The sequence below is a fragment of the Schistocerca cancellata genome, chromosome 2 (genome assembly GCF_023864275.1).
Source record: "Schistocerca cancellata isolate TAMUIC-IGC-003103 chromosome 2, iqSchCanc2.1, whole genome shotgun sequence".
NCBI classification, from domain to species: Eukaryota; Metazoa; Arthropoda; class Insecta; order Orthoptera; family Acrididae; genus Schistocerca; species Schistocerca cancellata.
The window spans coordinates 1075400039-1075514357 of NC_064627.1; the positions used below are offsets into that span (position 1 = coordinate 1075400039).

The following is a 114319-nucleotide window of genomic DNA, read 5'->3' on the forward strand; positions in this document are numbered from 1 at the left end:
TCCACCTAAGACCATAACATGCTGAGAAAATTTATGTGAAATGTATTCCAAATTTTCTCTCAGTTGTTCTGCCACTAATGCTGCTGAGTCGGGGGGTCGGTAAAAGGAGCCAATTATTAACCTAGCTCGGTTGTTGAGTGTAACCTCCACCCATAATAATTCACAGGAACTATCCACTTCTACTTCACTACAGGATAAACTACTACTAACAGCGACGAACACTCCACCACCGGTTGCATGCAATCTATCCTTTCTAAACACCGTCTGTGCCTTTGTAAAAATTTCGGCAGAATTTATCTCTGGCTTCAGCCAGCTTTCTGTACCTATAACGATTTCAGCTTCGGTGCTTTCTATCAGCGCTTGAAGTTCCGGTACTTTACCAACGCAGCTTCGACAGTTTACAATTACAATACCGATTGCTGCTTGGTCCCCGCATGTCCTGACTTTGCCCCGCACCCGTTGAGGCTGTTGCCCTTTCTGCACTTGCCCGAGGCCATCTAACCTAAAAAACCGCCCAGCCCACGCCACACAACCCCTGCTACCCGTGTAGCCGCTTGTTGCGTGTAGTGGACTCCTGACCTATCCAGCGGAACCCGAAACCCCACCACCCTATGGCGCAAGTCGAGGAATCTGCAGCCCACATTGTCGCAGAACCGTCTCAGCCTCTGATTCAGACCCTCCACTCGGCTCTGTACCAAAGGTCCGCAGTCAGTCCTGTCGACGATGCTGCAGATGGTGAGCTCTGCTTTCATCCCGCTAGCGAGACTGGCAGTCTTCACCAAATCAGATAGCCGCCGGAAGCCAGAGAGGATTTCCTCCGATCCATAGCGACACACATCATTGGTGCCGACATGAGTGACCACCTGCAGATGGGTGCACCCTGTACCCTTCATGGCATCCGGAAGGACCCTTTCCACATCTGGAATGACTCCCCCCGGTATGCACACGGAGTGCACTTTGGTTTTCTTCCCCTCCCTTGCTGCCATATCCCTAAGGGGCCCCATTATGCGCCTCACGTTGGAGCTCCCAACTACCAGTAAGCCCACCCTCTGCGACTGCCCGGATCTTGCAGACTGAGGGGCAACCTCTGGAACAGGACAAGCAGCCATGTCAGGCTGAAGATCAGTATCAGCCTGAGACAGAGCCTGAAACCGGTTCGTCAGACAAACTGGAGAGGCCTTCCGTTCAGCCCTCCGGAATGTCTTTCGCCCCCTGCCACACCTTGAGACGACCTCCCACTCTACCACAGGTGAGGGATCAGCCTCAATGCGGGCAGTATCCCGGGCAACCACAGTCGTAGTCCGATCGGGGGATGCGTGGGACGAGCTGGCCGTCCCCGACAAACCCCCATCCGGATCCCCACAGTGATGCCCATTGGCAACAGCCTCAAGCTGTGTGACCGAAGCCAACACTGCCTGAAGCTGGGAGCGAAGGGATGCCAACTCAGCCTGCATCCGAACACAGCAGTTGCAGTCCCTATCCATGCTAAAAACTTGTGCAAAGAACGTCTGAACTAATCTACAGAGAGCTCAAACAAAACGACAAAATTGAAGCGGTTATTAAAATACAAGATTGCCTAGTAAATGCAGTAATGCTGCCACTTGTGCACTGCTGACGCACTGCTCGGCGGCGGAAGGAGACTACGCGATTTAACACTATTCGAGTACTAAAACGTGATGCTACAACTCTCAAATACTATAATACGCCCGAAATTTATGTGGTAGAGCTAGGAGTATACGACTTGCTGCTGCAGCTGCTTATCCAACGGCGGCAGGGAGCACACTGACTGACCAACCGACACTGGCCGTTCAAAACGAAAACAGATGACAGACGACTACGCGAATTTACACTATTCAGGTACTAAAACGCGATGCTACAACTCTCAGATACTATAATACGCCCGAAATTTATGAATTAAACAATGCAAGTACCAAAAACACGCAAAGAAATTAAGAATTAAACTATGTAACAAATGAGAGCTAGGAGTATACGACTTGCTGCTGCAGCTGCTTATCCAACGGCGACCTGGGGCCCAAAGACCATAGTTCTCATGGTCGCCATTTAGCACCAGATCTGTGGCCTGGAAGGTGCCAGGAAGGGGATTCCTGGGAGGGGCGCCCTTGACCAGCAGACGCCAAAGAAGTGAGACCCTTCTCTGGCTGGGGAGGGGGAGTGGGTCCCAGAAGGGAGGGTGTGGGAACCCCAGGGGAGTGGGAGAGGAGAGGGTTTCGGGACTGGGGTAAGGAATGGGAAGGAAGGGGGTGAAGATATAACTAAAGCATAGCTAGATGTCATTGACTCAGGCTGAAGACTTGCATTCTTCTTACAAGGATCAAGGGACTTGTACTCCTGTATCTTGTTTTCCTTCTTATAAGCCGGACAATCCAGTGAAAGTGGAGAATGATTGCCATGACAATTAACACACACAGGAGGGGGAACTCAGGAACTCCCCTCATGGAGTGGACGTCCACAGTCACCACAGAAAGGGGTCTGCAAACAGTGGGAAGATGGGTCCAAAACACAAGCACTTAAAACATCTCATAGGTAGTGGGATGTATGGCTTCATGTCACATCGATAAACAATAATCTTGACCTTCTAAGGGAGGCCAGGATAAAGGCACCAGTACCAATGCAATTGTCCTTCGGGCCCTTCTGAACATGCCAAACAAAGTGAACACCCTGCCATCCTAGATTGTCCCTAAGTTCCTCATCAGTTTGAAGGATGAGGTCCCTGTGAAAAATTACAATCTGAACCATATTCAAAGACTAGTGGGGGGGTAATGGACATAAGAATTGTGCCAAGATGGTCACAGGCATGAAGGGGCGCAGACTGGGCAGCTGAAGCAGTTTTGATCAACAACGAACCCGACCGCATCTTGCTCAGAGAGTCCACTTCGTCAAACTTATCTTCAATGTGTTCCACAAAAAATAAAAGTTTGGTATTGGTGAAAGTATCCCATCAGTCCTGGTGCAAACCAGATAGCAAGGGAAAGGTTTAACCCCTAGCCGACAAGCCTGACCCTCCTCCCAGGGGGTAGCCATGGAAGGGAAGGCTGAACTGGCAGAAGAAGCAGCACTAAAAGAATCATTAACTTTCGAAGAGACAGCCATAGAAGAACGGCCAGAGTTCTGGGCCCATATGCGTTTCATTTGCATAGCATCCGCCCCTCTCCCCATGGGCACCAACCAGCCACAGTAAGGATCGTCTGGGATGGCGCCCATTGCCGGGAGTTCCAATGCTCCAAGATGACAAGCAACCATTCCTAGGCTTACATGAAGTGGTCACAGCTCAGCTATCAGAATTGTGATCCCTTTGTTTTCAGGGGAATCAACCAAAAGGGTACATAGCTACCCCACCACACAGGCTGGCTACCGTGCTGGCTATGTACCCTAGCATCAGACAACTCCATGAAGGAAAAGAGGTAGGGAACTAGGAGGCACACGCTGGAGACACTAGGTAAGGTGCTTTTCCCCAAATGGATCACACTACGGAATATAAATTTGGTAATGGAGGTCAAACCCCAGATGGCGACCAGAGAATGCCAAAAGGATGAGGTAATTACTCAACAAAACCAAATCACAAATCCAACATATCCAGGAGGATAGTGCAACCAACATAAACAAGGACACCAAGAGAGGGAGAGGAGAGAGCGGAGGGGAAGGAGCAAGGACAGGAAAGGAGGGGGAGGGAAAGGAAATGCAGCCCGGGACAGAAGGAAGGCTGCAATAGCTCGGGGCCCTGTGCTCGCCACACATGTACTCATGAAAGGACCATGAGGCCCCTGGGGGGCGTGGGGGGAGCCAGCAGGCCACATGACCCCAGGACCCAACCCAACCTCTGACACAACATACGTTCCAGCAGCTTACAAAGAAGGTTGGTGAGGCTGATGGGCTGATAGCTATTCACATCAAGTGGGGTTTACAAGGTTTGAGCACTGGAATGATGGTGCTCTCCTGCCATTGCGATGGAAAGACGCCAACGTACCTGATCCGGTTGACAATGATGGGGAGATGTTGCTTGTAGTCAGATGTTGTTGTTGTTGTGGTCTTCAGTCCTGAGACTGGTTTGATGCAGCTCTCCATGCTACTCTATCCTGTGCAAGCTTCTTCATCTCCCAGTACCTACTGCAACCTACATCTTTCTGAATCTGCTTAGTGTATTCATCTCTTGGTCTCCCCCTACGATTTTTACCCTCCACGCTGCCCTCCAATACTAAATTGGTGATCCCTTGATGCCTCAGAACATGTCCTACCAACCGATCCCTTCTTCTGGTCAAGTTGTGCCACGAACTTCTCTTCTCCCCAATCCTATTCAATACTTCCTCATTAGTTATGTGATCTACCCATCTAATCTTCAGCATTCTTCTGTAGCACCACATTTCGAAAGCTTCTATTCTCTTCTTGTCCAAACTATTTACCGTCCACGTTTCACTTCCGTACATGGCTACACTCCATACAAATACTTTCAGAAATGACTTCCTGACACTTAAATCTATACTCGATGTTAACAAATTTCTCTTCTTCAGAAACGCTTTCCTTGCCATTGCCAGTCTACATTTTATATCCTCTCTACATCGACCATCATCAGTTATTTTGCTCCCCAAATAGCAAAACTCCTTTACTACTTTAAGTATCTCATTTCCTAATCTAATTCCCTCAGCATCACCCGACTTAATTCGACTACATTCCATTATCCTCGTTTTGCTTTTGTTGATGTTTATCTTATATCCTCCCTTCAAGACACTATCCATTCCGTTCAATTGCTCTTCCATGTAGTCAGATGAGAGATGTTTAATCATCTGACTGTGGATCCGATCTAGTCCAGGAGCTGTGTCAGGGCAATGTGCAAGGGCACTGAAGAGCTCCCATTCAGTAAATGGGGCGTTGTAGGATTCATTGTGGCGTGTAATAAACGAGAGGAATTTCCCTTCCAGCCACCGTTTGAGAGTGCGAAAGGCTGGGGGGTAGTTCTCCGATGCAGGGGCTCGAGCATAGTGCTCAGCAAAGTGCTCGGCAATCGCGTTTGCGTCGGAAGATAACGCCATTTATGTTACCGGCAATACCCGTTGGGGTCTGGTACCCGAAAAGACGTTTGATCTTTGCCCAGACTTGGGAAGGTGACGTATGGCACCAAATGATCGAGACATATCTCTCTCAACACTCCTGCTTCCATCATGTGATAAGTTGGCGAACGCGAGCACGGAGGCGTTAAAAGGCTGTGAGGTGCTCCAGGGAACGGTGCCGCTTATGCTGCTGTAGAGCTCGCCGACGCTCCTTAATTGCTTCAGAGACTTCCGGCGACCACCAATGGACTGTCTTTCGCCGGGGCTCCCTAAAGAACGAGGGATTGCGATTTCTGCCACGAAACGATTGTTGTAGTCACCTGCTCGACCATCACATCGATGTTAGCGTGCGGGGGAGATTCAGCAGTGACAGCAGAGGTGAAACTTTCCTAGTCCACCTTGTTTAATGCCCATCTGGGCAGGCATCTGTGGCCTTGATGCCGGGTAGTGACAGGAAGATGGTGAAGTGGTCACTACCATACAGGTCGTCATGTGCTCTCCAGTGGATAGATGGGAGAAAATCAATTGTCGAATAACTACCTCAAGCCACATTGAAATGTGTGGCGACCCCAGTATTTAAGAGGCAGAGGTCGAACTGAGACAGTAAAGTTTCGACATCTCTGCCTCTGCCAGTAAGCACGGTGCCACTGCACAAGGGGGTTATGGGCGTTAAAATCTCCCAAAAGTAGGAAAGGTTTAGGAAGCTGATCAATCAGTGCAGTGAATACATTCAGGGATACTAGACCATCTGGAGGAAGATATACATTGCAGAGAGTTATTTCCTGTGTCGTTCTTATTCTGACAGCCACAGCTTGATAAGGGGTTTGAAGGGGCACAGGTTCACTACAGACTGAGTTTAGGGCATAAACATAAACTCCAGCTGACACTCGACTACAGTCGCTACGGTTCTTGTAGTATCCCTTGTAGCTGTGGAGGACATGGATCTGCATCGCTGGGAACCAGGTTTCCTGGAGGGCAATGCAGAAAGCAAGTGTAATGCTTAACAGTTGCCATAGCTCAGCCAGGCAGTGGAAAAAACCGCCGCAATTCCACTGGAGGATAACGTCATCGTGAGACTGGGAAGGCATGGAATATTCCATGAGGCAGTTTACGCCTCAGGGTCACCTGCTGCCACCAACTTTTTGCCTGAGTAGTCTATATCTATTGCTTCTGAGGGTCTGGGGAGATCTAGGTCCTCAGCGGACGCCAGAATCTCCACCTTATCCTCAGACACAGAGCTTGTAGGTAGGGGTGTTGTGGGTGCCACTGCCATACCCTTGGTCTCGGGGATCTCCTTTTTGGATTTCTCTCGCTGTTCCTTGGGTTTTCCTGGCTGGGAGGACTTCACTGATTCAGTCTCTGGGACTGAGGATGAGCGTGAAGCCCTGCGACCAGCTGCTTTTGGGCTCTTCAGCCACTGGTGGCTGTCATCTTTCCCACTAGAAGAAACCTGGCAAGGGAGTCTACATCTACATTTATACTCCGCAAGCCACCCAACGGTGTGTGGCGGAGGGCTCTTTAAGTGGCACTGTCATTACCTCCCTTTCCTGTTCCAGTCGCGTATGGTTCGCGGGAAGAACGACTGCCGGAAAGCGTCTGTGCGCGCTCGAATTACTCTAATTTTACATTCGTGATCTCCTCGGGAGGTATAAGTAGGGGGAAGCAATATATTCGATACCTCATCCGAAAACGCACCCTACCGAAACCTGGACAGCAAGCTACGCCGCGATGCAGAGCGCCTCTCTTGCAGAGTCTGCCGCTTGTGTTTGCTAAACATTTCCGTAACATTATCACACTTACCAAATAACCCTGTGACGAAACGCGCCGCTCTTCTTTGGATCCTCTTCTATGTCCTCTGTCAACCCGACCTGGTATGGATCCCACACTGATGAGCAATACTCAAGTATAGGTCGAACGAGCGTTTTGTAAGCCACCTCCTTTGTTGATGGACTACATTTTCTAAGGACTCTCCCAATGAATCTTAACCTGGCACCCACCTTACCAACAATTAATTTTATATGATCATTCCACTTCAAATCGTTCCGTACTCATACTCCTAGATATTTTAAAGAAGTAACTGCTACCAGTGTTTGTTCCGCTATCATATAATCATACAATGATGGATCCTTCTTTCTATGTATTCGCAATACATTACATTTGTCTATGTTAAGGGTCAGTTGCCACTCCCTGCATCAAGTTCCTATCCGCTGCAGATCTTCCTGCATTTCGCTGCAATTTTCTAATGCTGCAACTTCTCTGTATACTACAGCATGATCGCTGTTTCCGGAATCCATGTTGATTCCTACAGAGTAGATTCTGGGTTTCCAGAAATGACATGATATGCGAGCAAAAAACATGTTCTAAAATTCTACAACAGATCGATGTCAGAGATATAGGCCTATAGTTTTTCGCATCTGCTCGACGACCCTTCTTGAAAACTGGGACTACCTGTGCTCTTTTCCAACTACTTGGAACCTTCCGTTCCTCTAGAGACTTGCGGTACACGGCTGTTAGAAGGAGGGCAAGTTCTTTCGCGTACTCTGTGTAGAATCGAATTGGTTTCCCGTCAGGTCCAGTGGACTTTCCTATGTTGAGTGATTTCAGTTGCTTTTCTATTCCTTGGACACTTATTTCAATGTCAGCCATTTTTTCGTTCGTGCGAGGATTTAGAGAAGGAACTGCAGTGCGGTCTTCCTCTGTGAAACAGCTTTGGAATAAGGTGTTTAGTATTTCAGCTTTACGCGTGTCATCCTCTGTTTCAATGCCATTATCATCCCAAAGTGTCTGGATATGCTGTTTCGATCCATTTACTGGTTTAACCTAAGACCAAAACTTCCTAGGATTTTCTGTCAAGTCGGTGCAGAGAATTTTACTTTCGAATTTACTGAACGCTTCACGCATAGCCCTCCTTACGCTAACTTTGACATCGTTTAGCTTCTGTTCGTCTGAGAGGTTTTGGCTGTGTTTAAATTTGCAGTGAAGCTCTCTTTGCTTTCGCAGTAGTTTCCTAACATTGTTGTTGAACCAAGGTGGGTTTTTCCCGTCCCTCACAGTTTTACTCGGCACGTACCTGTCTAAAACGCATTTTACGATTGCCTTGAACTTTTTCCACAAACACTCAACATTGTCAGTGTCTGAACAGAAATTTTCATTTTGATCTGTTAGGCAGTCTGAAATCTGCCTCCTATTACTCTTGCTAAACAGATAAACCTTCCTCCCTTTTTTTATATTCCTGTTTACTTCCATATTCAGGGATGCTGCAACGGCCTTATGATCACTGACTCCCTGTTCTGCGCTTACAGAGTTGAAAAGTTTGGGTCTGTTTGTTATCAGTAGGTCCAAGATGTTATCTCCACGAGTCGGTTCTCTATTTAATTGCTCGAGGTAATTTTCAGATAGTGCACTCAATATAATGTCATTCGATGCTCTGTCCCTACCACCTGTCCTAAACATCTGAGTGTCCCAGTCTATATCTGGTAAATCGAAATCTCCACCTAAGACTAACATGCTGAGGAAATTTATATGAAATGTATTCCAGATTTTCTCTCAGTTGTTCTGCCACTAATGCTGCTGAGTCGGGAGGTCGGTAAAAGGAGTCAATTATTAACCTAGCAGGATTGTTGAGTATAACCTCTACCCATAATAATTCACAGGCACTATCCACTTCTATTTTACTACATCCCAGCGAGAGTTGTACGCTTCTACAGCTTAGAAGTGGGGACAGACGTCCCTGATGGTTGGGGGTGTTCTCCTGAAGTAGGTGGTGCAGGACCAACGGGGAGAGAAGTAGCCCCCCACCATCAAGGGAGCAGGTGTAGTCTTCTGGCTCTAAGAGGTGACCGGGGGTGGCAGAGCTGATGGGGCTAGAGCTGTTGCAGCAGCGGCATAAGACGATGTCATGCATACAGGATGTAGGCATTCAAATTTCCTCTTAGCTTCAGTGTAGGTGAGTCGGTCCAGGGTCTTGTTCTCCATGATTTTACTTTCTTTCTGGAGAATCCTGCAATCTGGTGAGAAAAGCGAATGCTGCTCTCCATAGTTGACACAGATGGGAGGCGGGGTACGTGGAGTATTGTGATGTGATGGGCGTCCACAATCCCGACATGTAATGCTGGAAGTACAACAGGAATACATATGACCGAACTTCCAACATTTAAAGCACTGGATAGGGGGAGGGATATAGGGTTTTACATCACAGCAGTAGACCATCACCTTCACCTTCTTGGGTAATGTATGACCCTCGAAGCTCAAGATGAAGGCTCCAGTGGCAGCCTGATTATCCCTCGGACCCCAGTGGATACGCTGAACGAAATGTACAACTCGTCGTTCTAAATTGGCTCGCAGCTCACCAATTGACTGCAAAAGAAGGTCCCTGTGAAATATGATACCCTGGACCATATTTAAGCTCTTATGGGGCGTGATGGTTACAGAAACGTCCCCCAGCTTGTCACAAGCGAGTAACGCCCGCGACTGGGCAGAGGATGCTGTTTTGATGAAGCATGACACAGATCTCATTTTGGACAAGCCCTTCACCTCCCCAAATTTGTCCTCTAAATTCTTGACAAATAACTGAGGCTTCATTGTCACGAAAGATTTCCCATCAGCTCTTTAACATACAGGGTACCAGTGCGAATAAGAGCCACTGCCATCCTTAGCCTGACGTTCCTCCCATGGTGTGGCCAGGGAAGGGAACGACTTGGGGTCATACTTCTGTGCACTGAATTGAGCCCGTGAACGCTTAGAAACTGCTGGGGTTTGAGCACCAGCAAGAGATGATGTGCTATGCTTCATCGCTTGTCATCTACCCTGATGCCACCCACTCTTACCAGGGGCCCTCCCCACGGGCGCCGCCCAGCCGCAGCAAAGGCCACAAAGGCCACGTGGCAGGATGTCCATTGCCGGGATTCCTGGTGCCTCAGGGTGATGGCCATCTACTCCTTGGCATACGTGGGTAGTTAACGGCGCAGACATCAGCAGAGTGATCTCTGTGTGGTCAGGGGGCTACAACCAACAGGGCACATGTCAACCCCACCACAATGGACTGGCTACTGTGCTGGATATAAAAAAAGGTTCAAATGTGTGTGAAATCTTATGGGACTTAACTTTTAAGGTCATCTGTCCCTAAGCTTACACACTACTTAACCTAAATTATCCTAAGGACAAACACACACACCCATGCACGAGGGAGGACTCGAACCTCCGCCGGGACCAGCCGCACAGTCCAGGACTGCAGCGCCTGAGACCGCTCGGCTAATCCCGCACTGCTGGATATCAGGTGCAACCAAGCAAAAAAGTCCATTATCATCAGCAGCATAGAAAACGATACTGCACAGATAATGGAAAAATAAGCACCCAGGAGGGTGACCTCACCCAACAGTTGGAGAATGAGCGGAAGTGCAGATCCACTTCGACGAAGGATGCCTTCCCCAGTTGGCTCGTTCTTTGGGAAAATTTTGAAAAATCGAGGTCAAACCCTGCAGGGGACCATCACAAAGGCCGAAACGTCTGAGACTTCTTTTAGTCGCCTCTTACGACAGGCAGGAATACCTCGGGCCTATTCTAACCTCCGGACCCACAGGTGGAGAACATAGTGACAAACATGTTCAGTCAAAAAATGAGGGGCCCGAGATTGTGCCTTGTGCCAGTTCCTGCCGTACGTCAGCAACAAACAAATAAAAGACACTTATTAAAAAAAAAAAACATCGTGACCACCCTCAAAACACATACCACGTCCCGCCACTGGTAAGCACCCACAGAAATTTTGGGAAGTCGGCGCCCACATCTACATCTACATCCATACTCTGCAAACCGCCGCGAAGTGCGTGGTAGTGGGTATGTCCCACTGTGCTAGCTTTTAGTGTTTCTTCCTGGTCCATTCACGTATAGAGTGCGGAAAGGAAGATTGTGTGAATGCCTCTGTGCATGCAATAGTTATTCTAATCTTATCCTCACGATCCCCATGTGACCGAAACACCACTATTTCTCAACACCACTGACACTAATACCTGTTTCATTCATCTTTTCAGTGGTACGAGGGTTAAATTGGGGTCTTTCTTCTGGGTTTTCCTTTGTAAAGGAACGTTTCAAAATGGAGTTATGCATTTCTACTTTTGTTTTGCTTTCCTCAGTTTCAGCTCCTATCTCATTGACTAGGGACTGGAAATTGGAAATTTGTGGTAAGTTCCTATGCGACGAAACTCTTGAGGTCATCGGTCCCTAAGGGGAACCATCATTCGCCGTGCGTTTGAACTGCCGACGATTAATAGACCACTAACCTTTTGCGTTTGCCTCCTCAACACCAGACAAAACAGGCTTCCCCAAAACAGGTGAAGCGAGGCAACTGGCTCAGTTTCAGGGAAAGACAGCACCTCAAACTTGTTGGTGAAGTGCATGAGTAATGGCAGATACTGTACCTTCTGCGGAGGAGACAGGATCCACTGGAAGGGCTAGTACTTGCGGTACCTCTGGTACAGTTATCACAAGTACGCGACTCTCTGAGCTCTTCCAACACGTTTCGCCGCAGCTGTCAATAGCACGACAGCAGTCAGGGCGATTTCCAGCTGCTTATGTACGTCAACGAACTCATTCCCTGTTTGGGAACAGCATTCAAAGTTGGCCTGCATTTTGGCTGGTGAAGTGTAGTACAGGACAGGACAGAGAAAAATAATTTTAAAGTAAGCCCGCTGATTATCTTTTAATCCGTTAAGCTAAAAGTTGCTGATTCCCTATTTGAACTGAAGCAAATACACAAAACGCGATTTCTATTAAGGCAACAGAAAAACCTTCGGTAAAAATTACTGGTTTCCTAAATCGTTTTTGGGTTAATTATAGTTATTAACAAACTCGAAAACAGGGTCAGTTTACGAAAAATGTAGATAGTATATAGGGTTACTCCTCTTTAAGGGAAAACTAGATTTAACACAATATGTTAGATTATGTGTTATAGTAACGAAACCATGAACGCCGACTTACTACAAATTACTGAGAGTATGCAAAGGACAATGGTAGTTTCCCAAAATTCTCAAAAAAGGACGTTTGTTTGCGTTGATATACAATGAAATTCAGGGTTGATGTATTCTTTGGCAGGAACTGTAAACCACAAACATTGATTTGCTATGAAGGAGGTTACATATCCAAGACACCGGTACCCATGAAAGGTCTCTGTTGGATTCCTTTCATGTTTAATTTCTTAAATCTATTGTCATTTACGGCATAAATTCCTCTTCTAAATTTACTGTGGCGTTTCTGACTATCTGGGAGGAGACTGAGTAGTGGAACGTGTTACTTTTACACATAAACAAGAACGATCTATCACACTACTACACTTTAAAACACAGTTTATATGTAATTCATGTCACACAGTCTCATACGGAACCTACATCCGCTTTCTTTTATATACTGTATATGATAAGATACTGTCATCCCCCTTCCCTTCTGTGTGAGAGGATGAATGAGCAAATGTATTTCCAGTTGCATGCTTGAGGGTAGCAGACAAGCCTGTCTGCTAGAGAACAGTAGGACCAACATCGGAACAGGTAGCTATGCTTTCTAAAAGCAGAGAGGTTTCTATGCTTAGTATAATCCCGTCCGTCCCTTGTCATGTTGGTATAGGAAGCTGCCCCTCTGGTCACTTCCGTTTGTATTTGGGAAGCACGCTCGGTAGGAGCGCAGGTCAGTCGGTCCGGGGCGAGCGTCTGAAGTGTAAGATCTCCGGCTAAGCGCGTGTCTGCTAAGTCCGCAGGACAATGGATTTCTTAAGTTCAGCCTAACTGAAAATTTAATCACCTTTATTTCAGGTTTAGCTCTAAAATATCCAATGTTATCTTAAATTGCAGCGCAGTGTAATTCTCGTGTGAAGTTCAGATTATTTTCCGGTAGTTGCTTTGTCACTACTTTGTGAGTAAAGTGGAACCACGTGTTGATCAGTAACTCTAACTAAGGTCAATCTTAAATGCGAATGCTTGTGTGATTATAACGTCTCGTCTTGACATTATTTTTCAATATAGCAACTTTTCTTTATGTTCAACCCACGTGGGGTGTACTTTGCGAGACCAGTACTACGTGCTTGTATAACTGTTTGACCCGTCAGGTTAACAGTAAGAAGTTAGTAACCAGTTCGAGGTTTTTCTTTTGTAAATTGCTTTTCGATCTAATTTATTTTAATTATCAAAATTATTGTGGAGTTACACTCTTTGTGTAAACCAAGTTGACCACGTGAAGCATGTGGTGTAATCATCAAAGTAGCCCTCAGCTATTATTTTCGCGAAGATTTCATAAAGAGTTAATATGAATTTAGTATATCAGTGTGTGGTAATTACATGACGGACAGGATTGTGCTACGAACGTAATTTCTTTGGGTGAAAACTGAATCATGATGGTAGTGGTTAACTTTCTCTTGCATACGTTTCAACGTTCTTTGTGTGTTGTTTTATGAATGCAGTGTTGTATGCAGTCTCCCAATCTTGGCTCCATAATTGATGAGTTCTGTAAGATTGCAATCTCACATTTTCACAATCCTAAATAAGGCACCAGTTTAGTTAGGAATCAATTTTAATATGCTGAAATTTCAATGATCAATCTTAAAATAAATTTCCAAATATAAACTGATTTATTTCTTTTTATTTAAATTCTCTCTTATATATATATAAATCACCGTTTGTCATATGACTATTAAAAGATTATAATTAATGTTCGTCTGGTTGGGAATTTGGTAAGCTAGACAGGATACCTGGTGAAACAGTTGCTTAGTAATGCAAGATTAACTTCCCCAGACAGTTCACAGCTTTTAACCCGCTTTTATTGTCTATCAGTACCGCTTTCATCATAGCAAATTAAAGTAACAAACTTACACCCATAAATTTTGTGAGCGTCCGAAAATTCTCAAAAATAACCTATTTCTCGCGTAATTATATAAAGAAATCAGAGAACGATTGTCTTTAACGACAAAAGCCATACTGCTCTCCAAAATTTTAAAAGAGCACAGGTGTAGTGCTTAACAGTTGCCATAGCTCAGCCAGGTGGTGGAAAAAACCGCCGCAATTCCGCAAGCCTACAATTGACGGTAACAGCAAGACTTTATTGCAACCCTCCCAAATTTACGAATTTTCACAATTTATCACAATACATACAGGTACTTATACAATCAATGATACATTACACAGATGTGACGCGAACAGTAAAATATGCTAACTAGAACTTCAAACATAAATACACTTGGTCTTGCACAAAGGAAGATTGCGAAATCGGCTTGTATGTAAAACTAAATGGGCCCATTGCACGTATTTTTCACTGTCTGTGCACGCATCTTCACTGGCGTGCCGAAGACAAACACAGCAACGTGAGTTTATCTCCATCAAAGTAGCTAAAATGTGCATCAACAGCAACAAAGCACGTCTTCTGCTTGTTGCAGCTAACAATGGAATACATGTTTATGAATTATATGGCATCCGTCCAGCCTCGAAGGATGACGGTGGAGCATAGTTGGTTCAGACTCTGCAACATCTGCTGTGGCTAAGTCCCACTCTTAGAGTGGTAGTCTCTGCTGCAGTTTGGGCACTTCAAATGTGAAGGCCTTCAGGTCGCTCTCTCCATCCGTCGTACACCCTTCCAAGCTGTATTTTCCCACTGACTTGGACTGACCAAGGCCACTTTATGAATAGGCATTTACTTAATAGTGAACTTTGTGTCCGGATCAAAATGGCGTGGGAATGGAAGCACTCATATGACTATAAAAAGTGATCCTCAAGATCCATTCAATGCGTTATACCATATCTGTAAGAATTATTCATATTCTGAAACTTAATTAAAGAAATTCGAAGAAAATTAACGAACGATGAGAAATATTTGTCACGAAAAAAATACTTCCGACAAACGACAATGTATGTTTAAAAAGCAAATGTTTAAGTCGTCAAACAAAAAATTAACGCCTTCCGATGGTGTTGTGTCTGCATTTACCGAAAGAGAGTTACCGGTGAGAGGTGCAAACCAGCGGGAAGAGAAAGACAGAGCTACTATGAATTTAAATAAAAAAGTAATTGTTCATTGATTTGAACACTAACTTGGCGCCCGCTGCTTCGTTCGCGCAAACTGCATGTTCTGCCATCTGTAGGGATTTTTTTTTTTGTTTTTCTTTAATCGAATTTTTATGTTGTTCACAAATTTCAACTCCTCCTAAAGTATTCATGGTAACTGAAGACATGGAAGCATGGTCCGAACGCACTTCTGAGCAAAAAGCAAATCAAGTTTTTAGTTACTCATGCTTTTCCGTTCTTGCGGTGATATTTCCACAGAAACTTTCATTCCCTAACACATATTTCTTTGTATCTAACCGAGAAGTGAAATACCAATTTTCATAGCTTCAGATTTAAAACTTTTTTAATATAACGAAATGTTTTCTTAAAAGTTTTCATCACATATTTCAGCCCTTACGGGTTGAATTTCCAATAACAGTGAAATCCATATTCTGTTATTTCTAACCGAGAAGTCAAATACCAGTTTTCATAGACGTACCATTAAAATGCTTCAGTAGTTCTTCAATAATGATTTATTTTCAAAATAACTTTCACCCGCTATTTTACTTCCTTAGTGGTTGAGTATCCAAAAATACTGAAACAAGTATTTCTTTATTTTTGACTTGGAAACCAAATACCAATTTTCGTAAGTTTCAGAACTGCCTTAATAGCGACATATTTTTCAAAAAACTTTCATTCCCTATTTCACTCCGTTTGGGTGGAATATCGGAAAATCCCTTCTTAAACGAGACCTACAGTATAATATCAACACCCTCTGCAAATTTCAAGTTCCTTTTCTTAGTGGTTTGGGCAGGGCGATGGTGGATCAGCGAGTGAGTCAGTCAATCGGGATATTGCGTTTTCTGTATAGAGCTAAATTTTTCGATGTAGAACTACTTATTAACTTTTTAAAACCAACGATAAATCCATTTTGAATGCCAGAAGTACGAAAAAATCGTATTTAAATAACTAAACATGTAATTTTTGAAAATATTCATTATTTGGAAATAGACTTTTCATTCATATCTCCTTGAAATAAGACACCTTACTCGTCTCTAAAAAGTTGGCAACTCTAGTCAGGGTTCACGTATAACGAAGAAGGCTGGAAAAGTACAAGTGAAATCATTCAAACCCGGAGACTGGGTGAAAACATCCATATTCGTAACGTAACCGCCACACACTTGTGTCAGTCGTTTGCCTCACATTAAGTGAAACCACTCAAACCTGGAGACTGAATGAAAAACGTGGTCACAGAGACATGAAAAACGTGGTCACAGAGACAAGCGGCATTTGTTTGTTTCATTCGACTGAAAAAAAAAAAGACAGAACGAAAAAAAATCGACTGGCCAATCGGTTGCTAAAACTAGTTGGTTCTCCCATCACTAGTACGAGAAGTACCCTCCGCCACACACCGTCAGATGGCATGCGTATATCTATGCAGATGTAGATCATTGTATTAGACGATCGAAGAAGAGTTGATGCTGAAACGGCATATAAAGTTTTGTTTGCCACAAGTCATAAATGAATTCAGGCAAAACAACCGTAAACTTACTATTATTCATCCTGAGAATGCCAACTGTCACACAGAAAGTCAAACGGTTCATTATTTGACAAACATGGAATTATCTTTCCATTTCCCCTATTCACTTCATGCGTCACATAATGACTTCCTGTGGTCCCTTAAAAAAAGTAAAGCTTTCAATAACTCGAAGGTTGGTTTAAACATCAGAGTGCTTTATGAGGCATGAGTTGTGTTGCTTTCCACCGACCGTTGAACTGACTTACAGTTTAACGCTGACTCCGAAGCACGATGTAATTCGGCAGTTTTCACAATCACAAACATTGCCAGAGGTGAAAGAAGTGAAAGTGACACATGAAACCCGCGAGACAGCATGGGGATCGAAACCGACACAGTTAGCTCTGAGGCTTGGCACTTTACAGCTGAGACACATTCCCCTTATTTCAAGAAAAATTAATTAAAAAAAGTGTGGGCAGCGCTTTCCATCATCTCGAGAGGCTGTTGCATGCTTTAAAAACCGAGTTATTGGAGGCACCAATATCAGGTAATGTTTCTAGAATTTTTTCAAACGCCTGCAGAAAAGTGTACAGATTTTAAAGGTGAATATTTTGAGAAATAATAAAACGATTTTTATAATAAAATGTTTTTCTTTCACTGTTTTTACAAAAACTTCAAAGGTGGCCCAGATTTAAAAAAAGAAAAAGCTTGCAACGTGACGTCTTCATTGGACCACTCGCTTCATTTGAATACCCTCGCATATGGGAGCATCCACCGACGAAGTCACTGATGATCTATAAAATGTGGCAGTTTCAGGAAGAATCAACATAAATCAAGGGCTTTACTTTTAGGCGCAGGTAAAGATAAAAGCTGTAGGTACTCCTGGAAGCAAACTAACTCTACAAACGCTTCAACAGCAGACATTACGCCCTCATCCTACCATATACCAAACCAGCCTTCAACGAAGCAGAAGTTACATCGTGTGATTCAAATACAACAATCATTCCTTCCTTTCAACTGCACGAAATGGAGGTCACCACTAACTGCGCAAGTGATAACTTTCCTTTTGCGGATGCGTCACATGTTTGCGTACAGGGAATAGAAAGTCTCATCAGTTTTTCGTTTCGCTCCCTACTTCGATAGCAATTCTGATGGACTTCCTAACGAGAAACGATATTCCATGGCTCACGCTCGTTCTCTATCGGAAACCTTAACTATGTGACAGACTCATCTGAGGTGCAGTCCGAGGTCTAGGTTAGGTTATTAATAATAATGCTGTCGTATGGCTCAACAGCCTGGTGCAAGTCTTTCAACTGGACGCCGCTTCGGCGACGCGTGCGTAGGTTGAAATGGGAAACTTTGGTTGTGAGTTGGCGAAGTCAACGGGTGTGAATGCGAAATAAAGATTGTAGTAACGGACTGATCAGTAAAATAGCCCATTGTCTACGTTCGCGCCATATTTAAGGCACTTGTTAGCGAATTTGGGAAAGAGCTAATACATAACAGCCATGACACCGAGTATTTTAGTGTGTTACATAGGGTGATTCCATTCTAATGTTACAAACTTTCAGGGATGATGGAGAAGCGAAAATGTATCAATTTGAAGTAAGGGACCCTGGTCCGAAAACCACCGACTCGAAAGTTATAAGCGAACATTGTTCTGGTACCTCTGACGGTGGAATACATGTACCGGTACCGTTGTTGCTAAGATTGCATGGTAGGCAACTTTTGGAGGTGGTAGTATGGACCAAAAGAAGAGAAAAATTCTAGTAAACATTGGCTCTAAAATGCGTGCCTTAAGAGCTGTGAGCATTTATTCATGTTCGATACTGTGTAGCAAATCTCTTCTACTGCAAGCTCTTTGGTTTCTACATCTTTGCAGGAGATAGTATGGACGAAATAAATTAAAAAAAAGGTGCATTAGATGTGGGTTCTAAAATGCATACCTTAAGAGCAATGGGCATTTGTTCAGTAGAAAAGCTGTGTTTCGCAGTAGCGAAAATGAAAATGTGCTTCTAGCCCTTAGGGCATGCATTTTAGAGCTCATATATACTACACTTTTTTTTTCTTTTTTTGGTCCATACTACCTTCTCCAAAAGTTGCCTGCCCCACAGTAGTAGCAACAACAGTACCGGTACGTGTATTCCACTGTCAGAGGTATCAGAACGACTTTCGCTTGTAAATTTCGACTCTGTCGTTACCCATTCAGGATCCCTTACCTCAAACTGATACATTTACCCTTCTCTGTCATCCCTGAAAGTTTGTAACATCATCGCTGAATCCTCCTATGTAAAACTCCAACTATGGAAACCTGCCACTCTTGTAATGATATTCTATGCTGTTGCAACAACACCAAACACTTTTATATTATTCTACTGAAACTATACCTGCGATTATGGCCACATTATCGGAGGAGTTTCGTTTACGCAGTCCACAAGGGCTGTCAACATATGACAGGTGTACCTCTGCCGGTGTTTTCCTTGCGTTGGCTGCTTCGGCGCAGCGTGAAGGCAGTGGAGGTGTGTCAGGCAGTGGAGCTAATCAGGGAAGCGCATCTGCTCAGACAACAGAAGAAGAGTCTGCCAGTGTTTTCCGATTGGCCGCCCTCCTATGTTGACACACAGTATGTACGGTGCGTTACGTTAAGCGCACTCTACAGCTGACAACAGCATAGTATCGCAGCCCTGTCGACGGATTCACTCGACGGCTAGTGATCCGGCAGTGTCTGTCAGCTCCCACTATGTCCCACCCGACCGACGCTGCCGCCCCTGAGTTCGACTTTTTGAGCTGCTTGCCGCTGGACATCGCCATTAACATCCTGAGGTCAGTACTCACTCGAACGTTAATCTGTTAATTATCGAAATTAACTTTTCGAGTAAGGGATTAACTTTCAATTTTAAAACGTCAACGGACTCTTAAACTTCCGCTAACCTCGAGTCCGTTAGCCGTTAATTAGATACCTACTATTTATGACAAAAATGCCTCGCCGCTTGCGAAAAGCGCGTTCTGTCCATGTAGGTGCATGGCTACGCCGAGATGCACGCGATTGACGTAAACAATCGAGTGGGAGCGGAAATAGCTACATGTTGACTGTTTATTGTTGTTTACCGAGTCCGCGTGAAGTACTACTCTTCTTTTAGTGGCTCGACTGTGGAAAGTAAATCATGAAATTTGACTGTAGCTCCACAACTGATGAAAATCTGTTCCCGCATTTAAATGATTACTTAAATTTCGTATGCAGATCAGGAGAACAAATACTTTTACATTGTAAAATATGCTTGCATAGAAGTTCAAGTGCGGTTCACACTTCGAGCCTAACTGTATGAAAACGACACATAAAGAGAGCGTATGAATCGCGGTATGTATAGTTTGAAGAAACAGTGAAGGTAAGGTCCGGTCGAGGAATCCCAAAAAGTAAAATCAATCTTGGGCATTCAGGTATCGACAACGTAGCCAGTAGCAGTAAAGCGGTTAAAAGAAAAACGGAAGCATTGGAGAGTCCAGTGGTATTGCAGCATTGGGAGCGGTTTCTCTAGCTAGTGTGGCCCAACGCATGGTAATCTTTGTTGCAAACATGGCTGCTTTACGTGTCGTCGAATTGAAGTAGTCTCAGAAGCTGGTAGAAACTTTAAGCTCCAGCAAATGTTCAATTTAGAGAAGAGCATTGCGCAGACGCCTCGTTGACGGGCGTATTCGATTAAAGGAATATCTTACAAAGGGAAATTCGCACCGAGAATCAGACGCTACCGTATTCTCCTGTATTTTAATCCTCCCGTGATTTAACGTTCATTACTGAATAACTGCATTGTTTATTTCAACTAGTTCTTAAACACGTTTTAGAGTACCCAATTTAGTATCATAGTTTAAATTGCAATCTCTGCTCTCTGTCCAGCCATGGCTGGTGAATAACACACAACTAGTAAGTTACATTAATTATGAAATTAACGGATTAAATGATAAAACTGTTAAAGTATCTTCGATGCCCTACCTAAACTCCCCGTAACAAAACAATTTTATTCAAGCAACGGAAATGCATTTGATTCATTCGCTCATTTCACTACATCCATAAGGTAAAGTTTGCTGTTGATACTTAACGATTAACTTTAACTTCCGATAAATATCCTGTAAAGTAACGCTTTAAAGTTTAACGAAGTTAACTATTTTGGCAATTGTTTAACGATTAATGAAGTGATCTTCCTGATTAACGTCTCCCAGGAAACCATACTCACTCTAACAAGTAGGGCTGTTGATTTTATAAGGCTAGTGCATTAATCCATTGTTTTTGGAGCCACACATAAAAACGCCTTGAAATACTGTTGTCTAGTAGGACCCACGGAGGCTATTGGAAGGGAAAACCGTCGATAATCAGAAATGAATAGCAAAGAAATCCTTACTTCAGAATGGATTGGCGAAGATGTTCCACCACAGGTGCACCCGAATACGCTCGTATGACAAACAGCTGGAGGCGTCATAGTGACGATTTTTTTCGCGCTGGCTCCGTTCTGTGTATCAAATGGGTTTATTGAAGTTAACGATACGGATCTATGGAGTAGTGCGAGCCATTCGTGTATTCTTTAGTGTTTCTTGCAACGTAGCTGGCATGTTTGTGTGTTTTAGTATCGTTAGTTTAACAATGTTTAATTAGTGAGAGAGGTAGCTTAGTCTTGTAAACAGTAATTACTTGGGTCCAGTGGAGATGGCGAGTGTATTGAAGACTGTGGGATGATAATCTGCTCTGCGCTTTTTTAATGGCTTGAAAAAGGTGTTTAGCTTTATAGTTACTTTGTTTTATTCGTCGCTTTAAGGATTTCATAAATTCAATTTATTTAGTGAAATTTTTAAGAGTCATAAAGTTTCTCGTCTGTCTGGGAGTTTTTCATGTTCCATGGATTATTTGCACGATATATAGTAATGTCTTGTAACAAGTCATTCTACATTCATGTCATAAAGTAATTCGTAAATATGGCTACATGCTGAACACTTACAAGTTTATTTTTAAAATATACAGATGTGACTGATTTCTACCAACCACTTTTTACACTTTACAATAATAAATTCTTCTACAGAGTAGATGTCAACTTTTTCAGTTTGTTTTCAAATATTACTTTGAAGTATGTGAACCATTTTATATCACTGGGTAAGTTATCAAAAATTTTAGTTGCAGCATTGTGCAATGCCTTTTTGTGCTAAAGACAACATTAACGTTCAGTAATGAATATCATTTCTCCCGGGGGGATTCGTTGTAGGTTCATTTTAGAAGAGCCACGGGGATTGTCAGTTAACTTCGGTGGTAGACTCAAGAGGTGTTGTGCATTACAGTGTGGTTTACCATTAAAATTCTGTGAGCTTACGTTCTTAGAAGAGACAACTAAAATGCCACTGTCGCCTACGCATATCTCGGGAAAAGACCGTGAAGACAAAATAGTTATAGGCACTGAAAGCTGCCAGAGATAAGCTCAGCGGAAATTTTTGCGAAGAACCTTACGGTGTTCCGAAAGGATAGACTAAACACGGTTGGCAGTGGCGTGTTTGTTGCTGTTAGAAGTAGTTTTACCGAGCTAGGTGCCGCAGTGGTTAGCACACTGGACACTCATGCGGGACTGGGTGTTTGTGTTGTCCTCATCATTTCATCATCATCCAGGAAAGTGGCGAAATTGGACTGAGCAAAGATTGGATAATTGTACGGGCGCTGATAACCACGCAGTTGAGCGCCCCACAAACCAATCATCATCATCATCATCACTCATGCGGGAGGACGACGGTTCAAACCAGCGTCCGGCCATCCTGATTAACGTTTTCCGTAATTTCCCCAATTTCCCTAAATCGCTTCAGGCAATGCCGGGATGGTTCCTTTGAAAGGGCACGGCCGACTTCCTTTCCCATTCTTTCCTAATCCGATGAGACCGATGACCTGGCGGTTTGGCCCACTCCCCCAAATCAACCAACCAAGTAGTTTCTCTTGTCGCGAAATTGAAGTAGATGGTTCCTGTGAGTTAGTATGAGCAGGGGTCATTGTTGGCAACCGGAATAAAATAATAATTGGAGCCTTTTACCGACCTCCCAATTCAGATGATACAATTGGTGAAAGGTTTAAAAAAAACTTCAGTTTGATTTCAAACACGCACCCTACTCATACAATTATAGCTGGTGGCGACTTTAATTTGTCCTTGATATGTTGGCGAAAATACATGTTTAATTCCGTAGTTACACATAAATCATCCAGAACTGTGCTAAACGCTTTCTCCGAAAATCATTTCTAGCAGTTCATTAGCCCACATGAATAGTAAACGGTTGTGAAAAAACACTTGACCTCTTAGCAACAAATAATCGTGAGTTAATAACGAGCATCAACACGTATACAGGGATTAGTCACCAAAGGCTGTCGTTGGGAGATTGAATACTGAATCCTCCAAAAATAAACGAAAATATATCTATTCAAACAGCAGATAAAAATTCACTTGACGCCTTCCTGAGAGACAACCTCCACTCCTTCCAAATTAACAATATAAGTGTAGATCAGATGCCGCTTGAATTCAAAGAAATAGTGTCGGCAGCAGTTAAGAGATTTATACTAAATAAACGACGGAGCTGGTCCTCGGTGCATAAAACGGGTCAGAACACTGTTGCAGAAACAACGAAACAAACATGCCAAATGTAAACAGACGTAAAATCCTCAAGATGAGCTATCTTTTACAGAAGCTCGAAATTAAGCTTGGACTTGAATGCGAGATGCTTATAATAGTTTCCACAACGAAACTGTCTCGAAACCTGGCAGATAATACAGATTGATTCTGGTCGTATGTGATGATGCTAACGGCAAGACACAATCAATGCCTTCTCTGCGCGATAGCAATGGTGGTACTACACAGGGTGGTTCATTGATAGTGACTGGGTCAAATGTCTCACGAAATAAACATCAAACGAAAAAACTACAAAGAAAACTTGTCTAGCTTGAAGGGGGAAACCAGATGGCGCTATGGTTGGCCCGCTAGATGGCGCTGCCATAGGTCAAACGGATATCAACTGCGTTTTTTTAAAATAGGAACTCCATTTTATTACATATTCGTGTAGTACGTAAAGAAATATGAATGCTTTAGTTGGACCACTTTTTTCGCTTTGTGATAGACGGCACTGTAATAGTCACAAACGTAGTACGTGGTATCACGTAACATTCCGCCAGTGCGGACGGTATTTGCTTCGTGATACATTACCCGTGTTAAAATGGACCGTTTACCAATTGCGGAAAAGGTCGATATCGTGTTGATATATGGCTATTGTGATCAAAATACCCAACGGACGTGTGCTGTGTATGCTGCTAGGTATCCTGGACGAGGACATCAAAGTGTCCGGACCGTTCGCCGGATAGTTATTTAAGGAAACAGGAAGTGTTCACCCACATGTGAAACGTCAACCACGACCTGCAACAAATGATGCCCAAGCAGGTGTTTTAGCTGCTGTCGCGGCTGATCCGCACATCAGTAGCAGACAAATTGCGCGAGAATCGGGAATCTCAAAAACGTCGGTGTTGAGAATGCTACATCAACATAGATTGCACCAGGAATTGCATGGCGACGACTTTGAACGTCATGTACAGGTCTGCCACTGGGCACAAGAGAAATTACGGGACGATGACAGATTTTTTGCACGCATTCTATTTAGCGACGAAGCGTCATTCACCAACAGCGGTAACGTAAACCGGCATAATATGCACTATTGGGCAACGGAAAATCCACGATGGCTGCGACAAGTGGAACATCAGCGACCTTGGCGGGTTAATGTATGGTGCGGCATTATGGGAGGAAGGATAATTGGCCCCCATTTTATCGATGGCAATGTAAGTGGTGCAATGTATGCTGATTTCCTACGTAATGTTCTACCGATGTTACAACAAGATGTTTCACTGCATGACAGAATGGCGATGTACTTCCAACATAATGATTGTCTGGCACATAGATCGCGTGCGGTTGAAGCGGTATTGAATAGCATATTTCATGACAGGTGGATTGGTCGTCGAAGCACCTTACCATTGTCCGCATGTTCACCGGATCTGACGTCCTCGGATTTCTTTCTGTGGGGAAAGTTGAAGGATATTTGCTATCGTGATCCACCGACAACGCCTGACAACATGCGTCAGCGCATTGTCAATGCATGTGCGAACATTACGGAAAGCGAACTACTCGCTGTTGAAAGGAATGTCGCTACACGTATTGCCAAATGCATTGAGGTTGACGGTCATCATTTTGAGCATTTATTGCATTAATGTGGTGTTTACAGGTAATCACGCTGTAACAGCATGCGTTCTCAGAAACGGTAAGTTCACAGAGGTACATGTATCACAATGGAACAACCGAAATAAAATGTTCAAACTTACCTACGTTCTGCATTTTAATTTAAAAAACTTACCTGTTACCATCTGTTCATCTAAAATTGTGAGCTATGTGTTTGTGACTATTGCAGCGCCATCTATCACAAAGCGAAAAAAGTGGTCCAACTAAAACATTCATATTTCTTTACGTACTACACGAATATGTAATAAAAAATGGGTGTTCCTATTTAAAAAAACGCAGTTGATATCCGTTTGACCTATGGCAGCGCCATCTAGCGGGCCAACCATAGCGCCATCTGGTTTCCCCCTTCAAGCTAGACAAGTTTCGTTCTATGTAGGTTTTTCGTTTGACGCTTATTTCGTGAGATATTTGGCCCGGTCACGATCAGTGGACCATCCTGTAGAAGGCAGTGCTGCCAGAACAAGAGTTGCTTAACACAGCCTTCCGAAACGCCTTCAAAAAGACGAAGTAAATATTCCAGAATTCACATCAAGAACAGCTGCCAACATGGATAACGTAAGTAGTAGATATCCTGGGAGTAGTGAAGCAACTTAAATCACTTCATAAAAGCAAGTTTTCTGGTGCAGACTGCATATCAATTAGGTACCTTTCAGAGTATGCTGATGCAATAGCTTCATACTCCATATGTAACCGTCCGCTCGACGAAAGATCCGTACTCAGACTGGAAAGTTGCACAGCTCACACCAATGTTCAAGAAAGGTAGTAGGAGTAATCGACTAAATTACAGGCCCATATCATATTGTATTCGAACATAATGAATTACCTCGAAGAAAACGGTCTATTGACACAGTCAACACGGATTTAAAACACATCGTTCTTATGAAACAGAGCTAGCTCTTTACTTCCATGAAGTGTTGACTGCTGTTGACAAGGGATCTCAAATTGATTCCGTATTTCTTTATTTCCGGAAGGCCTTTGGCACTGTACCAGACATGCGGCTTGTAGTGAAATTACGTGCTTATGGAACATCGTCTCAGTTATGGGGTGGATTCATAATTTTCTGTCAGAGGTCACAGTTCGTAGTAATTGACGGAAAGTCATCGAGTAAAACAGATTGATTTCTGGCATTCCTCATGGTAGTGTTTAGGCCCTTTGCTGTTCCTTAACTATATAAACGATTTGGGAGACAATCTGAACAGCCATTTTAGGTTGTTTCCAGATGATGCTGTCATTTGACTAGTAAAGCCATCAGAAGATCAAAACAAATTGCAAAACGATTAAGAAAAGATATCTGAATGGTGCGAAAATCGGCAGTTGACCCTAAATAACGAAAAGTGAGGTCATCCACATGAGTGCTAAAAGGAATCTGTTAAACTTCGCTTACATGATAAATCAGTAAAATGTTAAGGCCATACATTCAACTAAATACCTAGGAATTACAATTACTTAAAACTTAAATTGGAAGGATCACATAGAAACTGTTGGGAGAAAGGCTAACCAGACGGCGTTTTATTGGCAGGACACCTAGAAAATGTAACAGATCTACTAAGGAGACTGCATAAAGTATGCTTGTCCGCCCTCTTTTAGAATATGCTGTACAATGTGGGATACTTACCAGATGAGTGACAGAGTATATCGAAAAAGTTCAAAGAATGGCAGCACGTTTTGTATTACTGCGAAATAGGGGAGAGTCACATTGAAATAATACAGGATTTGGGTTGGAAATCATTAAAACAAAGGCGGTTTTCGTTGCGGAGAAATCTTCTCACGAAATTTCAGTCACCAACTTTATCTTCCGAATGCGAAAATACTTTGTTGCCGGCGACCTACATAGGGAGAAACGACCACCACGAAAGAACAAGGGAAATCAGAGCTTGTAGAGAAAGATATAGGTGTTCGTTCTTTCCGCGCGCTAGACGAGATTGGAATAATAGAGAATTGTGAAGGTGGTTCGATGAACCCTCTGCCAGGCACTTAAATGTGATTTGCTGAGTATCCATGTAGATGCAGATGAAAATGAGATTCAGACTCTTACGGAGGCTTACCAGCAATCTTTCTTCGTGCGAACTGTTTGCGACTGAAACAGGAGGAGGGAAGTGACAGTGGTACACAAACTACCCTCCGCCACACACCGTAAGGTGGCAGTGGACTACAGATGTACAGAGAATCTGTAGCATAGCCTGATGTGTAGCTTAGGTGGGGAGGCGTCTTTATGACTTTGTCCTCTGATCATTCAACAACAGTACAGGAACCGTCATACGTTGCAGATATAAATTATACATATACAGGATGATTCACGAAGGTATGCAAATATTTTATGTTATTCTACAAGCAAAACTAAAGAAAAAAGTTCGTATAAACATAGCTCCGCAAATGTTTAATTACGGAGTTACGGCTAACATGATTTTGCTTGAAGTTGATTAACTTCGCTAATATGAATCCATCTCAAAACTGTACGAAGTTAAATTAAAGCGAGATTTCCATTTGTTATTGATCTGGTGAATCTAATGAAACATGTTCCAAACGTGTATCTTCAGTAGTTTCCACAACATCCAGAGAAGCTAAGGTAGAATGTATAGACGTTTTTCATTGTTGGCAACCGTTAGAGGTTCCGAATGCACGAACTGTTAGTGGAATATTTCGAATGTCACGGGAGACAGGTTCTCTACTTAGCATTCATAATCAGGACGAACGCTCGATACGTCAGGACGATGATGATATTATGGATGCTGTTCAACGTAGCCCGGGTACCAGTACACGACGTATCTCTCAACGATTAGGCATTTCACAATAAGAGGTATGGCGTACACTGAAGTACAATAATCTCTGTCCTTACCACAATCAAAAAGTGCATCATTTACATTCGGGAGATCCTGCCCTTCGCTTAGAGTTGCGCAACTGGTTCAAATACTAATCGGCAGTTACGCCAATACATTTTATGTACCCATAGGCACAGTTTACTCGAGAGGTATAAACAGTTTATGTAACGAGCACGCATGGTCTGAAGCAAACTCACATGCAACAGCGCAACGCAATTTCCAGTAGCACAAATATGTGGTGTGGTATAATCAACACGTTATTGGACCATTCATTTTCCCAGGACGTATAACTAGCGAGACATACTTAAAGTTCCTTCAGGAAGAAATGCCCCACTTGCTCGAAGATGTTCCACTTGCTACGCGATTGATAATGTACTTTCAGTAAGACGGCGCCACGGCTATTACTAAAATTTAAAATGAAAATGTTCCCCAGAAATGGGTTTGTCGTGGTGCTACACATATGTGGCCAAACCAGATCGACCGATTTAACACCAATGGGTTTTTGTCTCTGGGGATAGATGAAAGACAGTTTATGTGGACAAACTTGCTCGCGTTATAAATGCAACCGACGAAATTACGAAGAAACCTGTGAAAGTGAAACGAGCGAGGAAATCTGTGCATACACTTGCAGCTAAATGCACTGACCTCGGTGGAGACATTTTTGAAAATGTATTGTGAATGTATTGTCAAATTGTATGTACACTGTAAAACTTCAATACTGAGCTTCGTTTTTGTTCGGTTTAACATGAATTCGTGCGCTATGGTATTAATAAAAGCAGTTTAAGTAATTACAATCATTTTTCCAAAATTAAATTCTCGAAAACTTCTGTTGAAAACTTAGTGCTATTGTCTGGAATTTTAAAAACAAATTGGGCCATTTAAAAATTTTACGAAATTACTTCTTTGCTTGATATGAAACTTTCTGGCAGATTAAAACTATGTACCTGACAGACTCGAGCTCGGGACCTTTGCCTTTCGCGGGCAAGTGCTCTACCAACTGAGCACCCAAGCACGACTCACGACCCGTCCCCACAACTTCAATTCTGCCAGTATCTCGTCTCCTACCGTACTTCACAGCTCTTCTGTGAACCTAGAACAACTAGCACTGCTGGAAGAAAGGTAATTGCGGAGATACAGCTTAGCCACAGCCTAGGGGACGTTTCCAGAATCCTATTTTCACTCGCCAGCGGAGTATGCGCTTGCCCGCGAAAGGCTAAGGTCCCGAGTTCGAGTCTTGGTCCGGCACACACTTTTAATCTGCCAGGAAGTTTCATATCAGCGCACACTACGCTGCAGAGTGAAAAACTCATTCTACCTCGTTTCTCTGGATGTTCTGGAAGACTACTGCAGATACACGTCAGGGACATGTTTTGTTAGATTCACCAGATCAATAACAATAAAATAAATGAAAATCGTGCTTCATGTTAGTGAAGTTGCTAAATATGACTAATTTTTATTACCCGTGACTATGTAACTAAACATTTGGGAACCTATGTTTATATGAACTTTTTTCTGTAGTTTAACTTCTAGAATAACATAAAAAAAATTTGCATGTCTTCATAATCGCCCTGTATAACACATGTAAGAGCTTGGAGAGAATTGGGCAGCAGTGGTTCAGAAAAGCCGGTCATGGCCTTTTTAATGGAACTATCCCTGCATTTACCTTAGTAGCTTAATGGAACCATAAGAAACGTGAGTCTGGATAACTAAATGGGGATTCGAACCCGAATGGAAGTCCATTGTCCGAACACTGGCTTAGCCACTTCACTCAGTCTATTTCGAAAGAAAACTGTCAATGAAACTTACATCTGGAGCCTACAATTAGCTTGTGGCAAGCATGAGTATAAACATTATCTCTAGAACATGAAACTTAGTTATGTTACATTTCTGAAAGTCCCCCTTGGGGACTCAGCATTCCTTTGCTGAGTACAGGTTTGGCGACCCCAGGGTCCCTGAGCTGGAAATTCGCAAGTGCCACCAGTCCTCTGTCACTGTAAAATCTGGTCATACTTCAGCGACCACTGTGCAGCGCAGCAGTGGATGTTGTGTGCTTTGGAGAACGGGGGTCTTGTCTTCACCACCTGGACCGTGAGGAATGTACACACCTCTATAAAAAAAAACCTCACCCTCAAGGTGTGCCATGTGCTGATGAAGTGAATCCCTCCCAGTTGCATAAGGATTGCTCAGGCATGCAGGGCTCTGCCTGGGTCAACTGTTGTTTCTCTAGTGTCTAGTGGATCCCTATGGAACGGTCTCATCAAACTACTACTCCTGATGGGATGGGTGTACCGTCAGGCAGTACCTACAACCTCTCCTCAGAGAGCTCCGTTGGTCATTCCTCCTGAAAAGAAGTCTCACAATCATAGTAACAGGGTATTAGTGTGGCATAACACTATCATTGTAATGAAGTGAATAGAGGGAACCTTCGAGAAGATACCCCCTTTCTATATTCCCAAGGCGTTGAGAGGTATTGCTGGGTCTTTGAAAAGTGTCAAACGACTTCGTAATGGAACACGTTTAGTTGAAATTGCTAATTACAACCAAACAAGGCCTTAGGTGACTACACAGTCGAGGCTGATTTACATAACACCCTTAACTTTACTAAGGGCATCGTTGCCTGCTCCTATATAATGGAGGTGGACCCTGCAGAGTTACGTGAAGAATGGAAAAATATGGGCGTAACGGAAGTGCAGAATATGAGGAGAATCAAAGGCAAACTGGAAAAATCGCCAACATTTATTCTAACGTTTGGTACTCCAGAATTACCTGAACATATCCCTGCAGGCTATGTCCGTTTTAATGTTCACCCATTTGTTCCTAACCCAGTGTGAAGCTACTAATGTCAAAGATTTGACCATACCACTATGGGATGTAATGGGAACACTACGTGTGGCATTTGTGGAGGCTCAGCTCGAGAGTCAGGCAATTGTTGTACACTTCCTCTGAAATGTGTAAACTGCTCTGGAATCACCCATTGTGGAGTAGAAAGTGTAGGGTTTACAATAAGAAAAGGAAAATTCAGGAATTGGAAGTAGACGCATACCCTATGGTGAAGTAGAAAAAAATTTCAAAGCTATGCAGCCGCCAGTTTTTGCTACTTATTTTGCATCAGCCCTTCAGATAACAATCTCTGTGACACATCCACACACTCAGACCACAGATTAAAGTATGAGCACGTGCATTTATCAATGTGCCTGTGGCGGAAACGCTCCACTTGCAACTGATGTCGTTCGGAAGCCGTTAACAATATGATTACCACCTAAACCACATATCACTACCTAAAATAAGAAGCAAACTACGCCATCCCCGCAACTCGGGCAACCACCTCCTCCTGTCAGTAAAGAAAAAGGTCCTTAAGAAGTTCAAAGTCCAAGAAAGCGGTAGTTAAACCTTCTGATCGGCGAGCTCTCTCTCTTTCTGATGTGGACTATGCTCATCAGGATGTGGACTTCCAATCGGAAGAACTGGAGAGCAAGGAACCTACTAATGTTCACCATGACCTCCACAGTAAATCACCACCTCTGAGGGAGAAAGGAAAGAACAACCATCGCTAATCAAAGGCTTCCACAGGGACTTCTGTGTTGCAGTGGAATTTGAATGGATATCGCTCACATTTGGAAGAATTGCAGTTACTGATCCAGGAGAAAACTTTTTGCATCAACTTACAAGAAACGCATCTTAGTCACTAACACACCTGCATTACGGCGCTACCACACATATAAAGAGGATAATACTACTGGAGACAGGGCTAAAGGTGGAGCTCTATTTTCCTTGATGACATATGCCACTCCTCTCCTGTTCCTCTTCCACTACCATGCAAGCAACATCTGTGAAAGTTCTCACACCTTTAAAATCAGTGTTCTTTGTATCGGTCCCGTAATGGTGCTTTGAATGCAGACGCACTAGCAGAACTCTTCTGTGCACACCCACACCCATTACTCCTTGTGCGGGACTTCAATGCCCACAATGTGCTGTGGGGCTCGGATACCACTTGTTCCTGAGGTCGGATGATCGAGCGACTCGTCCATTCTGAGAATATCTGCTTTCTGAACGCGGGTCAGATGACTCACTTTTCCACAGCTACAAGGTCTTTTTCAGCCATTGACCTTTGTTTTCGTTCCTCAGCTACTGCAGATTCAGTTCAGTGGGAAGTGGCTCCAGATTTACATTCTAGTGCCCAATTCCCAGTGTGCATCTGTCTGCTGACTAGGACGGTGGCCAACAGGAGACGATGCAGGTGGATGATACAAAGGACAAATTGGTTACAGTACAGTCGACAGGCTATTTTTGAACAAAAGTGTTGAGCACAGGAGACGGTAGTCCATATCACTTGTAAGATCCAAAGGGCTGCCACACTGTCCATCTCCAGGTCTAGTGACCACTTCAGACGGTAGCCTGTACCTTGGTGGAATGACGACTGTCGATTGGCAATCAGGGTCAGATGAACAGCTCTGCAGAATTTAAGATACTGTCCAGCTACAGACAATCTTCATGCTTTCAGGGACTTCCTTGGGGAATTCAAGACTTCAATTAATCGGTCCACTTCCACTGTGTAATTCTGGGAATCAATAAGATGGATTTAAGGCAAGGGTAGTACACGGCCCCTTACGGCCTTGTCAAATAATGGGGTCTTGGTGGACACACCAGAAGACATGGCTCATCACGTTTTAGCTGAACACTTCTTTATTTTTACGTCATCCAGACAAGCTCCTGCTGTTCAGGTATTCTGTAGGACTGCAGAGATGGGGCTCAGATTCTTCTCGCATAATGAGGAAGTCTACAACCTTCCATTCTCCATGTGGGAAGTGGAATCAGCTTTGTCTGCAGCCAGACACACCGCTCCAGGACTTTATGTGGTCCATAATGCCATGCTTCATCTGTGCCCTGAATCAAAAGACAGTTCATCTCGTGTTTCAGTCGGAAATGGTTTGATGGACAGTACCCAACGACTTGGAAGGAGGCAATATTAATTCCATTCTGGAAACCAGGCAAGGAATGTAGAGCCCCTAACAGTTATGAGTGTCGCCCTTAGCAGTTGTATGTGTAAGATTCTTGGACGCATGATCAACCATCGCCTCGTCAGGCTGCTCTAGTCCGGAGTCGCTCCCAGTGCAGTTTGTGGCGCTGCTGTTCCACCCTTGACAACTTAATTCTACTGGAGACGGAGATACAAGAGTCCTCCTTACGCCAAAACCATTTGGTTTGTGTTTCTTGACCTCAACAAAGCATATAACAGTACTTGGAGGTACAACGTCCTTCGCCACTTCTGATGCAATCCTTTCTCGAGGACTGGCGTTTTCGTTATAGCATTGGTCATGCGAAGTCCGACTGCTACATTCAGGAAAATGGGGTGCCTGGGGCAGTGCCCTCAGTGTCACATTGTTTGCCATCGCTATCAATGGCATTTCTTCCGCAGTCAGCTCTGTCAAATGCTTTTTGTTTGTGGGTGACTTCGCAATCTTCTACGAGGCAGCTAAGACGACGACGAGGCAGCTACAGCTGATCATTAAGAGGCTGGAAACTTGGACCTGGACAACTGGTTTTAGGTGCTCACCAGAAAAGACCCTCCCCTGGGGGCTCGCCACTCTTTGGTGGGTTTGTGCTTGGCTACCACAGGGGCCCATCCTTTGCAGCATTTTTTCCCTTCCATGCTGTATGTCTCTCCTCTTGCTATTCTTTTTCCCTGCCCTTGAGAAACATGTCTGGGGTAATGTTCTGCATTCTGTCACTGACCTGCGAACAGTCTCAACTTTTTGGCTCCCATTTCCTTTGTTTCCTTTCTCATCTCGTTCCTATGTTTCGGCGTTTGCTGATCCTCTTTTTTTCCTCCTTCCTCCCTGTGCACTGGTGAAGGCCGGCCCATGCATCTGACACGTAAAAAGTGATTGGGTAACGCGTAATTCCCAGCCCTGGGACGACAGGTAGGGTTAGCGGATACCCCCTGATACTGGCCAGGCCCAGGGAGACGTGATTACCTGTGCTGAAACCTTCCCAAACTGCCAATTGGTCCTAGTCCCTCTGTCAGGTGTTCGGGAGGTGGACCTGAAGTGTGAACAATCACCTACGGTGGGTGCACCCCCTTGTCAACAGGGCCCCCAGTTGGGAGGAGCGCGCCATCGGAGATGCTGGCAATTGTGAGTCGCTCATCCTCTCCATCGACATCGACGAAAGGTAAACGTAATGAGGCTACTGATCCAAAGACCCTTCCTGCTGCACTGCAGTTCCTTGTGGTATCATGTACTGAAGATGGTCAGTCCTTTGCCACGGTCAATCCGTTTATTATTCAGAAAGGTGTTGATGCTATTACTGGCCCTGTGAAATCCTTCTCTCTTTAACAGAATGACACTTTGCTTTTGGAGACGGCTTCTGATTCTCAAGCACAACTACTACTTGCTGCCTAGCTTCTCAATGGCTACTCTGTTCGTGTCGAGGCACATAAAACTTTGAATTCTTTCTGTGGTGTAATTTACACCAGGCTGCTCGACGGTCTAACGGAGCCAAAATCCAGTCTTACCTTTCTAGGCGCTACAGTCTGGAACCGCGCGACCGCTATGGTCGCAGGTTCGAATCCTGTCTCGGGCATGGATGTGTGTGATGTCCTTAAGTTAGTTAGGTTTAAGTAGTTCTAAGTTCTAGGGGACTGATGACCTCAGATGTTAAGTCCCATAGTGCTCAGAGCCATTTGAACTTACCTTTCTGATCAGGGTGCCATTGCCGTCCATAGTGTAATGAAAAAGGTAGATTCCTCCTTGGTGCCCCCCCTCCCCCTGCACTCTTTTCCTCACCTCTGATAGGGTGGTGCTGCCATCCAAGACTAAAGCAGGCTATGAAATAATTACAGTCCAGCTGTTTTGGGTTTATTGTTTGACTCGAAGTTAAATTTGTTCGTAGATCTTTAAGGTGTGGGAGCCAAATTAACTTCGAGTCAAACAATAAACCCAAAACGTGCACAGTGTCTTGAAAACGTCAAATATTGTCCCCCATTCAAAGCACTGCTTGGTTAAAACTCCGACGAGCACGGTTAAAATTGACACTTAGTCTTTTCTGGTTGTTTGTTTTAGAGCACAAGAAACAACGGTGGTCATATGCACCCAAATCAAAACTATAGAACACAGACGAGGGAAACGACTAGATGTCAGCCCCAATGGACAGAATAGGAGATAGCTGAAAAAACACGTGGAAAAAGGGATAAGAAAACACCATCCAAAAATGGAGGCCCAAAACTAAAAATTAAATGGCCTTCGCCAAATTGCTGTGGCGGATAAAAAGTAAAACGCGGTCAGCAGCCCCCCCTTGTCATTCGCTAAAACAGATGATGAATCATATGGCAAACCCAATCTGGAACGTAAATTGGTAAAAAGAAGGGCATTCCAACAGGAAGTGGCGGACAGTTAAAATTTGGGCGCAAAGCGTACAAAGTGGTGGGGCAGCGCCACTGAGCAAAATGATGGTGACTAAAAAGGCAGTGCCCAATACGCAGCCGAGTTAAAATAATCTCCTCCTGGCGGGAGGGCCGTCCAAGGCTTCGGGAGAAGCTTAATAATCCGAAGCTTATTCCCGTGAATGAGGACCATTGGCGATGCCATAGGGACACCACCTCCTGACAGATTGCAATGTAGAGATCATCAGAGGGAATATAGGCACTTGCGGGCTGAGGTACAAGGACTGCAGCCTTGGCAGCAGCGTCAGCAGCCTCGTTTCCTGGCAGACCGACATGACCAGAGACCCACAGAAACATCACACTGGCCCCACAGAGTGAGCAAGTGACAGTTTTCCTGGACCACTGCACTAAGGGATGAGCAGTGTACAGAGCTGAGTCTGAGCAGAGAACACAGTTGGGAAGGATGTGTCACTGGATGTACTCTGTGGTCTCATACAAGGTGCAAAGCTCGGCTGTAAATACTGACCAGTGTGCTAGAAGCCAATATCATAAGATACGGTTACCAATGACGAAGGCACACCCAACCCCACAGTCAGTCAGAGCCATCAGTGTATACAGAGGTACCATCGCTAAGTTCAATGTGACTGAAGGTGATAGAGCAAAGTTGGAGTAGTGGCCTTGGGAAGCGAATGAAGGCCAAGGTTAACATGGTTCGCTTCACGAAACCAAGGTAGTGAAGGGTTCAACACCCACTGGAAAAGTTGCAGGTAGCGTGAAGTTAAGCCTCTGTAGCAAGTGGTGAAAGCAGACTCCGGGAGGTAACAGAAGAGGGACAAGCTCCATACTGACGATCTAAGGAATCATCGAAGAAGGAGGCATAGGAGGGGTGGCCACACATGGCAGACCAACGGCATACATACCTGCTGAGGAGAAAGTCAGTGGGAGGACAGTGACAGTTCAGCAGCTTCAGCATACAGACTCTCAACCAAGCTAGTGTGAAAGGCGTCTGTGGCCAAATTGACGCCATGATGGATAGTGTTGAGACAGCGTAAGAGAGATGGTCATCCAGATGCATAAACTAAGTACCCATAGTCGAGTTTCGAACAGACAAGGGACCGGTACAAACGAAGGAGGGTGGTTCGATTGGCACCCCAAGAAGTACCATTTAGGACACGGACATTGAGGGACTGTGTGCAGTGGGCTGACAGGTAAGAGATTTGGGCTGAGTTTCAAATCGAGCATGATCCCCAGGAATTTCGTAGTGTCAACGAACAGAAGGGCAACAGGCCCAAGATGTAGAGATGGTGGAAGAAACCATTTGCGCCATCAGAAATTCATACAGACGGTTTTGTCAGTGGAAAAGCGAAAGCCATTGGCGATGCTCCAGCAGTGAAGACGATCAAGACATCACTGAAGACGCCGCTCAGAGAGAGAGAGAGAGAGAGAGAGAGAGAGAGAGAGAGAGAGAGAGAGAGAGAGAGAGAGAGAGAGAGAGAGAGAGAGAGGTCCATGGAGAACTGAAACATATGGCAAAAACATCGATAAAAAGGGATCCAGAGACGTCTGGCGGGAGACATGCCATAATAGGGCTAATGGCGATAGCAAAGAGGATGACGCTCAGGACAGAACCCTGAGGCACACCATTTTCCTCAATGAAGGTGGCTGACAAGGCAGAACCCTCACGCACATTGAAAACTCAGTCTTGTAAAAATGCCTGAAGAAAAAAGGGCAGGCGCACACGGTAGCCCCATGTGTAAAGAGTGCGGAGGATACCAGTTGTCCAGCAGATGTTTTAGGTCTTTCCCAAATAGAAAAACACAGCCACAGTCTGGGATTTCCGCAGAAATCCATTCATTACATGGGTGGACAAAATAACAAGATGGTCCACTGCAGAACACCGCACTCTAAATCCACACTGTGCATTTGTGAGGAAATGGCGAGCTCAAGCCACCACACCAGCCAGGCACGAATCAATTTCCATCACCATGTAAGAGAGATGGGGCGGTAGCTAGAAGGAAGGCTGTTGTTCATACTGGGCGTAAGTATCTGTATGATGGTGGCTTCACACCAGTGTCCAGGGAATGTGCCCTTAGCCCAGATGTGGTTGTACATGTTAAGCAGAAAGTATTTGCCTACAAGAGAGAGGCGCTGCAACATCTGAATGTGGATAGCGTCTGGCTGTGGGGCGGAGGACCAGCATGAACTGAGAGCACGATCTAGTTCCCTCAAAGTGAAGGCAGCATTGTAGCACTCAAGATTCTGTGAAGAGAATGGTATCGCCTGAGCCTCCTCCACTCGTTTCCAATGGATGAAGGCAGGCTGATAATAAGAAGAGCTCGAAACCTCTGCTAAATGGCAGCCCAAGGTGTTGGAGATAGCAGCAGCACCCACAACATCGGCACCTACTGTCAGACCAAACTTTGTTGGTCTCCGCATGTCTCTTATTTGGGGGCCCATTGTACACGTTCCCTTAATGTGCTCAGTGTTCTTAGTGGTTCATCTTGGGGAGCGGATCGCACTGTCCTGCTTCGCTTATATCAGTCCATAGTCCGATCAAAGCTGGATTATGGGAGCCTCGTCTACTCGTCTACTCGTCTGCTCGGCCATCCCTCTTACGCCGTCTCAACTCCATCCATCCGCGGGGGTTACGTCTTGCGACCAGAGCATTCTATACTAGTCCCATCGAGAGTCTTTATGCTGAAGCTGCCGACTTACCATTGACCTATTGGCGCGACATACTGCTTTGTCGGTATGCCTGCCGGCTGTTGTCAATGCCCGACCACCCCTCTTATCAGTCCCTCTTCGACGATTGTCTCGACTGTCAGTATGGGTTGTATATGTCTGCCCTGCTGCCCCCTGAAGTCCGCTTTCGTCACCTGCTTCGACAATTGGATTTTGCCCTCCCTACCACCTTCAGAGAGGGTGAGGGCCCAACACCATCTTGGCTCCAGGCTCCGGTTCACATTCATCTTGACCTCAGCTCGCTCCTGAAGGAGGGTACTCCAGATGCAGTGTATTGCTCACGGTTTGTCGAACTTCGTGCGCGACTCGCCAGTAACACCTTTCTTTACACTGATGGCTCCAAAATTGACGGTGTCGGCTGTGCCTTTGTCGTCGGGGATGTCACCTTTAAATACCGGCTCCTCGACCAGTGTTCCAGCTTTACGGCCGAGCTTTTTGCTCTCTATCAGCCGTTCAGTATGTCCGCCGCCACCGCCATTCTCCGTATTCACTCAGTGCTCTTCAGAGCCTTGGAGCTCCATATCCGGTCCATCGCAACGGATCCAGCAATCCCTCCATTCATTTGCTGATGATGGTTCTCCTGTTAGCTTTATGTGGGTTCCAGGCCATGTAGGAGTGCCTGGGAATGAGGCTGCTGATGCTGCGGCCAATGCTGCAATCCTCCTGCCTCAGCCAGCCTCCCTTTGCGTCCCATCGTCCGATATTAGTGGGGTTGTTTGTAAGAGATTTGTGGGATTATGGTGGGATACTTGGTCGTCACTTCAAGAAAAAATCTCCGGGCCATAAAACCATTCCCAACCTCCTCCCAACCTCCTCCCGACCCTCTCGGCGAGAGGTCATTTTGGCCAGGTTGCGGATTGGGCATTGCCGATTTAGCCACCGCTACCTGCTATCCGGTGACCCCGCCCCGCAGTGCCCTTGTGGTCATGCATTGACAGTGCGCCATGTTTTATTGTCGTGTCCCCATTTTAATCAATCTCGTATTGTCCTGTCTCTGCCATCTACCTTACAGGAAATTTTAGCTGATGACGCTCGAGTAGCTGCACGTGTTCTTCGTCTTGTTACTTTGACGGACTTGTCCAAAGACATCTCTTTTAATTATTTTATCTGCGTCTTTGTAAGAACTTTTCTGTGTTCCCCCCCCCCCCCCCTTTCCGCTACGGTCCTAGTAGCACAGAAGTCTTTCACGTCAACGTCCACCAACTACTCACACACACTTGAGCAGCTCTGCAAGAAGAATGGGCGTTATTGCATCAACATGAGACTTGACATCATTCACAACATGTCCTGTCCTTTTCAGGCCTGTATTGGCGCCACAGGTGGTCACACCCCACGCTGAGCACAATAACCAGTTGTCAGAATGTGTGTGTAAATCAGTTAAGTTGGACAAAAACGAACAACATTTTTGTCTACCTATATGCACCTTGCAGTGATTACGTTCTGCATTCTTTACATTGTTTCTACTGTACTATCACCTGTTTATACTGTCTTGTGGAAAAATAAACGCAACCTTGCAAAATTTCGCTTTCTTGCTTTAATTTCGGACACCAGTGCACATGCACTCATGAAATTTGTGATTAATAACCCATTTCAATCGGAAAATAATTGAAGGGCATAGCTGCAACACTAGAAGAACGGGTAATCTTCGCTATTATGTGTTAAATCTGACTTCGTCACAGAAATGGATGAATTATGCTGCCACAATTATCTTTGGTCATTTGTCAAATAGCATTAAGTCTTACAGGTAGTCGATCAACATTTAAAAGCACATTAAAGGAATATCTGAATGACAACTCCTATTCAACAGCTGAAGTGTTAGATATGAAGTGGTAACTGAAAAAAGGTGGTGTAATGAAAACTTATATTAAGCTGACACGTTCCACATCATCATGAAATGTCGTATTCATGACGTATGGAACAAGTATTAACGTAATGTAATGGGAGGAGTCGACGTGAAAATTCAGTCATAATAAGTGTAATTCTGCTTGCATTTGTACCTATAGCAAATGAAGCTGGAACTCCGAAATCAATGCTTGTTTCATCGCTTGTACTGTATAAAGTTCGTTACATTTTCACCTTTCAGCGAGCGTGCACAGCATTTGCAGTGTTCACGTTTGCAAAAATCTTACATATTCTTCGTTAGTCCAGTGAGCAATGAAGCAAGGCTTTCTATCATATCTTGTGCATGGCAAAGAAACAGAACTGCGTAGAGATAAACGTCCATGCAGAATAGAATTCTTGTTTCATTAGATTGTCAGTAAATTAGTCTCACTGCAGTTTACATACCTTCTGACTTTGAAACCTTACACACGTCATTCAGTGTGTGGCCAACAACAGCAATCTACAGGGTAAAAAAAGATATAATTTTGTAAACATGTTTTTGCATTGTGCAGAACTATAAATGTGATTAAGGAGACTGGTTTCATGCAGCTCTCCATGCTACCCTGTCCTGTGCAAGCTTCATCTCCCAGTAGTTAATGCAACCCACATCCTTCTGAATCTGCTTAGTGTATTCATCTCTTGGTCTCCCTCTACGATTTTTACCCTCCACGCTGCCCTCCAATGCTAAATTTGTGATCCTTTGATGCCTCAGAACATGTCCTACTAACCGGTCCATTCTTTTTGTCAAGTTGTGTCACATACTATTCTTCTCCCCAATTCTGTTCAATACTTCATAGTTGTGTGATCTACCCATCTAATCTTCAGCATTCTTCTGCAGCACCACATTTCGAAAGCTTCTATTCTCTTCTTGTCCAAACTATTTATCGTCCATGTTTCATTTCAAAACAAGGCTACACTCCATACAAATACTTTCAGAAGCGACTTCCTGACACTTAAATCTATACTTGATGTTAACAAATTTCTCTTCCTCAGAAACGCTTTCCTTGCCATTGCCAGTCTACATGTTATATCCTCTCTACTTCGACCATCAGTTATTTTGCTCCCCAAATAGCAAAACTCCTTTATTACTTCAAGTGTCTCATTTCCTAATCTAATGCCCTCATCATCACCTGACTTAGTTCAACCACATTCCATTATCCTCGTTTTGCTTTTGTTGATGTTCATCTTATATCCTCCCTTCAAGACACCATCCATTCCGTTCAACTGCTCTTCCAAGTCCTTTGCTGTCTCTGACAGAATTACAATGTCATCGGCGAACCTCAAAGTTTTTATTTCTTCTCCATGGATTTTAATACCTACTCCGAATTTTTCTTGTTTCCTTCACTGCTTGATCAATATACAGATTGAATAACATCGGGGAGAGGCTACAACCCTGTCTCACTCCCTTCCCAACCACTGCTTCCCTTTCATGCCCCTCGACTCTCATAACTGCCATCTGGTTTCTGTACATATTGTAAATAGCCTTTCGCTCCCTGTATTTTACCCCTACCACCTTTAGAATTTGAAAGAGAGCATTCCAGTCAACATTGTCAAAAGCTTTCTCTAAGTCTACAAATGCTAGAAACGTAGGTTTGCCTTTCCTTAATCTTTCTTCTAAGATAAGTCGTAAGGTCAGTATTGCCTCACGTGTTCCAATATTTCTACGGAATCCAGACTGATCTTCCCCGAGGTCGGCTTCTACCAGTTTTCCATTCGTATGTAAAGAATTCGCGTTAGTATTTTGCAGCTGTGACTTATTAAACTGATAGTCCGGTAATTTTCACATCTGTCAACACCTGCTTTCTTTGGGATTGGAATTATTATATTCTTCTTGAAGTCTGAGGGTATTTCGCCTGTCTCGTACATCTTGCTCACCAGATGGTAGATTTGTCATGACTGGCTCTCCCAAGGCCGTCAGTAGTTCTAATGGAATGTTGTCTACTCCCAGGGCCTTGTTTCGACTCAGGTCTATCATTGCTCTGTCAAACTCTTCACGCAGTATCGTATCTCCCATTTCATCTTCATCTACATCCTCTTCCATTTCTATAATATTGTCCTCAAATACATCGCCCTTGTTTAGACCCTCTATATACTCCTTCCACCTTCCTGCTTTCCCTTCTTTGCTTAGAATTGGGTTTCAAACTGAGCTCTTGATATTCATACAAGTGGTTCTCTTTTCTCGAAAGGTCTCTTCAATTTTCCTGTAGGCGGTATCTATCTTACCCCTAGTGAGATAAGCCTCTACATCCTTAAATTTGTCCTCTAGCCATCCCTGCTTAGCAATTTTGCACTTCCCGGCGATCTCCTTTTTTAGATGTTTGTATTCCTTTTTGCCTGCTTCATTTACGGCATATTTATAATTTCTCCTTTCATCAGTTAAATTCAATATTTCTTCTGTTACCAAGGATTTCTAATAGGCCTCATCTTTTTACCTTCTTGATCCTCTGCTGCCTTCACTATTTCATCCCTCAGAGCTACCCATTCCTCTTCTACTGTATTTCCCCCATTCTTGTCAATTGTTGCCTTATGCTCTCCCTGAAACTCTGTACAGCCTCTGGTTTAGTCAGTTTATCCAGGTCCCATCTCCTTGAATTCCCACTTTTTTGCAGTTTCTTCAGTTTTAATCTACAGTTCGTAGCCAATAGATTGTGGTCAGAGTCCACATCTGCCCCTGAAAATGTTTTACAATTTAAATTCTGGTTCCTAAATCCGTCTTACCATTATGTAATCTACCTGGTACCTTCTAGTATCTCCAGGATTCTTTCATGTATACAAACTTCTTTTATGATTCTTGAACCAAGTGTTAGCTATGATGAAGTTATGCTCTGTGCAAAATTCTACCAGACGGCTTCCTCTTTCATTTCTCTCCCCCAATCCATATTCACCCACTATGTTTCCTTCTCTCCCTTTTCCTACTCTCGAATTCGTCACCCATGACTATTAAATTTTCGTCTCTTCATTACTTGAATAATTTCTTTTATCTCATCATACATTTCATCAATTTCTTCATCTGCAGAGCTAGTTGGCATATAAACTTGTACTACTGTAGTAAGTGTGGGCTTCGTGTGTATCTTGGCCACAATAATGCGTTCACTATGCTGTTTGTAGTAGCTTACCCGCAATCCTATTTTTTATTCATTATAAACCTACTCCTGCATTACCCCTATTTGATTTTGTTTATAACCCTGTATTCACCTGACCAAAAGTCTTGTTCCTCCTGCCACCCAACGTCACTAATTCCCACTATGTCTAACTTCAACCTATCCATTTCCCTTTTTAAATTTTCTAATCTACCTGCCTGGTTATGGGATCTGACGTTCCACGCTCCGATCTGTAGAATGCAAATTTTCTTTTTCCTGATAACGACGTCGTCTTGAGTAGTCCCCGCCCGGAGATCCGAATTGGGGACTAGTTTACCTCCGGAATATTTTACCCAAGAGGGCGCCATCATATATCCATACAGTAAAGCTGCATGCCCTCGGGAAAAATTACGGCCATAGTTTCCCCTTGCTTTCAGCCGTTCGCAGTACCAGCACAGCATGGCCGTTTTGGTTAATGTTGCAAGGCCAGGTCAGTCAACGCTTAGACCCCGTAAAATGGATACTTTGTTGTAACACATACACTATGTGATCAAAAGCATCCGTACACCCCAGAACATGTTTTTCATATTAAGTGCATTGTGCTGCCGTCTACTGCTAGGTACTCCATATCAGCTACCTTCGTAGTCATTAGACATCGTGCGAGAGCAGAATGGGGGCGCTCCGTGGAGCTCATGGATTTCGAACGTGGTCAGGTGATTGGGTGTCACTTGTCATACGTCTGTACGCGAGATTTCCACAATAGTAAATATCCCTAGGTCTACTGTTTCCGATGTGACAGTGAAATGGAAACGTGGAGGGACACGTGCAGCACAAAAGCGTACAGGCTGACCTCGTCTGTTGAGTGACACAGACCGCCGACAGTTGAAGAGTGTCGTAATATGTAATAGGGAGAGATCTATCCAGACCATCACACAGGAATTCCAAACTGCATCAGAATCCACTGCAAGTACCAAGACAGTTAAGTGGGAGGTGAGAAAACTTGGATTTCATGGTCGAGTGGCTGCTCATAAGCCACACATCACGCTGGTAAAGGCCAAACGACGCCTCGCTTGGTGTAAGGACCGTAAACATTGGACGATTGAACAGCGGAAAAACGTTCTGTGGAGTGACGGTAAATGTGGCGACCCAATGGCAGGGTGTGGGTATGGCGAATGCCTGGTGAACGCCATCTGCCAGTTTGTAGCGCCAACAGTAAAATTCGGAGGAGGTGGTGTTATTGTCTGGTCGTGCTTTTCGTGGAGGGGGCTTGCACCCCTTGTTTTGCGTGGCACTATCACAGCACAGGTCTGCATTGATGTTTTAAGCACCTCCTTGCTTCCACTGTTGAAGAGCAATTCGGGGATGGCGACTGCGTCTTTCAACACGATCGAGTACCTGTTCATAATGGTTACAGGACAATAACATCCCTGTAATAGACTGGCCTACACAGTCGTGAACTCAATCCTATGGAACACCTTTGCGATTTTTTGGAACGTCGACTTCATTCCAGGCCTCACAGACTCACATCGATACATCTCCTCAGTGCAGCCATTCCCCAAGAAACCTTCCAGCACCAGATTGAACGTATGCCTGAGAGGGTGGAAGCCGTCATCAAGGCTAAGGGTGGGCCAACACGATACTGAATTCCAGCATTATCGATGGAGGGCGCCACGAACCTTTAAGTCATTTTCAGCATGGTGTCCGGATATTTCTGATTACATAGTGTATGTAAGTAACTTTTTATAGTAATAATAGCCTAATCTGTGTAACATACTGGCCCGCTCTTCTAAGAGTAACGTATCTGCTTCTTTTCGCGGAATATTTCTCACTAGTAACGCTCAGTTCTTCGGGAATAACCAAATATAAAAAAGAAAATTTTGCTTGAACTATTCCACTTAAGAATGAAGTGCGATACTTTTAAACTTAAGATTACGATTGGATCGATTAGTACACCTGCAAACGACGCAAAACGGCATTTTTGATTAAACAGCTACGTCTCCACACAATCAGAGCCCCAGAGGATCGATAGATATCCTCAACGGTCGAAACTGGGCACAGGCACATTTAATGAAATCACGGGGAAGTATTATCGCGGTGAAACATGGAGGTGTAAAAGCGATGAACCTAATGTTTCGGGCTAATTAAGAAGACGGACACAGGCTTAAAGTTTGTGACACAATAACACTTCTTTTTTCGCCTCCATGGCTCTATTTGTTTCTGATGGTTGCTGCCCATAAAGGGTTTTAATATCAAAGTTTTACATTGACCCAAACTCTATAGTGTTGTATCTAGTGTGCCGATTATTAAAATAATAATAATATAATAATAATAATAATAATAATAATAATAATAATAATAATAATAATGCGGATGTACGAGAGTAGCAAATACAGAATACCCCAGAAGACATGACAATGTAGCAAAAGTAATACATCAACAACTTGCCATAAAACATAAACTAATAAAACAACACGTTCCCACATACAAGTACACACCACAAAATGTACTGGAGAATGATGAATACAAATTATACTGGAACAGAACGATTATAACAGATAAAACACCACACATAACAAACCTGACATCATACTCACCAATAAAAAGAAGAAATTAACACAACTAATTGAAATATCCATACCCAGCACAACAAATATACAGAAGAAAACAGGAGAAAAAATTGAAAAACACATCCAACTGGCTGAGGAAGTCAAGGACATGTGGCATCAGGATAAAGTCGACATTATACCAATTATACTATCAACTACAGGAGTCATACCTCACAATATCCACCAGTACATCAATGCAATACAGCTACATCCAAACATATATATATAACTACAAAAATCTGTAATTATTGATACATGTTCAATGACCCGAAAGTTCCTAAATGCAATATAACATATACCGTACAGTTAAAAGGAAGTCACGCTTGATCAAGGTCCGCGTCACTGTCCATTTTTGACCAGACATAACGTCTGAGAATAGAAAGAAAATAATAATAATAATAATAATAATAATAATAATAATGCCATTCTGTTCCGCTCCTTGTAGTCAGTCGTGCAGTTGGCACCCTATTTACGAGAAACCACTGAGAGCTATGGTGGGACAAAGCCTCTCTGTCGTTTCTAGATCCCCAGTTTCATACATACATACATACATACATACATACATGGGTTTAACTGACCTTTTTCTGTAGAACTCTTGGCGAGCTATTCAGAACTGTGATCGTAATTTTTTGCAAAATGGCAAATAATTTTTTAAAGGATAAACATTTCTGTGAGTACTATTTTCTTCACATAATTTTGCAGAATTGTTTAAATTTTGTACAGACAATTCTAGAACTACAGGATATCAATCACGAACTCTGGAAAAGGTACATTTCTCGAACAGAGTGCCAACTTCACCAGATATTGGTTTGCGTTTGTTTCTATTTGCTCCATTGCAAACCAGGTTTAAGAGTAGCTGTAGTGTGTGGGAGTAGTGGTAGTGGAGTACATGTGATGAGACTGATGTGTAGTGATGTTGGCAGCATGCTGGATGCACAGAGCCTCCTGATGGCGAGCCGCGTCAACAGAGCCTGGTTGAGTCTGAGCCGCGAGGCACTGCTGCAGGCGCATGACTACAGAGATACCTGGTGGCTGGACGCCCCCAACTGGAAGCACCTCTCCCAGCTGTCGGCGATCCTCGCTGGTAAAGTATCGCAGTCACACCCATATAGTAGAAATAACTCTGGAGTGAGCATTCAGATACACAGAAGAGATCCCATACTTTCTTCCAAGAAAATGGGGTGCCCAGGGCTCTGTGCTAAGTGTTGCACTGTTTGCCATTGCTATAAATCCAATTATGGATTCTGCTTTCCGATGTCTTGGGATCCCTCTTTGTCAACGATTTTGCGATCTACTGCAGCTCTCAACAGACCAGCTTTCTTCAACGAAGTCTTCAAGGACGACTCGATCGCCTCCACTCATGGAGCATCGAAACCGGCTTCTGCTTTTCTCCTAGTGAGACCATCTGTGTAAATTTTTGGCCTCATATGGAGTTCTAACCTCCCTGGCTACGTTTGTTCCCTGCTGGCCTTCTGTTCACGGACGTCCCCAAATTCTTGGGACTTACATTTGGCAGAAAACTGTTCTGGTCTTCCACATTTCTTTCGGCTCACTGTCTGTGATCCCTCAACGCCCTCCATGTTCTGAGTGGTACCTCCTGGGGAGCGGACAGAGTGGTCCTCCTCCGCCAATATCGCGCGTTAGTGTGCTCGAAATTGGACCATAGAAGCATAGTTTAATCCTCTGCACGGCCGTCTATTCTTCAGGGTCTAGATTCTGTCCACCACCGTGGATTGCATTTAGCGTCTAGAGCTTTTTACATTAGCCCCGTGGAGAGCCTTTAGACTGATAATGCTGAACCTCTGCTGTCCAATCAGCTCGCTTTCCTTTAGAGTCATTTACGCTAGTCATGTCTTCCATGCCTGCTCGTCCGACCTATGCCCTTTTTTTTTTCGACTCCTACTTGGATTTAGGGTATGAAGGTGGTCTTTCCTCTCTCTTACCTCTGGGAGTCCACTTCTGTCAAATGCTACTCACTTTCCTTCCAATTTCCTAAAACTTTCTTGACAAATTGGGGTATGACACCACCTTGGCTTCGCCCCTGGACCTACCTTCTGTGACCTTTGTCAGCTTCCCAAAGATAGTACCCCCCCCCCCCCATAGTTTATGAACGGGCATATGGGGGCCATATGGGGAGGGACGCCATATGTGGCACATGAGTGCCCTTAGATTCGATCTTTTGAATCTCTTGTAATGGCTTTGCATCTCCATCTGTGATTCAACTATTTGGGCGAGGACACTTCCTGGGGTATTCCACCTTCTTCTGTTGTCTCCTGTCCTCTTTCGTCCCATGACAATATTTGATTTCTCTGCACCCAGTGTCCAGCACTGTAGCGAGTCTGTTGTGGTGGGGCCATCATGTACCCATTTGGTTGGAGCCCTCTGACAACATTACCATCGCCATCACAAGTACCACTCATACCACACTCTGTGTCATGAAGAGTAGGCTCTCTGGGCCTCCAGAATACATCTGCTCCCTTGGTGGTAGGGGAAAATCTCCTTCTGTTGTTCTCAAAGTACCTACTTTGGGAGCAAAGGTCCCCCAAATGCAGGGGATATCAGCCACCTCCCCCATGCTGGAGAAGCAACAGCCTCCTCTGGTTTCTGTCATGTGGAAGGGGTCCCTTGGGTACTTCTTTCCCAAGGTCTCCACTAATGCCACAGCAGACTCTCAGAAGTGGCTAAAGAAGCCAAAAGCTGCTGGACAAAGAGCTTCAAGGTCTTCCTTCATGCCTAAACAGCCCCTAAACAGAAGTGAGAGGGCAAGCAAACAAAGAAGTCATCTAAGAAAAAGGACCCTTCGGTGGCCCCAACGCCACTACTTCCTACAATTCTGCACCTGCAGATGAGGTGGAGATCTCAGTGTCCCCTTAGGACCTGGGTGTCACTGATGCCTCATCCACAATAGGAATGAATACAAATAATTGGTGGCAGCAGGTGACCCTGAGGCGTAACCTGCATCCTTGATTGCTTCATGCCTTCCCAGACTCATGACAACGTCATCCTCCAGTGGAATTGCGGCGGTTTTTTCCACCACTTGGGTGAGTTATGGCAAAAGTTAAGCTTTCACCTGCTTTCTGCATTGCCCTCCAGCAAACCTGGTTCCTGGTAATGTGGACCCCCCTGCCCTCCACGGCACTATAGTGACTATTATAGTGTTTCTGGTGGAGTTAGCGTTTGTGTCCTAAACGCAGTTTGTAGTAAACCTGTGCCTGTTCAAATACCTATTGAAGCTGTGGCTGTCAGGATAAGGACGACACACGAAATAACTGTTTGCAATGTATGTCTTTCTCCAGATGGTGCAGTACTCATTAACCTATTGGCTGCACTGATTGATCAACATGCAAAACCTTTCCTACTTATGGGAGACTTTAACGTGTATAACCCCTTGTGTGGTGGTGCCATGCTTACTGGCTGAGGTAGGAAGGCGAAAATGTGCTGTCACAACTCGACCTCTGCCATTTAAGTGTGGCTCATGACACTTATCGGCCATTGATTTATCCCTCCACAGCCCAGTACTTCTCAGATCTCTCCACCGAGAGCCCACGATGACTTGTGTGATAGTGACTACTTTCCCATCTTCCTGTCACTTCCCCAGCGCCATTTCCCTGGACGTCTACCAAGGTGGGCTTCAAACAAGGGAGACTGGGAAGCTTCCACCTACGCTGTCACCGTTGAAACTCCCCCACATGGTACCATCGATGCAGTAGTTGAGGGGGTCACTAGAACGATACTTTCTGTGGCGGGAAGCACGATCCCTTGTTCTTTAGGGTGCCCCTGGCGAAAGTTGGTGCCTAGGTGGTCGTCGGAAATCGCCGAGGCCATTAGAGCGTCGGCGAGCCCTACAGCGAATTAAGTGGCACCCTTTCCTAGAGCGTCTCATAAATTTTAAATGGCTGCTTGCCCGCATTTGCCAGCTTATAAACAGACGGAAAAGAGAATGTTGGGACAGGTATGTCTCGATCATAGTGACATACGTCACCTTCCAAAGTCTGGGCAGCATCAGACATGTTTGTGCGTACCAGACCCAGACAGGTGTCACTGAAATTAACATCAATGGCTTGTTATCTGCCGACACAAAAGTATTTGCTGAGCAAATTACCCCCTACCGGCACTTTGCCCCCCTACCGGCGCTTTGCCCCCCTACCGGCACTTTGCCCCCCTACCGGCACTTTGCCCCCCTACCGGCGCTTTGCCCCCCTACCGGCGCTTTGCCCCCCTACCGGCGCTTTGCCCCCCTACCGGCGCTTTGCCCCCCTACCGGCGCTTTGCCCCCCTACCGGCGCTTTGCCCCCCTACCGGCGCTTTGCCCCCCTACCGGCGCTTTGCCCCCCTACCGGCGCTTTGCCCCCCTACCGGCGCTTTGCCCCCCTACCGGCGCTTTGCCCCCCTACCGGCGCTTTGCCCCCCTACCGGCGCTTTGCCCCCCTACCGGCGCTTTGCCCCCCTACCGGCGCTTTGCCCCCCTACCGGCGCTTTGCCCCCCTACCGGCGCTTTGCCCCCCTACCGGCGCTTTGCCCCCCTACCGGCGCTTTGCCCCCCTACCGGCGCTTTGCCCCCCTACCGGCGCTTTGCCCCCCTACCGGCGCTTTGCCCCCCTACCGGCGCTTTGCCCCCCTACCGGCGCTTTGCCCCCCTACCGGCGCTTTGCCCCCCTACCGGCGCTTTGCCCCCCTACCGGCGCTTTGCCCCCCTACCGGCGCTTTGCCCCCCTACCGGCGCTTTGCCCCCCTACCGGCGCTTTGCCCCCCTACCGGCGCTTTGCCCCCCTACCGGCGCTTTGCCCCCCTACCGGCGCTTTGCCCCCCTACCGGCGCTTTGCCCCCCTACCGGCGCTTTGCCCCCCTACCGGCGCTTTGCCCCCCTACCGGCGCTTTGCCCCCCTACCGGCGCTTTGCCCCCCTACCGGCGCTTTGCCCCCCTACCGGCGCTTTGCCCCCCTACCGGCGCTTTGCCCCCCTACCGGCGCTTTGCCCCCCTACCGGCGCTTTGCCCCCCTACCGGCGCTTTGCCCCCCTACCGGCGCTTTGCCCCCCTACCGGCGCTTTGCCCCCCTACCGGCGCTTTGCCCCCCTACCGGCGCTTTGCCCCCCTACCGGCGCTTTGCCCCCCTACCGGCGCTTTGCCCCCCTACCGGCGCTTTGCCCCCCTACCGGCGCTTTGCCCCCCCCCCACCGGCACTTTGACGGAATGGCATAATCTCGGTACACAGAGCAAACTGTGTGCCATTAAGGAGACTACGAAAGTGTGGAAGAGCTCCATGTGGGCCTTTTGTAGGGACTCTGGTTCTCTGTCGCATCAGTGGGGCTCACATATGATTGTCGTTCACGTCTTACTGCACTGCTCACTTTTACCCGCTCTGCGGCGGACTTTCAAACTCCCCGGCACCCTACCTTCGGTGCCTCAACATCAGATTTAGTTTTACGTTTTATTTGTTAGGGGTTTTTTTATTGTACGATTTAAGGGTGGGCATTTAGCCTTCGCTCAGAGGGGTGGACATTTTAATGTTGCAGAGTGGCTAGATCATGATCTATTATTATCGTGATCAGCCAGCTCAGACCATCTGCTCTATAGTTTTAATGCCTTCTTCTACTTTCTCTTGTGGTGTATGTTTTCCCTTTTTTGTTCATTCCATTCGTTTTCTTTTTAGGTGTGGTTCCCCATTCCTTTTCCCCCTTTTACTTTCTCAAACGAAGCCTTACTTGCATCAGGAAAGAGGGATTGATGACCATGTAGTTTGGTACCTTTATACCCCAAACAAACCAACCAACCAACCAACCCACTGCTCTGTCATGGACGGTGCTTTTACTTCAGTGCCCCTATTTTAATCCACTACGCGCCCGTTTACAACTGTCGTCTGGTATGTCATCTCTTTTAGCAGATGACGCGCACTCAGCTGATCGCGTCCTTAAGTGTTAGTGAGATATCATTTGAAGCTCTTTTGGGGGGAAAACAACCTCCTTCCGTAGCACTTTTCTAAGATTTCCTTCTGTTTTTAGTTTCCCTCCTCCTTGAGTTTAGCTCCCATTGCTGCTATTTAAATTCCTACTTTTACCCTTCACTAAGCCACAGAATGGGCGCTAATGACCACATCTGTTTTGCGCCTCAAAACCAAATAAAAAAAACGACCATAACTGCTCGTACTATCTTTCCTACTACCTCATGTTGCATGAGAAAGCTTCGTTTGACGCTGGCCTTGCAAATTGTACACGGTTGGCGGAGCTATGACATTTTCTCCTTGCCACAGAGTGGTCAAAACAGTACCTGTTGCATTAACTCAGCTCATCCTGTTTCTGAACAGGACGCAGAAGGTCTTAGAAATAGCATTCAGTTCCAACTTAAACTGGTACGGTCACATGGACAAACAGGGAGGACAGGGCAGAGACTGAGGAACAGTTAAGAGATGCAGATAGCTGTCTAAAACCACACTCGAGCTTTTCCGTATGACGTCCTTAGCAGACAGGTTCGAAAAAGGTGATTCATGTCGAGGTCTGAGAGTGCTACGTATATGATGCACCACTGTCTGTAATCATTAGACATCTCCATACGATCCAACGCAAGTATGTGTTTAAATGGAGAGACTTGATTCCTAATTGCAGACAGCATTTCTAGCAGAAAGCATAACACTATGGTCTGAAGAGGCAGTGTGTTGGTCATAGGATTTTGTACACTACTTACTACCCCAATCTAGCGTTGCATTTCTAAGTGGTTCTCACATAATACACCCTCTACTGTATGTGATCATTCTCAGTCAACCGTCATCCTCGTCTATAAGCCTGTGGCTCTATCACAGAAACTCTGTTACACTGTCTGCATGGTATTGACATAGAATGCGTTACAAACAGCGTTTGTGAGCTAGAAAATAACTAGTTGCAGTAAGGAGGAGTTGCATATATTGGCTTAATATCACGCTCCTTAGCCGAATCATTCCAAATTCGGTGATACGGATATTTTTATTAAGAGCTCACACCGGCAATGACGCGCACCAGCACTTTCGGTCTGTTAAAACACACCGCGCAATCCCAGACTACGTGTATTCAGTGTCGCGGTATTTCTGTGTAAGGCCACTTTATTCGGAAATAATACCACATCTAGATTTATAAAGCATGTATAGTTTCTAACATGGATATCAGCTTCGACTCTTCTGTATGCCCATAGAACCAACACCGCTCTTATGTTGGGTGACAGTAACAGTCGTTCTGATGTTTTTAATATGCGGTGCTTATGCGAAATGTATGTTGCCAGTGGCCGGCTTCAAATGACGGTTCTCAGTAGTGTTTCTCGAAAAGAATTTCTTCGTTCCAGGGATTCCCATTTCAGCAACCTGGTGAGTACTCAGACCGCCAGGGAAAAAAAAAAAAAGAAACCGTGCTACGCAGAGTGACACTCTTGATCAGTTTAATTAGCTTGTCAATTTCATAGCAATGATGTACCACCTGGCGGATGCATGCCATGGCTAGGGTACCACGGGTATCATCAGGGAGTGGGAGTGGTAATCAGGTGTTTCTTCGTTGTGGCAAGATCTTTCAACGAAATTTCTGTCTTCCCCCTAGACAGGGAGAGACGACCATCGTAATAAAATCAGATGTAGTACCGGATTTATAAAGTGATAAGTAGTATAAACCTGATATTTACGTCTTTTTTATGCTGTTGCCTTAAGAGACATCGTATGTGGGCGATGCATATAGTTACTCTGAGTTCGAAAGTGAGGCGGCATCTTGTGACAGAGGTAGATCCTAGCACGCTCCGTAATGAGCCAAAAATGAGTTTAATATTCTAGTCTACATCTACATTTATACTCCGCAAGCCACCCAACGGTGTGTGGCGAAGGGCACTTTACGTGCCACTGTCATTACCTCCCTTTCCTGTTCCAGTCGCATATGGTTCGCGGGAAGAATGATTGTCTGAAAGCCTCCGTGCGCGGTCGAATCTCTCTAATTTCACATTCGTGATCACCTCGGGAGGTATAAGTAGGTGGAAGCAATATATTCGATACCCCATCCAGAAACGCACACTCTCGAAACCTGGCCAGCAAGCTACACCGCGACGCAGAGCTCTTCTTGCAGAGTCTGCCACTTGAGTTTGCTAAACATCTCCGTAACGCTATCACGCTTACCAAATAACCCTGTGACGAAACGCGCCGCTCTTCTTTGGATCTCCTTTGTCAACCCGACCTTGTACGGATCCCACACTGTGGAGCAATACTCAAGTATAGGTCGAACGAGCATTTTGTAAGCCACCTCCTTTGTTGATGGACTATATTTTCTAAGGACTCTCCCAATGAATCTCAACCTGGCACCCGCCTTACCAACAATTAATTTTATGTGATCATTCCACTTCAAATCGTTCCGTACGCATACTCCCAGATATTTTACAGAAGTAACTGCTGCCAGTGTTTGTTCCGCTATCGTATAATCATAAAATAAAGGATCCTTCTTTCTATGTATTCGCAATACATTACGTTTGTCTATGATATGGGTCAGTTGCCATTCCCTGCACCAAGTGCCTGTCCGCTTCAGATCTTCCTGAATTTCGCTGCAATTTTCTAATGCTGCAACTTCTCTGTATACTACAGCATCATCCTTGAAAAGCCGCATGGAACTTCCGACACTATCTACTAGGTCCTTTATATATATTGTGAAAAGCAATGGTCCCATAACACTCCCCTGTGGCACGACAGACATTACTTTGTCTGTAGACGTCTCTCCATTGAGAACAAAGTGATGTGTTCTGTTTGCTAAAAACTCTTCAATCCAGCCACACAGCTGGTCTGATATTCCGAAGGCTCTTACTTTATCAGGCGACAGTGCGGAACTGTGTCGAAAGCCTTCTGGAAGTCAAGGAAAATGGCATCTACCTGGGAGCCTGTATCTAATATTTTCTGGGTCTCATGAACAAATAAAGCGAGTTGGGTCTCACACGATCGCTGTTTACGGAATCCATGTTGATTCCCACAGAGTAGCGTCTGTTTCCAGAAATGACATGATACGCGAGCAAAAAACATGTTCTAACATTCTAAAACAGATCTATGTCAGAGATATAGGCCTATAGTTTTGCGCATCTGCTCGACGACCCTTCTTGAAAACTGGAACTACCTGTGCTCTTTACCTGTGAAACATGACGTAACAGATATTAAGCTGATGAAGATAGAATTTTTTACCTGATGAGAGAATACTTACAGGAAATATAGCCTATGACATACGGTTAGAAGATTTTCACAAGTAACGATACTTAAGCGATGTCAAAACGTGTGTATATCTTTTCTCTCTCCAAAAATAACCCGTTTAAAAGGGAGAAATATACATTTCACATGAGGTTAGAGGTGTATGGTCAAGAACATCGGTTTCTCGGATTGGGTAAAGTGGATTTTAAAATTGGGTGGTTTATTTCTGGGAGGAATTGGTTAGAACTACTGTATACATCCAAGCCACAGCTGTTTCACAGTGCACTGTGGCCGGTGGCATGAGTGGTCACGAGGCTTTGGCGTCGGAAGCCTGGGATAAGTTCAGCCTGTGACAAGCTGTTAGGTACAGAGAATGCACCGACCTGTCTGATGCTGGCCATGGCAGTAGGGGCTGGCGAAGTGATCAGTCTGTTGGGTGAGTGGCGACAGAAGACGACGTGCATGTTGCGTGAGAAGGCTCCATATTACAGGTGTCTGCAGTGGACGATTATTCCTACTCCCCATGTAAATTGATCAGTTGACTGCTTGGTGACAGCCTCTGACGTCTGAACGTTCTATGCGGTGGGCGTGTGGATATCAGAGGATGAGCATGCAGCTGCTAGCATGGCTGGTGCAGGTGTGGGTTTCTCCCAGCTGCTGCGGGTGGGGCTACACTGCAGTCGGCAGATTGTGCGTTCCTCAGAATCAAGTCTCTGTGTGACCAGTAGGATTTTTTTCACCAGATCTGTTTAGTGGAAATGCTGGGGTGGAGGAGGGTGTTAGTATTCTCAAACATCAGTGCATACAAGACCTCAGATATATTTAGCACTACGACTGGGAGCACTATAACAAATCTGACAATCGCCACTGCCATGAGCGGCACTCTTCAAAAACGTGCTCTCAACTGGGCTCTAGTAGCCCATGCCTTGTGTCAAATTCCAGCAACGCTGCCTCTAACCATCGAGATAACTGTCCTAGATTAGATGATCATCCGCAGAGAAATAGATATAATGATCATTATCAGCCTAGTTGTCGATCTCACAATAGTAACAAAAATCGGGATCACTACCAATTAAACGACTGGAATCGGAGCATAACAATAGAGGGGACCAGAAAACTAAATACGCTCAAATTTAGCCTTCTCAGCCCAGAAGAGAAAGATAGGGGCATGACTGACGCAATAGTAAATTTGTTATGACAAGGTTCAAATGTGGAATGCCTTATGCATTGAAGAAAATTGTGCAAAGAACTCTGCACCTGAAGTACAATCTACAGTACATGCAATGGTTAGCAAATATTCTGTAGTTCCAATCCTGGACACAGGCATTAAAGTTGTCAGCTGGCTTCTTTCATAAAATTTGACAATACAAAAAAAAAAACTACCAGTGAATAGATGCTGGATCTTGGGCGCAGATAGTGCAGATCCAAACCAGTGAAGGGCACGTCCTGTTACAAATTAAAATATAGGAAATGAAATTAGAGCATCCGTTCGTGATAGTAGTCGGTTTAATGACCAGTTGTTTGGTAGGAATGGATTTTTGAAGCCAGAGGTGTGCTGGAATCGACCTTCGTGCTGGCCACCTACATTTGACAGTACATCGTGATGACATTAAGAATTTGATTGTCATGTGGACCGTGGATGCTTTTGCCAAACAGTATAATTGTAATACATCGGCAAACTCACTAATAATAAACCACATTTGTACTGGAACCACTTGATTTGTGCCAAGCCATTGTACAGAAAGCTAATGAATCTGATTATCGCAGTGACATTCAGAGTAGACAGTTCACTGGTGTTTTGCAAGAATTTGAAGTAATATTTGTAGAAGGACCAGGAGGCATTCATCGGTATGAATGTAAACTGGATGTCCATCCTCAGAAAACATACGGTCATGCTTCCTACAGCAGCCCCCTGGCCAAGTGGTCAGCTATTACTACGGAGATCAGGAAAATACTATCTTGGGAAATTTTGGAACCCTCTAGTCTGTTGTTAATAGTTTCTAAATCTGACTGAGGTGTCATACGTATTCTAGAAGCCAGAGCAATAAACAAAATTCTTGTTTCTATATGGACCTGGTCGGAAAACATAAAAGAAAAATGAGTTTCTGTGGTGTGAAATTCTTAACTGGCACTGACCTACATTGATGCTGGCAGATTTCCTTGGAAAAGAAGTCATGCAAGTACACTTTTACATTTGCCAGTCACAGTTGCCAACTTCGTTTAAATGTTTACTGGTGGGTTTTACAGCCACTTTGGACACTGTTTTTGGTTGCTTGATCAAATCAGTTTTCATAGAAGATTGCTTATTGCAACCTCTGTTGGGTGAGAATACCTTGAATTATTGCATAAGGTTCTACTACGATTCAAGGACTCAGGCTACCTTCAGAAGTCACAGCATCAACTCTCTGGGTCGTATTTCACCAGGGGATGCACAACACGACCAAAGTAAACTGTGCTGTTAAGAACTTTCCTGTTTTCAAGACTCACAGTTATTTCTCAGCCTCATATCCTTTCACCAGTGGTTCCCCCTGCGGGTCTGGGGATTAGAATAAGCCCGAGGTATTCCTGCCTGTCGTAAGAGGCGACTAAAAGGAGTCCATCCCCCTCATGGGGGTAGTTAGTGCCTGCGTCCGGAGATGGACGGTTCCATGACCTATAATTGTGGTCTTTTTGGTTTTTCACTTCTCGTTTCTTCCTTCCTTTTGTTGGTTCCTTTCTTTGTTCTTCTCCACCTCACTGTCTTCCTTACTCTTTTCCTTGACTTCTTCTCATTGCCTCCGTCTCATTGCCTCCGTCTCATTGCCTCCGTCTCATTGCCTCCGTCTCATTGCCTCCGTCTCATTGCCTCCGTCTCATTGCCTCCGTCTCATTGCCTCCGTCTCATTGCCTCCGTCTCATTGCCTCCGTCTCATTGCCTCCGTCTCATTGCCTCCGTCTCATTGCCTCCGTCTCATTGCCTCCGTCTCATTGCCTCCGTCTCATTGCCTCCGTCTCATTGCCTCCGTCTCATTGCCTCCGTCTCATTGCCTCCGTCTCATTGCCTCCGTCTCATTGCCTCCGTCTCATTGCCTCCGTCTCATTGCCTCCGTCTCATTGCCTCCGTCTCATTGCCTCCGTCTCATTGCCTCCGTCTCATTGCCTCCGTCTCATTGCCTCCGTCTCATTGCCTCCGTCTCATTGCCTCCGTCTCATTGCCTCCGTCTCATTGCCTCCGTCTCATTGCCTCCGTCTCATTGCCTCCGTCTCATTGCCTCCGTCTCATTGCCTCCGTCTCATTGCCTCCGTCTCATTGCCTCCGTCTCATTGCCTCCGTCTCATTGCCTCCGTCTCATTGCCTCCGTCTCATTGCCTCCGTCTCATTGCCTCCGTCTCATTGCCTCCGTCTCATTGCCTCCGTCTCATTGCCTCCGTCTCATTGCCTCCGTCTCATTGCCTCCGTCTCATTGCCTCCGTCTCATTGCCTCCGTCTCATTGCCTCCGTCTCATTGCCTCCGTCTCATTGCCTCCGTCTCATTGCCTCCGTCTCATTGCCTCCGTCTCATTGCCTCCGTCTCATTGCCTCCGTCTCATTGCCTCCGTCTCATTGCCTCCGTCTCATTGCCTCCGTCTCATTGCCTCCGTCTCATTGCCTCCGTCTCATTGCCTCCGTCTCATTGCCTCCGTCTCATTGCCTCCGTCTCATTGCCTCCGTCTCATTGCCTCCGTCTCATTGCCTCCGTCTCATTGCCTCCGTCTCATTGCCTCCGTCTCATTGCCTCCGTCTCATTGCCTCCGTCTCATTGCCTCCGTCTCATTGCCTCCGTCTCATTGCCTCCGTCTCATTGCCTCCGTCTCATTGCCTCCGTCTCATTGCCTCCGTCTCATTGCCTCCGTCTCATTGCCTCCGTCTCATTGCCTCCGTCTCATTGCCTCCGTCTCATTGCCTCCGTCTCATTGCCTCCGTCTCATTGCCTCCGTCTCATTGCCTCCGTCTCATTGCCTCCGTCTCATTGCCTCCGTCTCATTGCCTCCGTCTCATTGCCTCCGTCTCATTGCCTCCGTCTCATTGCCTCCGTCTCATTGCCTCCGTCTCATTGCCTCCGTCTCATTGCCTCCGTCTCATTGCCTCCGTCTCATTGCCTCCGTCTCATTGCCTCCGTCTCATTGCCTCCGTCTCATTGCCTCCGTCTCATTGCCTCCGTCTCATTGCCTCCGTCTCATTGCCTCCGTCTCATTGCCTCCGTCTCATTGCCTCCGTCTCATTGCCTCCGTCTCATTGCCTCCGTCTCATTGCCTCCGTCTCATTGCCTCCGTCTCATTGCCTCCGTCTCATTGCCTCCGTCTCATTGCCTCCGTCTCATTGCCTCCGTCTCATTGCCTCCGTCTCATTGCCTCCGTCTCATTGCCTCCGTCTCATTGCCTCCGTCTCATTGCCTCCGTCTCATTGCCTCCGTCTCATTGCCTCCGTCTCATTGCCTCCGTCTCATTGCCTCCGTCTCATTGCCTCCGTCTCATTGCCTCCGTCTCATTGCCTCCGTCTCATTGCCTCCGTCTCATTGCCTCCGTCTCATTGCCTCCGTCTCATTGCCTCCGTCTCATTGCCTCCGTCTCATTGCCTCCGTCTCATTGCCTCCGTCTCATTGCCTCCGTCTCATTGCCTCCGTCTCATTGCCTCCGTCTCATTGCCTCCGTCTCATTGCCTCCGTCTCATTGCCTCCGTCTCATTGCCTCCGTCTCATTGCCTCCGTCTCATTGCCTCCGTCTCATTGCCTCCGTCTCATTGCCTCCGTCTCATTGCCTCCGTCTCATTGCCTCCGTCTCATTGCCTCCGTCTCATTGCCTCCGTCTCATTGCCTCCGTCTCATTGCCTCCGTCTCATTGCCTCCGTCTCATTGCCTCCGTCTCATTGCCTCCGTCTCATTGCCTCCGTCTCATTGCCTCCGTCTCATTGCCTCCGTCTCATTGCCTCCGTCTCATTGCCTCCGTCTCATTGCCTCCGTCTCATTGCCTCCGTCTCATTGCCTCCGTCTCATTGCCTCCGTCTCATTGCCTCCGTCTCATTGCCTCCGTCTCATTGCCTCCGTCTCATTGCCTCCGTCTCATTGCCTCCGTCTCATTGCCTCCGTCTCATTGCCTCCGTCTGTCTCTTCTTCCTTCCTCCCTGTGCGTGCCTGAAGGCCGACCCACGCGTTCGCACGCGTAGCCGGTGACGGGGTAACGCGTAATTCCCCGCCCTGGTAGACATGTAGGGCATGCGCGTACCCCCTGCTAAAGGCCAGGCCCGGGGAGGGGTGATTGCCTGAGCTGATACCTTCTGACCATGCCGATTGGTCCCTCCGTCTGTTTCTCGGGAGGTGTGACCTGAGGTGTAAACATTCACCTAAGGCGGGAGTGCCCTCTGAGAGGGTCCCCACAAGGAAGGAGCGCGCCATCGGAGACGCTGGCAATCAAGGGCGATTCCTCCGCAATGGATTCCACTCCATCTCTCTAGACTTCTGCCCAAAAACGGTAACGTGACCAGCCACCAGTGACAAAAGTACTACTGCCTGCCCCACAGTTCCTCGTCGTTTCTCGATCTGAGGACGGAAAGGATTTTTCCTCTGTCAACCCTTTCGTTATCCAGAAGGGCATAGATGCCATAGCCGGATCTGTCAAATCTTGTACCAGGTTGCGTAACGGTACCTTATTACTAGAAACTGAGAGTGCCTTTCAGGCACAAAAACTGCTTCGGGCCACACTCCTGTACACGTTCCCTGTCCAGGTGGAGGCCCACCGAACTTTGAATTCGTCTCGTGGTGTAGTCTATACTAGCTCCCTCGACGGATTGACTGACGAGGAGATTCAATCTTTCCTCGCTGAGCAGGGCGTGACGGCTGTCCATAGGGTCATGAAAAGGGTCAACAATGACCTTGTACCGACCCGGACACTTTTCTTGACCTTCGATAGTGTTAAGCTGCCATCGCGCATGAAGGCAGGCTACGAGGTTATTTCTGTTCGCCCCTATGTCCCGACACCTACGCGCTGCTACCAGTGTCAGCGTTTCAATCACACTCGACAGTCTTGTTCCAATGCGGCTGGATGTGTCACTTGTGGCAGGGATGCCCATGAGGGTGACTGTCCACCTCCGTCTCCTCGTTGTGTGAACTGTCAGGGTGACCATGCCGCATCTTCCCGCGACTGTCCTGTCTATAAGGAAGAACGCTGTATCCAAGAAATTCGGGTCAAAGAGAAAGTGTCCACCTCGGCTGCTCGCAAGCTATTGGCTAGTAGGAAGCCCGCGCTGCTCCCAGCGGGGAAATACAGTACTGTCCTCGCCTCTACCAGGGAGGTAGCAACCCAGACATGCGATCTGACCTTCAGCACCACGGTCGTCCGTTCGGCCAGTGCTAAGATCGCGCGGTCGACGTCTCCTCTTCCTCCCATCACCCCACAGACACCAGCCCCTTCATCAGCTTCTGCTAAGACGAAGACCCCGAAGTCAGATGCACGGGCCTTCAAGAAGGAACCATCCCGTGCAGACTTCCTCCGTACCTCGACCTCCCAGCCTTCGACCGGTACTTCCACCAAACGTCCTTCCAAAAAGGCGCATAGGAAGCACAGTTCTCCTTCTCCGCCACGGCGCCTTTCTTCTCCTGCGCCACCCAGCGGTTGCCGCCCCAGGCCGTCATCCGTTTCGCCTGGCCGCACCGCTGGTAGCCGAACATCTGGCCGTTCACCGGCGGAGGAAGCTCCCCCTCCCGGCCATACGCCCGAGATGGCCGATGACCCTATAGACCCCATGGACGATGACTGTCCGCCTACTGATAGCGGCGGCAGTGCTCGCTCGAAGCCAGGCCCTAAGCGGCCTTCGAGGTGACCCCTTCTTTCATCTTCCTTTTCTTACAATGGCACTTATTAACTGGAATATTCGCAGCATTCGCTCCAACCGAGAGGACTTGAAGTTGCTGCTCCGCTTGCATCGTCCGCTCGTCGTAGCCCTCCAGGAAACTAAGCTACGCCCATGCGATCAAATTGCCTTGGCACACTAAACCTCTGTGCGTTTTGACCTACCCCCTGTGGTAGGTATCCCAGCTCATGGAGGGGTTATGTTGCTGGTCCGGGATGATATTTACTACGATCCCATCACGTTGCACACCGGCCTGCAGGCAGTTGCCATCCGCATTACTCTCCCCGCTTTTACGTTTTCCTTTTGTACCGTTTACACTCCATCGTCATCGGCCGTTACCAGGGCAGACATGATGCAACTTATTGCTCAGCTACCTGCACCATTTTTGTTAACTGGAGACTTCAATGCCCACCATACCCTTTGGGGCTCTCCAGCATCCTGCCCGAGGGGCTCCCTCTTAGCAGACCTTTTCAACCAGCTCAATCTTGTCTGCCTCAATACTGGCGCCCCTACTTTTCTTTCGGACACATCTCACACCTATTCCCATTTAGACCTCTCTATATGTACTCCCCAACTTGCACGCCGGTTTGAGTGGTATGCACTTTCTGATCCATATTCGAGCGACCACTTCCCATGTGTTATCCATCTCCTGCAGCATACCCCCCTCTCCGTGCTCCTCTAGTTGGACCATCTCCATGGCAGACTGGGGGCTCTTCTCTTCCAGGGCGACCTTTCAGGATCAAACCTTCACAAGCTGCGATCGTCAGGTCGCACGCCTCACGGAAGTCATTCTCGCTGCTGCTGAATATTCCATCCCTCACCCTACTTCTTCTCCACGTCGCGTACCGGTCCCCTGGTGGACCGCAGCATGTAGAGACGCTTTACGTGCTCGTCGACGTGCTTTACGCACCTTTAAACGCCACCCTACAGTGGCGAATTGTAACAATTATAAACGATTACGTGCTCAGTGTCGTCGTATTATTAAAGAAAGCAAGAGAGCCAGCTGGGCTGCTTTCACAAGCACCTTCAACAGTTTTACTCCTCCTTCTGTTTTCTGGGGTAGCCTGCGCCGGCTATCTGGCACTAAGGTCCACTCACCAGTTTCTGGCTTGACGGTCGCGAATGACGTCCTTGTGGCCCCTGAGGATGTCTCCAATGCCTTCGGCCGCTTTTTCGCAGAGGTTTCGAGCTCCGCTCATTACCACCCTGCCTTCCTCCCCCGCAAACAGGCAGAGGAGGCTAGGCCACCTAACTTCCGCTCCTCGAATCGTGAAAGTTATAATGCCCCATTCACCATGCGGGAACTCGAAAACGCACTTGACCGATCACGGTCCTCCGCTCCAGGGCCTGATTCTATTCATATTCAGATGCTGAAGAACCTTTCTCCTGTGGGTAAAGGTTTTCTTCTTCGTACATACAATCGCATCTGGATTGAGGGACTTGTTCCCGCATGCTGGCGCGAGTCTATTGTTGTCCCGATTCCTAAGCCGGGGAAGGACAAGCACTTGCCTTCCAGTTATCGACCTATCTCGCTTACCAGCTGTGTCTGTAAAGTGATGGAGCGAATGGTTAACTCTCGATTGGTTTGGCTGCTCGAGTCTCGACGCCTACTTACCAATGTACAATGTGGATTTCGTAGGCGCCGCTCTGCTGTTGACCATCTGGTTACATTGTCGACCTTCATTATGAATAACTTCTTGCGGAAGCGCCCGACCGCGGCTGTGTTCTTTGATTTGGAGAAGGCTTACGACACCTGTTGGAGGGCGGGCATTCTCCGCACCATGCATACATGGGGCCTTCGCGGTCGCCTCCCTCTTTTTATTCGTTCCTTTTTAATGGATCGACAGTTCAGGGTACGTGTGGGTTCTGTCCTGTCCGACACCTTTCGCCAGGAGAATGGGGTGCCACAGGGCTCAGTTTTGAGCGTCGCTCTCTTCGCCATCGCGATCAATCCGATAATGGATTGCCTCCCAGCTGATGTATCAGGCTCCCTTTTTGTGGACGATTTTACCATCTATTGCAGCACGCAGTGTACACGTGTCCTGGAGCGCTGTCTTCAGCGTTCTCTTGACCGTCTTTACTCCTGGAGTGTCTCCAATGGCTTCAGTTTTTCTGCCGAGAAGACGGTCTGTATTAACTTCTGGCGCTACAAAGAGTTTCTCCCACCGTCCTTACGACTCGGTCCCGTTGCTCTCCCAATCGTAGAGACAACCAAAATTTTAGGCCTTACATTTGACAGGAAACTTAGCTGGTCTCCACATGTGTCATATTTGGCCGCCCGTTGTACCCGTTCTCTAAATGTCCTCCGTGTTCTCAGTGGTATGTCGTGGGGAGCGGATCGAAGCGTCCTACTTCGTCTATATCGGTCGATCGTCCGCTTCAAGCTGGATTATGGGAGCTTCGTATACTCCTCTGCACGGCCATCCATCTTACGCCGCCTCAACTCCATACAACATCGGGGTTTACGACTTGCGATCGGAGCATTTTATACTAGTCCCGTAGAGAGTCTTCATGCTGACGCTGGCGAATTGCCACTCACCTACCGGCGCGATATACTGCTTTGTCGGTATGCCTGTCGGCTACTGTCAATGCCCGACCATCTGTCTTATCATTCCTTTTTTGACGACTCTCTCGACCGTCAATACGGGTTGTATGTCTCTGCCCTGCTACCCCCTGGAGTTCGCTTTCGTCGCCTCCTTCAACACCTTAATTTTTCACTCCCTGCAACCTTTCGAGTGGGCGAGAGCCACACACCACCTTGGCTCCAGGCTCAGGTCCGCGTTCACCTTGACCTCAGCTCGCTCCCAAAAGAGGTTACCCCGGTTCGGTCTACCACTCCCGTTTTGTTGAACTTCGTTCGAAGTTCATCAGTATGACTTTCATTTATACAGATGGCTCTAAGACCAATGACGGGGTCGGGTGTTCTTTTATTGTCGTGGCACAAAGTTTCAAATACCGGCTCCATGGCCATTGTTCGGTCTTCACAGCTGAGCTCTTTGCCCTCTACCAGGCTGTTCTTTACATCTGCCGCCACCGACATTCTGCTTATGTCATCTGCTCCGATTCCCTGAGCGCCATCCAGAGCCTCAGTGATCCGTATCCGGTTCACCCTTTCGTGCACCAGATCCAACGCTCTCTTTGGCAGCTGGTGGACGTCGGTTCTCCGGTTAGCTTTATGTGGGTTCCTGGCCATGTCGGTATCCCTGGGAACGAAGCTGCAGATGTCGCGGCCAAGGCTGCGGTCCTCCAGCCTCGGACAGCTTCTTGTTGTGTCCCTTCGTCCGATTTTAGCAGGGTTATTTGTCGGCGCATTTTATCGCTGTGGCATGCCGATTGGGCTGCCCTTACAGCCAACAAGCTTCGGGCCTTGAAACCTCTTCCCGTGGCTTGGACGTCCTCCTCACGCCCTTCTCGGCGGGAGGAGGTAGTTTTGGCCCGGTTAAGAATTGGACACTGCCGGTTCAGCCATCGCCATCTGCTGACGGCTGCGCCGGCGCCGTTCTGCCCATGTGGGCAATTGCTGACGGTCCGCCACATTTTAATGTCCTGTCCGGATTTTAACGCACTGCGTCTCGATCTTAACCGGCCATGTACTTTAGATGCCGTTTTAGCGGATGACCCACGAGCAGCTGCTCGTGTTCTTCGTTTTATCAATTTGACAAACCTCAATAAGGACATTTGATGATGCTGTTTTTTAATCCTATGCCTGTCAGTCTGTCTTTTATCGTGTTTTCCCTTTTAGTTGTTTTAAACTTGTGCCTCGCGGTGCATTCTTAACGTCGTCAGGGCGCTAATGACCATTGAAGTTGTGCGCCCTAACACCACAAAAAAAAAAAAATCACCAGTGGTTTCTGCGGAATCAACTGCCCACAGTGCAGATTTGCGAGGTTTTCAAGCTTTATGTAATGCAAACATTCTTTGCCCACCTGATACCTGTCTAGCGACAAATACATATGGTCTCGGCCTTGACATATGTTCGTTTCAGATTCGTAAGATTGAAGGTAAACCAGTGGTACATATTATAGGTTTTTCCAGCTGTGAGAAGTCACATTGCAGCACTGAGCTTGAAGTGCTTGCCATTGTGTGGGCCTTTAGGTGGTTTTGGTATTACCTATACGGGCATTATACAAAACTAATCTGTTAAACTGTGAACTGCTGCACGCATGTTTGGCATGTTCGTTGTTAGTAGTACAGGAATAGGCCTTCGAAATTGACGTCCATGCAAATTCACTGTAGTAGCTAATGCAATTTCACATCTGTCTGAGAAATTTGATAAAGTGCCCTTGCATACTGATCTTGAAGTTTGCGTCAAAATACACCTTATGAAAGATGACCTTAACACGCAATATTTCCTGAACTTGTGGAAGGACATAGCAGCTATGAAAGGTACTAACAAATGTTGGCAGGAAATAAAAGAAAAATAGCTAAACCTACGGAGTCCCTCACAGTTAACCATCAAATACGACCCTCGAGGGGGCTCGCCACTCTTCAGTGAGTTCGTGCATGGCTACCATGATGCCCCAGCCTTTGCAGAGTTTTTTCCATTCCGTGCTGCATGTCTATCCTCTTGCTATTCTTTTTCCCCTCCCATGGGGAACATGTCCAGGATGTTATTGGGAATGTTTTGCGTTGTCCGTCGCTGACGAAGAACAGTCTCACCTTCGTTTTTCGCTCCCTTTTCCTTTCTTCGTTTTCCTTCACCTCTCGTTCCTCTGCTTCGGTGTTGGAGGTTCATCTTTTTCTTCTTTGTCCCTGTGTGGTCCTGAAAACCAGCCCACGCGTCTGTCACATAACAGGTGACTGGGTAATACGTAATTCCCAGCCCTGGGTCTACAGGTAGGTTGCGCATGTACCCCCTGGCACAGGGGGTACATGTCAGAGCTGCAACCTTCCCAAATTTCCGATTGGTCCCTCTGTCAGGTGTTTGGGAGGTATGATCTGAAGTGTGAACAATCACCTAAGGCGGGTGCGGCCGCGGCCGCTTGTGAAGGGAGGCCCCAGTTGGAAGGTGCTCGCGATCGGAGACGCTGGCAATCATGGGAGATTTTCTCGCAATGAGACCATCATCTTCCCAATCGACGTCTACGAAACGTAAACGTAACGAGGCTAATGATTCGAAGACCCTTCCCACTGAACCATGGTTCGTCGTGGTCTCTAATACTGAAGACGGTCAGTCCTTCGCTGCTGTAAATCTGTTTATTATTCATAAAGGTGTTGACGCAATTGCTGGCCCTGTGAAGTCATGCTCGCGTTAATGGAAGGGCACTTTTCTTTTGGAGATTGCTTCTGATTCTCAAGCACAAAAACTGCTTGCTGCCTCGCTTCTCCATGACTACCCTGTTCGTGTCAAGGCCCAGAGAACTTTGAATTCTTCCCTTGGTGTGATTTACACCAGGCTCCTCGACGGTCTAACAGAGGCCAAAATCCAATCTTACCTCTCTGATCAGGGTGTCACTGCTGTCCATCGTGTGATGGAAAAGGTAGATTCCTCCTTAGTGCCCACCCACACTCTTTTCCTCGCCTTTGTTAGAGTGGTGCTGCTGTCCAAGATCAAAGCAGCCTATGAAATTGACACTCTGGCTGTAAATTCCGAACCTGATGAACTGCTACTGGTGTCATCTCAACCACACTAGGACGTCTTGTCGACTCCCAGTCAAATGTGTAACCTGTGGTAGGGATGTGCACGAGGGCGATTGTCCACCTCCTTCTCCCTGCTGTGTCAACTGTAATGGCGGCCATGCCGCCTCCTCTCGGGATTGTCCCTTGTATCTTCATTAGCGGGCTGTCCAGTAGATTCGGGTAAAGTAAAAAGTACCTTACCTGGTAGCTCACAAGTTACTGGCTAGTCACAAACCCTGTGTTCTCCCGTCTGGCACCTATAGTTCTGTTCTTGTTATCCCTCACTCTGTGAAGGACATGGCCACGCAGACATTCGACATCAAATTCAATTCCAAGGTTGTGAAATCGCCCATAGGCAAGGTAGCATCGCCATCTCTCTGTACTGCTGTGCAACAAACCGTGAAACTCTCGGTTCCCAGGGCGAAACCACCAGCTACACAACCAGGAGGCAGGAAAGGACAGGAGGAGAACTCCCGAGGAGACTTCCTCCATTCCTCCAGCCAAACACCACCAGCCTTCCTCTAACTGGAAAGGCTCGAAGAAGACTACGAAAGGAAAACGGTATTCTCCTTTGCCAACTCATAGATGCTGTTAGACAGTGTCACCACGTGGCATTCCGGCCTGGCCAGACTGTCTCGATGGTGCACACCTCCAAGCAAGATGATGGTTCTGTGGACCACATGGACCAGGATCATCCTGCTTCTGTGTTCTGTAGTAGTGACTCTACACTGGCGGTCACTCTGCGGTTGCTGAGGTGACACCCCTGCATCTCTTCATCCTCATGACTGTCCTCCAATGGAACGTTCACATCCTTTGGTCCCACAAAGAGGATTTATAGCTGTTTTAACATCGCATCATCCCTTTGTACTCTGGCTTCAAGAAACGAAATTGCGCCCTCACGACTGCTTTGGGCTTTCATATTACTTACCTGTTGGTTTTGACCTTGCTCTTGAGGTCGGCATTCCGTGTCATGGTGGCGTCATGCTACCCATACGGGATAACGTTGATATCCAACCCATCTCCCTGACTACCCATCTTCAAACTGTTGCAGTTCACTTTTTCTTTCCCCACCTGATGTTTTCCTCTGTACCATTTATGTACCTCCATCCTTCGATGTAACAAGGGCAGACGTCCTTCAGCTTATTGGGCAGCTACCTTCCCCATTTTTGCTACTCGCTGATTGTAATGTGGATTATCCTCTTTGGAGTTCCTCCAGGATCGTCAGAGAGGTGCCCTCTTGGCTGAACTTCTTAACCAACTTAACCTCATCTGCCTTAACACTGGCATACCCACTTTCCTTACCAACTCTTCGCACACCTATTCCCATTTGGACCTATCCTTCTGCACTGCCCTGCTTGCCCATCGACCCGAGTAGTCCGTTCTTTCATTTCCCATGTGCTATTCGCTTGATGACTCCCCCCACATCTGTATGTACACCCAAATGGCAGCTTACTAAGGCTGACTGGCAACTTTACTCCTCCCTGGCAACCTTCGAAGAACAAGATTTCCCCAGTTGTGATGATCAGGTGGACTACCCCTCCAACATTATCCTCACTGCTGCAGAGCGTTCCATTCCTCACACTTCCTCTTTACCACATCGTGTCCCAGTCCCTTGGTGGACTGAGGCATGCCGTGACGCAATTCGTGCACAGACACGTGCTATATACGTTTTTAACAGTCGTCCTACGATGGCAAACTGTATTCACTATATACAGTTACGTGCAAAGTGTCATCGCGTTCTTTGGGGTAGCAAAAGAGCTAGCTGGGTTTCATTCACTTGTTCTTTTAACAATTCCACCCTTTCCTCTGTCAAGTGGGCCATCCTCCTCTGACTCTCTGGGATCAGGATCAATTCCCCCATTTCAGGCCTCACAATAGCAGACGATGTTATTGTGGACCCTATTGCTATCTCCAGCATCTTGGGCCACCATTCTGCGGAACATTCGAGCCCCTCCCGCCATCACCCTGCCTTCCTCTATCGGAAACGAGCGGAGGAGGCTTGGGTGATATCCTTCTCTTCTCCGAATCGTGAGTGCTACAATGCCGCCTTTACTATGAGGGAGCTAGATCATCCTCTCAGTTCATCCTGCTCCTCTGCCCCAGGGCCAGTCGCCATCCACATTCAGATGTTGCAGCACATTTTTCTTGCGGGCAAGCACTTTCTGCTTAACATGTAAAACTGCATCAGTGCAGAGGGCACATTTCCTGGATGCTGGCTTGAAGCCACCGTCATACCCATACCTAAGCCCGGTACAGACAAAGACCACCCTTCCAGCCACTTCCTCATCTCTTACCAGCTACCAGCGGCGTTTGCAAGGTGATGGAATGAATGATTCACGCCTGGCTGGTATGGTGGCTTCGCAATTTACTGACGAATGCACAGTGTGGATTTTGAACCCAGCGTTCTGTAGTTAACCATCTCGTTACTTTGTCCACCCATGTTATGAATGGTTTTCTGCGGAAATCCCAGACTGTGCCCATGTTTTTATATTTGAACTAGGCATAAGACAGCTTACATGTGAGGCTTCGTGGCTCACTGCCCTCTTTACTTCAGGTATTTTTACAAGACCGACTTTTCAAGGTTCGTGTGGGTTCCGCCATGACACCAGGAAAACGGTGTGCCTAAGGGTTTCTGTCCTGAGTGTCGTCCTCTTTGCTATCGCCTTAACCCTATAATGGGATGTCTCCCGCTGGGCATCTCTGGCTCCCTTTTTGTTGACGATTTTGCCAACTATTGCAGTTCTCCATGTAACTGTTTCTCACTGAGCGGCGTCTTCAGTGATGTCTTGATCGTCTTTTCTCCTGGAACATCGACAATGGCTTTCGTTTTTCCACTGAAAAATCCGCGCGTATGAATTACTGGCGACGCAAGTGGTTTCTTCCCCATCTTCACATCTTGGGCCTGTTGCCCTTCCGTTCATTGAAACTACGAAATTCCTGGGGCTCGGAAACTCTTGGTCCTCCCATGTATCTTCCGTGGTAGCCCGCTGTGTGCAGTTGCTCACTGTCCTACATGTCTTCAATGGTACTTCCTGGGGTGCCAATCGAATCACCCTCCTCCATTTGTACCAGCCCCTTGTCCATTCGAAACTCGATTATGGGGTGCTTTATTGCGTCTGCACGCCCATCCCTCTTATGCTGTCTCAACACTATCCACCATCGTGCATCCGTTTGTCCAAGGGCGCCTTTTACACCAGCCCGATTGAGAGTCCATGCTGAAGCTGCTGAACTACCCCCGCCCTACTGCCGTGACTTTCTCCTCAGCAGGTATGCATGCTGTTAGTGTGTCATGTGTGGCTACCCATCCTATGTCTTCTTCTTTGATGATTCCTTTGAATGTCAGTATGGGGCTCGTCCTTCTTCTGTTACCTCCTGGAGTCCACTTTCGGCAATTGTGCTATGGTGGCTTAACTCCACACTTCCTGCACCTTTCCCGCTGGATGTGAACCCTTCACCACCATGGCCTCCATTCGCTTCCCAAGGACACCACTTCAGCCTCGTTCTATCGCCTTCAGTTCTATCGCCTTCGTATGGAACTTCACAATAATACCTTTGTTTACACTAATGGCTCTCGGACTGACCGTGGGGTCGGGTGTGCCTTCGTTATTGGTACCTTGTCTTTAGATATCGGCGTCTGGCACGCTCCTAAGTATTCACAACAGAGTTATTCACCATGTATCAGGCCACTGACTATATTCAGCGACAGTCTTTTCAATTGTCTACTCTGACTCACTCAGTGCCCATCAAAGTCTATGTACGCAGTACACCGCACATCCCTTAGTGCAGTGGGTCCAGGAAAACTTCTCACTTGCTCACTCTTTGTGGAGCTAGTGTGATGTTTCTGTGGATTCCTGATCATGTAGGTCTGCCAGGACCTGCCATACACAAACAGCAGTTGACCGGCGTTCCCTGGTGAGACATTGTTGTGATGCCTCGTGTAAGGAGGAGAAATGCGTACCATCACGTTTCCGACTTTGATAAAGGTCGGATTGTAGCCTATCGCGATTGTGGTTTATCGTATCGCGACATTGCTGACGCTGCTACCAAAGCTGCAGTCCTCGTACCTCAGCCTGCGAGTGCCTACATTCCCTCTAATGATCTGCGTTGCCGTCTGTCAGGAGGTGGTGTCCCTTTGGCATCGCCGGTGCTCCTCCCTTCACGGGAGTAATCTTCGGCTTATTAAGCCTCACCCAGCTTCTTGGACGACCTCCTCTCGGCCATCCCACCGGGGGAAGGTTATGTTAACTCGGCTGCGTATTGGGCACTGCCTTTTTAGCCATCGTCATTTGCTAAGTGGCGCTACCCCGCCACTTTGTATACATCGCACACAAGTTTTAACTGTCCGCCACTTCCTGATGGAACGTCCATTTTTTAACCTTTTATTTTCCCGTGTAGGTTTTCCGTCTGAGTTATCGGCCGTTTTAGCAAATAACGCGCCGTTTGTCGACGGAGTTTTACCTTTTATCCGCCAAAGCACTAAGGCGAAGGACATTTAATTTTTAGTTATGGACCTCCGTTTCTGTATGGTGTCTCTTTTAGCCCTTTTTCCACGTGCCTGTTTTTAACTATCTATTCATAGTCGTTTTTAACTCCTCTACCTTCGTGTTCTATAGTTCTGACTTGGGTGCGTATGACCCCATTTGGTTTTGGGCTCCAAAGCAAAGCAAAACAAAGCATCAAATACTAAAGGCTGTATCCTTATTTGCATATCGTTATGCAATTTTAAGTGTGCGCATGTACATTTGCACATAGTGTTCAGCTACAATAATATCGCTTAATTTCTTTACTCGTTAGTCTGTTAAGCTAGTTTTGCCTTTCCTTCAGACACTCTGTTAACATATTTTAATAAAACAATATTTTAGTGAATACTGAACAGAGTACTGTTTCATAGTACACGTTTGTCATGGGTTGGAGCTGTCATAAACAGTCAACACTTTAGAGACTTTTAGATAGTGAGGTATGTAATGTAAACTAAAACAGTAAACCGTCATTCAGGTAACTATATTGATGCATGAAGAGACAATGTATCTTGAACGAAGACACAGTAGACACATTCTGCGCTGAGAATGTAAAAAAATCTGAAGTTTCAAGGCAAATGGTCGCTACTAACTGTGAACAAAAGCCGGTGAGCACCTTTTTGATTGGGAGCTGTACAGTAAATGAGCTGCCAGGTACATGACACCAGTGGTCTCTGGGCTCTGGAACACGTAAGCGTCACTACGTGAACATCTGAGTGGGCTTTACCCGAAGTGCTTGGTGGGCTGGTCATTCTGTCGCCGTGATGTGGGAACAGTGGCCGTCTTGCGACATCTCACGTGAACTGCTTTCGGTTCGCGTTACTACCTCCGGGTGTTTCCTCTGTGCACATGCTCTCATTGGTCTTCTGCTGATGACAAATGAAAGGTTCAATCGTGTCGCAACCACACCTTCAAGAGCTGCACCTGCGTACTGCTGCTGATTTTGAAATGCTAACTGATAGGTGCACGATCTGAATGATAATTTCAAAATAGCGTGTGCGCGACGACTTGGAACTGCCAAACTCAGCCTCTGGCAATGTGAATGCTAGTAATTAAACTAAGAGCTTGAACTAAAGAACTTTGTGTCCTGACCGAATATCTCGAGGACATGATTGTATTGGCTTGAGTTGTATTACTTCTTCTCATGTATTTTGTTCCTTTAGATTCCTCTGTCCACACCAGAAGATCAGTTATTATCTTGTGCTCATTCCAGTCTCTTCCAGGAAGAGCAGAGCGACTTCTTTACTAATGGCGGTCGTACGACCTGCTTCTGAAACCTTTTATGTTCATCTACCTGAGCCCACCTAGTTTTTGGAGAGTTCACTCGCCCACACCCAGCTGCATGCGGACTGCGTCTTTGAAACCAAATATCCAACTGGCTAGCCGACCCATTCTGTGTTCTGCCATATTGTCCTCCGTAACATATCAGCAATGCAGGTATGAAAAACATCTTGCTCGGAGTTTTTCTTAGTGGCCTCAGACGAATGCTGGTATGCGTCAGTCACATGCATGAGTTGGTGGTGGTGGTGGTGGTGGTGGTGGTGGTGGTGGTGGTGGTGGTGGTGGTGGTGGTGGTGGTGGTGGTGGTGGTGGTGGTGGTTTTCAGTCCAGAGACTGGTTTGATGCAAGCTTCATCTCCCAGTACCTACTGCAACCTACATCTTTCTGAATCTGTTTAGTGTATTCATCTCTTGGTCTCCCTCTACGATTTTTAATCTCCATGCTGCCCTCTAATACTAAATTGTTGATCCATTGATGCCTCAGAATATGTCCTACCAATCGATCCCTTCTAGTCAAGTTATGCCACAAATTTCTCTTCTCACCAATTCTATTAAATACCTCCTCATTAGTTATGTGATCTACCCATCTAATCTTCAGCATTCTTCTGTAGCACTACGTTTCGAAAGCTTCTATTCTCTTCTTGTCCAAACTATTTATCGTCCACGTTTCACTTCCATACATGGCTACACTCCATACAAATACTTCCAGAAACGACTTCCTGACACTTAAATCTATACTCGATGTTAACAAATTTCTCTTCTTCAGAAACGCTTTCCTTGCCATTGCCAGTCTACATTTTATATCCTCTCTACTTCGACCATCATCAGTTATTTTGCTACCCACATAGCAAAACTCATTTACTACTTTGTGTCTCGTTTCCTAATCTAATTCCCTCAGCATCATCAGACTTAATTCGACTACATTCCATTATCCTGATTTTGCTTTTGTTGATGTTCATCTTATATCTTCCTTTCAAGACACTGTCCATTCCGTTCAGCTGCTCTTCCAGGTCCTTTGCTGTCTCTGACAGAATTACAATGTCATCGGCGAACCTCAAAGTTTTTATTTCTTCTCCTTGGATTTTAATACCTACTCCGAATTTTTGTTTTTTTACTGCTTGCTCAATATACAGATTGAATAACATCGGGGAGAGGCTACAACCCTGTCTCACTCCCTTCCCAACCACTGCTTCCCTTTCATGCCCCTCGACTCTTATAACTGCCACCTGGTTTCTGTACAAATTGTAAATAGCCTTTCGCTCCCTGTATTTTACCCCTGCCACCTTTAGAATTTGAAAGAGAGTATTCCAGTCAACATTGCCAAAAGCTTCCTCTAAGGCTACATATGCTAGAAACGTAGGTTTGCCTTTCCTTAATTTATTTTCCATGATAAGTCGTAGGGTCAGTACTGCCTCACATGTTCCAACATTTCTACGGAATCCAAACTGATCATCCCTGAGGTCGGCTTCTACCAGTTTTTCCATTCGTCTGTAAAGAATTTGTGTTAGTATTTTTCAGCTGTGGCTTATTAAACTGATACTTCGATAATGAACTGTGATGAAAACAAATGTTGGCTGGGCAAACAGTTTGCAGCCACTGTGTAAAGCTCAAAGCGTTTCACAGAGCAGGTAATCTTTGTAATGTTGTATAAAAATGTTCAAACAATTGTGTTGAGTGTTCGTTTATCGTTAGTGTCCAACCTGCTGCCATAGCCAGGAATTATGTAAAATACTGCCATTGATCTTTACTGGTTGAAGTACTAGATTAATCACTTTTTCTGAATATTTCCCTTGGAAAAACTTTTGGTCTCGGTGATACCGTTGTGTCGTGAACTGACTCGATGAGACACATTTAGCCACATAACCAATGACCAGTGAAGTTTGTGCAGCTAGTAGTAGTAACTTTTTTAATGTTCCTATGAAAAAATAAAGTTTGAGGCAATGTAGTATCCACTCCGCCATGAACTTTGATATGAACGTACTGTATCTAGCAGCAGCAGATAGTGATAAGGATTCAGTTTTTATTGTTGCCAGCTTTCAGATGCTAATCTAAGTTTTTCAGTTCTATAGAGCACAGAGTTAATGCAATCTCTGTTTTTGCCGTCATAGAGTATAGACGTGCCTACATAGTAGTTCATGCGTATATGCAGGAATATTTTCATAGTATTGTATAATCGGGCGCGGGTAATGGCTTCTGTATTATAACTGTTTTCACTATGGAAGAGAAATCTTTGATTAAAATGAAAAGGTAAATATCAACGCCATGGTCTGTCCATTGGAACCTCTATTGAGCGTCCTTTACAAGACACTTTCATATTTTGTTGCACATTCCTACAAAGAATAAATAGTAAACAGGTAACCTGCATTTGTGATAAGTCTGTGCCGATTCTAGGCACACGGCCAAAATATTTGATTATATGTGTGTCTGTGAATTCCTAAGGGACCAAACTGCTGAGGTCTTCGGTCTCTCGACTTACTCTACTTAAACTAACTTATGCTAAGAACAACACGCACGCACCCATACCCGAGGGAGGACTCGAACCTCCGGCGGGGAGAGGCCGCGCAATCCGTGACATGGCCTCTCAAACCGCGCAGCCACTCTGCGCGTCTATATATAAGTATCCATAAGCAGTAAATAAGACACTAGAGCCCATTCCACACACTCGTCTAGGCGATTGCTGGGCTGCTTTACCATTCAAAGAATATTAACGCATGATGATAAAATATTTTTAGCGAAAGAAACACATCCAAAAAGTGGCAGTATTTGCTTAATACGCAAGTGATAAAGTTGCCGATCAATTAAAAGAAATATTATCCTATATGCTATCTGTTCACATCACCTCTGCATTTACCAAAAGAGAATTACGGGTAAATTATAAACGTAGTTCGTTCATTTTAATGATGAAATTCTGTTACCAATCGTAATTTTTGATGCAAGGTATAAAAAAATAATGCTTGTTAAGACAATTTGCCCTTTGTACCTTAACACTGCCAAGCAGACTCTTCCATTGTATTATTTTCGACTGTTCAAAAAACTGTTAAGCACTTTTTGTAAAAAAATTTTTTTTGTAAAAGATTGTAAAGTGATTTCCATGAAATGTTCTCAGATGAAATTGACAGCCTGGTCACACTGTGTCTGATCTCCATCAGCTTTGGCGGGGTCAAGGTGGTTAGATTAGAATATATGATATATGTGAAGAACGTTAGATTTTAACCGCAAAGTGTCCGATGGCTCCTATGACGCCTCTGCCTGGCGACTAGTGTTGCACTGAGGCGTTCGTTATTACAGAGATAACGAATGTATGTAAATGAGCTGTAATTGTTTCTCGAAAGCAGCATGGCGAGTGCTGTACAGTCCCTTCATTTTTTGGAATTATTTGGCAAGTTTTACGATATGAGTTAAAAAACGCTGTAACTTTGTGAGGCCACTTTCTTTCTCTCGCCGTAGATCAGCGTCAAATTGGGCCGCAATCTTTCAAGCTAACATGCTGGAATTGGTGTTTCACATGTTTACGCACTGATGCGCCGAAGAAACTTGTAGAGACATCTGTATTCAAACAGAGAGATGTAAACAGGCAGAATATGGTGACGTGGTAGGCAACGCCTACAGAAGAAAAGTGTCTGCGCAGTTGTTAGATCGGTTACTGCTACAACAATGGCAGGTTATGGAGATTGAAGTGAGTTTGAACTTGGTGTTAGTGTCGGCGCACGAGCGATGGGACACGAAGCGGGGATTTTCCCTTACAATCATTTAACAAGTGTACAGTGAATATCAGAAATCTGGTAAAACATCAAATCTCCATCGCTGCAGCCAGAAAAAATCCTGCAAAACGGGACCAACGACGACTGAACAGAATTGTTGACGTGACAGGAGCGCAACCCTTACGCGAACTGCTGCAGATTTCAGTGCTGGGCCATCACCAAGTGTCAGCGTGCGAACCATTCAACGAAACGTCATCGATATGGGCTTTCGGAGCCAAGGCCCACTCGTGTACCCTTGATGACTGCACGACACAGAGCTTTACGCCTCGTCTGGGACCATCAATACGGGACTGATGATGATTGGAAACATGTTGCCTGGTCGGACGAGGCTCGTTTTAAAATTGTATCGAACGGATGGACGCGTACGGGTATGGAGACAACCTCATGATCCATGGATCCTGCTTGTCAGCAGGGGACTGTTGAAGCTGCTGGAGGCTCTGTAATGGTGTGGGACGTGTGCAGTTGGAGTGATATGGGACCCCTGATACATCTAGATACTACTCAGACAGGTGACACATACGTAAGCATCCTGTCTGATCACTTGCATCCATTCATGTGTATTGTGCATTCCGACAGACTTTGGCAATTTCAGCAGAACAATGCGAAACCCCCCATGTTGAGATTTGCTACAGAGTGGTTCCAGGAACACTTTTCTGATTTCGAACACTCCCGCTGCCCCCCAAACTCCCCAGACACGAAAAAGATTGAGCATATTTGGGATACCTTGCAACGTGCTCTTCAGAAGAGATCTCCGCTGCCTCGCACTCTTACAGATTTGTGTACAACCCTGCAGAATCCATGGTGACAATTCCCTTCAGCACTACTTGAGACATTAGTCTAGTCGATGCCACGTCGTGTTGCGGCACTTCTGCGTGTTAGCGGGGCCCCTACATGATTTTCGGCATATGTACCAGTTTATTTGGCTCTTCAGTGTATATGTCTTACGAAAATGTGTAGTTTCAATTATACATATGGCAATAAAGATCTATCCAATGCACGTTGTTTAGAGTACGGGTTGTAATGATATAGTGGTAAGATGCACCACTGAGGTTATGAGCACATAATGGTTAATGTATATGGTGAAAGTAGATGTTTCTGTATGATGCATTGATGAAATTTGTGTGAATAAGCAAGTATTATTTAATTAATGAAAGGCAGGTAATTCAGAATAAATACGATGAAAATAATTGTAATACTGGCATCATATTCAGATAATCAGACTATATTACTGGAAACTTAGGTGCTCTTTAAATACATACCGAGTGGATTTGACAAAGCAACAAGAATTGTTGGCAGTATTATCCCAGATTGAGTGCTGCTTGTAGTAAAGGGGCCGGCTGGGGTGGCCGAGCGGTTCTAGGCGCTACAGTCTGGAACCGCGCGACCGCTACGGTCGCAGGTTCGAATCCTGCCTCGGGCATGGATGTTTGTGATGTCCTTAGGTTAGTTAGGTTTAAGTAGTACTAAGTTCTAGGGGACTGATGACCTCAGAAGTTAAGTCCCATAGTGCTCAGAGCCATTTGAACCATTTTTTTGTAGTAAAGGAGAAAAAAACCAATTACAGTGTCCTTTAGTGCACGTGTATAAAGCGTAGCTCCCAAGTTGGCATGGAATAAATTTAGTATTTCGTAGTATTTGGGGTGCAAGAGGAAAAATTTTAGTTTTTATATTAGTCTTTAGGGCATTGTAAGTAACATCCAAAACATCACACAAAAACTTTGAAACTTAGTTTTTCAGATAGTGGTATGGACTATTTATTGGAAAGACGTCAAATAGCGAAATTTTACTTCCTTTTACTTGAGTCAGAACTGCCATCTTCGATGTATCGGATTTTTTTAACAGAGCGAGAATAAAATCGCTGAAGGTTCTTGAAATTAGCTTTCGTTAACTGAGTGTTTCACGCAGTGGGCTTCAGTTTTATTTTATATATTAGAGGTGACTGGTGATGACTTTGAAAAGCAATATTATAACACTCCGTTTTTTTTAATTTATTTGAAGTTTTGCAAACACTCAAGCCTCAATGACTTTCATTCAGCACACGCATGAAATATAAAGTTCAGAATAAGATACTCTGAACACCTAAAGCACTGAAAAGTGTAAACACATGCATACAACCCATTTGTAAACCATTTCATGTAACAGAATCACCATCTGACATAGGTGGACGTTAGTTGTCTACAAATAATTATTACATCTTAACGTCGTTTCTACCACAATCCAAACTGGTCCACTGTAGTAGCTTCAAGCGTAAGATACGTCGTTCTTGTCACCTAAAAACTTATTTTTATATTTTATATGCAGTGACAGCAGCAGCTACCACCACCTGATAATGTCGAGCAGTTGCATCGAGGAATTATTGTGCGTGTTACACAACACGATCCGGCGGCAAACCCGATATGCGTATTTGCAACGGATCCGTCGGGAAAGCATGAAAAGTCACATTTTTATATTCTTTGCCTAGAATTTCGGATAAAGATTTTGCCTGCTTATGGTTTCCAATAAACCTGCGATTTCAGTCCACATATTCCGAACTATGTCCCGATTATGATGTTTTCATCCGCAGGATGCCACACTCCTCCTCTGACTAAGCTAATAAATTTCTCACAGTTCATGTTTCGTGTCGTGTCGGCTGATACGACCAAACAAAAATAATTTGAATTTCACCTATTGTCATCCTAAATCTGTACGTTCGGACGATAAAATCGGCTACAGCGCGCACGTAGAGGCGTACTGATTTGAAGATATCGGCCGACGTCGTTCGGCGGCGGAGTCCACCAATAAGTGCCACTACGACCGCAGCTTTAGTCGGACGTCTCATGTTGTGACTCAGGCGTCCACAGTGTTTTACTGTGCACAGACTCAATGAGCAGTCTGCACACCGATGCTACTCTCGTCACCCTTTGGTCTCTATCAATGACCTTCTCTCTGTTCTTGGCTGTGCCGCCTGCTCAGTTGTCTTTATCTGGGCCCCAAATCATTTGGGCATCCCAGGGAATGGACTGGCTGTCCGTTTGGCTAGGGAGGCAGTTACTGTACACCCCCAGGTGCAGATACGCGGATTCACATCTAATCACTTTTTATTCAAAAATGAAATGACAACTGGTGCGCCACTGCTCTGAGTAATAAAGTCAGCAAAATCAAGAGGAGATTGCTACGGTTTGGCGCTCTTCCTTTCGCTCCTCTCGGAAGGAGTCCATTGTCTTACGCTGTCGATGCATCGGTCATGCTAGGCTCATCCATTTTTTTCTTTTGCGTAACGAGCCACCCCGAAAATGTGGTTGTGGAGCTAGACTGATAGTATCCCGTATATTGGAGTGTCCCCTTCTTTTGGCCTTTCGTACTAATTATGTCCTTCCGAATTCCTTGTCTTTAATATTAGTGGACAATTCTGATGGCTGACCTGCTCCTCTGTTTCCTTCGTGAAAGTGGTTATTTTCAGTTACAAGGTTTTGCTTTACTCCAGCAGGGGCAGTGTGGTTGTGCTTGGGAACTAATCTTTTGTGGGTCTGGGACCCGTGACCGCTCTTTTATCCCGTTGTTCCAGTTTTTAGATTTGACATACCCTTTTGTGCCTTCCACTGGGTGTGTTTTTAGCTCCCTTGCATTATAGTTTGACCTCTCTGACTGGATCCACCCACTTTTTCGTGGAAGCCTCTATCTTGTGCACGTAACTGTTGAATTGTGGGACTGATGACCGCGCTGTTTAGTTCCATAACCCAGTCAGTTAGTTAATCTAGTCTGTTGTCTGACATAAAATAAAACCACTCAAATCCCGAGAGTAAGAGAAACGTCCATATAGCTCATGTGGGCCCAGGACTAGTTTCATTCCGTAGTTTCATTTGACCGAAAAAAAAAAGAGCTGGCCAGTCGATTGTTAGTACTACACAGTTGTCGTAGTTGGAGGAAGCCGCTGTTGAATGCCAGCGCCGGTTTTCCAGGGCGGGAACTGTCGATAATAGGCCAGACTTCACTTAATTCTGCTAGAATTGTGGTGTACTGGCCCAATCTCGCTGTTTCCAAACGTGAGTGGTTTCAACACGATGGCTGGTTTTCCGTAACAGTTTTTGGAAGAGAAACTTCTTGGAGGTTCGGCAGGAAGCAGCACCTTATAGAAAGTACTGAGTGTCTGCAGGAAATAGCGTCTGAATGGACTTCAATCTGGAGCGTTTTTGGAGCTCACCCAATCGGGAGTCAGCAGATAGCCCTCACGAGATTTTGGGAGTCTTTACAGTAGTGGAGTTGATATTATTATAGCTAATTATTTCGTGTGGCTCAATGGCCTGATGACTTCTTTCAGTTTGACACCACTTTCGAAAACATCGTGGATGCTGAATTCTTGCAAAAAATGTCAGTTACAGTAAAACAAAAAATAATTATGCAGTTGATATATCTGGTGTGACAAAACTTTGAGTACCCTTGGTGTGGTTTGCGGATTACAGATGTAGATGTAGATGTATTTGATAAAAGTACTGAATCTGTGTAACTTGGACTGTTTTGGGTGCATCTGTACAGATGGAGGCAGTGAAGTGGGCAGGGATGCAGTTCAGCAGCGGAACACACCAGCGAGCGACACTGCCAGAGAGGAGATGCTGTTGGAAGTTGGGAGGCAGTTGGAGGAGATGCGGCTCAAAGTGCGGGGCGAATGGAAGCGTCTGGAGGTGGACATCTCGGCGCAGCTGGAGCTGGACCCGTGGTGCCCGATGCAGCCGGATGTGTTCATAGGCCTGCTCAAGAACCAGAACAAAGGGCCTGCAGGGGCAGTACGCCCGCGGGACGCCTAACGCCACAGCCAGAGCCAAGGACATCATGTGCCAGGCATGCGGTTATTTTGGGTTTCTCCACTGGCTTCGCCAAAGAAACAAAAAATAGGGTAACTGGTATAAATGGCTCTCGATAAAATAATGTTCATAAAATTGTGATTGTGGTGGTACGATTAAAACATAAGAGTTGATACTTCACTTATTGGAAGTTATTTCCTACAACCACTACTGGAAATGTCACAACAAACCGTCTCCTTACTTTGTTTTCAAGTAGAGCGCAGTACACGCATACTCCATTGTTGAACAACGTCAGTAGCAAATGTCAATTGTCGCTGATGAAACTAGATTCTTCCAGTACTAGCAGTCTGCTGACAGCCTCCAAGATAATGCCATAGCGCCACATGAAAGATGTCAACCATTATTTCTCATCAGAGTAAGGTGTTGCCACATGTTAAGTTTCCAGTGAAAAACAAAACTATAAAGAAAGTTGTTATTCCGGTAGGTAACGTAGATAAATCACACAAACTCAAAATTATCAGGTAATGAGCTATAGCTGATACAGATCTTAGTGTTCCTAATGTCACCTCATACCTCTGGACACCTCAGGATACAACAACTTAAGGGGCGGGAGAAAGGTGCAGTCTGAGTTTACAGAAGACCATTTGTTACTTCACAATAGTGGGTAAACCTTTATTTAATCAGATACGCTGGTACTTAAAAACAACTATGACATATAAGTCTATAGTGACTGTCGGATTCCAGGATGGCGAACCAAAAGGACCAAACTTAACAAAAATTTTTCTTTTTCAAAGAAAAAAATAAAAAGTTTAACATTCATGAAAATACCGCTATAAAGCGCTTTAGGCATACATAATATTTCAACCAAGCGCATATGATTTCACTACTATTACAGGAAGAGCATTACCATGACAATTTTAAAACCACTCATTAGATAGTAAACTTCAAACAATGAAGGTGGCCCTTATTTAGAAAAAAATTGTACACATTCAGGATTACCATTGTATTGTATTGAACTGGAGATCTAGAAACGACAGAGAGGCTTTGTCTCCGCCATAGCCCTTAGTGGTACACAGCCCCACAATGGGCTACAGCAGTCCACTCACCCAACCGCCGCCCAACACCGAACCCAGGGTTACTGTACGGTTCAGCCCCCAGTGGACCCCCCCACCACCACCCCATGGGAAAGTCCCATTCCAAGCGAGTATGACCCCAATGTTTACGTGGTAGAGTAATTATGGTGTACCCATATATGGAGACAGTGTTCGCACAGCAATCGCTGACATAGTGTAACTGAGGCGGAATAAGGGGAACCAGCCCGCATTCGCCGAGGCAGATGAAAAATCGCCTTGAAAACCATCCACAGACTGGCCAGCACATCGGACCTCGACACTAATCCGCCAGGCGGATTCGTGCCCGGGACTGGTACGCTTTCCTGTATGGAAAGCAGTGCGTTAGGCCGCACCATTAAAATAACTTGAGAGCGCTTGTGGCACTAGCAATTTAGCAACTTTTCAAACAGGAAAGTAACAGCATTCAAAATCTTAAAAGTTCAGCATTTGAAAATATTTTAAAATTTACACGTCCAGCATTGCAAGAAATATTTGGAACGCCCTTTGGGCACCAACAATTTTGGAACAGAAGGTAACAACGATTTTAAAATTTACGGCAATGTTCAACTAAGAATTGAAAGATCTTGAAGTCAAGCAGCAACACAAGGCCGGATTAGCATAAGCAAGGCTTGGCTAGGATGGCTTAGGGCAGCAGAGACATTTATTTAAACTTAAGTCCGAATGACATAAGACGGCATCTCTGTAAGTTAGGTTCTTAATCTTAAGTGTGGAGGCCGCGTCGCCTCAGTGGCTACCGCAAACAGGAGGCGGAACACCACGCCGCAAACACGCAAACAGCCGATGTGGACTAGCCACGCCCGCTGAATCGGCGGGTATTGGAGAAACTGAGCGCAAACACAGATATAATTCATGCAAGACTGAGCATCAAATGCGTAAATTTCGAGGGACCGATACAAGAATACCAAATGCAAGCCCTAAAGCAGACACCGACCAAAATCAAAGTGTTTACAATGACTGCATGATTAAAACAAAGATTAACCAGTTAATAGTTCAACAGTAATGACCAAACAGGGATTAATTTGATTAAACAGCCAACTCTTAACAAGACCTAAAAATATTAACGTAAGCAAGCCTGAAAGTAAGTAGAAATGCTTGAGCGCTAATATCGAATTACGAAATCACAGTAGTAATAAAATATACATCGTAAACAATAAATTCCTTCAAAAATGCTAGATCTTACAAAGACCTCTCAATGTGAGCACAAAAAACGAACCAACATTCGTTTTGCTGCTGTCGTTGGCTGGTCACGTCATGCTCGATATTCGAACTCAGTGGTCACTAACATACCCTAGAACATATTACAACCAAATTAATTTCACACCCCAGCGATAATGACAAGATCACCGAAATCACTGAACAAATTGCAATAAAAGGAAAACGCAGTTTAAATGGACTCAAATACAGTATATCATGCATAAGGATAGTTCACACAGAGGGGGAGGACGAATTTCATAGATTGAGCTTGGCGGAGAACAGCCTGATGGGGGTATAGTCCCGCACCGGAGCACAGGTGCCAAAATCCACAAAAAGTACTTTAACCAAAAGTGAGGTAGGAGGGGCGGTTACCAGGGAAAAACGTGATCACACCGCCCACATTAATTCGCAAACCCAGATAGTCAATCAGGTGCACCAGTGTAGAGCCCAGTTCTTTTCATCAACACGGCCCCCTTATAAATAGCTACCCACTTAGACGAGCAACTACCGATCAAGCGCTGTAATCGAATGTTCAGTTTGTCACCCATTCCTCTCTGCCACTGCCCCACCATCTGTCAACAACCTGCCTCCAACCAAAGAGTCAACTAAAAGACCACCAAAGCACCACCCAGTGGCATGACAGGGAAACAGATCACACCAGTAAGCAATGATATAGCAGCTCGGAAAAAGAGCAGACACGGCTCAGACATATCATAGAGAGAATAAATCAGTTGTCTTTGCCAGATGAACTTAACAAGATCAACAAAACGTGAACGTAGGAGCAGAACAAATTATGTACAATCGAAAAGCAACTTTCAGTACATTATATAGTATATCATCTAACAACCTATACAGAATTTCATTTGAATTTGACTATCTCTAACAAACACAGCAACAAAATCATCTTTAGACAATCCACACAAAAGTGCATTCACACATTGGTTTGTCAATTAATATGGAAAATTACCCTAATGATATTTTGGTGTGTGGTAGTTTGTCCCTTTGTTGTATGATGAAGGAATCAAAATCACCAAAGTGAGATGAGCTATGGAACACTTCATTCACTAGCTGCAAAAATACATAAGGAACAAACATGAGAAACCCCTGTGTATTGCGAAGTGGGCAAAGAACACAGAGATCAGTCTGAAAGTCAAAAAATCATAGCTGATGTTTTTTTTTTGGTAGACTGTTGGCCACAGACTTCCCCCCCCCCCCCCCCCACCACACCCGGTAGTGTGCAGCATGGGGGAGGAACTGAACAGGAGGTGCTGTCTACGACAAAATCTTGAAGCCACATAGCTGTACGGACGAAGGTGACGTCCCATCTGGGAGCGAGGAGTTCTGTTGACTGGAGTTAGGTTGTGACTGAGAAAGCTGGAATAATTTTAATTTCCCTCTGGTTATGCCATCTGCATCCTTAAATTCATTTTTTCATGTTCAACTAATTACCATTAATATACGTGAGTATAATCTGCATTTTCATAAGAGAAAAGTTGGCCCTCAGTTTTAAAGAATATAACACCAGATCTAATTTTGTACTTAGTTTTATGTATGTAATTGATTTTCTAATTTATTTTGACTACTCCTAGTTAATACTTTCATCATAGGGCGAAATCAGTAATTGTTCGTAACTTAAATTCTATTGTTGACTGATAAACAGATATAAATTCTGTGCTAAGTATAAACATTGGGAGGAACAGCCAATAGTATTCTTAAAGAATTTATTAGGCTCTATTCGAAAACGTGTTAGCGAAGGAATTCCAAAGTAATTTTCAATTTTGTCAAAAGTATTGTTTGCGTTACGATATTTGTTAATTTCAAGATTTAAACAAATAATTCGGCCTAACCCTTGTAGTAGTAGAAACTGTTAAAAAGAACAAATTTTTCGATGTATTCAGTTAATTTAATGAGTTAAGTTTTAATTGCAATTTCCGTAAATTAAACTTCGAACAATGTGTAGTTTCAGCACCTATTATTGTGATGATATATAAGGGCCCGATCTTTGGCCACGAGACAGTCAGTCCACCGCCGAGTTTGACGATAAACCTGTGTTGGTTAGAACAAAAATGCTTCAACTTAACTGTGTAGTAAGTGTTAAACAATTAGGCCGTGTGTAAAAACAATGACAATGTCTGTTTCATACGTACCTGATTCTTCCGAAAGAACAGTGAATTATATGGTTGTTTTTACTGCTCGTAGATGTTAAATAGCAAACTATTGTAGCAGTAAGTGGGGGCTCGCCCGCTAAATATTAATGAGGCTTATGGAAAGTTTAAACAATAGTGCATTGGTCACATATTAAATCTGTATACGACGAGGTTGTGAAAACTGAAAGAGAGAGACTGTGAAAGGTAACTGTACATCTGTCGGCTACATTATTTACCGTAGTCAGTGTCTGAATCCACAACCCATTTTTTCAGCCAGTGTAGCCACGCAGTACGTAGACACCTAGGACAACAAACGAAGAAAATAAAGTGGGAGGAACCTCTACAAGGTCCACGAGCTGCAGGGCAGGCAGGGAAAAAATAGAGGGGATGCCGTCACTCGAGATGTTGACCACTACGTGGTCCTGGTCGGTGTCTGGAGGGAGCTCGGAGTTACATAGCTGCATATGAGTTGCTGAAGTGTTTTGCTGCGTTGCCAGAGACGGGGAAGACAGTGCCGCTTCGAATCTCAGTGGGAAAGTAGTATAGGTTAATATCTGTGACGTCGGCAGTAAACACTGTATAAGGCGGGGGTGGGTGAAAGAGTAGAGGGCGTGTCACACAGAGCGGCAAAATCATGGCACACTTGGGCTTGGGAGATCACCTGGGGGAGTAGCTGCTACAACCTTGCGACTCTGGCTAAAAATGGGGGGTCAGATGCGAATACAAGAACTCAACAAGAGAGTTCTCTTAGCCTCTTTCACCTCAATTCTCCACAATCCTACCTACACATGGTGCTCCTGTTAAGCTGAGCAACCCAGTGGAAGGTTGGGTAACCAACCCCAGCGGGAAACTGGGTCAGCGAGCCGCAAGGATGTGGAGGACAGTGGAAGGCAATGGGAAACCACCACTGGTATTACTTCCCTAGACGTTCATAGGATGGGTCTCTTTGTACAATATTCTGGAGATAAAGCTTCCCCTCAATCGGATCTCTGGGAGGGGAATACAACGAGGACTCCACAGATTAGGGCAAATGGAAAAGGAAGGAAGGAGAAGAGGAGGGAAGACTTACTGAGGACTGGGACTTTGAATGTTTTAACTCTTCTCCAGGAAGGGAAATTAGAAAACGCCAAACATGAAATGACAAGAAACAAATTGGATGTACTTGGAATGTGTGTGAGGTGAGATGGAGTGGTTGTGGAGAACTAGAAAGTGATGACTTCTCATCGTACTACTCAGATGAAGGTAAAAATGGAATGTATGGGGTTGGAATTTTGATAGGTAAAAGACTGAAGGACAAGGTTATCAAGGTTGAATATGTCACTGGAAGAATAACGATGATGCGATTGAAGGGAAAAAGAAAGACTTCGTTATCATCCAGGTCTATATGCCAACAAGTAATCATTCAGATGAAGAGGTAGAAGAATGTTACGAGATGATAGAAAACCTCGCAGAGAGAGAGAGAGAGAGAGAGAGAGAGAGAGAGAGAGAGAGAGAGAGAGAGAGAGAGAGAGAGAAGAAATGCAATGCATGCATTGTTATAATGGGTGATTGGAATGCTGTAGTCGGCGACGGACCAGAAGGAAAAGCTGTGGGAAAATTCGGACTGGGAGAAAGAAATGAGAAGGGGCGAAGATTGTTGGAATACTGCAATGAAAATTTCATAGTAGTTGGAAATACTCTATTTGATAACCACAGAAGACGACAGTATACTTGGATATCTCGATTTGACAACAAAAGATATCAAATTGATTACGCAATGATACAACGAAGATACCAAAATTGCCTAAAGAGTGTAAAAAGCTATCCAGGGGCAGATATTTATTCAGATCATATATTAGTAATAGCTGAGGTTCTAGTTAAATTGAAAAGAACCTAGGAAGGACAGAAGAGAGAGCACATTAATTCTGAGAAACTGAAAGACAAAGGCAATTGTGAAAAATTTGAGGATGCATATGGTGAAATCATGATGAAAGGACAGGAAAGAGAATGCATAGAACAAAGATGGGATCGTTTTAAAAATTGTATCAAAAAGGCAGCGAAGGAAACGCTTGGCGCCAAGGAAAGGAAAAAAAGTAAAGAAAGAATGGGAACACCAGATATGACAATGAAGATGGATGATCGCAGGAAATGAAAAACTGTAAACACAGAAGGGAAGCGCAACTGTAGGAGGCAAAAGGTGTATGTTGTGTTCATTGATCTTGAGAAGGCTTTTGACTGGGTCAGATGGGAAAAACTGACGGAAATCCTAAGGAAACATGGAGCTGACTGGAGGAATAGACGGCTAATTAGAAATTTATATTTTAACCAGAGAGCAAGAGTAAGAATAGGTGTGATGAGTGAAGAAATTGAACTGGGGAGAGGTGTGAGACAAGGTTGTTGTTTATCACCAACACTGTTCAATATATATCTGGAGGAAATTACTAGTGAAAGTTTTGATGGAAGGAGAGGAGTTCGTATAGGGGGACGGAGAGTGGAGTGTGTAAGATTTGTGGACGACATGGTTGTGGTGGCAGAGAGTGCAAGAGAGATGGAACAAATGTTAGATGATCTAAACACAAAATTTGAAGAATATGGATTAAAGGTTAACAAGAAGAAATTGAAAACCATGGTAATTGGAAGAAAGGGGAGAAAATGCCATATGAAAACAGGGGGGAGAGGAAATAGTCAGTGAATTACTTCAATTATGGATGTAATAATGGATGATATGTATTGCTCAACAGAAATTAGGAAAAGAATTAAAATGGCAAAAGGAGGATTCAAGAGGAAACAGAAATTACTTTGTGGACCACTAAACAACGATCCGAAGAAAAGACTTGCCAAATGTTACATCTGGAGCGTTGCGCTATGTGGTGCAGAGACCTTGACATGGAGAAAAGATGATGAAAGAAGATTGGAGGCACTAGAGATGTGGATATGGAGAAGAATGGAAAAAGTGAAATGGGAAGACCGAGTAAGGAATGAGGAAGTATTAAGAAGAGTTGGAGGAGATAGAAACATGCTAAAATTCATCAGAAAGAGAAAACGGAACTGGATTGGACATTGTTTGAGGAGGGATTGTTCATTGAAGGAAGGAATAGAAGGAATGGTGGAGGGAAAAATGGGAAGGGGAAAAAGAAGATATCAAGTGCTGGACAGTATGAAAGCAGGCAAATATTCAGAAATGAAAAGACTGGATATGGACAGACAAAAGGGAAGAGGCTTAACCCATGACAAGACCCGCCATAAAGCAGAATACCATACATACATACATACATACATACATACATACATACATACATACTCATGCATTCTATGTGGTAGAGAGACGTCATTGACGTCGTTGGGGAGAGATGTCGTTGATCATGGCTGGTGAATCTGTAGCTACAGGCAGATATACATCATCGGCTAAGGACCATGCTTGCTTTATCTTATTCACCGAGACTATTTGGCGTTTGCTGTTCAGTAGTGTATCTGTGTTCCACAGTTCAGGACCTTGTCAGGGCCTGAGTATACGTGCTGGAGAGTTTCACAGATGGAGTCTTATGAAGCAGAACATAACCATAGAGTCACAGGTGATTGTGAATGAGGACTCGTAGTGCTGAGCACAGTTTCGACACCCCACCAAGAGGGTTGCCACTCTTTAGTGGGTTTGTGCTTGGCTATCACGGGGTCCCAGCCTTAGCAGCATTTTTCCCTTCCCTACTGCATGTCTATCCTCTTGCTATTTTTCCCCTCCCTTGGGAACATGTCTGGGGTGTTGTTGGTAATGTTCTACATTGTTGCTGACTTAAGAACAGTCTCACCATTGTTGTCTGCTCCCTTTTCCTTTGCTTGTTTCCCTTCTCCTCTCGTTCCTCCGCTTCGGCGATTGAGGCTCTTCTTTTTTCTTCCTCTTCCTTGTTCACTCCTGAAGGCTGGCCCACGTGTCTGACGCATAACAGGTCACTTGGTAACGGCGTAATTCCCAGCCCCAGGTCGACAAATGGGGATTGCGTGTACCCCCTGGTACAGGCCAGGCCCGGGGAGTGGTGATTGCCTGAGCTGCAACCTTCCCAAATTTCCAATTAGTCCCTCTGTCAGGTGTTTGGGAGGCGTGACCAGAGGCGTGAACATTCACCTAAGGCGGGTATGCCCCTTGTGAAGGAGGGGGCCCAGTTGGAAGGAGCTCGCCATCGGAGACGCTGGTAATTGTGGGGAATTTTCCTGCAATGAGCCAATCATCTTCACAATCGATAACTACAAAACGTAAACGTAATAATGCTAATGATTCAAACACATTTCCCGCTGCACCACAGTTACTAATGAACTCACGTACTGAAGACGGTCAGCCATTCGCCACGGTAAATCTGTTTATTATTCAGAAAGGTGTTGATGCAATTGGTGGCCCTGTGAAATCCTGCTCTCGTTTATGGAATGGCACTTTGCTTTTGGAGACTACTTCTGATTCTCAAGCACAACTGCTTGCCGCCTTGCTTCTCCAGAGCTACACTGTTCATGTCGAGGTCCATAGAACTATGAATTCTTCCTGTAGCGTCATTTACGCTATGCTGCTCGACGCCCTGACAGAGGCCAAAACCCAATCTTACCTCTTTCATCAGGGTTTCATTGCCACCCATCATGTAATGAAAAAGGTAGATTCCTCCTTAGTGTCCACCTACACTTTTTTTCTCATCATGGATCGAGTGGTGCTTCCGTCCTAGCTCATAGCTGGCTATGAAATTATCACAGTCCAGCCGTACATTCTGAATCCGATGGGCTACTACCAATGCCATCGTTTCAACCACACTAGAACGTCTTGTCGACACCCATACAAATGTGTAACCTGTGATAGGGATGCACACAAGGGAGATTGTGTGCCTCTTTCTCCCCACTGTATCAACTGCAATGGCAGCCATGCCGCCGCCTCTCGGGGTTTTCCCCTGTGTGTTCATGAGTGGGTTTTCAGAGATCTGGGTACAGGAAAAATTGCTTTAACCAGTCGCTCGCAAGTTACTGGCTACTCGGAAACGCTGTGTTCTCCTGTCGGCACATGAGGTTCTCTTCCTGTTGTCCGTCGCTCCATGAAGGACATGACCACGCAGGTCACCGCCAATTCAGCTCTGAGGTTGTGAAATCGCCCCGTGTCAAGGTAGCATCGCCATCCCACAGTCCAGCTGTGCAACAAGCCATCAAACTCTTGCCTCAAGGGGCGAATCCACCAGCCACACAACCAGTAGGCCAGAAAGGACAGGAGCACTCCTGTGAAGATTCCTTCTGTCCCTCCAGCCAAACACCACCAGAGTCTTCCTCTAACCAGAAAGGCTTGAAGGAGTCCACCAAAGGCAAATGAGCTTCCCCTTTACTGACTCAAAGATCCTATTCAATGGTGTCGCCACATAACAACTTACCCAGCAGGCTTCCATGTCGCTGGTGCGCACCACCAACGTTTTTCAGTGTTGGATTCCACAGACCGACTGCACAAGCAAACTGATGCTTCTGTGGACCCCATGGAGCAGGATCCCCCTGCTTCTATGCGCTGTAGTAGGGACCCACCTCAGTGTCGGTGTGGCGCCCGGCTGGCAGTGGCCCATATCTTCGTGAGCTGTCCTCTTTTGGCTGCCCTGCGACGGACTCTTCAGTTACCAGACTCGTTGCCATTAATTTTAGCTGACAACGCCTCATCGGATAAGTTAGTTTTATATTTTATCGGCGATGGTGGGTTTTATCATTCTATATAAGTTTTAGAGCATATTCTTTGTCCCTTTGTGTTCTCCACTCTAATGCTTTTAGGATGGATGTTTTAATGTGTCGCAGAGTGGCTGGCTTTTCCTTTTTATTCTCGTGGTCGGCCAACCACGGTCATCTGCTCTCTTGTTTTTATCCCTTTAACTGTTTCTTGCTTCTTTTCTTTTCCTATTTCTGTCCATAGCAGTGTTTGTTGTTCTTCAGTCATTCTACTGGTTCTTCCTTTCTCTTGTTATTGTGCTGTACGTCTCCTTTCTTTTCTTCTTTTGCCATATGTCTCCTTTCTTTCCTTCTTTCCCTTGTGTAATTATTTTACTGGGAACAAGGGACTGATGACCTCGCAGTTTGGTCCCTTCTCTCCCCCTTTTAAACCAACCAACCAACTTGTAGTAGGGACTCTTCACAGGCTGTCACTTGACACCCCCTACATCTCATCACCATGACTCTCCTCCAATGCAAAATTTGCGGCCTTCGGTTCCACAAAGAGGATTTATGGCTGCTTTTAGCATTGCAGCGTCCCCTTGTGCTCTGCCATCAGGAAACGAAATTGTGCCCTTGTGACCACTCTCAGCATTCACATTTCTTGCTGGTTCGTTTTCACCTTACCCCTTAGGCCTGCATTCCATCTCATGAGGGCGTCATGCTGTTCATATGGGATGATATTCATAGCCAACCCATCTGCCCTGACTACCCGTCTTCAAACTGTTGCAGTTCACTTTTTCCATCACCACCTGATGTTTTCCCTCTGTACCATTTATGAATCTCCGTCATTCGATGTCACGAGGGCAAACTTCCTTCAGCTTATTAGGCAGCTACTTCCCACATTTCTGCTACTCAGTGACTTTAATGTGCATCATCACCTTTGGGGTTCCTCCAGGACCTGGCAGAGGTGCCCTCTTGGCTGACCTCCAGCTTAACCTCATCTGCCTTAACACTGGCACACCCACTTTCCTTTTCGACTCCTCGCACACCTATTCCCATTTGGACCTATCCTTCTGCACTCCCCATCTTGCCCATCGTCTTGAGTGGTCCGTTCTTTCATTTCCCATATGCTATTCATTTGCTGACTCCCCCCCCCCTCCACATCTGTGTCCACACCCAAATGGCAGCTTACTAAGCCTGACTGGCAGCTTTACTCCTCCCCCCTGGCGGCCTTCGAAGAGCAAGATTGCCCCATTTGTTCTGACCAGGTGGACTATCTCACTAACATTATCATCACTGCTGTACAACATTCCGTTCCTCTCACTTCCTCTTTACCACATTGCGTCCCAGTCCCTTGGTGAACTGAGGCATGCCGTGACGCAATTCGTGCATAGACACGTGCTCTTCGCGTTTTGAACAGTCTGACGATGGCAAACTGCATTCACTATAAACAGTTGCGTGCAAAATGTCGTCGAGTTCTTTGGGGTAGCAAAAGAGCTAACTGGATTTCATTCATTCACTAGTTCTTTTAACAGTTCCACCCCTTCCTCTGTCCTGTGGGCCAACCTCCGATGGCTCTCTGGGACCAAGATCCATTTCCCAATTCTCGGCCTGACAGTAGCAGACGATGTCATCGTGGACCCTATTGCTATCTCCAACACCTTGAGCTGCCATTTTGCGGTCATTTCGAGCTCTTCCCACTGTCCTCCCTCCTTCATCCATCGGAAATGAGTGGAAGAGGCCCATGCGATATCCTTCTCTTCTCCGAATCGTGAGTGCTACAATGCCGCCTTTACTATGAGGGAGCTAGGTCATCCTCTGTTCATCTTGGTCCTCTGCCCCAGGGCCAGATGCCTTGCACATTCTGCTCTTGCAGCACCTTTCTCTTGTGGACAAGCACTTTCTGCTTAACATGTACAACTGCATCTCGGCAGAGGGCTCATTTCCCGGCCGCCGGCGTGAAGACAGTCATACGCATACCTAAGCCCAGCTGGACAAAAGCCTTCCTTCTGGCTACCGCCCCATCTCTCTTACCGGCTGCATTTGCAAGGCGATCGAACTTACTTTTCATGCCTGGCAGGCGTTGTGGCTCGAGTCTCGGAATTTACTAGGGCATGCACAGTGTGGATTTAGAGCTCGGCGTTCTGCAGTGACCATCTCGTTACTTTGTCGACCCATGTTATGAATGGTTTTCTGCGGAAATCTGACTGTGGTTGCGTTTCTCGATTTGGAGAAGGCCTCTCACACAATCGACCAACTCCACTTCCCCCCCCGGGCTCGCTCAGCGGCTAAGTCCGGTTCAAGGTCATGCGCCTATACGGCGACACACACAGCCATGGTAGAGAACTGCTGGAGAACTGCTACCCTCTGTACTCATTATACATGAGGCTTCCATGGCTGCCTGCCCTGTTTCCTTCAGCCATTTTTACAAGATCGAGTTTACAAGGGGCGTGTGGGTTCTGCCATGACACCAGGAAAACGGTGTGCCTCAGGGTTCTGTTCTGAGCGTTGTCCTCTTTATTATCGCCACTAACCCTCTAATGGGCTGTATCCTGATGGGCTGTATCCTGATGGGCATCTCCCACTCCCTCTTTGTTGACGATTTTGCCATCTATTGCATTTCTCCATGGAACTATCTCACTGAGCGGCGTCTTCAGTGATGTCTTCAGTGATGTCTTCATTGTCTTTACTCCTGGAGCATCGACAATGGTTTTCGTTTTTCCACTGAAAAATCCGCCTGTATGAATTTCTGGCGGCGCAAATAGTTCCTCACAGCATCTTTACATCTTGGGCCTGTTGCCCTTCTGTTCATTGAAACTACGAAATTCCTGAGAGTCTTGCTCGATTGAAATTCTTCATCCTCCTATGTATCTTACCTGGCAGCCCACTGTACGCAGTTGCGCAATGTCCTGTGTGTTCTCAATGGTACTTCCTGGGGTGCTGATCGAACCACCCTCCTCCGTTTGTACCGGTCTCTTGCCCATTCGATACTAGACTATGGGTTCATGCGCCTGCACACCCATCCCTCTTACGCTGTCTCAACACTATCCACCATCGTAGGATCTGTTTGGCCAATCGTGCCTTTTACACTAGCCCACTTGAGTGTCTGTATGCTGAAGCTGCTAACTACCATTGTCCTACCGCCGTGACTTTCTCCTCAGCAGGTATACATCCCGTTTGTCTGACATGGGTGGCCACCCATCCTATGCCGCCTCCTTCAATGAATCCTTTGATCGCCAGTATGGGGCGCATCCCTCTTCTGTTACCTCCTGGAGTCCACTTTCGGCACAGTGGGTTGACACCACCTGCAACTTTCCTATTGGGTGTCAACCCTTCACTGCCTTGGCTTCCTAAAGCAGTGCATGTTAATCTTGGCCTCCATGCGCTTCCCAAGGACACTACTCCAGCCTTGCTCTATCGTCTTCAGTTTTATGACCTTCGTGTGGGACTTCACGATAGTACCTTTGTATACTCTGATGCCTCTCGGACTAACCGTGGGGTCGGTTATGCCTTCGTCATTGGCTCCCCTGTCTTTTGATATCAGCTGCTCATTATTCACAGCCAAGTTCTTCACCCTTTATCAGTCGACAGAGTACATCCGGCGACACAGTTTTTCAATTGTATCCTCTGCTCGGACTCGCTCACCACCCTTCAAAGTCTATGTGCGCAGCACACCACCCATCCCTTAGTGCAATGGGTCCAGGAAAACTGTCACTTGTGCACTCTTGGTGGAGCCAGTGTGGTGTTTCTGTGGGTTTCTGGTCATGTCGGTCTCCTAGGAAACGAGGCTGCTGACGCTGCTGCCAAGGCTGGAGTCCTTGTATCTCGGCGTGCTAGTTCCTATATTCCACTCAATGATCTCTGTGTTGCTGTCTATCAGGAGGCGGTGTCCCTTTGGAATCGCCAATTGTCCTCGATTCACGGGAGTAAGCTCCGGCTTCGACGACCTTCTCTCGGCCCTCCTGCCGGGAGGAGATCATTTTAACTAGGCTGCGTATTGTGCGCTGCCTTTATAGCTATTGTCATTTGATAAGTGGCGCTACCCCACATTGCACTCAAGTTTTAACTGTCTGCCACTTCCTGAAGGAATGCATATTTTTTAACCGTTCACGTTCCCGCTAGGGTTTGCCGTCTGAGGTAGCGGCTGTTTTAGCAAATGACGTGTTGGCTGTCGACCGCGTTTTAGTTTTTATCCGCCAAAGCAATATGGCGAAGCCCATTTAATTTTTAGTTTTGGACCTCAGTTCATGTAAGGTCTTTTTTATTCCTTTCTCCACTTGCCAGTTTTTAGCTGTCTTCTGTCCATTGGGACTCACGTATAGTAGTTTTTTGACTCCTCTGTCTTCGTGTTCCATAGTTTTGACTTGGGAGCATGTGACCTCAGTTGTTTTTGCGCCGTAAAGCAAAACTAAACCAAACCGTTTCGACTGAGGAGTGAGAATATGTTCATGTACTCCATCAACTAGAGCAGACAGCTCGTCATCACTCGGATAGAGGATGTTTGAAAGCAACACATGTAGATCCTCTTTGTGTCTAGCATATGTTCCCAGAAGAATCCATGATAGCGCCTCTGTCCAGGAACTGCCATGGCACGAGTCCCACCTTAAGGGTTAGGTGTCAGTGTTCCATGAGGCCGTTGCTCTGTGCATTGTAGGCAGTGGTGTGGAACTTAACACCCCACAGCTTACATACTTTGGCAAATAGAGAGGATTCAAACTGGTACTCCTGATCCGTGGTTACAGATGAGGGGCAACTGAAGTGAGAAATTCAGGAGTTGACAAAGGTATAGGTGACCAAATTAGCCATAATATCAGATGTGTTTGTGTGTTTGTGTTTTTGTGTGTTTGTGTTTTTGTGTGTTTGTGTTTTTGTGTGTTTGTGTTTTTGTGTGTTTGTGTTTTTGTGTGTTTGTGTTTTTGTGTGTTTGTGTTTTTGTGTGTTTGTGTTTTTGTGTGTTTGTGTTTTTGTGTGTTTGTGTTTTTGTGTGTTTGTGTTTTTGTGTGTTTGTGTTTTTGTGTGTTTGTGTTTTTGTGTGTTTGTGTTTTTGTGTGTTTGTGTTTTTGTGTGTTTGTGTGTTTGTGTGTGTGTGTGTTTGTGTGTGTTTGTGTGTGTGTGTGTTTGTGTGTGTGTGTGTTTGTGTGTGTGTGTGTGTTTGTGTGTGTGTGTGTTTGTGTGTGTGTGTGTTTGTGTGTGTGTGTGTTTGTGTGTGTGTGTGTGTTTGTGTGTGTGTGTGTTTGTGTGTGTGTGTGTTTGTGTGTGTGTGTGTGTGTGTTTGTGTGTGTGTGTGTGTGTTTGTGTGTGTGTGTGTTTGTGTGTGTGTGTGTTTGTGTGTTTGTGTGTGTGTTTGTGTGTTTGTGTGTGTGTTTGTGTGTTTGTGTGTTTGTGTGTTTGTGTGTGTGTGTGTGTTTTTGTGTCAGAATATGTAAATGAAAACACCTGTCATGCGCACAAACCATTGAAGTAGGTATAAATAAGCCAGGTACACGACTTTTCCTCCTTTCGCGTTTGCGACGTTCGCCATGACTGTCTCAATGCAGGATAGCGCTCTGCTTATAAAGCTGTACTACAAGAATGAAGGCTGCACACGTCGCTCTGCAAATGTTCCGTACACTCAACTGTTTGAAAAAGGGCGTTGGTCTGATGACTGCTGTGAGTCTGGAGAACCTAGTAGAGGGAGGAAACGATTCGGCGTCAGTGGAAGCTGTGGCCACAGCAATGCAGGAAGAGACAAGTGGTGGTGTGCAAACGCATAGTGTATGGAGAATTGCCTGAACATTTGACGTACCCCTGAGTACGGTGCATAAAATCCTACGAAACATCCTTCTTTGCTATCCATTCAAATTACCCATGTGCATGAATTGGTCCCTGTTGATCTGCCAGCAAGAGAGGCTTTTGCTTTAGAACTTTTTGCTTGCATAGAAGTTGACAATGATTTGCCGTGGAAGATGTTGTGGGCAGACGAAGCCCACTTCCATCTGACTGGATATTTCAATACATAGAATTGTCGATTAACGGCAACGGAAAATCCACACCCGAATCAACCAGTAAGACTTCATCCGGAAAAGGTCACTATGTGGTGAGGGTTTACGGCATCATTGATCATAGGGCCATATTTTTTCTAATTGACAGGTGCTTCCAGGCCTGTCACCGGTACTGTTACTGATAAGCGCTAGGAGTGTCTTTTGCGCAACCACGTCATTCCAACTCTCCAACAGCGAGGATGTGTGGATGGGAAAATTTTTATGCAAGATGGTGCACCTCCGCACATTGCAAATCCAGTTAAGCAGATGGTGAAGCGCTATTTCGGAAATGCTAGAATTATCAGCCGACATTTCCCTACAATGTGGCCGTCCCGATCACCTTATCTTAATCCGTGTGACTTCTGGCTGGGGGGCTATCTGAAAGATGTTGTGTTCAGTGTTCCTATCGCAAACTAAGCTGCATTGAAGGCACGCATTGCGCAATACATTCTGGACGTGACCCCGCACACTTCGATCAGCTGTGGGAAATGCTGTTCCTCGATTTCAGCTTGTTGCAGGAAACGGTGGACAGCATACTGAATATGTTTAGCGCCAGTCACACGGAAATTAATGATCCGATTTAATTTTGATTGATGCTTTTTATGCGGTTTTTGCCCTCAGGGCAATTACAGATTTTCCCATTTGATGAGATATGACCTTGCCGTGGTGGAAGGGCTTACGTAACTAACAGTATCACACCTGTACACCCATGCACACTGAGTAGTACAGTTTGTTTAACGTCAAACAAACACATTAGCTATTGTTGTATGATTCATTTGTCATTTGTAGTCGATAACTATTAAACTATGATGCTTACAACACCACCTACTGCTACGTTTTGTAGCTGTATATTTTTCGTCTGCCATATGTTTTCCCCCTTGTCCGATAATATTTCATTGCAATTTGACGTCATTCTGACCAGTGGTGGTGTTTCTACAGCGGGTTGAGAGTTTAATTATAATCACCCTGTACACCTAAATGTCAATATGCACATTATGTACACGCTCGTTGGGGTGCTAAATTGCCACTGAGGCGGCTATGCACGATGTCGGACTGTGTTCTCCTATCAGAGGATACAGGCATGCTTCCAATTGCAACAGTCTTTCTTAATTCTTGGCCAGATCAATCGTTGGGTAACCAGTTTCGTAGTGGCTTTCATGCTTGGGCGAGAAAATCGTGCACGGATGCGAACACCGCTCACTGGAGGGGGCAACTGCAACTGATCAGTGTACCTGACGAGGTGTCGCCCATGATGGGAGTGGATGAGCCTGGTGGTAGGTACAGCTCGAGAGTCAGTGAACATTTTGTCCTTTAGCATGTCTACATGCTGTGTCGTCGGTTTGCTGGTGGGCCAAATCATCTATGTCCTCGATTTGTATTGCCCCCAATTTTTTTTGCACCGATCTGTGTTCCTCGACGGTGGAGGAAAAGATCAGGCTGTCATCCAGATAGGCATATGCGAATCGGAGGTTGACCAATAAATAATTAATGGACCCTACCAAGTCTGGGCGGCATTTTTGGGGCCGTATGGCATGAAACAGTACTCAAAAACTGCAAAAGGGGTAGTTAGAGCAGTCTTGGGAATATCGTCCTTGAACTTGGAAATTTGGTGGTAAGCTTTGTGGTAATTAAGTACGCTCAACACCAATACACCACTGAGCAGGTGTCAACACAAATGATACGAAATAGGCTCCATAAGCAGGAATTGCGTGCCAGAAGACCTTCCAAGACTCCTCCTCTAAACTGTGTTTGGAATGGGGCTCATGTTACATGGACATGAGTCCACTCTTTGTGGACTAGGTGGCAGAGGGACACAACGCTTATAACACTATTTGTTAATGGTTCATCTAAATTTTTATAATTTTTTGCTTTAAAATTTTCGCATATTGGTACTATATTTTCTGTATATGTAAAGTGTGCTATACTGGGCGTTGAAGTTCCTTGCATTATATGTGAGCAATGCATGTAAAATACTATGTAAATTGTTTATTACGTTAAATAATTTTCTGATGACAGTTTGTATTTAAAAATATTTGTGTGTATAAACTATTCATTTTGATATAAATTTGATAATTGTAAGAAATGGTCACGCATAGGAACAATATAAGAAATAGGTGTTGCATAAAAGCCAGTGTGCTTTTGTTTGAAACGGAAGTGGCTCTGGGGAGTGGAAAAGGTGGCAAAGGCGAATTGGCGCGCTACCTAGAGCAAGTGCAGGAAGTAAGTCACACAGTCTGTAGGCAGCAGTGATTGAGACAGCACCCTTGTGGAGCAGGAGAAGCTTTGCCTGTAAATTTGCACAACATTGCTTCAGATGAAGACTGTAAACGGCTTACAGCATACCTATGAGTTGTTGGGCTACTGCATGTAAAACTGAAAGACGCCAAGAAGAAAAATTGAGCCCATACAGCAAGATACTTGCAGGCTGTAGTGTGGGTAGTGTAGCCGTCATAACTGTTCGCCACACCCAAATCTACAGCCACCAGATAAGATTTTTTTCGTATTTTACTTTTGTACATGGTGAACCATTAATTTAAACTGTGTTTTAATAGTCATTCCTGAACTTTAAAGGCACTGGTTCACCCTGTTATTTCATCTTAATCATCCACTTATACAGGGTTCCTTCCTGGTGCTTCTTTAATCCGAGTATCCTGTTTTAAAGCCTTATGAAATGCTAAGTTAATATAAAGAGGCACCATTTAAATTGTTGTTGTGTAAATAATGAGAATTTCTTAACTACTGCAAAGTGTTATAATAAGTTTGCTTATGCCAAATTCAATTAGAATGAAGCCAAGTTACTAGACTCTGTTAAATGACTATACAGAGTTAGTTTAAATCGTAATAGCTTTTGAAAGTAAACTCTAGTAAGAAAGTGGTTTTCTTGAAGTGAAATGTTCAGTATAAAAAGTGTGTGCTTTAGTCTAAGTATTTTAGTATTTAAGTTTGTTGATTATGGAAAGTGCTTTGCTAAAGGTCCCCCTGGCCAAATTCTTTTTTTTTTAGCTTCCTTGAAGTTATCTACTGGGCTTTTTCTTTCTTAAAAACATAATATATAAGGGTGTAGTCCAATATTGTTTATGGGGAGTAATATTTATTTGAAGAAGCAACTTACTGTAGCAACAAAATAGGCAAAATTCATACTTCCGTTTTTCCGATACCTCACTGTTTCATCGCCTGGATAGGCTGGCGACCGCTAGTAAATATTTTAAACCATTGAATGAACTTGGAACTGAGTTGTCAATACTGCATTTCTTTCGAAACACTGGGTAAAATCTTAGGAAAAGAAGTTCATAGTCTGATTTACTTATCCATTAGATAGAACACATGGTCAGATCCTGTTAAAAGGGTAACTCTATTGATTAGCTTTTTCTGTTAACAGGACTATCCTCCCATAGTGTACTTTATTTGTAAACTAAATTAAATTTAATTTAGTAAGAGGGTTATACATGGCAACATAGACAGGGTTTCTTGTTATTTAGGTAAAAGTATGCTAAATTACAATAGTAGTGGTAGGGTTATACGCTCTTCTCTGATGACTCGTATCCGTCTTCACCCTGACAATACCGATATTCGTCTGTGGAGGCAACAAGGACAACGTTTACAGCCTGACTCTGCCATAGACTGCCACCCTTATGAAGGTGGTTCTGTCATGTTTTGGGGTGGAATCTTGTGAGACCGCAGGACACCCCTTGCGGCATAAAGTGGTACGATAACCAATGTGTTCACTAAATGGAACCATAATGCGTGCAATGATGTAAACCCTACACCACACACCAAAGTGAGATTCGAGCTGATGGATGACAGTGCACGCCTCCACCGCCACAATCTTGTGTACACCTTCCTAATGGAGCGCAGAATGAACTGGATGGAGTGGCATCCACATTCTCCAGACGTGAACTGCATTGAGCGGTTTGCAATTACCCTGTCACAGTGAGACCTTACAGGACATCATAGAGACCACTGTGGAAGAATGTGAAAATATTAAAAGGCTTAGCTGTACAATTTGATAAGGAGTATGCATAACCACATTTAAAAGTGTCTCCAATTATGAGGGTGGCCAATTGGTTCAACAAAAATGTCTTACGCAAAATGGCGGTGAAATAAAACTTTGCAGTGGAAGGTTTTGTTTTTATTACTTGGTTTTTCGTGTTCATCTAGTGCAAATGTGTTTATTTGCGTATTATTCTGACTGTGCCTGACAGAACAAAATCAGTTTTGTACCATATCCTATTACGTCCAGTATTGACAATGAAACAGTACCCAACAAATATTTTCCCACTGTATATGTTATGACGTTGCTGTCGCATGTCGCTACGCGATATTGATTCATTTTTGTCACAATTTCGTGGTTAATTTTACTTACTGTACTGGGCACATTCTCTAGGAGGAAAGCTATGCGTTTTTCTCATTGGGAAGGTAGTTTCCTGGTGTGGTCTCTTTGTCCCTGTCGTCGACGGGAGACGGTCAGTGAATCTCCTGAAGTAACAATGCGTGATTTTTTGCCACCTTATTAGGTCTTCCTACAGCAACCTTTACTTTCACCCCTATTATCAGCAGAATCTTCTCCATTCACAATTTTGTCTCTACGTTTTTCAGTTGTTCCTGAAATTGAGTTTCCCATATCACTTAAACTTTTCCCCTCCCACACACTAGTTTTAACTGTAAGGTATGGGTGACTTAGCTCATTACGTTCTTCTTTTTCTTCGGAATCTTCATGTAACAAATCATTTTTTATTTCCTTGAAATTCATTTCTTTTGTCTTTTTCTCCTATTTTTCTTTCTGTTTTTAACAAATTAATACACATGCCAGCCCTTTAACATATGTTGGTTAAAAACAATTAGTTACACATTTTTGTTTAGTCCATTTCTATTTTTTCCTGTCTGTTTAGATATAATGCTTTACTGATTCTTCAAAGTTTTTTCAGAACTCTTCCCTAACATCATTCCCATAGCAAATCTACAATACTCTTTAAAAATCTGTCTCCTGTAGGTTCTAAGCCAATATGGGCACTGCTCATAATGTAGTCTACAGATAAAGAAACTCTGAATACCGGGTAATACAAAAGGCGTTCAAAAAGTTTTACATAGTCGTCTCCAACTTTTTATTTTTTGCACGAGGAGAATGAAATTTTTTGTGAACACACTTGGAACATTTAGCTATAAGTTTGTATATAAAAGTATTTGATTTACAGGTGAGCAATAACAGATGTCAGGTTGCGACAACGGTCGTTGATGGAGTTCTTCTTCAAGGCCGGCGATGATTCTGCACTTCGATTCACAGGAATTCGCTCCCTGTTTATGGGGAGGTCACAGTGGATCGCAGCCGTATCCAGCGGTGCTTGCAGATGTTTAAAGAAGGCGATTTCTCGCTACTGCACAATCCACGATCAATAAGGAGACCACTGATCAAATCATTCAAAATGACAGATGTGTGACGACACGACAGCTTGCTGAAATGACTCGTTTGTCATTGGGTAGTGTAGTATCACTGGTACAGCAACTAGGGTGCAGAAAAATCTGTGTACTTTGGGTGCCTAGATTATTGACAAGAGAAATGAAGACGATGAGGAAGAATGTGTGCGAGGGTATCATGAAGACCTTTACTGAAGAGTGGAAACAGTGTTTTGACGGCGTCATTACCCAGGATGAAACATAGTTGTTTTTTCCGAACTTGAAGGCAAACCCAATCCATGGAATGGCGTCATCTAGGTTCCCCTCGGAAGAAGAAACAGACTTTCATGAACAGCAGGCCTAAAGCTGATGGCATCCACCTTCTGGGATCAGTGTGGTGTCATTTCCATTGACTTTTTGGAACCTTGCTCCACAATTAATTGGGACCGTTACTATTTGCCATCAAGGCCCACAGACCACTGCTTCAGGGTCAGCTCATCAGACTACACCATGACAATGCCAAACCCCATACAGCCCTTATGATGCAGGAGAAAATCAGGAAAATGGGTTGGAAAATTGTTCCTCATCCTTCCTACAGTCCAGACTTGGCTTTGTCTGATTTTTACCTCTTTGGCGTCTGAAGGCCCATCGGTGTGGTACACCATTTGATAGTGAGAAAGACCTTATTTCCTGTGTCAAGCTATGGTGTAAAACTCAATCGCCAGAATTTTACCAAAGTGCAGTTACATCATGGAAAGAACGTTGGTCCAGATGTGTCACAGCTGATGGAGGCTACATTGAGTAGGCTCAATGTATAGCTAAATGTTCAAAGTATGTTCATATAAAATTTCATTCTCCTCCTGCCAAAAATAAAAAAAATTAGAGATGACTGTGCAAAACTGTTTGAATGCCCTTTGTAATTGTTTATTTTATTGATCGCTTGAAAATACCTACTTAGTATATAAACAGAAAACTGTCAAAAACATTAAAATAAAGTATAAAGGATAAATGGGGAAACACAACTCAATATTTGTAGCTCATGCATCCCATATCTACATATACTTTGACTTCTCTCAAATCTGCATAATTCTCATTTCAATATCATTTATTAAGTAGTGATTGGCCAAAACTGGTACATAACTGATTTTCAGATAGGATTTCCCCAATAATCTTCATTTCCCTAGCTGCATCACTACAATCATCAATAGTTAACTTCATTAATTCATCTTCATTCATCTCAACAAAAGTTTAATTATAAATATCAGGTTCCTCATTACTTTTATTTCGTTCCTCCCTTTGTATCTGATGTTCAGGATCATGTATTTCATTATTTCCAACCGCTAAATTGAATCTTATTTCATCAAACAGTCCCCCCCCCCCCATTTCAGAAGTAAGATGTTGTTTATTTTCGTTTTTGTTATTTTATACTTCACTCTCATCCCAATCACAACAATTTTGAATACCATCAATACCCAAATCAGAATTTCTACACTCTTTTGTCATTGCATTTAATGTATCACTAGCCATCATTGCATTACAAAACATTTCACCACAATTCAACCTTTTCATGTGGTGTTTTGTACCTGATACCTATGGTTGTAACTCCTTTCTATATTCTAGGAAAAGGCATTGGCCCTTTCGTTATTTAATTTGTGTGTCCCAGATGTGTGGACCCTCAGTGGAGCTCACTGAAGTTCCCCAACTGGTTTCCCCTATTATCCTGTCTTTCATTTATTGCCATCTTATTTTCTCATTCCATTCTCTATATCTATTATCAATACCTCTTTCCTAATATCTTTATCTTCCATTTCCATTGAAATATCTTCTTATTTCACCATTCCGATAATCATTTCCACGATTTCTATATTATCTTCTCCCAGAATTTACCTTATTAAAACCTGAATTCTATTTCCAATGCTGAAAACTTCCCCCACTGAAATGTTGACTATTTGCTCTTCCAAAACCCTGTGTGGTATAACTTACTTGGGAAACTGATCTGTGGAATCATTCAAAAAACCTTTCTCATAGTCATCAAATGTTACCCATTGGCCAAAGTTCAGGTTTGTCTATGGCAGTGCTTCTACTTCAAGAAACTTTTCGACAAATTTGTTAAACTTTCTATCATACCAGGCAAAGTTATCTTTACAATGTTGCAAAAAATCAACAGGATGTAAGTTATAACAGGGAAAACTTTTAACTGGTAACTTGGACCACATAGTACCACTGTTCACACGTGAATTTTTAGACACAACGTTTTCCTGAATTTGTTAAATTTTTTGTCTAACACATTATCATTAGCTACAGTCCTTTCTACCACCTTCAGTTTTATATTTAATTGAATAACTTTTCCCTCTGTTTCAGTACTTGTATTAGACACTTTTTCTTCTGCACTTTTTTACATTCGACAATTTATCAAAATTTTTACCTTGCTTACAACTTTCTTCAATAAATTCATTCTCAAAGACAATAACTCTATCTGAAATCCATACCATTTAAGCCAGCCTAAAACTGAATTTTTATTTCTGACAGGTATCTGTTAAGTTGCTGACTGATTTCGTCTTTAAAAATTTTTAGTTGATTACTGTTTATCGCTAATTTAGTTTCTACCAGTTCACTATTCTTTTTTATTTTTTATTTCAGTTCAGAGTTCAAGATATCATTACTAGCTTTCAGCTGTTTACCTGTTTGAATGAAATCTTTTCCAATAAACTTGCCCAGTTTGGATTCTTCACCTCATCTTGTGTGTGTGTAATATATATATAGTCTGCTTCACTAAATAAACATTCACTTTTCGTCATTTTTACTGATTTAGTTACCCAATGACTGCAAAATAAAGGGATTTTATAGTTATTGTACTTTTCTGTTTTAATAGTAGACTTGTGCTTCATGTTGTTCTTTCACTTTCATTTACCAGCAGTATTTCTCAGACAATTTAATCCACAAAATATATTCTCCTCCGAAATTATGTCCAATACCTTATTTTCTTCCATGGCCCTCAAAAAAAAATTATTTTTACAGGATAATTTACTTCTGAAAAACGTAGTCAACATAAGTAGTCCAATGTATTGTTTCTTGTTTCCCAGCTAGAAATCACACTTAGAATACACCCCTTGGATGTACTATTAAGATTTCAATCGTGCATTTCTAGTGAACATCATCATTTTTGCAACATGCATATTAATGCTCCAAGATAACAGGTTAGACAAGTATTTAACTTGTTTATGGCATCAGCATCTAGTGGTTTGTGTCGAATAAAAAATCTCGATTACGTTGCATATCATTTAGCTTTTTTAGTTGATTAAGACTTAAACACAATATTGACTTTTGATTATAACATATTTTATTTTTGTTTTCTTATCTCGAGTTTGTCACAAAGCATCATAGGTCACATCACAAAAGAAACAGTTTTAACACAGACCAAAAAAATTTACATGCGGAATTTTCCATAGTAACAAAATGCGGCCTATATGTGAAATACGCACTGAGTGCACAAAGCAGTTTTTGAACTGAAGTATGAAAATAAAGTGCGCATTTTGGTGTGTAACTCATGGTATGTAAAAAAAAGTGTTACTTTCAAAAGCATATAGAAACATCAGTGTGTTAAGTTAGTAAGTTACACAAATTTTGCTTTGTGGAACAGCTACAAGCTTAAGTGTAATTTCATTTTTTTACTGCAAAGTTCTCAGAAATACAGTAGAAACAAAATGTGCTTATACAATTAATACAATCAGTTAGATGATTTTCAAAATGTGTTGTTACAAGTTTTGTTCATATTTAGCTTTTGCATCAAGATAGCTATTTATGAAGATGAAGATGCTTACTATGATTCTGAAATACAAAAATAAGTCTTTGTTTAGCAAGCAATAACATTTTGCAAGGCATTACATAAATTAAATCTGGAAAATAATCATATATAAGTGCCATTTATTATGGTTCATATGAGTTGAAACCTGTAGGATAATTATGTTGTATAAACAAAAAACCTTTACACTGAATTATAAAAACAAATTTCAATATGTTGTGTAATTTTTTGGAAAATTATAGAATATTTGTATACACTTCAGTATAATTGTTTAATCCAATAGACATGAATCCTGCACTTTATAATTGTAATGAGAGAAAATAATATTGCTGAAAAAAAGAGATATGATCACAGTTTTCGTTAAAGGATTGTATCAGAAAATGACAATGAGCATTTGGCGTCTGGCTGGGAGGCCCGTTGCGAGGTAGGTCCGGCCGCCTTGGTGCAGGTCTTATTACATTCGACGCCACATTGGGCGACCTGCGTGCCAGATGGGGATGTAATGATGAAGACAGCACAACACCCAGTCCCTGAATGGAGAAAATCCCTGACCCAGCTGCGAATCGAACCGAGGCCCATAGGACAGCAGTCCGTTACTCTGACCACTCGGCTATAGTGGCAGACATGGTATCAGAAACTGTTGATGACTTAGGAATCCCATCATCTTGGTTTGTTACAGAACATTATGAACTATCGTCAACCAAATCATCTCTTAGACAGGAACCAAGTTCTCCCTGTAAATAATTGTAAGTAAAATGCCCTACCTGTTACTACAAGAGTGCCACAAGTTTCTGTCCTGGGCATTTTCTTTTCCTTGTATATATGAATGATCTGCCTGGTTCTTTGCCCTAAAAACAGCAATATATGCTGATGTAACAAACATCATAAAGTCTGACCATAATATAGATTATGTAAAAAGGAAAACCCTGACAATGGTTGATGTCTATACATGGCTACAAAAAATCAACAAATGCTAAATGAAAACAAAATTGAAATATATACTTGTATCTCCACAAAATGAGTGAAAAAGTAAGACAGTGAGAATCTGTCAGACTACTAGGAATTCATTTGGACCAACAACTGAAATGGGATACACACACAGACCAATTGTGATTTACTTACTATGAATATGAAAATCCTGTCTCGGTAAGGAACAGCTTCAGTCTTCATATTACACTTTCTTCCTATCTCACTTGAGTTATGGGAGTATCCTATGGGACATGTCCTCTGGGGTGAAGCCAGTGTCCAGGTGGTTAAAAAAAAACGGAAAGCATTCCAGGCACTCCAAGCAGAGAGTTTTGACGAGCACATTTAAAAGAATTACAAAAATTAACTGTACCTTCCATCTGTATTAAAGCCATTCCCCCCCCCCTCCAAAAAAAGGGCAGAGACTTTAGCTTAACAGAAGTTCTATTTGGTACAAGGAACAGAAATAATACAGACTAAGACTGTATTAGATTAAGTAACTTCTAAAATATTTTCAAACTTTCTGACAGAGCTGTGTAATAAACTACTCCAACAGTAAGAGACCTACTTCACATTTCCTTTGTATCATATGTAGAGAACTTCGTAATCGACAAATGTGTTAATGAAGTAGAATTATTCTATAATAGAAAAGTATACTAAGCCAAACTTATATGTTAATAGGAAAACAGAAAACACACACGCCACGCACGCCACTCAGGCCGCGCGCGCGCAAGCCGCTGTTTAGAAATGAATATCGGGGTTTTAGATTAGATTTACTTTCATTCCAATTGATCCGTAGTGAGGAGGTCCTCCTGGATGTGGAACATGTCAGAAAAACAATACATGACAAATATTTACAACTAAAACAAATAAGCTAATGTACCATTCCACAGGTCCCAAGTGGAATGATCGTCATTTTTTAATGAACACTAAGTCATTTTACAAATACTAATGCACTGAATTTAAAATAAAAAAGTTTTTTATTTATTTATAAGGTAATAAACATGTAATACAACTACTGTAATACTTATTTACAATGAACACATTACTGCACGGAAATGGTGCAGAAGTTATGTTGTACTTATATACAAATCAGTTGGTTTTACTAAGAAATTCATCAATGGAGTAGAAGGAGTTGGCCACCAATAAATCCTTTAGGCTTCTCTTAAATTGAATTTCATTGGTTGTTAAGCTTTTTATGGCTGCTGGCAAGTTATTGAAAATGTGTGTTCCTGAATAATGCACACCTTTTTGTACAAGACTAAGTGACTTTAAATCCTTGTGAAGATTATTCTTATTTCTAGTATTGATTCCATGAATTGAGCTGTTGGTTTGAAAAATGACATATTTTTAATGACAAATTTCATTAAGGAATAAATATATTGGGAAGCTGTAGTTAGTATCCCTAGTTCCCTAAACAGGCTTCTGCAGGATGTTCTTGAGTTCACACCACATATAATTCTTACTGCACGTTTTTGTGCCGGGAAAACTTTAGCTTGGCTTGATGAATTACCCCAAAAAATAATCTCATATGACATTATGGAATGAAAGTAAGCATAGTATGCCAGCTTTTTCATTTTTATATCCCCTACGTCTGACAAAATTCGCATTGCAAACAGATTTGTTAAGACGCTTCAGCAGTTCTGTGGTGTGCTCCTCCCAATTGAATTTATTATCAAGCTGTAATCCCAAGAATTTAACACTGTCCACTTCTTCTATCTTCTTGTCATCGTATGTTAGACATATACTCTTGGGACACCCCTTACAAGTTCTGAACTGCATGTAGTGTGTTTTTTCAAAGTTTAGTGACAAAGAATTGGCTAGTAACCAGTGATTAATGTCCACAAATATTTTATTGGCTGATCTTTCTAAGCCTACACTTGATTTGCTATTTATTGCAATGTTTGTATCATCGGCAAACAAAACGAACTTGGCATCTGGTAATGGTGGTTTTAACACTTAATAATATTTATTATGTTAAACTTAGTTACAACAAATGAAAGAGCAACTGAAACAGTTTTACCATGAACCTTATAAATGTTCAATGTGACTGTTTTTTGTGCTGTATCCCTGCGGAAAGTTTATGGGCCTTTCTTTTTTGGTGAACCTACTGTAACTGGCACTTCTTACCTTGATACACTAGAGCAATGGCTCTTCCCTCAGTTGGAAGAAGATGAATCAGAGAACTTCGTTTTCCAGCAAGATGGTGCACCACCTCACTGGCATAGCGAAGTATGTGATTGGTTGAACTTCACTGTACCCAAGCGCTGGATAGGCCACACGGGGTCCAATGGCAGGGCTTGCTTTGCGTGGGCTCCATGTTCACTCAAACTAACGCCATGCGATTTTTTCCTTTGGGGCTTCTTCAAGAATCGTGTGTACGTGCCTCCACTACCAGCAGACCTCCCTGAATTAAGAAATTGGACTGAAGCAGCTGTTGCTACAATCACTGAAGACACACTTATCAACATTTTGGAAGAACTCTGCTATAGGCTTGATGTGTACCATGTGACAAATGGTGCTCACATTGAACATTTATAAGGTTCTTGGTAAAACTGTTTGAGCTGCTCTTTCATATGACATATCATTTATAACTGTAAGTTTAATATAATAAATATTATGAAGCGTTAAACCCCTGACTCGTTTATAAACAGCCTGTATAATGTTTTTGTTGTTGTTACTGTTGTTGTTGTTGTTGTTTTCAGTCCAGAGACTGGTTTGCTGCAGCTCTCCATGCTACTCTATCCTCTGCAAGCCTCTTCATCTCTAACTACTGCAACCTACATCCTTCTGAATCTGCTCAGTACATTCATCTCATGGTCTCCCTCTACAATTTTTATTCCCCATGCTTCCCTACAATACTACACTCCTGGAAATTGAAATAAGAACACCGTGAATTCATTTTCCCAAGAAGGGGAAACTTTGACACATTCCTGGGGTCAGATACATCACATGATCACACTGACAGAACCACAGGCACATAGACACAGGCAACAGAGCATGCACAATGTCGGCACTAGTACAGTGTATATCCACCTTTCGCAGCAATGCAGGCTGCTATTCTCCCATGGAGACGATCGTAGAGATGCTGGATGTAGTCCTGTGGAACGGCTTGCCATGCCATTTCCACCTGGCGCCTCAGTTGGACCAGCGTTCGTGCTGGACGTGCAGACCGCGTGAGACGACGCTTCATCCAGTCCCAAACATGCTCAATGGGGGACAGATCCGGAGATCTTGCTGGCCAGGGTAGTTGACTTACACCTTCTAGAGCACGTTGGGTGGCACGGGATACATGCGGACGTGCATTGTCCTGTTGGAACAGCAAGTTCCCTTGCCGGTCTAGGAATGGTAGAACGATGGGTTCGATGACGGTTTGGATGTACCGTACACTATTTAGTGTCCCCTCGACGATCACCAGTGGTGTACGGCCAGTGTAGGAGATCGCTCCCCACACCATGATGCCGGGTGTTGGCCCTGTGTGCCTCGGTCGTATGCAGTGCTGATTGTGGCGCTCACCTGCACGGCGCCAAACACGCATACGACCATCATTGGCACCAAGGCAGAAGCGACTCTCATCGCTGAAGACGACACGTCTCCATTCGTCCCTCCATTCACGCCTGTCGCGACACCACTGGAGGCGGGCTGCACGATGTTGGGGCGTGAGCGGAAGACTGCCTAACGGTGTGTGGGACCGTAGCCCAGCTTCATGGAGACGGTTGCGAATGGTCCTCGCCGATACCCCAGGAGCAACAGTGTCCCTAATTTGCTGGGAAGTGGCGGTGCGGTCCCCTACGGCACTGCGTAGGATCCTACGGTCTTGGCGTGCATCCGTGCGTCGCTGCGGTCCGGTCCCAGGTCGACGGGCACGTGCTCCTTCCGCCGACCACTGGCGACAACATCGATGTACTGTGGAGACCTCACGCCCCACGTGTTGAGCAATTCGGCGGTACGTCCACCCGGCCTCCCGCATGCCCACTATACGCCCTCGCTCAAAGTCCGTCAACTGCACATACGGTTCACGTCCACGCTGTCGCGGCATGCTACCAGTGTTAGACTGCGATGGAGCTCCGTATGCCACGGCAAACTGGCTGACACTGACGGCGGCGGTGCACAAATGCTGCGCAGCTAGCGCCATTCGACGGCCAACACCGCGGTTCCTGGTGTGTCCGCTGTGCCGTGCATGTGATCATTGCTTGTACAGCCCTCTCTGTGTCCGGAGCAAGTATGGTGGGTCTGACACACCGGTGTCAATGTGTTCTTTTTTCCATTTCCAGGAGTGTATATTGGTGATCCCTTGATGCCTCACCATGTGTCCTACCAACTGGTCCCTTCTCGTAGTCAAGTAGTGCCACAAATTCCTCTTCTTTCCAATTCTATTAGTACCCCCTCAGTAATTATGTGATCGGCCTATCTAATCCCTAGCATTCTTCTGTTGCATCGCATTTCAAAAGCATCTCTTTTCTTCTTGTCTAGACTGTTTATCGTCTGTTTCACTTCCACATATGGCTACACTCCACACAAATACTTTCAGAAAGGACTTCCTGACAGATGATTTTATACTCAATATTAACGAATTTCTCTTCATCAGAAGCGCATTCCTCGCATTAGCCATAACCAACATCAGTCATTTTGCTATCCAAATAGCAGAACTCATCTACTACTTTGTGTGTCTCATTTCCTAATCTAATTCCCTCAGCATCACCTGATTTAATTCGACTACATTGCATTATCCTCGTTTCGGTTTTGTTGATGTCCATTTCATATCCTCCTTTTAAGAGACTGTCCATACCGTTCAGCTGCTCTTCAAGGTCCTTTGCTGTCCCTGACAAAATTACAATGTCGTCGACAGATCGCAGTTTTTATTTCTTCCCCTTGGTTTTTATTTCTGCTCCAAATTTTTCTTTCCTTTCCTTTCCTTTACTGCTTGCTCAATATACAGATTGAATAACATCAGGGATAGGCTACAACCCTGTCTCACTCCCTTCCCAACCACTGCTTCCCTTTCATGTCCCCCGACTCTTATAACTGCCATCTGGTTTCTGTACAAATTGTAAATAGCCTTTCGCTCCCTGTATTTACCCCTGCCACCTTTAGAATTTGAAAGAGAGTATTACAATCAACATTGTCAAAAGCTTTCTCCAAGTCTACAAATGCTAGAAACGTAGATTTGCCTTTCCTTAATTTATTTTCCAAGATAAGTCGTAGGGTCAGTATTGCCTCACGTGTTCCAGCATTTCTATGGAATCTAAATTGATCTTCCCCGAGGTCGGCTGCTACCAGGTCTCCATTCGTCTGTAAACAAAATTCGTGTCAGTATTTTGCAGCCGTGACTCATTAAACTGATAATTCGGTAATTTTCACACCTGTCAACACCCGCTTTCTTTGGAACTGGAATTATTACACTACTGGCCATTACAATTGCTACACCAAGAAGAAATGCAGATGATAAACGGGTATTCATTGGACAAATATATTATAATGACGTGTGATTACATTTTCACGCAATTTGGGTGCATAGATACTGAGAAATCAGTACCCAGAATAACCACCTCTGGCCGTAATAACGGCCTTGGTACGCCTGGGCATTGAGTCAAACAGTACTTGGATGGTGTGTACACGTACAGCTACCCATGCAGCTTCAACACGATACCACAGTTCATCAAGAGTAGTGACTGGCTTATTGTGATGAGCCAGTTGCTCGGCCACCATTGACCAGACATTTTCAGTTGGTAAGAGATTTGGAGAATGTGCTGGCCAGGGCAGGAGTCGAACATTTCCTGTATCCAGAAAGACCCGAACAGGACCTTCAACGTGCGGTCGTGCATTATCCTGCTAAAATGTAGGGTTTCGCAGGGATCGAATGAAGGGTAGAGCCACAGGTCGTAACAAATTTGAAATGTAACGTCCACTGTTCAAAGTGCGGTCAATGCGAACAAGAGGTGACCGAGACGTGTAACCAATGGCACCCCATACCATCACGCTGGGTGATACGCCAGTATGGCGATGACGAATACATGCTTCCAAAGTGCAGTGCGTTCACCGCAATGTCGCCAAACATGGATGCGACCATCATGATGCTGTAAACAGATCCTGGATGTCTCCGAAAACATGACGTTTTGCCATTCGTGCACCCAGGTTCGTCGTTGAGTACACCATCACAGGCGCTCCTGTTTGTGATGCAGCGTCAAGGGTAATCGCAGCCATGGTCTCCGAAGTGATAGTCCAGGCTGCTGCTGCAAACGTCGTCGAACTGTTCGGGCAGATGGTTGTTGTCTTGCAAACGTCCCCATCTGTTGATTCAGGGATCAAGACGTGGCTGCACGATCCGTTACAGCCATGTGGGTAAGATGGCTGTCATCTCGACTGCTAGTGATACGAGGCCGTTGGGATCCACCACGGCGTTCCGTATTACCCTCCTGAACCCACCGATTCCATATTCTGCTAACAGTCATTGGATCTCGATCAACACGAGCAGCAATGTCGCGATACAATAAACCGCAATCGCGATAGGCTACAATCCGACCCTTATCAAAGTCGGAAACGTGATGGTACGCATTTCTCCTCCTTACACGAGGCATCACAACAACGTTTCACCAGGCAACGCCGGTCAACTGCTGTTTGTGTATGCGAAATCGGTTGGAAACTTTCCTCATATCAGCACGTTGTAGGTG

The 114319-nt window shown here is 44.8% G+C and overlaps 1 protein-coding gene across 1 annotated transcript; it reads left to right on the forward strand.

The window, feature by feature from the left end:
* The first annotated feature begins 19286 nt into the window (after positions 1-19286).
* LOC126149629 (uncharacterized) lies at positions 19287-81511 on the forward strand. Its single transcript, XM_049915825.1, has 3 exons — positions 19287-19412; positions 46310-46470; positions 81105-81511. The coding sequence occupies exons 1-3, from the start codon at positions 19330-19332 to the stop codon at positions 81371-81373; spliced, it is 513 nt and encodes a 170-aa protein (XP_049771782.1). The 5' UTR covers positions 19287-19329; the 3' UTR covers positions 81374-81511.
* The last annotated feature ends 32808 nt before the right edge of the window (positions 81512-114319 follow it).

What these genes read in the sequence shown, in the direction of transcription:
- LOC126149629 (XM_049915825.1), top strand. Translation starts at nt 19,330, where the DNA reads ATGTCCCACCCGACCGACGCTGCCGCCCCTGAGTTCGACTTTTTGAGC. An exon ending in ATCGCCATTAACATCCTGAG is followed by an intron (nt 19,413 to 46,309) that starts GTCAGTACTCAC and finishes TGATGTTGGCAG; the next exon opens with CATGCTGGATGCACAGAGCC. An exon ending in GCTGTCGGCGATCCTCGCTG is followed by an intron (nt 46,471 to 81,104) that starts GTAAAGTATCGC and finishes GCATCTGTACAG; the next exon opens with ATGGAGGCAGTGAAGTGGGC.